This window comes from Anser anser, assembly GCF_964211835.1.
Source record: "Anser anser genome assembly, chromosome: 1".
In the NCBI taxonomy this organism is placed as follows: Eukaryota; Metazoa; Chordata; class Aves; order Anseriformes; family Anatidae; genus Anser; species Anser anser.
This window is the reverse complement of record NC_139720.1, coordinates 206556014-206700192: the sequence shown is the minus strand read 5'-3', so window position 1 is coordinate 206700192 and position 144179 is coordinate 206556014. Positions and strand designations below refer to the sequence as shown.

The 144179-nt window shown below is 43.1% G+C and overlaps 3 protein-coding genes and 1 long non-coding RNA gene across 8 annotated transcripts; 3 read left to right on the top strand and 1 right to left on the bottom strand.

Annotated features, from left to right (window-relative positions):
• The first annotated feature begins 54332 nt into the window (after positions 1–54332).
• On the top strand, positions 54333–63461 carry HIKESHI (heat shock protein nuclear import factor hikeshi). Of its 5 annotated transcripts, XM_083819513.1 has the most exons (6): positions 54333–54505; positions 55007–55115; positions 55414–55596; positions 60457–60608; positions 61414–61532; positions 63233–63461. In XM_083819513.1, the coding sequence occupies exons 1-6, from the start codon at positions 54476–54478 to the stop codon at positions 63285–63287; spliced, it is 648 nt and encodes a 215-aa protein (XP_083675639.1). In that variant the 5' UTR covers positions 54333–54475; the 3' UTR covers positions 63288–63461. The 5 variants fall into 5 exon arrangements, with proteins under 5 accessions (XP_083675639.1, XP_083675635.1, XP_083675636.1 ...); XM_083819509.1 differs by lacking the exon at positions 55007–55115 and having other exon boundaries at positions 54339–54505; positions 55359–55596; XM_083819510.1 differs by lacking the exon at positions 54333–54505 and having other exon boundaries at positions 55359–55596.
• A 134-nt stretch (positions 63462–63595) lies between these two features.
• Positions 63596–76358, top strand: LOC310892144 (uncharacterized protein). The gene is made up of 4 exons (XM_083819514.1): positions 63596–67187; positions 68183–68301; positions 68982–69084; positions 70243–76358. The coding sequence occupies exons 1-4, from the start codon at positions 67111–67113 to the stop codon at positions 70412–70414; spliced, it is 471 nt and encodes a 156-aa protein (XP_083675640.1). The 5' UTR covers positions 63596–67110; the 3' UTR covers positions 70415–76358.
• Positions 76359–76503: 145 nt separating this feature from the next.
• EED (embryonic ectoderm development) lies at positions 76504–93996 on the bottom strand. The gene is made up of 12 exons (XM_083819508.1): positions 93692–93996; positions 89498–89650; positions 84946–85038; positions 84000–84065; positions 83158–83283; positions 82958–83039; positions 81394–81485; positions 80336–80469; positions 79126–79231; positions 78168–78326; positions 77733–77806; positions 76504–76830 (listed from the first exon to the last, which is right to left on the bottom strand). The coding sequence occupies exons 1-12, from the start codon at positions 93812–93814 to the stop codon at positions 76704–76706; spliced, it is 1335 nt and encodes a 444-aa protein (XP_083675634.1). The 5' UTR covers positions 93815–93996; the 3' UTR covers positions 76504–76703.
• LOC310892145 lies at positions 89853–120141 on the top strand. The gene is made up of 4 exons (XR_014577906.1): positions 89853–90363; positions 115822–115969; positions 117258–117430; positions 118842–120141. It is a non-coding gene; the product is annotated as an uncharacterized lncRNA (long non-coding RNA).
• The last annotated feature ends 24038 nt before the right edge of the window (positions 120142–144179 follow it).

Genomic DNA, 144179 nt, shown 5'->3' with positions numbered 1-144179 from the left:
AACATAAAATGTGCTGCACTTACAAAAGGAATAAAAGACCTAGAAATTCAACAAATAAATTATTTGCTACAGAATAGTTCATTCAGCTGTACTAGAAATCATAGCTTTTAATAACAATTTCCTGAATAACATGTTGTTTTAATGGGTAAACACTTTCTTTATACAATGACACTCTGACTTACATTGCTGTCCTCAGAAGCCTAGCTGTACAAACAAAACTATTTCAAGAATACAACTATGCAAATACAGAATACTGTTCATTGGAGACTCTCAAAACACTTTTTTATTACCAATAAATAACTCTTACATGACATCTGTGACGTAAGTCAGTAGAGTGCATGCCAACATCCTGAGCATGTGCTGTCAGAAGGTCCAGGCTCTACTACTACTACTACTACTACTACTACTACTACTACTAATAATAATAATAATAATAATAATAATAATAATAACTTGACCAACACAAAGGGAAAAAAAGAATCACCATAGCTATATAGTACATAATCAAAGAGTGAGATCATTCCTGAGTGAGACCTACCTATTTGATGCACAGCAATGACTGTAATTTTCACAGAATTTGAAAAACTATGTTGTTTTCTTATTTCAAAATGTCATTGTAACACAGAGAACAGCTACTGCCCTATGTTTAAAAGAAATATAAAGAGGCTAAAGGACAAATCCACAAAGAAACTTCGACACCTGACTGACACTGAAACTATTCCCACTTCATTTGCTGCCTAACTTTGGAGAAGACCTGAAGTCTAAACCAGTAAGGCTTCTGCCAGACATAAAACTCTCCATTGAGTTTCTGCTCTAAGTGGCTCTGTCTTGGCATGACTTGGCAGCTCTATTTCTATCTTCTGTCCAAGCTTTCTCGAACGTTTAGGTACAAACCCTTACAACATCAAGTCTAACAACATCAATATGCACTTACTGTCCTGCTCTTCTCGTGTGCAAAAAGTCAAGAAGAACATTCACCCAGACACTGAATTCTGCATGCAGTTCTGCCTTCCTCCAGAGGTAATGCAAAACTGTTGATTAATCTGTTTATTCATCACCAGTGATCTAGGCTGTAGCACGTTGCTAGGACAGCCTTACTGCTTCTAGTGGACATCCCACTTCAGAGCTAACTTGGGCGTCTCTGTACTGTGCCATTCACCAGTCAACTGCACCAGACGTCTGTGACTGAGCAGGAAATTCAGGTCTCACAAGGCTTACATTAATGACCTAACCATTTTCTTTCATTCTGCTGCAGTTCTATCTGCAAAATGCCAGTGTTTCTATTTCTACGCCACTTCTTCAGAAACCTAGGGGAGATTGTTAAGTTTAAGTGAAAACAGTGCTTGAGTGGGCTTGGGTTTTTTTCTACTCCTTTATTGCTTTTTGGGGAAAGAACTATTCTCCAAAAACAAAAAAGATTTACATGGTGAGTTTCATTAACAAGCTTTATGAAGCTTATTGTTAGAAACTGAGCATTGGTGTGGTGATTTCCCTTGATTACAATTACAGGAGCTAAGTTAGTTAATGCCAAGTAGTTGTCTGTGCTTTTGCCAAATAAGAACTATTTCAGAGCTCTAATGGTTCCAGCATATTGTGTAAATGCATATTTTATTTAGATTTCTTATCCCAAGAGTTAAAAGTATGTATTCATTATAACATAATTTCTTCAGTTGATGCCATGGGCTATTAAAAAATAAGTTTTACATGATTTAATTATTCTTTCAAAGTAATAGGTGCACAGAAAGCTTTCAAGCTCTGTCAACAACTTTGCTTAAAAACCTCACTCTACATGATCAGTGTTGTGTGCATCATCACCTCCCAAAGCACAAATCTTTATCTTTTGAATGTGGAAAACACCTCTTTTGTTAGTATAGTTAATATATAATATATGGCTAACTTCCTAAAACCTATTGAGGGTCTCTCCCTCTAAAAGAAAAAAATAGATTTATTTAGTAACCTCTGATAGGACAACAAAAAATTTGCTTTGTTTCTAAGCACTGTTCATATAATGTAACCATCCAAATGTACTAGCCAAAGTCTTTCAATAAAAAAGAGAAATAATGGAACTTAATGTTCCTCTTCTTCTAACGATCCTTTAGGCCTCATCTGCACACAAAGTTAATTACTTTAAACTGGTAGAGGGAAAGCCTTGCCATCCGGCTCACAAAGCTAGGTAGCAATTTTTCATTCAAGCACATTTTTGTGGAAAACTTTACGATATTCGCTATCATCAAAATCTAAAGAAAACTATTATGCTGAGGATGTTTAACCAAAAGAGGTTATTACGTTTAATTAAACTGACCCTAGTATTGGAATGACTCTACCCTATCTGTAGTTATCTAAAAATGTAGGTTTCTACTGTAAAGTAATCAACTAAAGCTCTAATGTCAATGCAGAAAGATGAGACTCTTCAAAGGGTAATTAATCCTCTGCTAAGACAGGAAGGATGAATCACCCTCTGGAAATACCTTTTTCCATCAACATTACTTTTTCACATCATGCATAATAAAACTGTGAAACTCATTACCACAGGATGCTGTGGAGGCCCAGACAAAAGGCACTAATGCATTTAAAAGCCCTGGACTAATTCATGGGGAATGGGTGCAGTAAGCAGATGGTCTGAAAATAGTCACCAGCTCAGGAAGTCCATAAACAGTATGTCTAGAAGGTAGGAAGTATCCCTTTGTATACAGCTTGATTCCTACACTCTTCTCTAAACATCTGGTACTGGGCCCTATTGGAAACAGAATACAAGATTAGATGGTCTGTTCGTCCAGCCCTGTGGGATAGCTCTTTTCTCCTGAACGTAATTCACAGTCAACATATTTATTCCCCTTAAGAAATGAAGCCAGGTGTACACAAATACTAGATAGATTTTTTCTGTATAAAGAGGAATACTATTCTATGTATTTAATATTATGACATTTTATTTTGTTTCAAGGTACTTTTGGGGGGTTGAAAGGTGGCCATTTTGCATTAGCCAGTAGATTCTCTTTATAAGCAGTAATTTGCAGAAAATTCTTCCTATAGGTTCTAACAATTATATTTCCCTCCAGAGATTGAATAGTTTTGTTTGAATATGATGTACTGTTAGCTGCTGTCTGTATCTATGATATTGCAGGTGTCTGTAATCAGTTTTATAAAACTGAGGATCAATTTCTGTACAAGACATTCTATAACATATAGTCCTATTCATATACTCATAACATATATTCCATTCTATACTCAATGACTCAAAAACAAGTAGTGAGAACGTGAACGTGTTTTTTATCCTAAGACATGACTGCAATAAAACTGTGTCTGAGAATAATAACATATTTGAAAAGGACATTATTGGACATGTCCTGCCAGGATACATCATGATACCAGTAAGCCTTCCGTTTTTTCTGACTAACTGCTATTTTCAGTATTCATTATAATTATCGTTTCCTATGTCTCGTTAACTTTGTTAACTGTCCAGGATAGTGATTACATTACAAAATATCTGGAAATTATTTTAAAGAACTGTTGACATTTCAAGAAATTTGAATCTTCTCTAAAGACATTTTTTAGACAGTAATTACTGAATTATGGGAGTTGGGGTTTAGCAGGACTGAACTATTGGAAAAGGAACTTCAGGCCAGAAGGAAAGAGAAAGCATTTCAGTGAAAAAGCAACAATATTGATAGATGCTGTAATATAATTGAGGACCATTTGTTGAGAAATGTGTTCTAAATCCCTGAGTCTCACCCTCCATTTTATTTTACTTATTTATTTATTTTTAAGTATTTTTACTAGCAGACAAGATTCATGGCCATCCATGTAATGTGAAATTCTCATGGCTGAGCCAATACTTTAGGAGGCTTTGAAGATAAAATGCTATATACTGAGCTGAATACAGCAGTTTCCCTAGGAAAGAAAAGTGTCTCTAAAAGATACCTTCTTTGTTTAAAATATCATTGTCATTCTGTCATTTCTGTTCAATAATGAGTGGGTCGTTTTTTACGATCCAGGGGGACTTTCTTCTGAGATTCAAAACTTTTCTGCAAACATCTCTTTTCTGCGGTTCTAACATTACTTGTAACAGTTTGCTTGTAGCACTATATTTCCAGAGCCTTGCAGACACTAAAACATTCATGGGGTAGGAATCAGTCGTGAAAATACAACCAATACCTCTTTTCAACTCTGCCAGATGGATGTATTCTTTTCAATAACACTTGTCAAGGTGCTGAAGTTACTGTAGGATCCAGGAAATAAATCTGCTGCTCTTCTGTCAAACTCTGATGGTCAAATAGATCATTATTCAGTCCTAGATGAGTTTCTACAGTAAGTGAAACCAGGATACAACATTTCATTAATATGGGGCACACACAATGACAAAAGGCATCCTATTCTCTAGGTAACCGATTACTTTCCCGCAAAAAGGCACTCAGTATGACCTTGTGGCTCACAGGAAAAACTTTGTGTTCCCATAGTAAACATGCTAAATCATGTATATAAATTATTTGATATAAATCTCTTATTAATTGGGGCAGCACACTGCATTTAACATACAGTGAGACAGGATCAGTGAAGTCATGTTGAAACCTGGATATGGTTTAGGGCTCAGGTAAAATTTTTCAAATCACTTATGTTTCTTTGAAACCCAAGCCATAACTATGAAAGTGATCTAGACTTCTTGAAATGCAAAGCCACTGTGAAGTGAACCAGGGTATGAAAGTAAAGCACAACTATCCTGCAGTCAATTGCTTTTCCTGTTGGCTGGTGGGCAGCATACCTCTTGCAGGACTGAAATTAATAAATTACCCTGTGTGACTCCCCAATCCAAATGGCATTATTCCAGCCTAGGACCAAGATTCATTCTGTTTAACTGTTGGTATGCCATTTAGGAGCCCCACATTAAACATCTTCTGTAATCAGTAGATAAAAACTTCAGAGGAAGATTAGTAGCATTAGAAACTCAGGTGGACTAACTGCCTTATGCATTTAATTTTTAGGTAGTCCTGTGCGGAGCCAGGAGTTGGAGTCAACGATCTTTGCGTCCCTTCCAACTTGGAATATTCTACGATTATATATCTAGCTCTTACCATTGAGTATACAGGAAGCTCTGCCACCCAGCTTATAACTCCAGTAACTAGCTGGCCATGTGTGTGTTTTTCTTCAGCTTAGCTTAAGCCAAAACCAGACCATCCACAAGTACTAGTACAGAATAGCTATTTTGGGCTGCGTTCAAAGTTTTAATCCCTGTGTATCTCCCTGGCTCTAGTCTCCATTAAAATCCATGGAACTTCGACTTCCAAATCTTTGCTTGCAAATCCAGTGCCCGAGTCCCTGTGATGCTTTGGATGGTATTTGCAGGACTAGACAAACAGACGCCTCCCTCAGGGGCACAAACTGAGAGTATCTAGATTAGGCAGAAAGACCAATCAAGATAAACAAAACCAAGAGGCATTTTGAATCAAGTGCACCAAAACCTCCCAAATTTCATTACACAGTCCCTGTTATTTAATACTGAAATCTCTCCAAGACAAAAAAAAAAAACAAAAAAAAACAAAAAAAAACAAGCTTCTTCAGATTTTGGATCTGATGAAAAGTAAATTTCAGGTCTGCTTTTCTCAATCCAGGCATTCTTTGGAATAACTCAAATGTGAAGATTTGACATTTCCTCTTCCCAGATAATACCAGCATTTTTATTTTAATCCAATTTTTCTCAGTGTTGGTTGACAAAAGTTCATAGCAGTGCTCACAAAAGGTGAAATCAATCAAAAGTTAGCACTAAGAATGAGGCATAGAATGAAAAGAAAATTAAAAATGTAGGTAATTTGTGACTAACCCATTACTACACATTCCTCTTACATGAGAAATATCTATGTTTAAAACATCACTGTTCATATTAGAAGCTCTGAAACTAACAGCATTCAAAATTAAGATGTCCTTTCTAACCTTATATAAGTCTCTTGTGCATATGCTTAAATATGTACATACGAACATACATAATTCTGTTCCTTGGTCACATATTTCTTCAATTAAATTGCTCCAGCCAGAATCACATCTTGTGTTTCATTATTGGTTCCTTAATCCTTACAACCAAACTTTCTGAACTGGTCCTTGAATCTCCCATATTTCTTTCTACTTTCTATTTCCTCACTCCAGCCTAATTTTCCTAGGCCACTTTTCATCACATTGTAATACTTTCCTTCTGCAGCTCTCTTTCTTAACTTTCTAGGGTTGACCCCAAACCCTGAGTCTATTCCTTTCTTTCCACTACTGCTCCATTTTCACTGGGATGCCAACTCTCTAGCGAATCTGTAGTTACAGATAAAACTGAGTAGTTACCACTACCACCTCTTCCCCCAGCCCATCAATCCACTGTGGATTTGGGATTAAACTAAGAGGAAACATCCGAGGTCGGATGGGAACTATTAGCTAGTGAAGGATCACAACAACGCAGAAGGGAAGGAACAGGGTTGAGATAGGGACTAAGAAGAGTCAAAACACAACAAACTTCACTAAGCTTAAAGTGATATGTGTATAATTGGAAATGAATAGTAATTTGCAGTGTATACAAGGAGTTAAATTAAGTTAGAACACTTCATTTAAAATGTAATTACCTTCTACTGTGGATCAATTTGGATGCTGTAATTCTGAAAAGAAATGTTGATTTGCCCTCACCCTTCTTAGACTTTTTCACATTTTTTGGTTAATTTTGTTTGGCTTGTCAAACACTTGAAGGCTGAATTATTAATAATATTCTGATGTAGCAGGTGCGTATTTGTGTGTGGGAAGGTGTCGGTTTAAAGTGACAGCTGAACCTTTTGCTGAAATATAAGGTTCCCTCCCAGGAGAAAGTGATCTTATCTCTTCTTTTTCTCTGGGTATGGTATGCTATATAATAGAAGATGTTAATATTAGAAGTGGAACAGATGGCTCAGATTGAGATTGGGGGCACAGCTACAACTCAGAGATGGGGAAACAGATTCAAAGAGGAGCCGACAAGAGCAGAAAATTAAATTAAAAGGTTCATTTTGAGGAAGCAGGTGTTTGGGTTTTATTATTGAGACCGCCACATTCTCATTTAGAGTAACCCATTTATGAGGCTTGTTATGAACTTGCCTAACCCTGTTGCTGGCATTTTATTATCTATGCCTACTTGAAAGGAATTTTAAATGTCATTGGGTAGCTCTTTCTCTCTCTTCCTCTCTCTTTGGTTACATTTCTCATCTGACAGCTCTGTTTGACTGGAAGGACTGACAAGCCTGTGATTCTCATTAGGTAGAGGAGTATATAGATGCTTTGGGATCTTTCTGAATGGATAGCTCTACAATAACTCAATCTTATATTGTTGTCATGATTATTAGGCATAGAATCTACCCAGGCTGATGTTTGACAGATTTTCAGCACCACAATGTGGCATAACTAACCTATTACAAAATTAGTGTCCTCTCAGGAACAGATTTTATACAGTTCTGTATAAGATTAAACTGCTTTGTTCAGCTTTCTGAGACTCTCCTAGGCTCTATTCTTTCTAACATCTTATTCAAAGCTTTTAAGAAGGTAAGACTGAAGACTGACTGGCTTAGTGATTCCAAACTCCATATCCAAGCAACCACACAACAGGACCTTTTTTTATAAAATAGCCCAACGTTCCTCTTAAATTCAGCTAGGAGAGTTTTGCCCTAACTTAAATGTCATTTAACAGCCTCACAGCTCTTTAAGCCTTCTTATGCTTCTCAGGAAAATTTTATGCAGTTTACTAATTTCATTCTGCATTCCACTGCTTCTAGACAAGCTCCTTCTATAGGTATATATGTGTTCCCAGTTATATCTCCGGCATGCTCTCCCTAAATATGTGGAGTTTCTTGTTAATTCACATAAATCCAGTGCAGCAGCATGTAAAGTAAATTCTCTCTTCATCATCCTTTCTCTTTCTCTTCTCAAGCAGAACCTACATATAATTTTTGAAATTTTGAAATAGTGAAAGTAATCAAATGTGGCCTTTGGAGGTCTAAGGGGAGAAAAAAGTCCAAGGCTTAAAACTTCTTCCTAAGAGTTACCTGCAACCAAGACCCTAGTTTGAATTAGAAATGGACTCTGATAACAGGAGCACAAGATAAAATACCATGTACCTGATATATGTGTTTAATTTCCTGCACTGAATCAGAATTCAGATATGCACACAGGAAAATCAGGAGGGCAGTAAACTGACTGTTTTTCTATCCCCTCACATAGAAGCAGTCGTAATCTCATCCTTCAATTCTTATTCAAGCAAAGTTCGCAAATCCAGGTTCATGGTTACTGGTCCAGATTCACTGGTGTCACCTAGCTCTTTTTTGTTGCTCTTGTGACACGAAGCAGCTGGGTAGGCAGCTTTATTATACCGCTCAGCAGTGCACAGCGTGCAGGCCAATATCCAACCCATGTAATTGTGTCTGGAAGAAAACTCAATTTGACGAAAAATGTGAGGAAACACCTCATCTCATTAGACTTCTACCTGGACTGTGACTTAATGTCAAATTATGAAACACAAATGGACTTGACTCAACTTTATGCCATTAGATATTCTGTAACATGGTCAATAATTCTCTATATCCCAGACATCAACTGGCCTGGAAATGTGATCAGGCTATCCTCATAATTCTATCACTTGTGATGGAAAAGTAAACCTAAACAAATAAATAAACCAAAATTAACCAAAAGTTCTCATAAAACTGCATATTAATATTTTATAAATTGTTCAAAAACACACAAACTCTGTCCTTTCAATCAACAGTCCGTGGCCTTTAATAGCTTTTGGCAGCTTGTTAAATCAAAGGTGCAAACACGAGTACCTTGTCACCAAGTGCATTAATGTCATTTGGTAGAAATGTCACATGATGATGGTACAAGCTAATACAAAAAAGTGATTGACACATCATCTTAACTACCCTCTCAGGTACTCTTTCTGAGACAATCAATTTGGTGTTCTATCTCATTAAATTTCACTATTTTGGTACCTTATATTAGTTGAAAGAGAGTCTACAGTGTCCTTGAACTGAAGGCATTCAAAGATCATTCTCACAGACAGGAATCCTGACCAGATAAGTGTCAAACCTGCTGGAAGTTGTCAAAAGGATGGAGAAAAAAATGAAAGAAAATTATCCACCACATAACTGACTGAGGGACACCAAGATCTTCAAAAGGGTGCTGAGTCCTTTTTTGTATATTAGAATCCAGCAGCAGCCAGTAATCAGTGTAAGGAACTGACACGCACACACTATGAAAACCAAAATGTGCTGGCATACAAAGACATTACAGCAGCAAGGTGAAGTTTATTGCTCTGCTGCTCCTCTCCTTGCTAATAATAAATTATCGCATTAATAGCCCTTTATACTTATCCTATTGGAGATTATATGATTACTGATAAAACTTTTAACTACATTAGCAACACTACACTAATTGCATTAACCGGCGTAATAAAGTTAACATATAAATATGGTGTCCTTGATACACACATGGTAAGATTGCACATCTTGTTAAGATTAATATTAATGGAATAATGTCATGCTATTTTTGTCCAACCCACTTCTACCAAATAACCTCCTGACTTAAAGACTTAAAATTTAATACTAGGTAACAGGATTAGACCATTCTTTTTCAGATGCAAACATTAAGTGAAAATTAGAGATGGTCTTCTATAAATCAGAGGTTGATCAAGCAAGGCCAATTTAGGTCCTGTGAGATCATCACCCTGAATGAGATTGTACCAATGTAAATGGCCCAGAAAGCCTGAAACAGCAGATCCCAGCAACTGACAAACACCAGGTTTCCTATCTTTATTCCCAGTTCTGTGTAGCCTTTGACAAATAACACTGCCTAATTCTGTACTTACATCAATTGTGACTTGAAGGAGACCTTAATCAGAAGAAAACTGAGATAGTAGCAAATCTATTTTTTTCTATGCTGCCCTCCCAGCATACAACTAAATAATAAAAAGCATGGAGTATAGCATAAAGTCTGACCAGCAGGCCAACGCTTAACAGCATGAGCCTGGGAATGGAGTGGGAAACATCTACCAAAGCCAAGCAAGCAAAGAGCATCCAACGATTACAGCAGCAGCTTGTGAACAAGCGGCTGGGATGCAATGGTGAAGTTTGGTCAACGGAAGAGGTGACTTATGGGGTATAGCCAAAGTCTTCTCATGATTCTTTCTGGTGGTTTCCAGGTGTTCTTTCCATCTTTTCCATCCAGGTGTTCTTTATATCTGCCCACTTTCACAGCCAGAGCAGTGGCATCTCTACCCCAGGCAGTGGTTGGCTTGGGGCCAGCTCAGGTTGTCCCATCCATCTCCATGCGTGGGCCCCTCACAACTTGCCCCACATGGCTTTCCTTCTCCAAAGTCCACACCTGGAAAGTAGGAGACAAACACAGCAGCTCAGGCATCGTCCTTCTGAGCAACTGCCTGTTTCAGTCCGGTACTGCAAGCTGTTGGCTTGAACACCCGTCCTTGTGCTGTGATTCCCCCTTGGGTAAAACAAGAAATCTAGCCCCTATTTACCTTGTACCAGTGTTGTGAGCAATTGCAATATGCATTGCGGGTGCCCAGATGCAACTCATCAACAATAAATGTGCTGAATAACCAGGCAAAAGAAATACTGTTTTCTTTAAGGACAGCTATATTTTTATCTGAATGTTCCATTAAAATACGTGACCTTTTGGGCTCACCTAATAGCTGCATTAAAGCAATGAAATTTCTTTCAGTAAAGCTCTGAATGGAACAACATTAAAATCCAATATTTATTCATGTTGCAGCACAGTAATTTGATATGTAATAAGCATTAAGGTAAATATAATTCTGTAGTTGACGAATCTGAACCTTGCTGTATAGCTCAAATCTCTGGGGTAGACATGATACTTGACATTTAATTTGAAAAACAAGGTAGTCTGATGGAGAAAAAAAAAAACTTTTCCATGTTGATAGTAAAAAAGCATTGGTGCATTTTATTTGATACGGTGGATTTGCTTAGCTTTATTTTCACATTTTAATAAGCTCATCTCATAAAAGTATAATGAAAATAGAAAGATCATCTATCAAAAGAATGGATGGCTACAAGTTTTTTTCTTTGTATCCTTGTGTAGAAAAAAAAAATCTTCTCACAACACATGTAGATTAGACAGTATGAAATGGTCTACAACATCACAAGTTCCTAAAGAGACATCGTGATGCCTAAACATCAATACTAGATTAATCAAGGAAGTTGAATTTTCATGATGTATAACTCTAAGATGAAGATAACATCATTTTCAATTTGCAGTGTTAAATACTGTAATGCCAATACAATATGCAGTGCAGAAGAAAAAAAAAAAGTACAATACAATAGGCAAAGTAAATTTTGGTGTTGAGGTACAAATTCTGTCATTTTTTGGCATGGGTAGGTAGAACGATTTCCCATCTGCATGAGTAAGGGACAGGAGACAGGTGATAATAGGACACATGGAAAATGTTATTGCAGACTCTCTGGTGACACTGTGATGGCCTCAGCAGGGATCTTCTCAAAGGTAAGCTAAAGTGAAGAGAAAGCACCCAGTCTGCTCAGCTGTGCTTATCCCTCACTTTATTTGGCACTACTACTCAAGCTCCTTTCTCCCTTAGCACCGCCTATCGCCAGCAAGCAGAAAACACCTCCTCCCTCTTTTAGAGAAGGGGACATGAGGCACAGAAAGTCTGGGGCATCCATACCAACTCTTAGCTGGGGACAGGAGTGCACTTCTCAAGTGACCCTCCTGCCTGCCCCACAGACCCTTGCTTTGGTTCACAGCCTTCAAAAGCACGATCAGAATCTGTTTCTGTTGAAAGCAAAACAAAATGGAGTGCTCCAGGAACACACCTAATGTGTTCAAAGCACTAACTGGTCTTCAGCCCTTGGGACAAAGCCAGAACCAAGTCAAAAACCTCGGAGCGTGGTCATCCAGTTAAAAACCCCATCCAGTGCTCAGCCCATGTGCTCTCAACTTCCCTTCTTCCATACAGTTTTTACGAAATCACAGATGGGGCTTTGAGCAACCTGGTCTGGTGTCCCTGCCCATGGCAGGTGTCTGGAACTGGGTGGGCTTTAAGGTCCCTTCCAACTCAAACTATTCTATGCTCAGAGATCCTCTTCTAAGGAAGTACTTGTTTTTATGTTGATTTTTTTTGTTTATTATTCCATCGTATCATGTTGCAAGAATCACTTGAACTGATGAATAGAAAATCTATTTTGTCATCTGCATGAAGATCCAATAACTCGTATTTCTGTGTTTCAATGGAAAAACAAGAGTTTTCTTGGTCTGATTAGAAAATATCCTTTCTGGAGATGGGAAAAAAAAATCTGTCATCTCTTACCTGTTTGTTAGGTGTAACTCACTGTGGAAAATTAGGGGAAAATGGGACTTATCACATTCTATTTCTATGTCAGTACAATGGAATAAATATACCATGCTTGGATTTAATGTTGGTTGTACTACTCATTCACAGTAAGGACTGTTGACACATTGTCCTTCTGAGTTGTAAGATAAGATGGCCTATGATGTCCAGAGGCGTATCCTTACCATGTTAAATCAATAACTATCCACCAACACAATGTTTGCAGATGAAGATCCTTCATTCTCTCGTTTCTCTGCACAATGCCTGTACTGGAGATGGAGAGTACTGCTGGGACTGCATCTTTCTTCTGCCTGATGTGACCATCAGCTCAAAAGTGTGTGCGACAGCCTTCATGAGGTGTTTTAGTAACCGGCCCCAAGCAGCACAGAGGACAGCATTTAAAGTCAAACTTAAGAATCTTTACACCAAGGCAACATTCATGTCCTGCTAATATCTGGGTTCAGCTGCCTCCTCAGCTCTGGTCCCCATTTGGGAAGAAGAGGTTCAACTACTACCGTAACTAGAAGAGTAGCAATGCTTCAGCAGAACAAAAGTACTGGGGGTCACAGAATCACAGAATCGTCTAGGTTGGAAGAGACCTCCAAGATCACCCAGTCCAATCTCTGACCTAACACTAACAAGTCCTCCACTAAACCATATCACTAAGCTCTATATCTAAACCTCTTTTAAAGACCTCCAGGGATGGTGACTCAACCACTTCCCTGGGCAGCCCATTCCGATGCCTAACAACCCTTTCAGTAAAGAAGTTCTTCCTAATATCCAACCTAAACCTCCCCTGGCGCAACTTTAGCCCGTTCCCCCTCGTCCTGTCACCAGGTACGTGGGAGAACAGACCAACCCCTACCTCGCTACAGCCTCCTTTAAGGTACCTGTAGAGAGCAATAAGGTCGCCCCTGAGCCTCCGCTTCTCCAGGCTGAACAATCCCAGCTCCCTCAGCCGCTCCTCGTAAGACTTGTTTCAAGAGCAAGACAAGTGAATGAATCAAGGAATGCTGACAGACACAAAAAGAGACCCTATATATAAACCCTAACCTCTGATCAGAAGTGTACCTCATTTAGGTGTATATGAGCTGCAGCTCTCTTTTTCCTAGGCACTGTCCGAGTTGTCCTCATCAGCTGTTTCTTAGCAGCTCCTAATTATTCCTCACCTTCTGTGAACTTCCCCCTAATTACTCTTTCCCTCACTCTCCAGGGCTTCTATAAGAATGACAATGCCATTTGCAAATCTGAAGTGACTCTGAGCTCTAAAGTTGACCTTTTTTTGCAATTCTCTGTCCCTCCAAGGTTTTTACATTCTTATGAACTCTAAATTTGAAAATACCTCAGCAAAGTCAGCTAACTAAAGTACACTCTTCTCAAGTTGCCTTGAGGATGATGGAGAGGTAGGCTACATTAGAAGCCTTGGAGAAGCTCACATTTTTTGTTATTATTTAGACTGAAAGAGTGTTGACAGGAGTAAATGCTCATTTCTGTAAAGAGGTCACAGAAACCAAAATGCCAAGAGGTCACTCACATCCCTCTAAACAGCCTCTTTAGCCTCTTAACCTTGTAAATGGAAAAGTCTCCCAGGACTAATGACTTCCTTCTATTGCATCTGTCCATATATCTTATTCTCAGTTTGTTTTTAGACCTAAATTTCCTAATGTCACAATTATCTTCCTCCCCAGAGCAACACTATCTGACAGATACCCAGCTACATTTATCTTACTCCCCTCACCTCAGAAGAAGGAGAACTTTGGAGATCCCATTACCCTTGCTACTGCAGTAGGATATACTCCAGTCCTTCCTGCTTCACTGCTTCCACTTTAACTGGGTCAGGTCCATCGAGTCCTTTTCTTAGGACGAGACCAAAATAATTTGCTTACCCTAAATGGATCACTTTCAAACTGCGCTCCTGCATGCTATGAGCAGTGCCATCATGGTTTGGCTGGGTTTCTTCCTCGTGCTTCTCTGAACTAGAACATCACTGACAGTGATTTCAGCTACTGCCAGTCTTTCTGGAAGCTCAGGATTCTCCTCCTTAGGCACCTTTTGCACATGTGATGTACCAAGCAATTCTCCTGAGGCCTCATCTTCTGCACAGACCATGGAAAGGGATTCCACTGCCATTCTCTGTTTCTATTTCTATTCTTTCTCATTCTCTGTTTGTTCTTCATTGACTTTCATCTGCCAATATCTGAACTTAGAGGGCAGATACTGCTGAATAAGCAACAGGCAGCCAAGGAGCAAGCCTGAATACTGGATCCCATCTGTTTACTTTGAGCTACCCAATTGACTCCCTCTCCAAGCCCAAGCCCAAGGGCTGTCTGGGAGTCTTTCTCTGCAAGGACAGCTTCCAAGTGGATGAGACTAAACCCGTTTTGATTCTCTCCGTTCTAGAGTATTCCAAGAGTATTTCAGCAGGCTCCGTGCTCTCAAACTTCCCCACAGGCTCTCATGACATATCTCAGAGCATGTAGCACACAGCCTCAGTATTATCCTACGAAAACACCATTCTGACTGTAATACCCCTCTCATTTTGCTTCTGACATTTCAGTGGAAACACACAAAAATTTATTTTTGGGTCACCAGGACACCAGAGGATACCAAGGAAGCCTACCATGCTATTCACTGTGAGGTAAGAACACAACAGCTCTGTAGGAAAATGGCCCTAAGTATGTGGATGTGAAGGAGTTTGTGCTTTACAGGCATCTGGTGAGCAGTCAGAAAATGGGGATATAATGCAGAGAACAACTTGGGCTGTAGCTTCTGTCCACAGGCTGCAGATATAGGATTCTCCTTTATCTGTTTTTATTGGCTCTATCAGCTGATGCAGACGACTGCATTGATTATACTTATGGAGAGTAAGTATGGGTAATACCTAGGGTAGCAAATGACTGGAACAATCTAAGATCTGAAAAATGTCAATATATAGGCCAGGTTTGCCCCTTTAGGAAGAGGAACACATCTTTCAAACACATCTTCTAAGTACTCTGCAGTCAGCATTCAGTCAGCCCAGAAATATTCTCGTAGTCACCACATAGCTGTTTCCATGCAGTGTCTTACTGAAAGCTTGAAGGAATCACCAAAAAAGTGCCCCAAAAGCAATTTTGGAAATATCCAAATGAAGATGAATGGCTTTTTCAACAAATGATCCTATCTTTATCCTAAGCCTTTTAGCAGCAGACAGAACGAAAGACAAGAGGCAGCCCCCTCCAGTTAATACATAAGCTTTTCTATATCCAGAGAAGAAAATAGCAAATGTAGGTTAAAATGTTGGTTTGACACAGGTCATTTCTTAAACTGCTTTTGCTCCTCTCAGATTAGGTTGTCACAAGTAAAGGACATGGCTGGACAGACAGGTAGGACTGATTAAACTGTCACATGCCAATAGCACATTAAGCTACTTTGGCAAGGCGGGAGAGGCAGAGTGGCAAGGCTGCTGTGACTGGTGCTGTTTTGCTATGTGTGGCCACAAATTAAGCCCCCAAGGATGTCAGGGAATAAACACAAGGACATAAAGCAGGGGAGTATGTATTATGCATGCACAAGTAGGGGAAAACAGTCATTAGTCAAGGTCTTAGCTGTAGGGACACAAAGGTTGCTACTGTAGCCCTCTCCTCCCAGAGGATCTAGTTCTTTGCCTCCTTGTTTTTTGAACAAATCATTTGCTTTAAATCAAAATGGATACAACCCACATTCACAGAAGTCTGACAGGCGACAACCGTAGACTCCATCTTTAAAATCTCATTCATATTAATTTTCCTGACTCTTGCAGAACAGGACAAGACCGAGAACAGCCCATGTGACTTCATTTCATATTTAAGGCAAAGACGAATAGAGCACAAAATATTCAGAATTGGGGTTCAATTTGAGGTTCAACTAAAATAAGCTTCTACAAATGAGAATGCTTATTAAAAAAAAAAAATCTTCTGAAAATAAAACAACGTGCAGGACAGCTAACACTTCTCTGTTCAAAACTGCTGAAAGTTCATACACACATTACTCAGAAGATTTCCTCTTTCCATCCTGACCCTAACCAGAAACAAAATCTACACGTCTAAATAAGTATATAAGTACATGCCATGCACATCTGTTCAATCAATAATCATGGTAATAGTGCAGCATTCCTCTGTTTCTTTTATACACCAGAATCTGAGGAATAGTGATTCCAAACCTCCTTCACCTCTCCCTTAAATTATTTTTCTGCCAGCAGAAATCCCCTGAGCCTGAGGACTCACTCTTAACCATCATCACTGTACGACCTGCAAACCTTATCTGAGTTACTTCTTGCTTACAACAACCAAGGAAGCATGAAAGGAAGATCCTACCCCACTGCTTACCTCCTAAAATGTTCAGCACATTTGGGAGTAATCTTTTTAACATGGGAAAAGAGAAGTCAGCAAAGTGGAGATATGGGCACTGAGCAACAATTAAAGATGGGCAGTTTATTTCAGGGTCCAACCACAGCATTTACAGCATGCTTGTACTCATGTGTGCCACCAGTCCCACAGCTGTGCTTTCCTTGTGGTGAGCCAGCCAAACATGTATCTGTGTCAACATATTGTCCATGCAAGTATTGCTCACTTGCTATTTACTTTTCCAATTCAGAACTTATTGTCAAAAACAAGGGCTGAATCCCATTTTGGCTCCATCTACAGCTAAAGACTTCTGCCAATATCAGCACAGGCATGTGCTGAGCTATGGACATTTCCCTGGGCTTGAGCATCCAGCTACTTCTCATGGCAGATCTAACAGAAATTAAACTTTCGGTCTGACTTCACCGTGGAATTAATTCACTCTCTTTGTGTGTCTAAGCAGCCTTTACCACAGATCTGAATATCACTGTTTACATTACCCTTTCTCCAGCTCATGAGCAGTCCAAACCAAAGCCCCCTGAAGACTCTGAAAGGATTCCCACTGGCTGCAGCAAACTCCAAGAAAGCTGTCTAGTTTTCAAATGCTTACCTTCAGTTTTTTATTACTGCAAACATTACCTTCTAGTATCTGTTATTTTTAATTTGTTCTGAACCTCTGGAGAACAGCAAGTGCAATGTGCTAACCTGGCTGGCCACCAGAATTCATACCCCATCTACCAGGTCTCTGAGTCCTGTGTCTGAAAGACACTAACCTCTGTGTTTGCTGCAATTTAGAGCACACAGGTTGAACGTGCAATGGCTCTAGTTAGTTGTAGCCTGAGGTATTGTTATATACTGTTCCTTTTACCCTTAAAACAAGTTTTGTTTTAAACAAATAGCTGCTATAGGGGAAATAACTTCCCACAGCATCATAAGAAGCAAACCACTCTTATCCCATAGCAGTAGGGAAGATGAAGCATGCCTTTTCACAGCACCACAATACAGCACAATTGAATTAGGCTCGCAGTTCCAGCCCCCATCCAACGGCCACTTGATTTTTGCATTACTTGAAATAGAGAGACACAGAGCAATTTACTGCCCTCCATCCATCAGACTGCTATGATGTTAGAAGGAAGGCTGCACTTTCCTTTGAGATGGGAAATGAAGACGAGCAACAAGAAGCTATCTGCACCAAAGGATGCCTGCTTACACTAAACTACAAATGAATGCCATACTTCTGAGTTTTATTGAGTCCGAAAAATGAGGGGTTAGTAACTCGTAGGGAAGGGAAACAGCTGACTTGTTGTTTCAGGTAAGTCTTCAGCAATCAATTAATTGCCTGATCAATGCAGCATGATCTAAGCAGCTTAATTGAAGAGAATTAGTACTTAGGAAGCATATATCTCCAGAGGGGGACCACTGCCAGTAAAGTTAACAGCCTTTGGAAATACAGCTGCCTAATTTGATTTAGGAGGGAAAATGGTGTGAAACGAGATATAAGGACATCACAGGTAATTGACATCCAGAATGATACCCTTCAACAGGAAGGCTTCAGACTGAGAATTTATTGATACCCGCAGACTCTGGTGGCAAGAGTGCTAACACATACCTGTTCACATTTGGAACCCAACAGCAGGAAGCCATGAATTTTTTATCATGCCATCACAAAGTTGAAGCTGATTTTTCCTGAAAGGAACAATGCTCTTTTAAAGAAGAAGAGGACTGATGACATTTTAGTGTCACTGGGGTTACTGAAAAACTCATCTTTCCCTTGTATGTATAAGCTAATCTAAATCTACTCTCTTTTAGTTTAAAGCCATTAAAAGAAAGCTAGTAGAAAAGTATTTTGTGTGTATTTTGGGGTTCATTTAACTCACCTGCCTCACTAGGCTTTCAGAAGACTTTTTCTGGGTAATATTTAGTTCCCTATCTGGTTATTCTGGAGTTAAAGATTCATCTGCACAGGCAGAAGTGGGTCTGGCCTGAGGAAAGGGCAATATTGTCTAAAATTAATATACCTTATATTCAGATAGGGCTGTGATTAGTGAGTTAATGTACCACAGGGTACATTAGCAAGACGCTTTTATCAGAGCTTTGAAAGTGGGCTTTTTAATTCTGCATACATCCTGCTTGCAGTCCTCAGTCCTGTTTCTGAGCTAGCCTCTACTTGCTAGAGGCGAGAGCATGCTTACAAAATCCCAGGCACCCCATGTCCTAACTCTGAATCCACCCAGAAATGGCTGCACAACCTGAGCCAACAGGTTTTTCCCTTTTCATAGCCCCTTGTAGAGACTGATTAACTGATGAACACTAAGTGAAAGATCACAGAATCACAGAATTGTAGCGGTTGGAAGGGACCTCAAGAGATCATTGGGTCCAAACCCCTGCCAAAGCAGGTTCCCTAGAGAAAGATGTTGTGTGGCCCAACAGTACAAACTTCACTGCTCTTCCCCCCTTGAAGAGATCAGAGCATTTTCACATGTGAATCCAGCAGATTACAGGAAATTAAATGTATGGCCTCTCTTTGCAAAACAAAAAACACATTTTATGGAAAGACAAGCACATTAGTCAGACTTTCATAGGGCTCTAGGAGTTGTTAGTAACTGCACGAGCTTCGCAATTTGAAGGTCTGATCTTATCATTATTTTCACAGCACTGCCTGGATTTGTACCTAGACTTGAGCCAGATAAGTAGGTAAACTAGAATATAGATTGTTAGCTTTCATATAGGAATTAATTTACCACCTCATGCAGCTGCATGGCATTTCTGGTTACTTGAGTACAAGAATGTGGACACCAAAACATGAATCTCCCACTTAGCACATGAGTTGCTGCCTATCAGGTGAGCCTGGGTAGTTGTGTGCATGCCCTTAACTCCTGCCAAATGTAAAGCAGATAATTTCTCATCCCATGGTGAAAAAGCATCAGGCAAGATTGCATCATTTTGTATTAATCACAGACTAAGCAGGCCAGCAGGGAGAGGGACCACAGGTCAGCCAGCATACAGTGATGTGTTAAGGCATCACAATGTCAATCGTCTATCAGCATGGTGAGATACATGGGGACATAGGAAGTTCCACCAAAAAACAGAGAAAGAGAGAATTGCAAATAAATCATTCTTCTCCTACTTCTTTTTTTCTAGCCTGCCTTTTAACAAATCTTGTGCATCCTTTCTGTTCCAGCCACGCTTGACAATAGCCCAATTGTTTTTATCCTCCTAGTGGTCCCAAGACCTACTGAGTTTTGTGTGCTGATATCCAGAAAAAGGAAGCACACTGTATACATATAAAGCCAAGAACATATTGTTAGTGTAACTGAAATATTAACAATTTAAGCATAACTGTCCAGATTTAATTATTAAAGAAAATAATTTGTTTGCAGCATCACATCACATTCACAATACATGGTGCCTTTTGCATATGTTAGATATTTGTTCTTTGTCCCCTTTGGTACCCCTAGAACCAGTTTTGCCCAGCTTCAGGTCTTCGTTTCTTCAACTAACCATTGGTATCACTCTGTGCCTGTACTCCCTGTACACCATGTCCTGTTTCTTCTCAAGGCCTCCACTATCCCTACTGAGCTTGTATTTCTCTGCACTACAACATTGTGTTAGCACCGTAAAAACATGGGGCTACCACACAAAGCCAAACAAAAGTAAAACAAAATAGCTGTCGACGCCTGGTCAATTAGAAAAATTGCTGTTACAGCTACAGCAAGTAAAACAAAGCTCAGGCAGGTCAAGAAGAGTTCAAAGCAAGCAAGCCTGACATGCCTCAGTCCTCTGGCCTTGCAAATTCAGCACAAACCGTGGTCTGTTACTAGTAAAGGCAATGCTGTGCTGTAGGTCTACACAGTTAAGAGATTTTAAGGGAATTTTATTCTCAGTCAACAAAATGTATGTCAGAACCTCATGTGGAAAAACAGCAAGCTGTAAACCGAGCATGTCAATTTAAGGCAGTCTTCAGAAGCATTCAGCACTGGTGAGACTCGTCTAGATAAATCACTCAGAAAAATCCACTCTTCTAGTCAGTTCAGGCCCCCTTTGGGTGCTGATAGACATACCTTATTGCCTCTAGCTAGAGGTATAAATGAACAACTGTAACGTGAATCCAGTAAAATATAAATGAAAGAAAATGCCCCAGCTTGCTTTGATCACCTGGCACATTTTCACCATGCAGGATTTGTTATGGAAGGAGGAGACCTGACGTGCAAGAGTTAATGGCTCCCGTTTCCAGCCAACAGCCTCAGTTGTGCAAGCACTTACCAATGTACTTACATCTCACATTCAAGTGGTCTCAAGTGTAGTGGTGGGTTCTTCAACCAAAGTTAATTAAAAGAGTGAGATAAGGGAATTCGTTCCCAAAGGCTGGCTGATCCTCAGCTCCTAGTGCAAGATGGTGCCAGCTGGGAGTGTGATCCCTGCAGCTGTGAGCTGTGCCACTACGTCCTGCTCCAGGCTCCACGCCTGCAGAAAATCATCTTCTCCTCGGCAGGATTTGCTTCTGCAGTGGGGAAAAAAAAAAAAAAAAGGTTGAGGATCTTCATTTCTGCATTCTCACGGCCATACTAACGGGATGGGATGACAAGACAGATCTTGTCACCCTGTTACAGAAAAGGCATCTCGGCTCAAGTGATCATGTCAGGGCTGTGAGCTCTGTTGAAAAGGGACACATGCTCGGGGCTATCACAAGCCCAGGCAGACTAATGTGAACACATTTCCTCAATATTCATCTGTTAGGCTGACTCCTGTCTCAGCACATAAGACATTTCCTGTGGTAAATAAAGGGCTATTTACCCTTTACAGAGCATGAGGTACTGACTATCAGCGTAAATTAAAATTAAACGGGGCTCAATTAACACTTGTTGCTTTTGCCAGTTTCATTTCTGAACAAATGCACTAAAATTATGACAAACCTGGGATGCAGCTTAAGCAGAAATCAATAGAGAGACAGACAACTCTATTTCTGACTGAAATCACACTAATAGCTTTCTTTCAGAAAACCCTAGCAGAGGACGTGTGAAACAGGTACATAAAAACATCCCTCAAAAAAACATGCCCTTCAAACACAGCTTGCAAACTGCTTTACCCAGAGGTGTCTTTTTTTTCTAGGGACTTCTTAACCTCCTTGGTTAATGCATTAAAACATGATAGTCAGTGCCTACACAGATCATTTTCATCAAGTTGACACCAACATACCACCGTGTCATTGTGATTATTGTTCAGCTGAACCTTGTCATCTTTCCTAACCAATACCGACCTCAGCAAAGGATCCAGACGTTAAAACCAAATAAAATTACCCTAGCCTTCGTTTGCTTTTTAACCCATAACCAAGGTTACTTTAATCTTGCTGGAAGGGATGACCTCTGTTTCTCAGCTTCCCAACACTTGAATTCAGGCATGTGTTTTTGGTTTAATGTTTTCCTGCCTATATTTCTGCACAATTAAAATACTTCAGTGTGGTCAACGAAGTTAACGATATCCGTTTATCTTACATAAACTGGCAGATGTCCAGTAATCACCCACTTGTATCTACCAGCAGTCCCCGTCTCTTCTTTCCTTCTGCTTTTTTTTTTTTTTTTTGCCACCAGACAAACACACTGGTAGTTGAACCTTGATATTAGAGCATATAGTAAAATAGCAATAAATAGATTCTCAGGAAGCTGTGGCTGTAAGGACTCCATTGCCTACAATTTCTATTTTAAATTATGCATTGCTGTTTAGTATCCTTGACATTTTTAGTAAGTGCAATAAAACACCTTTATAGAGTTGGAAGGAACTGTATGTCAGCTCAAGGGGAAAAAAAAAGAACAAATGAAAGACATAATTGTTTTATCTAAAATAGATTTCTTTAGCAGATTACTACTGAAATGGACAGACTTTTTCCCTGTCTACTAGGCAGGATTAAAACCTGGAAGGTCCCATATTTCACTCAGCCAGCCATTAGATTAGAAAATAAGGTGCAGGAAGGAAAACCAAAGCAAGTTGCAACTGCAAAGTTCAGAGCTACTGCAAGGAGTTATATTTGCCACCATTTTAAAAGTAAACAGGGATGCGAGGGTGAGTGGTTATCAGTCAATAGCTCTCCAGAGGTCAGTCGGCATCACCTAAATCCCCAGAAACCTTTCTGTGCCAAAATCCAGGAGTTAAAGTAAGGCTTTGAGCAAGACAAAATATTACACAGAACCAGAAGTAAGAACCTAGCTAACAGACAGACCCCTAGATTTCTAAAACATAAGAAAGCTGTGTTCTGCCTTCCTCTGTGATCACAGTCTACAGGGACTTCCTATTCTTACAGTCCGGGCTGCAGTGAAGTCCTATAAAGCAGATATTTGTTTTTGCAGGCACGATGCGAGGTTGCATTTTCACACCTCCTGTTAAATACAGGCATCAATCTGACTGCATCATTTCCAGCTGCCTGATAACAAGAGCGAAGTCAGCAGCTCCAAAACCAGATCATTGCTTTTTCCTTTTACTTAGAGTCTTTTGGGTTTTGCTGACATTGGAGTGAAACAAATTATTAGATTATTATATGTTAAAACAGTTATTTATATCCCCCCTGAGGTAGCTGTGTGGTTAGCACAGCTTTGTAATCAGCCAGAAATTCATTCTTTTGGGCCCTAAAGTAAACTTTATTAGAAGTTCAAACTGTGAAACTGAACTTTAGCTCTACTAGTAAAAGCTGCACCATGAAGATGCTTCCATCTGTTACTGTATAAAATAATAATAATAATAAATAAATATCCTGACTTCTCATACAAAGATCCCTCCAGTAACTTCATCTCCTCCTGAGGAATACTTCTGGCCTGCACTCCTGTTCTGGTTTGGAGGACACAGCCTCTGAGACAGGAAAGCAAGAATTAAGTCACACCTCCTGGTCCTGGCGAATTTTGACTCTGCAGTTATGGAAGTTGCCACGGAAAACTGTCTTGTCAAAAAAAAAAAAAAAAGAAAAGGTTTTCTATGAAGAGTTTCCATCTACCACCACCACCCCCATTTAATTTATATTCTGCTTAGTAACAAATAAAACCTCCAGATCTGGATGACACAGTGGTGCCTTCCTGAGTCTGCAGACAAACTCAAATTAAAGACTTCTATCACTGCGGAATTCTTTATAGTACCTAAGTAACAGGAATCCTGATTCATTCAAGAACAAGAGCATCTTTATAAGATGATACCCATGAAAACTTCACCCTCCCTGATCCTCCTCAAAGGAATTTTGCTCACTGAAAGGCCAGTGCTATCTGCAGTATTATATTAAGTGGTAAGGACATTGTGAAATGTCTTGTTGATCACTTCCTCCAAGAGCACTACCAGAAAGAATTCAGACGTGACCTGCAGACCTCTGCAAACGCCTGCCACTTGCTTATATCACATTTGTGTGAGTAAGCGGTGTAGCTGTACAACAGACACAGCTATTTCGTGCTGCACCCTGTATGGTTTTTGCACAAACGTACATTCAGCCTCGGATCCGGGCCAGCAGGACCCAAGCAAGCTGCCACCAAGGTGACCCATGAAGAGGGGATGGCTGCATCCAGCTGAAGTAAACGCAGGCAGCAGTGTGAACAAAGTCTGCTCCTGGCCTGACATTAGTCTTAAAACAAGTCAGTCTGCACTGAATTGTAAAGACATTTCCCTGCTTTGCTGTTGGACTCCAAACCAGCTGGACAAGCCAGCTCTCATTCAAAAACATTACATTCATTGTAGTGCTTGTCGTATTAAGCTAATCGGCCAGCTGGTGAATACATGCTTGTTCACTTCCACCTGGCATTCAAGTCAGATGGATACCAGGAGGGAAAGACTTGGCAGGTCCAGGTGCCCCTTCCTGCACACCTCCACACCCCAGTTTCCAGATAACTATCCCAAGGGGAGGCTCACCCTAACAAAAACAGACCATAAGCCCCCTTTGCTGTAGTAATCTTAAAGGAAAATTACTCATCCATCATAGCTTTTTTTCAGAATTAAATCAATCTCAAAAGGTCCTAACAAATTGTTTGCATTAAGTAGTCAAACCTGGACCTTTTGACGTTTAGAGTCACTCACCAGTGGTTTTGTTTTGTACATCTATTTTTTCCCTTGAAAAGGTGTGTTTGATGACCTTTGGATCTCCGTTCCTTGGATAAAATTAATGCCCTTTATTTTAATTGTCATTTCCAATTGCTTTAAGTCTGTGTGTTAACCAAGCAGACAAAAACTGATTATTATTTAAATCAGTTTTTACTACAGAGAAATGTGTTTTGCCTTAAAATAAGCCATTTGGAATTACCACTGTCTGTACTGAAGTCTAAACTAATATAATTATATTCATTTAAATTAAACTAAATGTTTACCAATGAAATTTTCAAAGAAAGGCAAACTGCTGAATTGGTTGAATTTACTGACTACATACCAGACACTAGAATTTGCTCAAGTTATAAAACAATTTTGACATTTGGACTCTCTTTTCCAAGTACAAAGGGACTATTAATTTCTGTTTAATCAACTTTATCAGTTCACTAACTATTTCTTTCAAACTACAGATAGAAAATGTAGAATAGTTACTCTTCTTCCTCTGTTTTGGATAAAAGAAGCTATCAGAGCAAATGATACTCAGTAGTTTTAAAGTCTTAAAAGGCATGATGACCAGAAATAATAAAGTTTGCTGAATAATTAATGATAATACTTCATTTGTTTATTTAAAATTGTTTTACACACAAAACATCTTTCATTAATTTTTTTTCCTGATATATATACCTCACTAAAAGTATTTTTATTAAATTAACTATTCAAATGTCTCTGTGCATTTAGTTGAATTTTAATTCTATTTAAATGTAATTAATACAAATTGCACATAAAATATTAATCGTCTAGTATAAAGGAAATGTATCATTTATCGTCTTATCCAGAGAAAATGCAAGACAAAGATCAGAATACATATACATTAAGCTAAGTTACTACCTACACACATAAAAAACCTCACACATACACAGATGTATACCTCTATGCATACAAGTGGATACCTCTGTATCTACATGTATATGGCGTATGCCCATAAATATTGTGTCAGCTAGCAGAAAAATACCAAATTTACTCTAAATTCTAAATTCTATTAATTCCCCAATCAAGATGTTTTAATGGTTATTCAGCAGTAAGGGATAACCTGTCTTCGGTAAAGTAATTATAAGTATAAATTACAAACAAGATTATAATAGATTATTTACCTCAAGGCTCACCACTTAATGGTTTAAATTATTATTAGAATTGACAACTTATATCAATTTGAATCAAATTCAGTCAGACAAGGACATTTTGTGTCATGATAGTGTTCTAAACGATTTACAGAAAAATTAATTAGCATCGTATTTACTGAAAAATCAGCGTTCGATTCACAACAAAATAATGCAAGTTATGTAGAACTAAGTCTCTTTGTGTTAAAAGTGCTGTGTAAAGGAAATATATATATATACACACACGTATATATTGGTTCAAGTTAATATATTCCAAAGCCAGGAAGTGTCATGTTTCTGAAGACCCCATTTTCTAAGCCCTCCTTTGCCCTATTCATTATGCAATATTTTCTACTTGAAACATTAATACATTAATACATATTTTCTGTTAAAAGATGGATTGAAGGCCAAATAGGAGAATTTAGAAATGACTTATAACCTGATTTTTCCTAGGCTGCAGTGGAATAAAATTATTTATTCAAAATAAGACTCATCAGTTGTGCCTGTTCCCCCATCCAGATCTGGAACAAGTGTTCAGAGCTTTAACCTCACTTTCATGTCTTGTTTCTGGAACTTTTCTGCTTAAAATGAACTCCCATGACCAGCATTTGACTAGACATGATACCATCTGCAGGTCTTGGCTCACATGCAGCAGCAACTCCCTGGAAGTGCCAAGCTGATTTTTGATGTCTGCCTCCCCGCTGCCCCCGCAGGTGCCATCCCCACCACACCTGGATTTTCAGCCTCTGAATGAAGGTTCCGACTAATAACAAAAATAGGCTCACAGACAAAAAAGGAGGATGTGCCATCTTGTGCAGCAAAGGCTTGCCTTAGGTTTTGTATTAGCACTGTAAAAGACCTGTATGATGGAAGACAGAGCATATTTAATAAGCATGTGGCATTATGCTGGCATGATGAGGCCCTTCACTGGGGTAGGAATGATCAACAGTGCTCACATAAAAGGGGAGCAATGGATTACACTGCAGTTCTGTAGAATCAATCTATACACTGTAGATTGGCAGCCAAAAGGGCCAACCATACCCTGGGGTGCATCAGGCACAGCATTGCCAGACGGGCGAGGCAAGGATTGTACTGCTCTGGTGCGGCCTCACCTCGAGCACTGGGTGCCGGTTTGGGCACCACAGTATAAAAAGGACATAAAACTATTAGAGAGTGTCCAAAGGAGAACTATGAAGATGGTGAAGGGTCTAGAAGACAAGACACATGAGGAGTGGCTGAGGTCCCTTGGCTTGTTCAGCCCAGAGCAAAGCAGGCTGAGGGGAGGCCTCATGGCGGCCTGCAGCTCCCTCACCATGGTTTCGCCATGCACTTCAGGAAAGATGTGGGCCTTTGAAGAAAATGCAGAGCACAGGAAAAAAGAAAGAAAGAAAAAAAAAAAAAAAAAGAGAGCCTGAACTCAAGAAAACAAACCTCAAGAAAAGAGAAGAGACGGGGGACATTTAGGCTGAAGACAAATGAGGGTAGTAACCAGTCCACCCCAAATTTCTAATCCTCCCCCATTCTGGACTCAACTTCCTAGGAGTTGCAGATATTCCATCCCTCTCTTTCTGTAGCATTGTTAATTCAAAGCAAGCTACAGAGAAGCTAAGGTAAGATTTACCTGATCAAACACAGACATTACAGTGCAAACACATTTTAGACTCCTTTGCTAAACAAAAGAGGGAAATTCAGTTCAACCTAAGCAGAAGGTGCATATTTGTTCCTGAGACACTTGCCCTACGAATGCATTTAGAGACTATAAAAGGAACCCAGCATGATTAGCTTGGGTGTAGGTCCTCAAACAGTACATATCGTCTGAGTAGAGATGAATCACACCCTACATTATTAAGGACAACAGTACAAGAAGACAGTCTCTTTAACCTACTACAGATTTTGCAGAATTACGTCTGTAAACAGAACTATATTTTTCTGCTACAATCTGAAAAGTATATATTCAGGTATGGTAACACATGAAACACTTCCCATTTTCCGTACAGCTACTGTCAGTATCCATTAGCATGGCCAGACAATTAAAAGAGGTGATTCTCCCATTACATTTGTGTTGGTAAGGCCTCACCTTGAATATTGTGTACAGTTTGGGCTGCACAATATAAAAAGGATGTTAAGGTACCTGAAAGCCTCCAGAGGAGGGCAGCAAAGCTGTAAAGGGGCTGGAAGGCTTGTGCAGTGGGGAGAGGCTGAGGACACTGGATTTGTTAAGCTTGGAAGAAAACAGGTTGAGGGGTAACCTCATTGCTCTCTACAACTTCATGATGAGGGGAAGTGGAGAGGGAGGTGCTCATCTTTTGCCATGTCCTGCACCTTTGCTGGGCCCTGCACATTGGTCACAACAACCCCATGCAATGCCACAGGCTTGGGGCAGAGTGTCTCGAAGTTCTATTCTATTCTATTCTATTCTATTCTATTCTATTCTATTCTATTCTATTCTATTCTATTCTATTCTATTCTATTCTATTCTATTCTATTCTATTCTATTCTATTCTATTCTATTCTATTCTATTCTATCCTATCCTATCCTATCCTATCCTATCCTATCCTATCCTATCCTATCCTATCCTATCCTACTCTACTCTACTCTACTCTACTCTACTCTACTCTACTCTACTCTACTCTACTCTACTCTTTTCTATATTCCATTCCATTCCAGTTGCCGAGAGAGGCTGTGGAGTCTCCTTCACTGGAGATCATCAAAAGCCACCTGGGCATGGTCCTGATCAACCTGATGACCCTCCTTGAGCAGGGGTGGGACCAGATGGCCTTGTCCCTTCCAACGTCAACTATTTTGTGATTGTGTAATGAGAGAAATAATTCCCTAGAGGATCTCAAAGCCATACCAGTATCATCAATGTCTTTCATTTAATCAGTTGTGGCTTTAACTATACCTTTAAGCTGGGTATCTTCTTTGTATTTGTCCAGAGCCAGAGCAGTGGAAGAATCTCAGTATTTTGCTCAGAAGGGAGAGAGAATGGTTTGATTCAATCTAAAAACTTTGTTTCCTCTGCCTTGCTCATAGCAGTTATAAATATTAACTTCGCACACTATTTTTGAAAATATGATGCAAGAGTACCCATGTGCAGAACGAGTGTCTGCCTCTGGAGTCATCTTCTGAGCATTCCCATTCACTGAATACAACAAAGCTTTAGCAGATCACTTCCCAAAAGCAGCCTTTCAGCTCATACTGCTGAACAACCATCATGACAGCTCTCCTAATAGATAGCTTTGTAAGTGTACCCAGCGCTACACAATAGGTGAGCTGTGCCACACAAATTATACTGAATTATGTTCCTTCTGCAGATGACTATAAAATTATATAGGCCTCTCCCCATAAGGGACTTAACTTGCCTTCTGCAATGAACACGAATGTGTGGCATGAATCATGAGGACAATGATGAAACTGATTCTTAATAGCTAATTGCTTCACAAGGGAGAGATCACCTTTGTAGGGGGAAAAAAAAGAAGGGCCTGTAAATTTAACACAAACCATCTTAAAGGCTTTATATAGAGCTGAGGAGCGGATTACTTCTCTGATACAGTATTCTGCATCCTTTCTTCCTAATTTCTTGCAAACAAGCCAGCCAGCAGTTTTCTAAGGTCAGGATATATCCCAACAGTACCTGAGTTTCTTCCAGGACACAGTTTCATTTGTTGATGCAAGACAAAGTCAAAAAGATCCAGAATATCATATTTCTTCAGTCCCTGTTGTTTTCCTTTTGTTCTTTAGCCACTTGAGGTAAAACCCGGCCTCTGATCTCTCGAGCTTCAGTGCTAGCCATGGTTACCACTTGTGCGTCTGGCCCTGTGAGAGGAGGAACAACAGCAGAGGATGATCCCAAGGGACTGTGACCATCGTTGGGACCTCTGTTGACCCTCTCCGCTCGGCAGTGCTGTGTGTGGGTGGGCTTGGCCTCAAACTGTTATATGCCATGCCATTAGATAGCAGTACATTTACCATTATCCTTCCAGCCCTGTGTTTGCTTGAGTACAGTATGAAGATTCCCATGCCCTCACAAAAACCAGCTTCTTCCTTACAGAAATCCATTTCCTTTAAATGACCCAAACAAAGGCCTGAGCTGAATTCAATTGCTACATCTACGGGACTTCTGAGAAATAAGAATAAATAATTTTAGATGTCAAGGAGTAGAGCAACTCCAAAACTGATTACTCAGGTTTGGAATGGCATACAGTCTACTGTTGCCCAAAGATTTTTATACTTAATGTCTCTGAGTCAAGTGGACTATGAGACCAGAGGACGGAGCAACAATTAAACACTGGTGAAAGTGTTTCAGCAACAGCAACACCTTTCAATACCTTTAGGATGAGACTAGTACTGAACATGACCTTTTCTGTCACACATCCTTTTAATAATAGCAATTGCTGCATTTCCAATTTTCCAAATAGCACACAGGTAGGTATGTTGGCATGAATCTGGCTAATCTTGGAAACTTTCAGTGTATTCAAGACACATGAGGGACCTGGCACTGTTCCAGATGGAGTGCATTACCAAGATTTTTATGGGAGTCGTCTACTGGCAATTTAAGTGTATTCCTATTTTGGATGTGGAGAAACTAGAGAAGGATTTTGGCAGAATCTGCAGAATCAGGAATCAAAATTTCATGCTTCTATTACAACTACTCCTTTCACTGAGGACAGCACCTCAAACATTTTTACTACTTTTCACTGTAACCACCTCCTCGCTCATTTTCCTAGCTGATTATTTTCTTTGAAAATTCCTGATGATTTAAAGTCATGCTACTCCTTTTTACCTTCATGTGGCCATTTCAGGAAAAAGGGCATAAAAATCCCCTCACAGTACAAACCCTGCCATTTGCAAAAGCTTCTCTTTTCCATTTTAGGAGTAGACATTATTTTCTGCTCAGTTCATTTTCTTAAGATGAAGAATGGTTCTGCCTAGTCTTGGATTCAGCTGCATGAAAAATTACTCAACCTGAAACTCCATTTCCATTCAGATGTGTGAAAAGGATGCACTTGCTTTAAAATAACGGTGGTCTTTGTATATGCACCAGTTCAAGAAGCTCAGGATCAATCCATGATCTATTTAATCATATTTAAAGACTCTTTTCTCTTTGTCCTGCCATAGCTTTTTTGTGCTACTGTAATTTCTCTTTTACTGTATACTGCAGGCAAGTTCTGTCAGCGTTATTGACAACATCTAGACCTACTGCTCGAGTACATCCATTTTGGTGTGAATAAAGGATGACCAAACATGAAACAAGTGAATTGCACCATAACTGGGTAATGGTCTCAAAAATATTCCAGCAAAGCAGTAACCCTCCTTATTCTGTGCTCTGAAAGAGGAAAAAAATAATGACTTCAGTTTGTTTGTATGTGTACCAACCATTATATTTTAGCAGTATCTTTAATTAAAGGGCATTCCGTAAAAATCTGCATAATCCTTACTACATCTGGACACAGTGTCTGAGTATAAATGTGACCTCTTCCTAGAGTAATTTCTCCATTTACTGTGTACGGCGATATTGTTCATAACTTTGTTCTATTTCACTGCCCGAGACTAGCAGAGAAGACCTCAAGAAAAACAGTGAATTTGCTGGAGAATAATCAGATCTACACTGTGTAAAAGAAATGGATATTTAACCATTGCTATTTCCTCAAGAAGATAGAATTCTTTGTAGGCAGAAATTGTTCCAATACACTGCTATATAGGTTGTTACTCATGAAAGGAATTATCTTACAAAGGAAGCACTAAAGCAGCAGTCACAAAGGCAAAGCTTCATTTTTAGGAAGGTCAGTTTGCTCTGGGCAAAGTCACAAGACAATCTTTTCCAGCTTTTGTAGGATGATATATCAACACCACATCAGTCATGTGCATAGAAAATGTACACTTTGGGTTTATGTGCTGAGGGCAGGTAATTTAGCCAGATCCCCATCAGCAAAACAAAACAAAACCAGATAATATCTTCAATATCTGCACAAAGCCTACAAACCTGACGGCTTATCAGAGCTCCGTATAACAAGATCCTGTGGCTAAAGGAAGAAGAAAAACACGGTATGAATGTTTTCCTCTGACAGAGAAGATCAAGAAATGCATCTGCTGTGGCAGCACTTCTGCAGTTCTCCACAAAACTTCCAGTAGCTGTAGGATCCCTGGCTTCTTGAGGACCACGAGAACACCTTGCTCAAAATAGAAGGCTGCACACAGCATGTTGTCGGCTCAGTGTTATTGTCTATTGGACAGCAAAGTTGAAAAACATTGGTGTAAATACTCAGAAAACAAACCAACAAAAACAACAACAACAAAAAACCTTTGGCAGGCATTTAAAATTCTAGATGAAAGTCTACCTTTAATATTCTGCAAATATTAGTCCCGCGTGTTCTGACCCAGCTGCCTAATTTTGAGTGGATTCTGACACTTTTCATGACAAGCTCCGTGAAGCCTATCTGCAAGTACAGTGACTAGATCATACGTGCTTATTTTGTGACGGGCTTAATGTTTATTCTGGGTGGTTATTTTGGAGGCAGCACTCGGCCCTCAGAGCTTTCAAAGCTATCTGTGAAGATGCGGGTATTGGTGCTAACATCCTTGACAAAGCCTTGTGAACACAGCAGAGAAGAACACTATTAGTGTCTCTAGCAATAACTTAGTTTTAATATGCTTTCTAGAGACGCATATGATCACAATGTGACGTACATCCAGCACATTGTTTCTACATGCAAAAAACTCAATGAAAAGGATTTCCAGGGTTGGAAACACACAGTCAAGGCAGAAGCCCAAACCTCTCCTGAGGCTGTCACTTTTTGTGACAGCTTTTGTGGGCTGATAAAGTGATGTAAAGACAGTGTGCTGTTGTTTTTATTAAAGCACACTTGTCTTGTCAGTGCCCTTGTGTGGGCTGATAGCTTTCTAAGATGACCTTCCAAGCAGAGGCTGAGATATAAGCTCTACAAGCCAAGAATGTCAAGATCTGTGATAATGTTCAATTATAGTACCTTTATTTCCATTATGTTTAATGTCTAACGTAGATATAATTGATTTGTCGTCTGGCTATTTATGCATTCAATGGCACTGTTGTTCAATAGTTCCACTCTGCTTGGCTCAGAGAATAAGCTTCTTGCAATACATGCCTTGGACATGCCCTTTATTTGAATAAATATTTTTAAGTAGACAGACATTATTTCTACACGTGTTTTTTAGAACTAAGTACTCCTGGTGCTCTTCTAAAATCAGCTCAGAGCATGATATATATTCTGTACAGAAAATACTCCCCAAGAAATAAGACATTTATCCAGGTATTTCAGAAAAGCAGTTTAGAGCTTGTTGGAAAGGTCTCTGCAGAAAGGGAGTTTGTCAGAAAAGTCTAGAGTATCAAGATCAAAAGTTTTCACAGTTATTTACATGTTTTCATGAAACATTTGATCAAGAGAGGTTCTTCGGCTGATCAATTGATCTTTTAGATGAAGAATAGGCAAAGTGAAGGGTCTTCTGTCTGATAATATATTACAGAGTATTTATATATTATTTGTATGGTGAAGACCCAGGCTTCAGCCTCTTTCTCTACAACTTAATTCAGACTTGTAGTTTGACCTTGACTCACTTAAATGCCAAACACATTTTCCAGATATTGGAAAGTACCACCATCCACTACCACGGATCCTGAGCATCACGATCTCGTGTCACCGTAGCTCCCATGGGCTGCAGGTTAAATTAAGCACCCATGGACACAGCTTCACTTGCGATGTTTTTTCAAGCAATTCAGCAGCTATTGCTGGTAGAGAAACTCCGAAGAGCCTAGTGCCTTCAGCACTTTTGCAACACAGCGTTGGTGGTCCCAGGCCTGCTGCTGTCCCATCCACCCTTGCCAAGATAACATTAGAAAGAAAGGAATTTTCTCCTTTTAGAGATGCCAGCACCGTTCCTTGGAGAGCTTTGTGTCGCCTATTACAAGAGCAGAAAATATTGACAGCCACTCAGAAACCAAGCTGAGGCAAGCTGCCAGGACAGAAACCACTGTTGCAGCTTATAATCAGCTTAGGAGTCAGGGAGCACAGCAACTATTGCATGCAAAAAGAATAACACAATGAAAGCACAGATGCTTTATATGGCTGTGCAAAAGCCTGCAAGGAAGTCAACCAACCCAACCAATGTCTTCAGCTGTGGACTTCTCCACTAGTCTTGCTCACAGTTTGATTTTTCAAGGCTCCCTTGCACTCCGTGCCTTCCAAGTGGCTTAAACACAGTAGAGAATATTCCTGCATTGGAGAGGACGAACACAAGGACGGCACTAGAACTGCACTTTCCTGAACAGAAAAAGTTGTTTGTCTTAGGCTGGACGAAATTTTAAAATGTGGTATTCACCACTTCCTCTACATACAACTGGTGCTTCAAAAGAGGCAGGAAGAAAACGAACAGCCAGCAGATCCTTCCAACTAAACTAGCCCTGCTCTCTAAAGTGTCCTCTGCTATTAGCCATGGTCAGACTGCGGGGTAAGGACAGAATGTTCTGTACAGATAAAGTGTCAAAAATTGCTCAGAACCAATCTTCATATTCAAAGACACATTTTCCTTTAATTTAGCCGTTCTGAATGGCCTCCAGTCACTTGAAGACATTGAAAAGCACCAGAAACGTAAAGAATTACAGCATTTGCTTTAACCATGGAAGCAATTAACTCTCCAGCAGTGTGGAAAACAGCTTTTGAGCTGTATTTATTGATGCATAGATTTCACTGTAGTGTGATATTTGAAGACAAATTGCTGTGCCTATAATTAAGACCGTTGAGGAATTGGCAAGTGAAATATAATGATGAAAGACCAGCTCAAAGGGCAAGTGAGTTAGATTGGTCAGGATGATACAATCTATATGACCTCAGTGCCCTATTCCTGCTCATTGATTTCCCAATTAAATATAACTTTTTATTCAATCAGTTAGAATATACTGCAGGTTATTGATGCACTACTAGTAGGAAAAAGCAATGAAGTAAAGATAAAACAGTGGGTGAGCACTGTCTCATTTTAACATTTTATTAACCTTAATGGGGTCATGATGAAGATGATGTTATTTGCTTGGATCTTTTCATCCTTTTTTTTTTTTTCTCTCTGTTTTTCTCTTTTAGTTTAAAGTGAACTTATTCTGCCCAAACCAGGGCAGCCAAAGCCCAGTCCAGGGAGATGCAAGGCTCTTTGCTCTCCTTTATTTGAACTATGCTAAAATTTCATTGTCAGTACCTTCACCCCATCTCAGCTAGATTACAGACAATCTAGATAATGCAGAGACAATGAGAGGTGTAGAATAGTTTCTGTATAAGGAGAAATTGAATAAACTAGGACTTCACCTTGGGAAAAAGAAAAAGAAAAAAAAAAAAAGAAAAAGCCAAGAGAATTATGCTTTGATAATGGTTTACAAAATAAAATATATACATGTTTTTTACTAGCTTTCACCTAAACTATAATCAGGTTTGCATGACAAGTGCTTGCTTTATGCCATTGTTTAAACTCTGACCCTCAAGGAACTGAACCTTTTTTCTTCTTTTTTTTTTTTCCAGGACAATAGCAGACACAATAGCATAGCAGTTACTCACTTTTTGACTTCTCTCTGAACAGTGTTTCATTTGCACATCCAATGAGCTGGGAAGACACTTAATTACATACTACCATCTCGGGCTTTTTCAGATGTGCTCCAGCTTTAAGGTGAGGAAACATCTTCTTTGTATCAAAAATCAATTTCCTTCCAGAGAGCAACATTTTCAGAGATCACAAATATTGACAGAGTATGTACAAATCCCCCTGAAACACACATATGAATCACTTTGTGCAGATTGTTATGTCCTAAGGACCCAATCTGTTACGAGTTCACATTTGTGCGCCAGGAATAACAGTGTTGAGGTCAATGGGACTGCCCATGACAGATGAGATTTAGAGTGGAGACAAGCCAGGCCTCGGGGCAGTGATTTTATTGGGAGTCTAGGCAACATGTAAAACCAGCCCTTCTGTTCAGGAAATGTGGATTGTGAGATCCACTGAGTTTGTTGTTTATTGCAAATATGGACATGGACAAGGAGGAGCCCTCTTTCTCACCAGTCCCATCCCCATCCCAATACACACAGTCCATCTCTAGTATAGACATGGAAACCAAAGAACGTTCTATATGCGTTGAGGAATAGCCACACACACACAAACACACAAAGAAAGTCAACACAAAACTCTGCTTAGAAGCTTCACGTCCTTTCCAGACTCTTCCTGTGGACAATGCCTTCTACCACTGACTCACTGTCTAGCCATGTTATTTCCACACAACTCCATTATCACAATAACTGAAAAACCTACCATGCATTTATCCTCACAACTCCTCCTGAGCTACAGAAGTAGCATTATTCCCAAATTTATAGAGAGAAAAGCAGAATGGGGCTAAATAATCTAATCCAAGTCCCAAAGGAAATGAATGAGAAATGGGACTTCGACAGAACTGTTGGGGTTTTTTTTCAGTATTAGGAAGAGAGGGCAAAAGGGAGATATTACTGCAGCCCATGGCTACCTAATGGAAAAGTGTAGAGATGCTGGAGCCAGCCAGCCAGACTTTCCTTGTAGGTGCACAGTGATAAGGCGAGAGGCAATGGACCCTAGAACAAGAAAAAATCCAGTTACGTACAAGTAGACATTTCACCAGCTGGTAGTCAAGCACTGCTACAGAGGGCCAGAGAAATGGCTGAATCCCCATCCTTAGAGATATTCAAGCCTCAAAATGGATAAAGCCCAGAGTAACTTGGAAAGGCTGAGCTGAGGTTTGGACTAGGAAGCCTGTAAAGGTCCCCTCCAACCTACTAGATTTTGAGTGCTAGAGCAAGGACTTTACCTCGTATTGCTGAACCTCCACACACAGTTCTGTATTTACTTCCTTTATTTATTCTCACACTTTATATGGTTAGATTTGGACCAGCTTCTCAAGATCTTCAAGGAACTTAACATGAGCAGTAATTCTGCTATGCTCAGTAAAAAATATTGTAGTTGGCTCCTCTGTGGGATCAGACCTCCATTTAGATAGATCTGTATGTCTCTGCAGGTCTCTGAAACCTCAAATACTATAAATTTAAAATGACATTTTTCCTAGCTATTTTCATTGGAAAATAGACAATTTAAAAATCCAGAACTTTGTGGCAGTTTGCTAGTTCCCCCCAAATTTGCAATTGTTGGCCACATGTATTATCCCGGGGAGGAGGTGGAAGAGGGTGGATGGCGGGAAGGTGTTTCTAGTTTGCTTTTAGTTCTCCCTGCTCTAGTCTGCTAATGATAGGCAATAAATTATATTGGTCTCCCTATGCTGAGTCTGTTTTGCACACGACAATAATTGGCGAGTGATCTCCCTGCCCTCATCTCAACCCTTGAGCCCTGTTCCATCACATTTTCTCTCCCTCTTCCTTTGAGGAGGGGAAGTGGAAGAGGGGTTGAGGTGGAGTTTAGCCACCCAGATGGGTGAAAACAGCAGAGTGTCTCATTTCTGCATTCATAAAATGAAGGTGATAGCTCAGATATATCATAGAATCATAGAATCAGTTAGGTTGAAAAAGAAGTCTAAGATCATCAGGTCCAAACTTTAACCTTTAAGCACTGCCAAGTCCTTCATTAAACCATTCCACTAAGCTCTACATCTACACATTTGTTGAAGACCTCCAGGGATGGTGAGTCAAACAATTCCCTGGGCAGAGTCCAATGCCTCACAACCCTTTCAGTGAAGAAATTTTTTCTAATATCCAACCTAAACCTCCCCTGATGCAACTTAAGGACATTTTCTCTTGTCATATCACTTAGTGATTGGTAAAAGAGACCGATCCCCACCTCGCTATAGCCTTCTTTAAGCTATTTGTAGAGCACAATAAAGTCTCCCCTGAGCCTCCTTTTCTCCAGGCTGAACAACCTCAGCTCCCTTAGCCACTCCTCATACGACTTGTTCCCTAGACCCTTCACCAGCTTCGTTGCCCTTCTTTGGACACACTCCAGCACACTGATAACCTTCCTGTAGTGAGGGGCCCAAAACTGCATTGAATATCATTGATAATCTTATCAATGGAAACTTGTCAAAGATGATGGAGCTACAAATGCAAAAATAAAATCAGTTATAACGATATGCTTATTCATACTATTCTATAGATCCAATGAATCAAAAGCTGGGTAGAAGAGGAACAGTTTTCCCAAGTAAAAAGAAAGAAACATTTCTGCTCAGTGAACAAATCAGTAACTTTTCACACACAAAAAAAATCGTGGGACACCATTTTACCATCACGCTTATCAAAATAATGGGAAACTACTTATCCGAGTTTTCTACTGCAAAGAAAACACCCAATATATCAGATCCACAAGGACACTGAAGTGAAGGAGTGAAGTTAAAATGAATAGCTTAATTACCTGCCATAATTTATTGGACATAGACAACTGAGTCCATGGTTCTCCAAAATTAATTCATGATGACCTTGAAACAAAGAAGCTGTGAAGTAGTGAGACTTTTTTTTTTTTTTTTTTTACCCACAGGTAAGTTTTTAGAAGTTCTCAGGACTTGTTAAATATTTTCTTGTGATAGAAGAGATAATCCTTCACAGAGCCTCCAGATCTTATCATCTGAAATCCCTTTGGTTAGGAGAAAATGTGATCCACATTCATACCCTTTTATTCCCCTCAAGGATCACAATTAAAATGTATTGGTTCAGATTATAAAAGATATTAAATGACATCAGGGTTTCAGCCGAATTCACTTACCCACAGAAGTCTACTGTTTAGATGTTTTTACTGCAGCTAGTCATCCCACATCCCCTTTGTAATAGGCAGAAGGAAACAGGCACATTATTTTTGTGGTGTATAGCAAATATCTAGAATAGCTCAGATTAAAACAACTATTGTCTTCCATTTACTCTCAAGTGACTCAGTAGATGTCCACATCTGATAGTGCTGATGGATCCCACCCCATGCAGTTGCCCCAGCATTCACAGATGTCTCTCACGGACCTGGTAATGAACTCAGCCCTCCCAGGACCCACTTACGTGATGTTACTACATTACTAACTTCAGAAGAGAAAATGCTACAGGCTCTTGGACTTTCCTACTGAAGCAAAAGTCTCTTCCTATTTGAAGGAGCTGGGGAATCCAACAGGTAGAAAATTCCAAAGAAGAAACACTGTGACAGAGAGAAACCTCATTTGGGGGCACATTACAGAGATATCCATCTACAAAGTGGGTGTTAGAGGAGATCCAGTCTTTCCAAATACTTTTTTTTTCCCCTGTCTCTCTCCAGTCTGTTGTCTTAGATGGATTTCAACACTTTAGAGCTTTGCTTTATGAAAAAGTTGTCCAGGAAAGCTTCTCTGGAATACAGGACCCAGGCAGCCACATGACTAAGGAGGTGGGAAGAAGCAGTGCCACTACTGCATTTTGTTGCAGCATTTTCTGACCCTCTGTAAATACAGGCCATTCAAAATACCCAGGTGGATGATTGCTCTTCTACACTATCTTCCCTTGTAGACTTCCTATTCCAAAATAAGAGTCTCCATTCCTGAAAACAGAGTCTGTTCTGCAAGCGAACTAAGTCTCTGAACCAAAGTAATTTCACTCTGAAACAGGAGTATCCCCACACTGACCTACTCCAGGATTAATTCTTTAGGAAAATTGTTCTGCTGATGTTCCCCACTCAGTCATTTCCCATCAGATTTGTGCACTGAAAAACCTTCCCCACTTCAAATGAAAGCTGAATGGGATTTCCTGATGGCTGTATAAATCCAGCTCTTTACACAGTGATTCCACTGGTATGGGAAACAGACAAATGGTCTGTGATTACACTGGTCACATTTTTCATATTTTTGTACCTGTCCTCATTATTTGTGGAGAAAAACAGTTCATACACAGGCTTCTTGGAGACAGCATTCTTCTCATTTCTTGAAATTGTTCCCTTGATGCCAGGAGAGCTTTAACAATTTGCAGCACTTAAGAATGTGCCTGTTTGTATTTTGCATGGGTCAAAATAGTGAGAGAATAAGTGTGAAACGAGTCAGTATTTTTCCTGTGCTTAAGTGACGTATTTAGAAAACTCCCCTGGCCATAGACCAGCGAGATCTGAGCAGTTCCCCCTGCAATGGACTCTTTCAAAGGAATCACGTCTGTGAGGGGATCTTTCCTTATTTTCCATTCTTAATAGCTCATCCCCATCACAGCATTAGCACAAACCTCTGGTTTGAATGTGTCACGTCCATGCAGGGATCAGCATGATCATCCGGTCTGGGGTCCTGCATAATGATTATCTCCTGTAGAAGTTTCTCTATTAAGTCCAGTATTCATGGCTCAGCTGTAACTCTGCCTGCAGAGAGAAATAAAATCTTGCTTTAAAGACATACAAATAACCTAATACAGCCCCTAGCAAGGTATTCCAGTAGCTAAGTGTTAAAAACATGTGCCTTATTTCTCCAAAATGCTTCTTATGTAATGTTTGACCGCATTAGGTAGAGACCATGATCAAGGCACAAATGAGCTTTACACCGCTACATGGTGTTCTGACTTCCCCTACAGAAGTTTCTTCATACGAATATCAATTTTTCACTGAATCTCCTGTATCAGCATTCCTAGAATTGGCTTAGCTTTACATTTCGCTCCCAACCCCTTGCTATAAATAGCCGAGTCTCATATATCATTTAAGGAGAATAAAACATTACTCCTTGCATTCATTTATTTGATTTTACTGCCTTGCTTGTATGTTAATCAAACGCATAAAGTGCTGAGGTGCATAGGTGCCAAGTAAAAGTCAATATTTTACCGTGAACCTCATTTATCTACATTAGCCTGAAACAAGGTAGATCTGTAAATTTGGACATTATTGAATTTAATGACAAAGATCAATTACAACATCTCTGACATGACAGGGATTTGTCAGATGAGGAGGAAAATCATCACTTCTTCCTAAGGAAGCTTATAAACGCTGGCTGGTTGGGCCTGTCCATCTCTTCCAGTGGACTGATGTATGTGAATGCTTACATAACAACAGCTGTATTTGAAATACAGACCTGGAATTTAAAAGGAGTTTAAAACAGGGCTAAGCTACAGTGAGCCCTCTGAGGGATTGCTTGGCAGGACTGGCTGAGGTACAATAAATAAAAAATTAAAATTAAAATTAAAAAAAAAAAAATTGACTTCATGGGAGAGATCCACAATTTGGCTGCAAACTGAAAGCAATTCTGAACTTGGACTGTGACTTTTCTGGTACACAAATACCAACCGTAATCATTTTATGGGCACTCCAGTAGTACAGATTGTAAATTATAAAGCTCCCCAGAACCACAAGCGCTGCTTTTCTGAAGGAAACTCGGGAACGCGTGGACAATAACCTCCTCTGATGGAAACTGGTGTACTTCGCTAAAGTAAATGTCTAGAGACTTGTAACACCTCCTACCCATCCTTCAGCCTTGTGCCCTTTCTCCAGCACTGGGCAGGAAGCATTACTCTTCAGGTTGTTAATGCACCATCCCCTTGGTGAGCTGGTGTTTGCTTACAGCTTGGCCTGACTGGGTTGGAGGTCGTGTACCTCAAAGGAAGAAAGATTTCTATTTTTCAGTGTTTCTCTAGACTTCCATCCAACAGCTGATGGGCACCACCAGAGGCTTTGATCTTACCAGGAAATGAGGAAGATCAGCACATCTCAGGATTGGCCCTGTATCTCAGTGTGTTTTTCCAAATCCTGGAAGCCAAGACTGATGGCATTCTTAATGCTTAGTCCTATTTGGCAGATACGCTGTGGTGGTTTCACGCAGCTGGGCAGCTAAACTCCACCACAGTCACTCTCCCACTACCCCTCAAAGGAAGAGGGGAGAAAATACGATGGGAAGGGCTCAAGTGTTGAGATGAGGACAGGGAGATCACTCACCAATTATCGAGACTTTGCCTCGGTCTTCACTAGTGGTCAGGTTTCCCATATCTCTCGAGTCACCAAACCTCTAAGTGGGGTCTGGGGGAGCAGAGTCCCTCCCACTGTAAGTGACGAGCAAGTTTGAGACCTCCTGATGCAGCTTAACAACTACAGATCTATGGGCCCTGGTGCCATGCATCCCGGGGTCCTGAGGGAATTGACTGATGGAGTCGCCAAGCCTCTCTCCATCATATTTGAAAAGTCCTGGCAGTCAGGTGAAGTCCCTGGTGACTGGAAAAAGGGAAACATCACTCCCATTTTAAAAAGGGTACAAAGGAAGACCCGTGGAATTACAGACCAGAGAGACTCACCTCTGCGCCTGGGAAGATCATGGAAAAAATCCTCCTGAAGGCAATGTTAAGACACATGCAGGACAAGGAGGTGATCCAAGACAGCCAGCATGGCTTCGCCAAGGGCAAATCGTGCCTGACTGATCTGGTGACCTTCTGTGATGGAGTGACTGCATCAGTCAACAAGGGAAGACTTACCGATATCATCTACTTGGACTTCTGTAAGGTCTTAGACGTGGTCCCAGATGACATCCTAATCTCTAAATCGGAAAGAAATGGATTTGAAGGGTAGACGATCCGGTGGATAAGGAATTGGCTCCTTTTGGTCCTTTTACTCATTTCAGTACTTAAAGGGGGTCTTATAAAATGATGGAGAAGAACTCTTTACTCGGGTAGATGATAGGACAAGGGGGAATGGTCTTAAACAAAGAGGATAGATTTAGACTGACATTAGGAGGACATTCTTCACTGTGAGGGTGGTGAGGCACTGGCACAGGCTGCCCAGAGAAGCTGTGGATGCCCCATCCCTGGAGGTGTTCAAGGCCAGGCTGGATGGGGCCTTGGCCAACCTGATCTGGTGGAAGGTGTCCCTGCCTATGGCAGGGGGCTTGGAGTCAGATGGTTTTTATGGTCCCTTCCAACCCAAGCCATTCTATGATTCTATGATTCTATGTAGTATTTTATCTGTTTAAACTAATACATTTTATTTTGCCCAAAACAGCTCGGGGAACACTTCACAGGCAAACTGAAGAAGCAAAAAGCTTTAACAGGAGGAGTGATGAACAGCTAAGTCTGGACAGAAGACACAGACCTGTGGAGTCAGCACAACTGGACCTTGAAAAGTATGCTTGGACAATACCTTTGGTTTTTACCCATCAAATAAGTCCCAAGAATGTGACTTGCTTACACTGTAACTGAATTCAAACTTCTTCCTCAAGCAGCTGCATGCTAGTTTATTTTTATTCATATATACAGGAAGGAAACCATGCAATTTCAGATGAAATAGAATTAAACTGATGTTAATAACTTCAGTAAAGCCAGACGTAGCCACCTGAAGTGTTTAAGAAACAGCCATGCTTGGTGAGACACTCAGATAAAGGTAAAGGTCTCAGTTGGGTTGTGTAACTTAGAGGATTTTATATAAACAAATAGAGATGTCCTAAAAAAATCCTTATACAGTGATTACAGAAAAGAATATTGCTGTGAGGTTGATTTTAAATTCTAAATGCAGATGGGGAGTTAAGCACTGGGATAGCACTCCAGAAAGACGGTGGTTTGCTTGTAACCCAAACCCACGGGCAGGGGAATGACACAAATATCTCTGTGCCTGTGTGTGTGGCAAGAGGGGGGCTCAAAACTTCTTGGGATTAGTTGCAGAAAAGTGGCTGTAGCTTTGGTAACGTTCTGCAAGGGTCTAGCACTACAGTTTATCTGCTATATTACCAGTTTTGATCTGGAGAATATAGTTCACGGGTTGCCAGCTAATTACACCTCATTAATACATTTATGAACTACTTCATCCCAATTGTGGTTCAAACTGTTTAAACTGAGCAGTTTTTCCCTGAGACACAAGAAGAGCCGGTCTCAACTTTTGTCAGGAACAGCTGGTGCTCTGTAGGCCAAATCGTGGTATTTTATCACCATCTGCTGGAGACAAAATGTCATTCACTTAAAAATGGCAATTTAATCTCAGCCTTAAAACTTTTGACTTCGTGGACAAAATGTTCCATACCTGTCCATAAAGATTCAAAGGCCTTAAAGGCAGAACAGGCTAGTGTGGCCTCCACGGAACACAGGTCCCAAAAAGTCATGTAAGGAACAGCCAGAAAGTACAAGAGCTCCTATATTCTCCTGCAACGAATCCTTTCTATCATTGCTAAATCTTCCACTGATGTGTAGTCAGGTGCTGTCAGATATCACTGTCATGGCAAAGGCTTCAAGGGTGTTGACAGGTGAAATAAAATTTGCAGTACAGACACTGGTTTCCTATCACTGGAGAAAAGAAAATAAATAAAAACATCATGCAAGGGCAGGAAGCCAGGCAGTTTTTCACCACTATCAGGTAAGTGACCCTTCTCTCAGTTGCTCAGAGGATCTTAAAACCATTTCCCAAACCTGAAAAATGCAGCACCCTTTCCAACGAATGCCTAGGAAGTAAATTTTATTCTCCCTCTCCTTTCTGCCCCTTGCTGCAACCTAATGTCCTTACAGCTTCCCTCCAGCCTCATCGTAACTTCTTTCTCCTTCTTGTACCTCCTACCACACCTAAACATCACCACTGAAAGCTCAGTAAATGCCTGGACTCGTCCTGCTTAACTTTCACCATAAGCGTGGCTTCTCAATTAGAAGGCAGTACTACCAAGGTGTCTTCCGTAGTTATTGGCAGCAAAGATGCCCTTGTAGAGGACGATTTCTGTCTTAGAGGCGCCACTAGCTCCAGAAAGAAGAGAAAGAAACTGTTTTTAATTTGGATACTTCAAGTCGTTGAGTTAGGTGGGAAGGCCTCATATTCCCTTGGTTTGATGCTCAACCTAGAGGCAACCCCTAAGGAAATTCTGCAGCCCCCCGTGAGACCTGATCAGTGGGGATCGAGCCTGCAGGGAACGGAGCCAGGACGCTCTCTAAATTTCTCCAGAGTATGTACAAACTGGGATTCGTCAAACACTTCACACACAGATACGGGTGAGCTTGCTTTCACAACATCATTTCTGGCCCAAGGCTACCAAATTGCAAGTAGGGGGAATTAGGGAATTTTAAGAGTGCCACCAGTTGTGCCTCTAACTGTATTTGCTGCCTCTGGGTTTTGACTGCATTGCACTGCTATTTTAATGGGCCCCAAAGAACACAGCTAGTTTGCAGTTAAATTGGGCACTTCGGCTCTCTTTTTCCAGCCTCCAAGTAAATATCCAACCTGTGTAGATATATCTGGTAATTCTTTCCTGATCACTACTTCTGTCAAAAAAAAAATGCTCACTGGCTCCAAAAGGGCTAAGATTAATACCACTTCACCAAGAGCACCAAGAATGTAGCAACGCAACTACTGCGGGCCATTCCCCAGCAGAAAGACAATTAAAATCTCTTTCTGGAATGACCTTGGAGTCACTGACCCCAAACCACTCAACATGGTGTTTCTGTGTGCTCCATTTAGTTTTGTTCCTCCTCTATCCCATGAGGCAGCCGCTTCTTCTCCGTTACATAACCACATCCCTCTCACCACGTATTTTCATGACCCCAAATGCCCTCAGTCCTATTACCTGCTGACACCTGGGTGTCTCTGTGCAACCTCATTCAAGCTCTCGAGAAGCAGAGCTCTGAGATAGCTACATAGAAGAATCAATTCTGGAAACGTCCCAGGCCTGTCAAGTCAGGGGAAAAGGTCAAGAGCCCATTCTTCAGTATCATCTGATCACACAGGGACGACAAAAAGAGCTTAGGTGTGGTGTAGCAGAGAGGGAAAAAATATTTGTCCCTGGAAAAACAGATGCAAAGCCCCAGTGCCAAGAACAATCAAAGAACTGGAACAACTGCACAATAAATGACCTTGTAGGCTAGGACTCCTCAGGATGGCGAAGATGTTTTTACAGTCATGACTAAGTTGAACACACCGAGCCCGTGGTACACAGAAATAACTCTTTATTCTGGAAAATGTCTACTGTCCACAGCGCTTGCTCACCCAGTGTCCGCACCTCACTGCACTCCCGTTCCAAAACCTGTAGATGCTGGGGGTCTGTGTGGTCAGGGGGATGTGCTTTGACACACCAGGCACCATCATATGGGTCAGTCTGGACCCAACGTGCCCAGGGTTTCTCTGCACTGAAGTGTTGTTTATGTTGTACTGCTATCTGTTAATACCGGCTGGAAAATACTTATTGCACGTGCTCGCTCCATATGATCTTATTTTACCTCAACATCACAGGCTGAAGTGGAAATCAAATTGCTGCTCTCCTTGCACAGAAAGTGCAACAAGTTCTAGGCAAGTGCTGCAGAATTAAGTTTAAATTAAAAAAAGAAAAAAGAAAAGTAAACTCCTGCCTCAGCAAGAGCACACGAGAGCCCTGCTGAGCTCAGGCCTGCAAGATGGGGCTGCCCTGTGCCTTTTAGACATGGTGTAATCTCAGAGGTCTGCAGCAAATTGGCAATGTGAGATGAGCTCTTGCCTAATTAGCAGATTTCTTCTTGTGCCTCAGTGACTGCACACCAGAGCTTGGCCACCCTCCACTAATTTGCAGCATCTCAAGCTTTAAAACACTTTCTTACATTCCAGTTCAGCAGGGCCAGCTGGAGAAGCACCTGCCAAATGGAAGAATTCACTTGCAAAGGTTCACATCCAAAATGAGGCCTGGGACTGGGGCAGTTCTGCACCAGTGCCTCAACACCTCTCACACCTGGGCTTCTTGCTGAATCCAAGAGGTGAATCAAGCAGAAATATTTGTTCCATTTTGCCCATAAAAATAACAAGGAGCTAGCACCATGACTTTTAACAGATCTTTCTTTCATAATTCCCACGCATAAATACATCGCAAGGCACCCGTTGGTCACTCCATCTGGCAGCAGGCACCAAGGCTTTTTTACATTTCACATTTGTGGCATTTAAACGGCAACATAACCCTTTGCTAACAAACCTGCTGCTGCACAGAAGCTGGCTACCAGCGCTGAGCCTGGCTGCAGGAAGGACCCCAACATTTCCTTCAGGGATGGCTCTGATCACAGATTTCCGAGACCAGAACAGCACACTGGCACAGTAAAAAGGAGAAAATTTTGTAGATACTTGCAACGTAAATACTAAAACAGGTGTGATTAAGAATGACTTGCAACAGAAATGCTAAAACAAGTATGAGTGAGATTGACTTACAACAGAAACACCAAAGCAGGTATGATTAAGACTAAGGCATGAATGAGAATATCTTCATTAACACCAGAAGAAACCATACAACAAGATTTAAAAGAATGGCTTCTACACAAAATGCAGAACATTTTTCCCAGTCAAATTGAAGAATGATTTGTTTCCATCTAGCCGAGACAAACCTGTGCTCTGATGCCTGGGAGAGGGCAAGCAACAAAGCTTAGGAGCTTCTCTGGATGAAAAAGAACATGTTGCAGTTTAACAATTACTGCATTAATTTGGGAGAGAAGTGCCCCCATAACTGAAGTGCCCTGTGTCCTGAGGTGTCCCTTCTCACCCCTCCACAGCTCACACTCTGATCATTCAATATTTAATTTCCTGTTAAGAGAAAGTGGATATCAATACCAAAACTTGAAATGTATTTTATTTAAACACAATTATCATGATAATCCTAAAGAAAATATGCCTAGACAAAAAATTAATTGTCAGTCAACAGTGATAAATAGTAATAAGGCATATTACTGATCATATTAGTACAGCTTTACAAATTGAAAGAATGACCTAAATTCCTTGCTAGGGAAAATATGAGAGGTGTCAAGCAAGATCTAGGGGTGTATCTACTGCCTGATGACATTCTTCAGTCTTGTTCATATCGCATGTACGTAGCTTGCAATACCTATACCATCTTGCTCTTGTCCTGTAGGCAAATCTTCTCCAGAGCACTGAAGAATTAAGACTAGAATTAAGACTAAGAGTTAAGTGCTAGGTATCAGGAGAAAGGCAGAGAATTACCACATGCTAATTTCAACCCATACATTCTTGGTTCTGCCTAGGATGACGTTTCAGTGGTCTCCGTAACACAATACAGGCCCCTCGTGTCCAAGCCAATGATAAGGTAGAATTCACAGAATCACAGCATGGTTTGGGTTGGAAGGGACCTTAAAACCCACCTAGTTCAAGCCCCTGCCATGGGCAGGGACACCTCCCACCAGACCAGGTTGCTCAGAGCCCGTTCCAGCCTGGCCTTGAACACCTCCAGGGATGGAGTATTCACAGCTTCTCTGGGCAACCTGTGCCAGTACCTCACCCCCCTCGGAGTAAAAAATTTCTTCCTTATATCTAATCTAAACCTACCCTCTTTTAGCTTAAAGCCATTCCCCCTTGTCCTACCACTGCAACCCCTGACAAAGAGCCCCTCCCAGCTTTCCTGTAGCCTCCTTTAGGTCGCTGTAAGGTCTCCCTGGAGCCTTCTGTTCTCCAGGCTGAACAACCCCAGCTCCCTCAGCCTGTCTGCACAGGAGAGGTGCTCCAGCCCTTTCATCATCCTCACGGCCCTCCTCACTCTAATAGGTCCGTGACCTTCTTATATGTACAGTATCTGTATATTTGCAGCTCATCACCTTGGAGCTACAGAAGACAGGAGCTGAGACCCCTGCCCAAGTAGGTACCAAACCTACTTTCTGTGGCCTGAGGGAGGAAGAACAACTTACTGATTTGAAAACACAGAATCCCCTGTTACCACCTCCGCCTGCTACCTAGGGCTGACTCAAACATCAGCACGCCACCTTCTGAACGAATACTTATCATCGTTAACACCCTCAACGCTTATCAGAATGGAGATTCAGGTTAAGGCTGTAAACTACACAGGATAAAAGATGTGTAGGCCTTTATCAGTGAAACGCTTTAAGGTGCTTGGCTGACATCCAGCTTCCTCTGTGCGTGCCATGGGGTGACCCATCATTTATACAGCATATGTGGCAACAAAAATAAAAAAATAAAATAAAATCACTTAGTTACGTTACTCAAGGGACTTCCCCTTGTCTGACACCACCCCACGACCCCAACCACCCCGTCCAGGCCCTAGCCCCCCCGCCCCAGCCCTCCGAAGGTAAGGCGACCCCGTCCACCCGGACATGGCGGCAGCCAGACATTCGTGGGTAGCGGACTACAACTCCCAGCGTGCACCGCGCCGCGAGGGCGGTGAGGGCAACGAGGCCTGAACGGCCGCCCTGCAGCGGGCGGAGCGAGGCCTGACGGGAGATGTAGTTCGCGGAGCTCGGGCTTCCCCCAGTGTGGGCGGGGAAGGGGCAGGTCTCAGCGGCCCTTGTTCTCGTCAAGCCGCAGTAGTTGTTTCTTTGTGTCGCTCATGAAGAATTCTTAGTCATTCAATATAAAAATTAATTTTATAGAGCTTGAGTAGGCTGAGGAAAAAATGTTCAGTTTTTAATTTCCCTGACGGAACATGTCAGATGCAACCTTGAGGAAAATAGGCAATGATGATACATGAAGCACTTGTTGCCACAGCTATTCTGTTGTTGTTTTACATAAATATGCCCTTTCAGTCACTTAGATGCTCATATCCATGACCGGTTGGCTTAAACTAGCCTGTCCTATTCAATATTCAATATTCATGTAACATCACAGGCAAAAATAAGTTGCAGCACCTGCTGTCCCTGCAGCAGGCACGCATAATTTTGGGAGACACCTTCCTCCTCCTCTCCAGGGCATCATCCACATACTCGCTTGCTGAGCTTTGCTTGTAGAGATGCTCAATTACTCAATTAAAAGTGAGACTTGAGGCGAGATTAACCCCTTTCTGCTTCCAGGCACCTGATTTCAGCCGGTACATTGGCTTACAGGAGGAAGAACAGCTCTCTTGGCTTCACAACAGGGGCTTGCCTTTATTTACTGAGAGAGGTCTGAGAGGTGGGCCTGTGCAAACCTCATGAGGTTCAACAAGGCCAAGTGCAAGGTCCTGCACCTTGGGCAATCCCGAGTACAAATCCAGGGTGGGCAGAGAATGGATTGAGAGCAGCCCTGAGGAGAAGGACCTGGGGGTGCTGGTGGATGAGAAGCTCAACATGAGCCAGCAACGTGCACTTACAGCCCAGAAAGCCAGCTGTATCCTGGGCTGCACCAAAAGCAGTGGGGCGAGCAGGGTGAGGGAGGGGATTGTCCCCCTCTGCTCTGCTCTTGTGAGACCCCACCTGGAGCCCTGCAGTCATCTCTGGGTCCCCAGCACAAGGAGGACATGAAGTATTAGAGCGAGTCCAGAGAAGGGCTATGAAGATGATCAGAGGGCTGGAGCACCTCTCCTGAGAAGACAGGCTGAGGGAGTTGGGGTTGTTCAGCCTGGAGAAGAGAAGGCCCTGGGGAGACCTTACAGTGGCCTTCCAGTACCTAGAGAGGCCTACAGGAAAGTTGGGGAGGGACTCTTTGTCAGGGGGTATAGGGACAGGACAAGGGGGGATGGCTTCAAGCTAAAAGAGAGTAGGTTTAGATTAGATATGAGGAGAAAAGTCTTCACTCAGAGGGTGATTAGGCACTCGAACAAGAGAAGCTGTGGATGCCCCATTCCTGGAAATGTTCAAGGCCAGGCTGGTTGGGGCTTTGGGCAACCTGGTCTGGTGGGAGGTGTCCCTGCCCATGGCAGGGGGTTGGAATTAGATGATCTTTAAGGTCCCTTCCAACCCAAACTGTTCTGTGTTTCTGTCATCCTATGATCTTGTCCATGGTGTGGTCCATGCTCAAGTGAAGGTTCTGCTTAACAACAACTTTAATAATAATAATAATAATAATAGTAATAATAATAATTAAAAAAAAAGGGCTCCCGAATTCTGAGGAGTACCTCTCTGCTTGAGTCTCAACTGCCAAGCTGGAGTTGCCCAAGTCATCTAAATCTTTCTGGAGCAAAATGTCCAGTGGTGGTAGTGCTCATGAGTGCCCTTCTCCCAAGGCATCTAGAGAGGACAGTGCTGCAAGCCGTGGACATTTCTCAGAAGCTGAATAGCTGATGGGTTGCTTTCAGTGTTAACAAGACTCGAAACACAAAAGCAAGTAGTGGGCATCTTTTAGGTAGAGAAAAAAAATGCATTAGAGCAGTAATATTCCTTTGAAAAGCTTGTCATTAACAATTATTTGCAGTGATGCTACTAATTTGGGCTTTTAAGCTTTGATGAATGGCTTACTTAAATGAAGGAGAAGGCTGTATGGCACTTCCTTTTCGTGGAGATTAGTCTCTGTGGATAGGGCTTTTGAAGCGCCCATGCACACCTGATTAGTTTGATGATTAGTGGACAAAGTTTTAAAGAATTATACTGAATGTTATGGATCATTACTTCACATTTATTTTTTTTCTGATATTCTGGAGTGACCAAGTCATTGCCAGCCATATTCTTGTGGGAGCTCTGGGCTTCTCTGCTTCAATAAATCCTGTTCTGAAAAGAATGATATAAGTGCACAAACCAGACCTACAGGCTGTATTTTTTAGAAGTCCTCACCAGCATCTCCCTGTTATATATTGTGACCCAGCTACTGCAGGAGGGATGTCGAGAACCATACAGAATCTCTTTGTCATAGGGCCCTGTTCCTGGAGAAGGGGAGGAATAGCTTCAAACCGCCTCAGACTGAGGAGAGACAGGAAACCATATCTCCTACTTCTGCTGGACATCCTTTCTTCCCTTGCTCACTCCCTCAATAAGAACCTTCAGCCTGAGAAGTGCTCTCAGCAAGTTGGATCCCATGCAGATAAAGGAATGAGTACTATATAGGGCCAATCAGACTCATCCTTGCACACAGTGTTTTCTGTTTCTAGGGCTCAAGGCAGGGCATGAAACCCTCCTAAAAGGGCTGTGTAAATACCAGCAGAGTCATTTACCTCTCTGTGCTGCCTAAAGAGCCTGGAGATCAGCTTCAGGCTCTGAATCACCGGTGGGCCAGATGCCTCCTACCTAAGCACTGTAAAACCAGGCCAGCTACCTACAGCAGGTGACTGACTGTACCTCGCACCCAGCATTAACTTATCTCTGCTCCTTCTGTTTAGGCATTAGTATTTTTCTGCTAGGTTCCTTCTGGATTACATGAATATTTCTCATATGCTTCAACCAGGAGGAGACAATATTTTAACTTCCATTTTCTTGGAGACTTTTCCCACTGGTGTGAAAATGAAGCCAGAGGACACTACTTAGATATAATAACCACCAGTTTCACCAGTTCCAACCGATGCCCTACTTTAATGATACACTGCTTAATTTCAGTGTTTAGCCAAGGCATGTATTAATTGGAAAATGTGCCACGGATGCCTTATTGCTGTGGATTACCTGCATGTTTTCTGAAGGTAAGGATAATGAATGACTACATGACATTGAAGAAATTTCAACACCTATTCTTCCAAGTACAAAGTTTTCAAAATATTTTCCGATCAAGAAGAAATGTGTTTGCTATTTCTGAGACTTGTTCATTAACTCTAATAGTACTGCATATTCTAAAGTGTAAAATCAAACCAAACCTAATGCTTATGTGAAGACTTGCCTTCATTTTTCAGAACTGAGTGAAAGAGCTGGGATAGGGGTGGTATACTTTTACCTTTTAAATGGAAGTTCACGTAAAAGTTGAGGAAAGATTGCTTTCAGATTATTTAAAGATGCATTAGCCTCCTTCAGTTAACATGGTTAGATCTAGCTTTAAAATTTATCTGTAACTGCTCTGTTTTTAGTTGCTTATTTCTTTAAACAGACAGCAGGACTTTGGAGAAAAAAAATAATAATAATAAATTTTAAAAAAATAAAGATATATTCATATATTAGTCTGGTATTCTTTTACAGGTAGTTGTTTGTGGTGTGTCATTTAAAAAATAAAATTAAATTAAATTAAATTAAATTAAATTAAAATAAAATAAAATAAAATAAAATAAAATAAAATTGGGGGCGGGGCTGGGGGAATAAAGATTCGTATTTGGGATTTAGGGAATTCTGAGAGAAATACTGCCATGAAAAGATACAGGTAGCAGAAGTCATTGGAAAAAATGGGATTCCCAGGACAGAGACTGAGATGGATGCCAGGAAGACAGGCAAGAGACTGAAAGGGATATAGAAAGGGATAGCCATGAATAACCGAGAAAGATGAGGAGCCCAGGAAGGGTCGTGGAAGCATGCTCTGGGTGGACAAAGAAACTGGAAATGGTTGTGGACAAACCGTAAGTGGTCTGAGACTTCTCAGGACTGGGGGCAGTTCTGAAAAGGGAACTTGTGACAGAGACAGAGGAGGGGACAGAGCCCAGTGGGAGTAAGCAGATGCTCCCACTCACTGGGAGGTTCTTCCTTTTATTCTGGCACAGAGCTCAAGCTCTGTTGTTATCCTGGACGTATAAATGTCTGTGAAATGCAAACATAGCTTCCCTGTCCCTTGCTGCTGACACATGGCATTGAAGTTTATCCTGTTGCTGTCACAACCTTTCCCTTTTGTTTGCAAACAGTTGGCAGACATTGAGAGACATCGGCAAGAAGAAGGGGATGATGGAATAGGAAAGACTGTCTTTGAGTTTGCCCAGGGAGAACTAGAATTATTCCTAACCATTCCACGGAGCTGATGTGTGGTGTTAAACTGTTTTTTAAACTCTCTTGCAGATGTCTGTGGAAGGTTTCATGCAGGCTTGGAAATTGCACTGATGGAAGCTAATACTGATGTCAAGGAGGACTGTGCTCTGACTGAGCGCAGAATAATGTCAGGTGCTCTGAAATGGCAGCAAAGATCAGTTTATACAGTAAATATACAAAGTGTGCACACTTCTTCAGTGTAAACTTCCAGCATCTGAACTGTATCTGTGAGGAAAAATTCAGTTTCTTGGCACTGCAGCACCATATGCTGCTCTGTGAGTAGTCTTGTGGTGCTTCTTGGCGTATGTTGGCATGTTTAATCAGATTTTTGTTTGTTTGTTTGTTTTTTCTGAATAACTTTTCATATTTTTTTTCTCCTTATTTTTTTAACACTTTTTATTTGCTCCTGATTACTTTGGCCAGTTTTATCCAGATTAAACACTTTGGATATTGCCTTTTACTTCCATAGCAGTATTGACTTCAATGTCTAGCTACAGAAACAAGCTGCAAAATTCCCTCGGCTCTTCATGTTTTCACCCAGAAGCAGAAATAGGGTTTTGCACAGACGCAAGCCCCTCATTGCTGGCCCGCAGAAGTTATGTGAAGGAGCAGAGGCACAGGGAGAGCGCTGCGTGATTTGGGGTTGCACCCTCAGAAGCTTCAGAGAACCTGGTAGCATTTGTGGGCCAGTGATAGTGATTTTGGGTGTCTTAAGGATGCATTTTTCTTTAAATTTGTGTGACTTTTTTGAGCATAGGTAATCGTGTAACTGTTTTTTGAGCGTAGGTAATCGTGTAACTGTTTTTTGAGCATTGGGGCAGGTAACATCAGGGTGATGTGTAAAAATAATCTCCTTTTCCAACCCCAAAAATTCCCTTGGTGCAGCGGGGCGAACTACACCTCCCATCATGCCCCGCGCCTCCCCGCCCCGCGCCTTAGCGCCCTGCGCGCGCGATGCACCTTGGGACTTGTAGTCCTCGCTCCGCCCCTCACACACCACCTCCGCCACCACCGCGCTCCGGAAGCGATCGGGGGCTGCCGGGGGGCGCGGAGATTTCCGGGGGCCGCCGCCGATGGAGGCTCGGGAGCCGCCGAGAGCCTGAGGGGGGCCGGGGGCCGCCGCCATGTTCGGCTGCCTGGTGGCGGGCAGGCTGGTGAGGAGCTGCCGCCGGGCCCCGGGCTCCTCAGAGCCGAGTTGGGGCGTGAACGAAGTGTTTTAAGGCCAGGGGGAGCACTGGTCCCAAATCTTGGGGCTCCTGGGGGTGGAGTGAGGAGGGTGGGTTTTGTGCTGTGGCATTGAGCCAGCAGGGTACTGAAGGGTTATTGTATCTGAAAGGAAGCTGGGGGGAGTTGGGGGGGGCTCTTCTCGCGGGTAACTAGGGATAGGACCAGAGGGAATGGCCTCAAGTTGTGCCAGGGGAGGTTCAGGTTGGAAATGAGGAGACATTTCTTCTCAGCAAGAGCGGTCAGGCGTTGGGACGGGTTGCACAGGGAGGTGGTGGAGTCCCCGTCCCTGGGGGTGTTCAAGGCAAGGTTGGACGTGGTGCTTAGGGACACGGTTTGGTGGGTGACATTGGTGGTAGGGGGATGGTTGGACCAGGTGATCTTGGAGGGCTTTTCCAACCTTAATGATTCTGTGATTCCTGTGTGAACAGGTTTCCGTGCTGCTGGGGTTGTGCCAGCCTGGTGCTCAGCAGCCACTGCTCATAGCCTTGGCAGCCTCTCCTGCACCCTATTTTCCGCCTACGCGCATGGGGAGCGAAGGTATTCGGATCCTGTAGGCCTGGGTAGGATTGTGTTCAGTGTAGGTGGAACAAGACTTGTCCCTTTTTAGTATTTTTTTTTCAGTTCTCCTGATGTGTTTGACTTTTATCTGGCTATTTAGGTTAGTATGTTCCTCATTTTTTGTTGTATTCCACCCTAGGCATATTTCTGTAAAGGGAGATTCATAGTTATACTCAAAGATGGAAAACACAGCAATACTAACAACAGTTTTGTTCCTCATAGGTGCAAGCAGCTCCTCAACAAGTGGCCGAAGACAAATTTGTATTTGATTTACCAGACTATGAAAACATCAACCATGTAGTAGTGTTCATGCTGGGAACTATACCTTTTCCGGAAGGAATGGGAGGATCTGTCTATTTTTGTTACCCGGACCAGAGTGGGATGGCAGTGTGGCAACTGCTGGGCTTTGTCACTAATGAGAAACCAAGTGCAATCTTCAAAATTTCTGGTCTGAAGTCTGGTAAGCAGAGAAAAACAGCGGTCAGTGAAATGGGAGTGTTACTCCGTGCGTGAGGGGGTAAACGTTAGTAGGTGGCTTTTATCCAAAAGTTGCTTGAGAAAGTGGATCTGTTTCCAGGTAGTGTCTAGCGGATGTGGTACTAGAAGCATTTGATGAGTTTTGTGGAATTCTGGCTGTTTGTTTATGTTCCTAGTGAGATTTCTCACTTGTTTTATCTTGGATGCAATTGCCATGTCTTCCACTGCTTCTGCACAACCTGAATAAGAACGAGCCCAGACTTTTCTTAGCATGGTGTTTAGGCATTGGGCTAGATATTATTGGGATATTTTCTTTTCACTGCTGCTGTTTAACAGTGGTGTTCTTTGTAGCACAGGGAAAGGAGTTGTAAAGAGCCAGGTGTGAGACGGTGACTTCAGAAGGCTGGCTGCTTCAGGTGCTGTGCACTACATAATTGCCCAACAGAGGGTTTTCGGCAGGGGCCATCAGCCTCCCAAATGTTTTGGTGGTTCTGAAGTGTAGCTGAGACAGAGAAGTCTGACTCCTGAGGGTCGGAGAAGGCTGCTGCTACTTGAATTGTGTTTGTAATTTCTTTTTTCTAAATAAGCGTGTTTTTTTTCATGAATATCGTAGAAGTAATGAACCACCCCCATGGCACGGCTCTCTCTCTCTAAAGGAAGGGTGGATGTCAGTGATGCAGCTTAAAAGTATTTCGGTGGTAAAGGCCTACGCAATCTTTTGTTAGTTCCAATGTAGTTTACAGCCTTAACTTGAATCTCCATTTCAATTAAGCGTTGAGTGTGTTACAATAAGTGTTTGCTCAGAAGGTGTCATGCTGTTGTTTGCATCAGCCCTGGAGTAGCAGGGGGAGGTGGTGACAGGGGATGTGGGCTTTGGAGGGACAGGGCAAAATGCTTTTTGGTAATGGGGTCACTTAGAAGCGGGGAAGTTCTGAACAGGTGACAGGAGCCACAGGAACGTTCGGGGTGGTCTGTGTCTGCATGTTCTGAAGTTGTGCAGCAAGTGGAAGAGTGATATGTCCCCTGTTTTTTTTTTTTTACTGTTATTTTTTTTAACATCTTTTGTGGTATGCTTGTCCTGCCCAGAAGAGTTTCTCAGCTTTGTAGGTGAAGATGTTTCCAGATGCTCTTGCAGACCAGTGCCGTTTGCCATAATTTCCAAGAAAGAAGTATCTTGCTTTCTTTTGGGTGGTGGTAGGAATGGAAGACGCATCTCCTGGTGACCTTACTTGTTTTCTGATCTGTTTTTTCTCTGTCCCAGCATCTCGGTTGCATCAGTCAGCACAGGACCAGGCGTGAGGACGATCTCCGTGGCATGGGGCGCTGGTGGCTGTGCCAAGCGGCAGGGCTGTGCTTGCTGTGCCCACCTGTTCTGGTGTTGCCTGCGGCTCATCTCGGACCCCAGAGCCAGCCTGAGCTGCACAGCCATAATTTCCTTGATAACGAAGGGTTGTGCAGTGAGACTGAGACTGGAAAGGGGAAACCAGAGCGAGTGACTAGAGAGAGAGGAATCAGAGAGGCTTTGCTGTCCGCTGAAATCTGCGTTTGGCTGTCTCAGGCTGACTTTCCGAGCCCGCTGGTGAGAGCCAGCGTGCATCTGTGAAACGGGTGAGGAGGCCAAATGTCAACGGCACGCCCTTCAGCACACGGGCAGGGGTGCCCGCAGGTCTCCTGATTCAGAGTGCCTTTTCTACTGGTAGGTAGCGGTGCTGTTCCAGGAGGGGGCTGGATAACGAAGGTGAACTGGGGAGTTTCATCCTCTGCATAAGGCTTGTCAAGGGATTAGGTCTGTAGCTTGCTTATTCGGGCTCCAACTTAATCCATTGTAGGGTGTGGGTGGAACAAATTTGTGTCCCTGATTGTGTCCCAAAAGGGCCAGTGCTGGGTCCAGTGTTGTTTGATCACCGGTATTGTTTCCTCACCAGGCACGTGGGTCTGTTCAGCCTGGAGAACTTCAGTTCGAGCTGCAGTAGTAGGGCTTTTCCATTCACTAGTGTCTCTGCCATTCCTAGTGAAGCTGCTGCGAGCTTTATCACTTGCCACAAGGAATTGTGCTCAGTTCTCAAGCTGTGACTAGAGAGAGCGAGGTTTTTTTTTCCTTGGGAGCCTGCTGCCCTTGCACAGCGTACCTTCAGAGCCATCGTAGCTTTTGCTGGGTTTTGCATCAAAAATTGTGTTCCGGTTGCTTTGGAAACCCGTTTGGGGATGCCACTGCTGGTCGCTGGCTCTTTGCCATCCTGAACTTCTGGAGGTGTTGGGGTATAAAGAGCAGGAGGGTGTGCAGCCTCTGCTGTGGATAAAATGCTTTGCTAGCCTTCCCTTTCAAAGCAGGAGGTTGTACGCTAGGGGAGCAGCTGGGGCCTGGAGCATCAAGTTTTAGTGGAATGCTGCTGCTGGCGATTGCCGCTGTTGCTGGCTTGCTTGTTCTTTTGGGTCTGGAGAGTAATGCCTGGTAATTCTTTAGTGTCTACAATTATATGTTGATCTGACGGCTGTGTGCTGTTTTGCTGATTGAGAGTAGGTGAATTTCATGTGATTGTGCATAAAGAAGGGGAAACATTCCTAGAAACATTTCTTAGAAACATCCCCTGCCTTAGATTTATACGTTTTTTTCATTATTTTTCAGTTTTACCTGAAAGCGTGGCACAAATGCAAAAACAACTTTCAGCCGGGATTTTGCCCTTAGACAGGAATTACATTGACAAGGGGGATAAAAGTTCCAGGAAACCCTTTTCTGTTACAGACCTCATGTACTGTGCCTCGTGCAGTGATATATGTGGTTCTGTTTCTGCTCGCAAACGTGACATCTCACACAGGGTCTACATCCGAGGCGTGCAGATGGGTGATGTTTTTGACATGCTTGTGCTGAAAGGTGACAGGGGCTCAGCATCTTGACTCAAGCTCAGATAAAGGGGAAATAAAGGATTGAAAGATTATTTAACAGGCTGCTATGACATAGTTTGTTGGGGAGTAGAGAATCTGAACGCAAAAACTGGGTTTGTATTTCAGTTCCCAGTCTCCCATTCCCAGTTTGTATTTCAGCTCAGTGTTCTCTGCATCTGGAAGCTTCGGAAGGCTAACTGCAAGGGCCAAGCATTTGAAATGTGGACTGAAAGGATGGCAGAGGATGCTTTTCTCTCCAAAATGGACAAAATGTATGGATATATTGTATTTAGATTGCAGGTGTCTTTCTAAAGAAGTGATATGTTCTGAGCAAGCTGCTTGTTACTTGAGGGTTTTATCTTTTTACTGTAAGCTTCTCAGTTGAAGAAGTTACAAGGTGTTAAACTTCTACCAGCTGTACTGATGGGGAGATCGTTTAGTAAAGAACTTGAGCGTGATATTTGTTTATTTGATAGCTTTTCTATTATATTCTTGAAACTTTTATACATTTTACAAGCAAGCAGCTGCCCGCAGCAGAGGTTGCATTCATCCAGCAGTGGCATTTCCCAGAGGAGCTCCTTAATAGCACTTCAGAAGGCAAACTCTGTCCTTACCGGCCTTGTGTTGAAGTAGCATTTGAAGAGAAGAGGGAGTGCTTTGCTTGTGAGCATCGCGCTGGGTCCCAGTCCTGGGGTCAGGGTGAGGAGGGTCACACACCCGGCCTCAGCTGAAAGAGGTGCTGAGCTCTGGCTGTGCTTTCTGCACAGGTTGGGCTCCGGCTTCTTCCTGGCAGTGCCTTGTGCCTCCGCAGAGGAACGGGCAAGTTTGAGATCTGTGGTCTTCAAACTTATGCTGGTTTTGCTGGCTGAATATTTAAATGCGGGACTGAGTCGCTGCTTTTGATTTCAGTTGGTGTTTTTGGCAGCTCAAGGTAGTGTTGACAGGTGTGCAGGACAGCTCTTGGTTAGCTTTGCTTCCTGCTGCTGGTAGGAGAGCAGAGAGGGCTACTGAAACATCACTTAGGTGTTAAAAGGATACTCTTCCCACTGGGGTTACTCAAACTGAGTAAAAAATAAAATAAATTAAATTAAAAAATCAATACTCCACCTAATAGCATTGTGAGCCCCCAGACCTTCTCCCTGTATTTTCATTTACAGATACTGCCAAAGAGGGATGGGTGATCAGAGTCCCTTGTCTCTAGATGCCTGTCGTCGTTTGCAGAGACGCTAGCTGGAGCTGAAAGTGCCGGTTAACACCGAGGGGAGAAGGGTCAGGAGTGATGGCAGGGGCTTGGATGGCGCTTGTGTGAGCGGCGTGCAATTTGGGGCTGTTCTTCTACCTGGTTCATGGTTTTTTTTGTGTATCTTTTGCGAAGTCAGAGGTGTTCCATGGTTATTTCTTTGACCTTTGCTGCCGTGGGTGGTCTGATGAGGCATGGGGCTGCCCAGCTCCCCACAGGGATAGCTTCAGGGCAGTGATGCTGAAGGAACATTGTCTGTTTTTTCAGTGCACGGGCAGGTTCACAAGCACCTGGTTTTGAGTGAGTGGATCAAAAAACTCTTCAGCAGTGCTGCATGTTTCCTATTTTTCTGTAATCATTACAATGTGAATTAAAGGACTGGTTCCTATAAAGAAAGGTGCTGCTGTCTTTTACTCACAGTTCATAATTTCTGTTTAAGCGATTTCCTTCCCAAGTAGCTTTAAAAATATTTCTTTTTTTTTTTTAAGGCTTCCTTAAGATCTGCTGTGTTTTTTCAAATGTACCTGTCACACCTTTTCATCTGTCATGCATATACGAGCTTGTGTCAGAGTTTGGGCTGTGCTTTCTGTATCCCTGTGACAGGGAGACGTATTCCACACCCCCCACCAGAGACCTCCTACAGAAGAAACGTGGTGATTTAAGTAACGCTGTCTTCAAACGCGTGTCAAGTGTAACCTGTGCTGTTTGTGGCCCTTTCAGGGAAGGGAAGCCAACACCCCTTTGGTGCCATGAACCTCCCGCAGACGCCAACCGTGGCCCAGATTGGAATCTCGGTGGAACTGCTGGAGAACCTGGCGCAGCAGACTCCTGTTGCAAGCGCTGCTGTGTCATCAGTAGACTCCTTCACAGAGGTATGGCGGACGTCCTGCTTTCAGAAATCCTCTGTGGCAGCAAAGTCTCAAGAACTGAGCTTCCGAATAATTGATTATTTAAAAATATAAACTTGCTGTGGGTGGTTATAGGACTGCAACCAACCTAATCGTTGTCAGATCATCTGGAATTTTGAGGTGATTTTTTTCTCGTGCTAGAAGACATCTTCTGGTAGTCCTCTGCTGCAGAGGATCAGGTTTGGTATGCTCACTAGAACTGGGCCAATAGGCTGTAGTACTCGTGTCACTCTATTGTAAAAAATATCATAGAAGCCTTCCTGGTGGAAGCTGAAGGAAGTTTCCCTGTTGCTGAGTCTGGCAATGAGTTGTAACGTAACGAGGCTGATAGTTAAGCCAACTGAAAAGCCTGCAGCAACCGGCGGTTTGCCACAAGCTGGACTTCCCAGCTTTAATGTGGTCTGCAGTTCCGGTGGTTTAATTTGAAGGGAGGGGCCAGCACTTGTCACTGCATCACTTCGTTGTCACAGGAAGAAAATGTTCTTCCTGCAGCGCCTTATCCAGCTGAATGAAACTGGCCAAGGAGGGCTCAAGTGAAGATTCTGAAAAGGATTTCTGAACACCGGGTGGATCTGAGGGCAAAACTGAGTTAGGATGTTGTGATCTTTTTAAAACTGACTTCCCTGGCCTTGATGTATGGACCTTCCCGCTGCATTTTAGATGACAATGCTAGTTTTACTTCATGGAGGAGCTGCATATCTGCTAAAATTTTGCACAAGAATTCAAACCGAACAAAAAACTTATTTAGGGTGTCTCTCTTCTATTTCAGTTCACTCAGAAGATGTTGGATAACTTCTATAATTTTGCTTCCTCTTTTGCCGTTACTCAGGCACAGATGACGCCAAATCCTTCTGAAGCTTTCATTCCTGCAAACGTAGTCCTGAAATGGTAATGGAAACGATCTGTAGTGTCCAGTGTTTTTTTTTCCTAGGCATCAAAACAGCTGATTTCTAGGTATTACTGCCATGTCTTCCAGGGAAATGATGCAGAGAAGTCTGTTACTGATTCACTGTTGTTTGCCTGAAGTATACAGGCATTCTGTCCCCTGTTTTTATGTTTATTTGTCAGTGTCTTCATATATTTTTTTCATTTTTTTCACCTGCGAGTTCTGTTGCTTCTAGAAATGTCACCCTTGACGTATGTGGGGTTACAGCGTGTTGGTGATTCTGCAAGTGCTTCTTGAGTCATGGGGAGACAGAACGCTGATGCCTGTCAATTTGTTCTCTAGGGCTTTTTTTATGCTTGTTATCTTAGACATAGCTCCAGCATAGTTACATTGCTTAAGAATATGGAAGGTATGGAGAAATCGTATTCCTAGTTGACGTGCTTCTGCCACCAGAATGAAAAAGTCTCCGAGTTGTTTCCCAGGGACTGGTTTAAGAGAAGATTTTTAGCGGGGATAGCCCGCGTAGTCTGGAGGTAAACTGTGAACTGCAGGCAGCCCTGTAGGATGTTTGAAAAATTCTTTCTAATATTTTATCAGTTAGCCCTCTTTAGCCTCAACAGTATTAACCCAAGCCCTTTTTCTAAACGGCATTTTGGGCTTTCTGGGTAGTTTGATCAGGTCAGCACGAGTCTGTGAGCAGTTACCGTAAGCATTACGTTTCCTTTGGGAGTGTAATTTGATGCAGATCTCTCCTTTAGGATACCTTTATAGAAGGTAACGTGGCACTCCGTGAACATACGTGGGTGTAAGATGGGAGAAACCACGGGGAAGAGAGGCTAAAGAAGGAGGGTTATGGCTGGTCGTGCCCTGGGTAACGCTGAATTTGGTTTAGTTTGTTCCAAACAGTGAAGTGAAGTGAGGCATAACCCTGATAAAGCAAACACATTTGTCTGCTAACTTGATTACAGTCACAGGGGGTGGGGAATTGGTTCTGTTCATATGTTTGTCATCATAACGCATTTAATTATAGCTTGTAAAATGGAGAGTATCTTAGGTCTGCGCTGGACTGGCTGCATTGGAAATCCATTCATTTGGCTTAGAAATCCACTGATAAGCCTTTTTCGTCTTTTGTTTTTAATTTGAGTGGGTTTAAAGCACTACAAGGTTTCTTCTCTCATTTGAATTGGGTTAAGAATTTTCAGATGTAGAAGTTTTTGTTGTCTTTGTTTCATTGGCAGTAGCTTGGGATATCTTGCAGCTTGCATTTGTGAAGATTGAAAGGGGTTTCTAGGTTTTTGCAGCTCAAAGGCTGCAGGTTGCTGCTTTGTGGCTTTTTTTTTTTTGAGGAAGTCACAAAAATTGTGTGTTTCCCATGTTTTTACTGCTCTAAGTCAATTGCGGATTCGAACATTGGTTGTCATTTGCATGTTTTTCCTGGTAAGGAAAGTGAAATTAGGAAAGGATATGTGCATGCTTGATTCTACCATGTGTTAGTTATTTCTCCTCATTAGATTTTGCTATACAGTTACTGTGTATAATAAATGTGGAAGTTGGAATTATTTGGGAAGACAAAAAATAATGGGGACTACTTTCTCTTAAGATTTCTGTTAGAATTATAAGGCAAATCAGTTACATTATGTGTGTCATTTTCGAAGCCATTTTAATTGCAACACCTTTTGATTTTTTAATTTGATTTTCCTAGGTATGAGAACTTCCAGAGACGCCTGACACAGAACCCTCTCTTCTGGAAAACATAAGCTTATAAATCATGTCATTTGAAGTGCTCTCTAACCAGTGCTATCGGAAATACACAGCAGTTAACTTCACTGAAGAATTTTGAGGGGGGGAAAAAACGATTAGTCTGAATAGACAAACTTGTAACTTTTATATTACTCTTGAAAATTATTTAAAATTAAAATCTGTGAAAACTACTTGCCTGTGCGTTTTTGAATGGAAGCACTGAGAGGAAAAAGTAGAACGTATTTCTTCCTCCACACAACTGCCAAGGTGTGAGAGAGGGGACACTGGTGTTTACTACAAAAGAAGACAGGGCTTTTGAAATGACCAAGTACAATCGATGGGTGACTGGAGATGGTCATAATTCCTTACAGTGGGTTCTGGATACTGCCTTTGTATGCATCATCCCCTTCTCTGCTGCTGGCTTGTCCTACTTCCTCGAGGAGAAGCCACCATAGAGCTCTCTGAGGGGGAACATCCATACTGCTGGGCTGGAGCTCACAGTCTCGTTCCGGGCTTGCAGCTGAGTCTCGCATCCTACCCAACTTCCACAAATGGTTTATTGTGTGGAAATATCATAGTGCAGAGGTGTGGAATTTAATTTTCCGATACGCTGTTTTAGGTTTCTACCTTACTATGAGACTCTCTGGTGGTGGGTGTTCATGATGGATTCTCGTACTGGTCCTTGGAGATACCAGTGGTGAATGAAGTAAATGTGACTGTGGGTGGGAGGAAACCTCTGCTCATTGAGCAGTCTGTGCTCTTTCTCCAGGCTCTGAGGAAGGGAATTACAGATCCACAGAATGGTTTAGGTTGGAAGGGATTTTTAAAGCCCATCTAATTCAACCAATCTGCCATGGGCAGGGACACCTCCCACCAGCCCAGGTTGCCCAAAGCCCCATCCAGCCTGGCCTTGGGCACCTCCAGGGATGGGGCATCCACAGCTTCTCTGGGCAACCTGTGCCAGTGCTTTACCAAATACCAAATAACACTCTACTCCTTTCTTGACACTGTAGAACCAACCTTCTTGTTTTATTCAATCAGGGGAAAGGTAAAAACATGTTCCTTCCCTACCAGATGCTGCAGCCCTTGGCATGGTCCCAGAGCCAGCACGGGGGCCTCACTCAGCCTGGGGTCAGTTGGTTGCAGTTCCCCGTGGCCCACAGTGCTCCTTGGAGGGGGCTTTGGGGATGGGGCAGCTCCCAAAAATGGCCAGTTCAAGTCATAGCCAGCCAGGGCCCCTGGCAGGGGAGGTGGCAGCCCTCTTATGACAGGTGACAGCGGGGTCGGTTGTGACCTCGGGGCTTGTGCTGCCCAACCCCACTGCTCTTGTGGTGCTTTTCTCTCAGTCCACTTTGTGGCCTGAAGGAGGGGGGAAACGGTGGGGTTGCATTGGATGGCTGCTCTCTCAAGGGTGTAACAGCACAAGAGAAATATCTTTTGAGTTTTCAGGGCTGGGTGTTAACCTGGAGTGAGGGTATGACAGCCATGGCTTCCTTTTCCTGGCCCCGGAAAGGGGGGAAGAAGGCATCTGACTGGAAAGCGTCTGAAAGGGCCTTGTTTCCAACACTTGCATCTCTCACAACCAAAGGTAGGAGCGTCCAGAGCTGTTTCATACGAGTTTTTATAACAGGGTTCAACTACAACAACTGTGGTCAGCCTCGGGGCCCGAGTGGTGTGCAGGCCTGGTGGCAGATCTCGTCCCCAGGTGGGCGCTAGGGCAGCCCTGGTGTCTGCCTTCTGCTCCAAGCTCTGGGCCTGGCTTCTAGCGGGCTTCAAAGATGCTGGGCACAGGTTCTGGCCTACCTGGGCTCCTGTCCGATTAAAGGAATCGGAGCTGTGTGGGTGGAAGCCTAGGGGCTGTCTGCCCAGGGATCAATCGTGGCCATAGCACACGAGAAACCTGGGGATCCCCAAGTCTCCACAGCTCCCGCGGAGCCCAGCCCTGACCTCTTGCCACGATGGAAATCTCTTGCCACGTTTCCCTGGTTGTTCAGCTACAGCTCAGAGGGCAGGACGTGTGTGTGTGTGTGTGTCCCCGTGTGCCAAGCACTTGCTCTTTTGTTTTAACACCAGGCCTGCCCTGGGTTCCCCAGGAGGTTTCTGGGCTTAAATCGTGGCTTTCATTTCCTCTGCAGAGATCCTGCAAGTTTGGGATCAGGCATCTCTTGATATTCAGCGGCAGCTGGCAGCAAGCAAGGTGATCTTTATGCCTGCTCTCTCCCCTCATACTCTGATGAGTTTGCTGGCCTGATCCCCCCTCCCCTGCCAAAATCATTGAATGCAATTAATGTATCTAATTGCACTCCCTTTAACTTCTTTGATGTTGTTTTTCTGCTTTAAAACGAGCTCACAAGTGTGCCCCCAAATCAGTTTTTTTCTGTATATTTACAGAAAAATATTTTCTGTGTATTTACAACTGATCAATACTGTCGGAGTCCCTGTTCCACACTGCTGGAGTGGAAAGACCACCCCAATCACCTGATCCATTCAGGACTTAACGGAAACATCAGAAACCCTTGCTTGAATGTTGGAAACCCTCTAACTGAACGGTGTTTACACTACTTTTGCTTCAAATCCTTATCTGTCTTTTTTTTTTCTTCTGCTTTTTGGTGTGTCAGGATAGTTGGACTGGGGACATTTGCTGTTCTTACGCAGGAGCTGCGTGTGGGAAGGAATGGCTGTTTGCTCGTTCGCAGACCTGTATTTCGACTGTCCAACACTGTCAGAAAGATTCTTAACCTGACCTATGCCAAAAGAATTATTCCTGGTAAGAAGATCAGGTAAAACCTTCTTTCCCCCTGAAATAGATGTGGGGTGTCCTCCAAGGCAATGGCTGCTGGCCCCAAAAGCTGCCACACTCGCTCATTAATCTATGCTATTTTAGGGTGGTCTGAATAATTTTCAGAACATCTGAGCAGCTTTTCTGTTTTCCTTCTTCACTGGAAGCATTTGATGGGCATGCCACATCTCTCAGACCTCAGTGCCTGCTCACTGAGGGTGGGCAATGCCGGTGGCCTTAGCGTGGCACCTGGCCTGAGGGCCTGAGAGCTGCTGGGAGCTGATTGCAATTAGCATCCTAGCTCTACATCATCGTGTTCCTCTTGTGTTGCGCAGCAGATTCCGCACCAGTTGTCCCACTGGACTACACCACGATAGCCCTGGAGACATCAAAACCCCCGGACGCTGTGAGGAGCTGTCTAAATGAGACCGTGATGTATCTCTCTCGCTGCATCGCGAGTGAACTGAATATTGATTTTGTTTTCCGGGACGTGGGTATCCTTTCTGTCAAGCACAAGGAAGTCCAAATGAGGTTTTATGAAAAATTTCTTCTCGGCCTGGATGCAACGGGAAACATTAAGGAAGTTCTTGGCAGCGTTAAGTCTTACTGTTCTGGCAGTGCTACGTGTGGGATTTCAGGCTGAGTCTCAAGGGCCTGACAGGCTGATGTCCCCTGGTGTGCCATGAGCCGTCTGGCCACTTGGCTTAGACATTGTGTACAGCAGAGGAGGTGCTCTTTAGATTTCTTCTTATATAATCAGTTGTCTTGATGAAATATAAGTCACAAAAGATGGCTGTGTTGGGTCACACCGAGGATCACAGAGTCATTGAGGTTGGAAGGGACCTCTGGAGGTCGTCTGGTCCGAGCTCCCTGCTCAAGCAGGAGAACCTAGAGCAGGTTGCCCAGAACCATGTCCAAGTGGCCCCGTGTCCTGTCCTGAAGGCTTAGGGGAAAGGATACGAGAACCAGACAAGTTAATGGTGGTAGCAGTGGTTAGCAACGTGGTCATTGCCTTGGAATCATCTCACCTCTCTCTGTTCCTGTCGTAGAGGAAGAAAGGGATGACGAGTTGGGTCATTTCCCAGGGAGAACCTGGAGTTCCTGACATCCTCACTAAACCCGACATCCTGTTTCCCAGGTGAGGATTTTCTGTCGCCTTTAACCAATGATGTGAGCAGCCTCTCGACTTGTGATAGGTAGATCTCCATTACTAGGATTTTTTTGCTGCTCATGAGGTTGTTGAGAAAGGTTCACTCCCAGTACGCACTTGAAGTAACGTAGAGAAGTGACTGCTTTTTACGTTGCCATCAGTCATGCAAAATAATCATTTGTTAGACAGAATTTGTAGAGCATAGAGAAGAACATAGGCAACATTAAGTTTCACCTCCTTTTACTTCTTTCCTTTTCGCATGACTGCAAAGGGAAAGGAAAATGACAGGAAAACTTTAAAATGTTTCTGTGTAGGATTTCATGCACAATTCTACATTCTATAGAATTCTACATGATGGAAGTCAGCAGTCATACATGTCACGTGTTTGCAAAATTCACATGCCTTTTGTGAGAATTAAGCAAGCAAAGCGTACCCTAGGTGCCTTTTGCAGGTGTATAGAAGTTATTTCTTGGCAAACAGGAAGCCAGCGGGATGTGTCCGGAGTCTAATGCTGCACAGTAGCTCCATTCATGACCCAAGTGCTGGAGTCCTCTTTCCAGGTGCTATGATGTTAGACAGGAAGGGTACCCAAATGAATGGGAGGGTAAAATTAAAACTCAAAATGCTCTGAGTAGGCTAGAGAGCAAGAGACCTGCATGTCCTCCAAGCCCACTTGGGGTAAGAGATGAGATGGTCTCCCCTTGCAGCAAGGAGGGTTTCTAGTAATCCTCACTATTAGCAAGTTGAATCAATCAAGATCCTAGAAGACATGGACAGGGTCCTCCTTCCTCTCCAGGCACTGTAGTCCCTTCCCGTGTAGCTTGGTTTCCCACTGAAGCCTTTGAGGGTGTTTCATTTTAAAAGTGATGGTCTGCAGGTGGGCTACTTGTAAGATATCTCTGTGGCAGGATGGGATCATCCATGAAAGCTGCAGAGGAAAGTGGTGCCCTTCATGCATTGCATACACGTGCTCTTGTTTGCAGCCTGCAGGGTAAGACCGAATATGGAGAATTCTTTCTTAAATCCCTCTGTGAAAGACCCGCTAAACCCCTACAGGAGAAGAAGATGAAAGACTTTTTTAAGAAAAAGACCAACAAAAAAGGTAATGTCAGAGCAGACTCCTGATAGCACTCCGTCTGTTCTTCTGTCCTGCTTTTCAGGTGCTTAATGTAAATGTTGAAAGGCTGGTGTGGCTCTACTCTGCCTTTCTGGTGAATGCCAGGTGCAAAACGTCCTGTCCTTTCCTAAATTGGTTTGTGCACTAAGGAGTAAACATTTAGGGAGGCCCCCCAGGTTTCTGAATGCCAAGTTCTGTCTCAAACTGGCCGTACTCACGGTGTTTCTCGTGGAGCTTGTTATCTTCTGAGGAGAAACATCTGGAGATGATTATAGGAGGTTCCTTACCTGTGCCAAAACAGATCTTCACCTTTCTTAATCACAGGCTTCCCCAGAAGAATGTTGGATGTGCACACAGGGCCAATACAAAGCCCCTAAACTCTATAAAACGAAGTGGCTCCAAAAGAGACTGTTAGGTCTCTGGCATCTCCCAGCCAACCTTTCACAACAGAGGAAAGATAAAGAAGTGGGAAAAATATTATCCAGGAGTAATACTGATCTGCAGGAAGTGTTGGACAAGTTCCAGCGTTCGAAAGAGCCTAGGACTAGAGGAATGAGGAATGAGGTCCCAGTGGTGTTTATGGCCTGGCTGAGCGTGTCTGGGTGACGTTCCTGTGTGACTCCTCACCAAGGTGCTGTTTTACGAGTGGTGTTTCGTGCCCGCAGGGGTTCTGTCAGCTCTTCCTCACAATCGCCCTGTGAAAGTGAAGACAGTCGGCCTGGAGGAAGGACCGGGGGAGAAGATGAAGAGAAGAGAGTCCTCGGTGAGGTGAGCCTCTAGAGGAAATGGTGGAAGAGGAGTTTCCTTTGGCCATAACGTGTGTGTGAGCTCTGAGGTGTTATGCCTGTCTCACATGAAGCGACCAGAGGATGTGTGTGTAGCAGACCTCCTTTAAGACCTCGAGGTGCAGTTCTGGGCACCACAATACAAAAAGGACATTAAACTGTTGGAGAGTGTCCAGAGGAGGGCGACGAAGATGGGGAAGGGCCTAAAGGGGAAGACATGTGAGGAGCGACTGGGCCTGTTCAGCCTGGAGAAGAGGAGGCTGAGGGGGGCCCTCATCGCAGTCTACAACTTCCTCGCGAGGGGGAGTGGAGAGGCAGGTGACCTGTTCTCCGTTATCACCACTGACAGGACCTGCAGGAACAGTGTAAAGCTGAGGCAGGGGAGGTTTAGGCTGGACATCAGGAAGTGGTTCTTCACCGAGAGGGTGGTCGCACACTGGAACAGGCTCCCCAGGGAAGTAGTCACTGCACCAAGCCTGTCTGAATTTAAGAAGAGATTGGACTGTGCACTTAGTCACATGGTCTAAACTTTTGGGTAGACCTGTGCGGTGCCAGGAGTTGGACTTGATGATCCTTATGGGTCCCTTCCAACTCGGGATATTCTATGATTCTATGATCCCATGATTTGAATGAACTTGCTCTTTTTGTCCTGTGAGAGCAATGTTCAGGGTCTAGCGATGTTCTGTGAGCGGGAGAAGAGGTCCAAATGCCCTCCGAACCACTTCTTGATGGTCTCTGTGTGTCTCAGCTCCATTCAACACTCAGACTGTGCCCAGAGGCCAGCAAAACTCAGCAGTGACTAACCATGAAGGAGTTCTTGCTTCAGTTGAAAGGGCGTTGCTTGACAAATATAATCCCACTCGGCCCATGCTTCCTAGAACCACAGCTGGCCTCATTTTCCTGGGTCACTTTGGTACTGAAGGGACTTAGGTCTGGGCCTCCTGACCTTGACTTGGAGTCTGGAACCAGAGCTGCCTTGTACAGCTCCGGCTTTCTGCCCTCTCTCTGTTGGAGAGAAGTAAGAGAGAACACGTAGGGCTGGAAATCTTCCACGTGTGGCAGAAGTGGGTCCTCTGCCACGAACACCAGCTGTAGGACTAACTAGGCCTCGCTCAGGCTCCTCCTGCCATGCATTTTTTAGGAGGCTGTCTGAAGTTCGGAGAAGTTCCTGGGAGGAAGCGGAAAGCAAAGAAGCGCTCGAAGCCAAAGCCCAAACTGCCCCCCCTGTTCCTGAGCGTTACATCGAAGCACTAGAGGTACGCTGTACGGATCTTTGTGCTTATAGTGTCACCTTTAATTGTGGAAACGTTTAGTAAGGTGGATGGTGGTCCTTTACAAATGCTTTATAGGTGTGTTCACTCGTGCATTTAATTGCTTCTTGTGGACCCATACCCAACAGCTACAAGTCACTGTTTTTACACTGTGCTTGTGTCTGTGCGCTTATGAAATACACAAGACCACTGTACCCAGATTACTGTTGAGCTGTTACGGGAGAGAAATGCAGGTTTTTTTAGATCAGTTGTACCACAGGAGGGCTTTTCCTTTCTGCCGGTTGAGCTAAACAGCGCTGACAGAAAGGACAAAGGTGAGGGAGGTGAGGGGAGGTGAAATGCTTCCCCCACCTCCCCAAAGAGGAGGGCAATCCTGTGCGCTGCTGCCTTTCCGTGCTCCCCCAGGAGATGGAGAAGCTCGCTGTGGAGCGGCATTCACAAAGAGTCCTGACGGCTGCTGCCCCGGGGAAGGAGAAGAAAGCGGAGGCAGATTGGGCAGAGGGTGAGGCTCAGAGAGCAGAGAATAATACACGCAGGACCCAGGTACAGCAGGCATTTCAAAAGATCCTGGAAAGTAGCCTGCCTTTGCAGGGAAGCTGAATTTTGATGCTATCAGTTACCAGCGGTGCCCAGGAGGTGACTGTTGTCTCTCAGCTTGGCAACTCCCGACCAGGAGAGAAGCTCTCAACCCAAACCAGGGGTGGGAAGAGCAGCTCGCTGTGCTGAGGACACACGCTGATCATCCCGGCCTCGAGCCTCCTTGGCCCAAAGGGATGGCTCTTAGCTAGGAACACAAATTCTGCCCTAGAGATGGCTTCAGCCAGTTGTGCCCAGCCATCCTGTACGGGGAGAGCTCCAGGTCACGGTCACTAGATCTAGAATAGCTTGATGAGAAATACTGCTATGAAGACTGCCATGTTTTTGTAAATTCATTTACATAATTAAGAATCAGGACTTGATCCCCAAGCCCCTGACATGAAAATAAAAGTTTCTTTTGGCTTCAGTGGCTGAGGAACAAAGCCTTTAAGGATTTCTTTAAGGTTGACTTCACTTGATAGGCATGACTGTTCTGAGAAACACACTGGTGATGCGAACAAGCATGCTCAATGATATTTCCTGCGTTCATCTCACATAAAGTGGGCTCTTTCTCTCTTTCCATAATAGCTGAAAACCCCACCAGAGACTCACAAGAAGGGGCATGAGCTGAATCTGGGGGCCACAAGAGGAGGAAGACAGAAGACAGACGAGTCCCAGGAAGGCTGTGGAAGAGCTGCTTTTGAGAAGTAAAATCAATTCCATCCCAGGTAACCTAGCTGGCAAAGCTCGGAGCTGTTTCCCTAAAGCCTTGTGAGAGACGCAAACCCTCAGATACGTGGACTCCGCTCAACCAGAGACGTAGCTTGAAGACTCATTTCTAGGCTGCCCATTTGTGAAGCAGCAATGAGGGCAGTTAACGAGGCCCATGCTGAGCTGTCTGTCGGAGTGGGTCATCTGGGTGACCCACCAAATCCTGCTGTAGGATTTGGCAGGCTTTGTTGTGCAGGTGGCAGATGCCACACATAGCTGACAATGTCACAGAGGGTTTGGGAAGAAGACGGAGGGTCCAAATGGGAACTGAAGTGTCATTGTGACAGCACTGAAAGCTGCATGGTGGCGGCTTCTCAGGTTCTCACCTTACAGGGGAAGTGTCTGCCTGGTGTGGAAGTAAAATAATTAACACCTCACAGGCTTCTGCAGGCCTCTCTAGCTAAGAAATGCATGCCAGCGTGACCTAATGGCTCTCTAGGCCAGGACAATTTAATTAACAAAAGTGTGGGAGAATTTGTGTGGAGGATTTTTGTGTTTGTTTTTGTTTGTTTTTATTTTTCTAAAAAAAGGATACTGTCTACAACTTCCTCCAGCTGATTGTCCAGAGCCTTCCTATATGTTGTACTCTGTGTTACTGCTCTTTCATGTCATTTTCTACAGTCTTGCTCACGTGGTTTGGTGAAGAATGATTGTTGAACCTAAAGGAACACCAACTGGAACAGCCTCATTTTGGCAGTTTGTAGCAGCAGAGATCACGGTGGTGTTCTGTCTTCTCCTGCAGCTGGAGTAACAAGCTGCTTCTGTTCTGACCAGGTCAGCGCTGCCTTTGGTCTTTCCATGACACTGGGGGACTTTTTATCGTTTGGGCTTTGGGAAGCCAGGCTAGACCTTGTGGGCAGGATGGCCAAATCCATCCCTCATGAGCTTTGTGACTGCTGTGGTTTCAGAGTATACTTTCTGTTGCGCTGGCTCCAGTCTTCAAGGCTACAAATGAATCTATGTAATAATGTGTGTTTTGGATAATGCAGTAGTGTGTATTAAAGCACTCTAGCCCTTGTAGATTCAGCCAGATATCATCTCTGAGCTTAGAAAATGCAGTACACGCTTGAGACCACCACTGTAAATTACTTTTCTTTCCAAACTGTTGAAGAAGAACAGAAACTTGCAGAAGAAAGACTCTACCCCCTTTCAAACTGTATCACAGAGGTGTCCTTCACAACACCTGTGAAAGTAAGAGTTCATTTGTGGCTAGGGTTTGCTTATTTGGACTGCCAAGCTGCTGGAGCATAAGTGCGTTTTCTTGCTTACCTGTGATCAGTATGACTACAGAGGGGTACTCCCGCATTTCGCTGGCTGTGCAAGATCTGAAACTATGACCAGTTTAGGATGCCTGGGGAATCTTTATCGTTCCTGCTGAAAGCCTGTGTATGCATCCGAAGTTTGGCACGAACTCTGCAGGTGAGTAAAAAAAGGACTGTTGTCCTCCTTTGAAGTTTGATGTGGGTGAGGGTCACTCACAGCCCCCTGTCCACTTCGGTGGGGGCTCTCTGTTCTTTGAAGTGCAGCGTCAGAAACTATCCTGACAGATTTACCTTTTGTTTTCGAGAGATAATAAGGTGGGGTTAAGCTGCTTGCTACAACAGAGATGTGTTTCCTTATCCTAAATGAAGGATAGAATAAACCTCTTACTGAATTTTCCTGTTTGGGGCTGAAGTGTGTTGTAGTGTCTTCTCTGTGCCTTTCAAAGGGAAGGAAGATCCCATAGATGGGATATGACTGGTTATCATGAAGACAGTATGAAGTCTAATGCTTGTTCAAACTATCTATATTGTATGCATTTATAGATTAGATGCTTATCTCCCAACAATACTTTTTTTTTTAAACCTCAACACCGTGTTTTTACATGAGAGAACAGAGTATATAGTATATAGAAGTAGTTCAGCCTGAGGAGAAACAGATACAATACACATGTGAATCTATTTTGCCAGTGGGAGTTCAGGCCCACTAAATGGAAAACCTTTTAAAACAAAGTCCGCTATCATTAGACATTGAGGCTGAACATGTCCCTTTCATCCCTCCATAAAAGAAAAGAAAAAAATCTCTTTGGATATGCTCAGCGTGCAACAGTTGAAGGAAACAGCCGCTCCCAAGCTTCATTGTACTTTTTAGGAAGAACAGACATCTCTGACCCTTGCAGCCTCCTGAAACAGGTTCCTAACTGCACAGAACCTGCCGCAGAGGCAGGCAGCCCAGGCAGAGTCTGACCTAACAAAATGCAGACGAAAGAGGTGAAGATAGGAAAGAGAAGGAGCTGATGACAGAATTTGACAAAGAACAGACCAGAAGTTTATATTAAGAGATTAAAGGCTTTAGAGCTTAAACTCTTCTTTAATTCTTAAAACTCCAACTCTTCTGTAACTTCTTTTTCAATTACTATCATTCTACTAGCTCTGTACCTGCCAGAAGAGGTATTTCGTTGTCAAAAATAATAATTTCCACATTTTGACTCTAGAAATAGAAAACTCCAGAAAGAAAGAACAAATCAAACATCACTTCTCTGCATTCAGATGCATAAAGCCCAAGTGAACATAAAAGGAAAGAGTTTGTTCCCCTATGGTGCATATTCAAGTTGTTATTTTGATTTATATCCTAAAAGCGGCTGGGGCTGACTACGTAAAGCAGAATTTCTTCTTCTCCAGGGCTTGTTCCAGATCTACATTTGTCAGTTTTCCAGTTCCTCCCCACATTAACAGCATCCACACCTTGAATGTGATTTCAGCTCCATCCACGTTCTCAGGGCAAACCAGTTGGCACATTTCTCTGCAGTTTAACAGAACAATGGTCACAGTATTCACAATAACACAGAAATTAAAGCTGACCCTAATTGTGTTAGGTTCTAGGCAAGGACCACCCTTCCTTCCTCGCAGAAGCAGAGCAGCTCAGTTGTAAGAACGTAGCACTTACAACCTACAAAACAAGGTTGGCTGAAAATCCTTATTGTTTGTGTGTCCCATTTCACTCTCAGCCCTGAACATGTAAAAACAAAGCCACCCTAGTCTAGTGGTATACTGCGGTAAAGGATTCCCAAAGGGGAAGTAGTATCAGTCTCCAATCCGTGTGTTCTAGACATAGTTTAACTCATCCAAACAAAGCCTGAGCACTCCCAATGCCCTTCTGGAGTGCTCTCCCAATCACTTCTCCACCCCAACAACTTTTCAGACTCCGCCAGCTCCACATCCATGAGATAACACAGGCCTGTTGCAGTTGCATAAGTGCTAGTTCGTACTGTGCTAGCAATTCAAAGCAGAGGCTAAAAACTCCAGCCTCAACCACCTTCCTCTCCCTCTTCAGCTAACTTGTGTTCAACCCTGCAGGTATTTCAGCCTCTTCCCTCCAGTACTCAGGCCCCCGGCTGTTTTTGTGCTCTTACACTTGCATTCCAGATCACACCCCCAGAGCCAGTCAGACAAGGGCACCCCTCAGAGAACAAGCATGCCGGAGGCTTTGCTTGTGCGAGAAAGAGAGGGGCCAGAATCCAGCTCAATTCAAGACTAGTTTTGGACAGATTTGTGCTACAAAGGTTCCGTTGCAGCTCCCTAGTAGTAAGCACAAGAATTAAAAAACAAAACAACAAAAACAAATAAAAAATAAAAAAATTTAAAAACAGGGAAAAAAGGGGGATGAGATCACGTGTTATATACTAACACTTGTAAACTACTTGCCAGCTCTAGATCTGATTTTTTGCAGACTCTCAAGTACAAAATATCAGAACTAGCTCAGTCAGACTAAACTGAAGAGGCAGGCTACCTGAAGAGAGCATTTACGAGCTTCCCGAAGTGTAATAAAGATGCAAATGCAATACCCTGAAAGATAAAAGTCAGATATGTATGTGAAAAGTCAGTAGAAGACTGGACTTAACTACTATTTCTTAACGCAATCTACTGATCAAAAAAGCACTAACACGTTGCCAAAGACAGTGTGTTTGTATGTAAGTAATACCCTAATACATTATTTTCACTTAACATGTGTTCTGGTGAAGGATAAGAAGGCAGTAGGAAAAAAAAATACCTAAAAGGTTCATCTTCAGTGAACGTTCCTCTTCTTCACGCGGTTACACAGAGTTACTGTGCAGCATCTAGGACCACTTACACAGAACACAAACACCAACACTTCCACTACACCTGCACAAGTGTTTCAGCTACAGATTTTAACTGTTAATGCCGTCTGCTGTCATATTCACTTTTCCGCTTTCATTTTTATTAGCTGTACATATTTTAAACCCATATGAAATAATATATTCATTTTAGAATGAGTTATTCCTCGAGCAAGTAGAGCATTGATGACACTATTTGGAAATTCTGACAACATTAATATTTTTAATTGCCTAACCTTGATATAAAATAATCCCAGTAACCAAACAGACAAAATCCAGAGTACAGCAATGTGAACCACAAAAAAGAGCCAGAGTTTTTCCCCAAATCAACAACAGAAACAGTGAGAAGTTCGTCCCAGTTTGAGATTATTAAAACTTAAAGTGTAACAAGTTTAAAGAGAGGAATGAGTTCAAAATATTTCTAGTAGTGATTTAACATTTATTTATGCTATATTCCTAAGTGTAGTACTTACTTTTTCAGGTCCCTGGATAATATTCAATAGCTTCATTAAGTCAGCATAAAAAGAGACAAGTACAGCTACAAGCAGACACGTACCAAATTTCCAGCAAGTTACTATATACTTGTGTACTAGCTGTACACAAAGCTATTTCATAAGACAAAACCGAAAATTCTTTGCGGGAAATAATTAAAATGGACAATTCAGAAAACTTTACAAAAATACTTCTTTTTATTAAAAGCAGCAAAGTTCAAGCAGAACAATACACAGAATGTAAACATCACTAAGTTCAGCTCCAGCCTGCTGAACCTTCGAGGAAGTCTACACTAAATGCGTCTACCACACTAGCGAGTTAACAGACTATATTATAATTTGAAAATATATTTTCTACTTTGAATTAAGAAAAAGTAACTTATCGTAGTCTGTCCCAGCGCCAGATACTGGCATCATCACACACAGCTATAAGGATACTACTATCCCTGCTAAAACTGGTTTGTCGAATGGCAGCAACACATTTAGGATGAGTAAGAGTCGTACACCTATAAATAAAAGAAAATTATTCAGCTGCAATGTTAAATCTGCACTTGCTACTACAAGTGCTGTTTCACCACCGTCTTACTTATGTGACCTAGGAAGAATTTGAAGGGCAACAGGATTGCACCCTCTGTGATGTATTTCGTATTCCAAACCTGGAGTTGGGAAAGCAGCAATTTACCCTCTTTACCCATTGCCATTTCTCAACAATTTTCATGGAAGCATGGACTGAAACCTTACTAAATCACATTATTTACAACTTGGTAATCAATGTTCTTTTTCAATTGTTAGGAATAAAATATGGTAATTGGGTGATTCAAGACTGCAGCATTTTTGAGAAATGTGTATAGGCATTCATATACATATATATTTACATATATATGCACGCAAACGTGCAGTTATGTGTGTATAAATTTCATGTTTGTGTGCATACACACACACAAACATGCAATAAAATCACCTGGCCACACAGGCAGGGAACTGAAAAGCCATCCTGTTTTCTTCACATCACACTCAAGCTAACCTTTATATTCTCACTACTCTTGTCTTTTCATTTCTGTCTCATTTGTCATGAGCTACGCCCTCCTACCATCTCCTAATTGCTTTGTAAATTTTCCACCTAATTAGTGTGTAAGCTCTTTGAGGAAAACACAGTCTTTCACTGTATCTTCACACAGTGCCCCACACCATTTGATTGGGACCTCTTGGCACTGCTATAATGTAACAAAATAGTTTAAATAAATAAAGATTCCAAGTCCCTGAAGGTTAATGTTATTCATTTACCTAGTAGTTAGAATGGAAAGTGGTTACCACTGTTCAAGAATTCCTGTAGTTATTAGTATAGGAAAAAGGAAAGTGGCCCAACTCCCTTTCTCAACAAAACTATAATTAAACGTGAAGTACTCACTTGGCTTTATGAGGATCCTCTATTTCTAAATCCCAAACGTAAAGTTTGCCAACCTGATTGCCCAGAGCAAGCATCTTTAAAAGAAAGCAGAGAACATACAAGTTTTGCAATATTATCCCAAGGAACTGGAAGTCGGAATTTTATGAAGACTTCAAGTTGTAAGCGAGTATTTGGACATGAATGGCTTAACAAGTTTGTTGAAGGGGTTAGAACTGCTACATAATTTGCCTCCTTTTTCCCACTTTATTACCCTTCTCTGCAGGGGTAGACGATATCAGTAAATCTATCAGCTTCATATAAAGCCACCTGCAGCAGACAAACTCTCCTCAAACAGCACATTACATGAGCCAGGACTTGTGCCAAACACATAAATATGGAATCAAGTGAAAAGCTACACACCTTCAGATGCAGCGAGGTCAAAGCTCCCACACATACCTTTTGCCAGAAATCCATCGAAAACCTCATGTACCATATATCGCACTGGCTGTAATCAAATCTCCCAAGTATGGTCACGTTTGACTCACTTGGCTTGATTTTATCTATATCATCTTCCATTTTGCCAGGTTTCCAGCACACAATGGCATTTTCACAAGACTAGGGAGAAACAGTGAACACACAAAAAAGTCACCTATATTTACAATTTATATAGTAAAACATTCAGTCTAGTTATAATTAAACCTAACATTTCCTGTCATAGCTTCCCCAACAACACTAAAAAAAAAGTAAAACTGAAAAAAAAATCTCACCTTTGTCCTTAGATCACAGCCAAATCACCAACAATATATCATTGCCCTTTGCTGGGAGCCCACTGCCCTCACAGCTCTGCCAGAAAACCAGACTGCAGGAGCCCTCCCTCACCCACTTCAGAAGAAATCAACCACAAGTACTCAAAGACACTTTCACGAGCAGTTTAAATTAACCTAGATTTGAGGACTGTTCACCCAAATCCCTTCAACCAGCAGGACTTTGCATGCCCCAATTTCTGGCAAAGAGGCAGCGACACCGCCAAGTTTAATGCCTGCAAGCAAACGTTACTAGTGCTATCACGCAGATCAAAGGAACTCCATTACGTGAACCCTCGTTTCTCCCTTTAGCTGCAGGACCTCTCACGTAAGTAGCTGCAGAGCCTCTCTCTGGACATTTCATGCAGATCCTGGTTAGTTGGCACCCCTGTACTTTTAGCAGATCCATGACTGTAGCAATAATTCTACTTTTTGGGTAAAAGTTGCTTATCCGCACTTCCCAACAGTAGACAAAATTCACGATATACTCCATAAAATCATTTAACGCAGCACAGTTAACCTACAGCCCGAATTCCAGTAAAACTTCTACTGTTTAAGAACCTCAGAATAAGCAAATAAGAATATGATAGCTGAAAAAGCTGCTACTTTACCTTGGAAAGGATTAGATCTCCCAACCATCGTACACAGTCAACATAGTTCCTATGTATGTCTCTCGTAGAAAAGTCAGGAAAGTGAATTTTCTGAGAAATAAAAGGCCTATGGAGAAAATGGCCAAGTGAGGTTCAGGGAAATACAAGTCCAATTTTCAACGGCCAGTTTTAACATATCTCAATGTTAAAATGACAGGTCTGTCTTTTTTGTTGTTTTAACAGTTTTCTAACAAAGTAGATTTTGTATGCTTTTTTTTTTTAAAAATAAAAATCGGAACATTTTCATCCTCATTCCTAATGAATGAAATTGTTTTCTAACACGTTTAACTGTAAAAGACTGTACAGAGACAGTGCTAAGCAAAACCTTCAGATGCTGCACGCAGCTCCCATTGCTAAATACCTCAAGAACTGGTTAAAGCTCAGCTTTCCTGATGCTTCTTCTGCAACATCTAAATTGTCAAATAGAAAAGCACACTAAAACAGCATTTTTTTAAAGCATCATTTAATATTTGGTAACATTACCAAAAAAAGCGAGAGCATTTTCACAGCTAGTCTCACTGCTGAACATGTTCAGTGTGTTTTAGACTCTTCAATTCTCTCAATGGTTTAACTGGAAGTTAAGATTAAAAAATTGATGAACTTCATAAAGGAGGCTTTATCTATCATGTATCTAGTAGTTATGTTTACTTGACAATTTGCTCATATTTGAGGTCAGATAAGAAAAAGTGATGAAAATTAAAGGTATTACTACATAAATGGTTTTGTCCCAGCCCCAAAGTCAGATAACAGATACAATAATTAGTGATAAATACACAATGTAAAACTAAATTATTTACTATGCTTAATTACACAGATTTGATTCCCTCCTAGAAATTTCGAGGCAAGAGGAAGAAAAGCCACTGGCATATCTTAACACAAAATGAAATACAAGCTTTGATTAAGTATGATGATAATCCCACACATTTCCTAGTCAAGCAGATATTTTTAAATATCTTAGTTATTTTGTAAATAAGTGCCAGAACTTTGAATTCAATGACATTCTACTGAAGCTGACACCAGAAAGACATCTTCCACAGAGATTCAGTATCCCCCAACAATCCCCAGGTCACTCACTATCTCCAAGAACTCCCAATTTCTACAGGAATTAATCTGGGCTGTTGATGAGCATATTTATTTTGCAAAGACAGCCAAGAAGATGAAAACTACGTACCTGTTAGTTTTATTTGGATTGTACTCATAAGACTCTTTGATGGCATTTATCATTCTCTTGGAATTGATTCTCCAGAGTTTTAGAGAGTGATCCATCCCACAGGACATGATTTTTTCACCCAGAAGATCATAATCCTATGTATATGAAATAATTTTGAGCACCCCCAGCCTAAGCTGCATTACATCAACTCAGATTTTATTCCATCATTTCCATCAAAACAGCATCTTCTGCGTAGAGAATGCAATAAAACTGCATATTTCAAATAGAAAAAAAATACTAACAACTTAATCCTGCTCACTGCAAAGAAGCATAGTAGCTTAATAACTATAGTTATTCTCCCTCAAGGAAAAAGATGCATATTCGACAGCACTGACAGACAATGAATGAACCTACTGCTCGTGCTCTCCCTCGGTAAGTTCCCTAGGTTTCATTTTATGGAGCAACCTTGGCAGAACTCCAGGGCTACTACTTGGGTGATGAGTATTTACAACTCCCAAAGAACACAGAGTCAGGTTTCATGTAGGTACACACCTCAGCTTTCGGGTCACACGACAGCAAAGGAAACAGTTGTTAATAAGAGTATTAAAAGTTTCTATTCGGTATTTGCTGGCCTCTTTGCAGCCGCTGGAAAGCAGCATAGCTCACCTGAAATAACTTCTTTCCTTCACTACCACGTCTCAAAAAGGTTTATTTGCTCTTGCTGCTTTGGCTTGATAAGACCTCCAGAACTTTAAAAGTGGGACCATAATGAAAATTTATTACTCCTCCTAGCCCCACTGAGCTCTACTTTGTTGACGTCTAGGCTGCACTGAGAGAATTGGCTAGTGAAACAGATACAGCAAGTGAACACCTGTCCTGTTTATCGAGAGGTGGCCAGATCAAACCTCTAGATTTAAACTTATCTACCCCTTAAACAGCATTGATGCACTTCAGGGTTTCTGTTTTTGTTTTTCAGTAGGTATAGTATGAAAACAGTGCACAGGAGGACAAAAAGTTGCATATTACAGGCTTACTACCCTTTGTAAATCTAAATCACTGCCCCACAGTCTTCCACTTACTGCACTTAACACCTCATCCCTGTGCCCTTCTACTCCTCCAAATATTGCAACCAGCGTGTCTGTCTGGATGTTCCACAGCCTCAATGCATGATCTATAAAGAACAAATAAAATTACATGCTGCTTTTTACACGTACATATGAATAATATATTTCAGCTTCACCACTTTCAATAAAAGGTGTTCAAGTAAACATTTAAAAGGCACTTAATTCTTCTTCAGTTGTTAGAAACAATGGAACTGCATTAACTAAATTGACATTACAACTAAGCTACTGTTAGAGTAATTCTGTAATTGAGAAAGCGTGCCCGTCCCCCTCCCCTAGGGATAGCTTCTACAGAAATATACTTAGGTCTTTAGGTCTTCTGAAAAAGAAAGAGTCTGATCTTGGACAAGTATGCCTTTATTTAGTCTCATCTCAAAAGCAATTTTGTATTTCAGAAAAGAAAATGTTAATTTTAAGTCATTCTTACATCAGCATTTATAAAGCTTTTATTTTCCCTTTTTTTTTTTTATTCTTTAAACAATTATTCTTTATGAATCACAGACTGTAGGGATGGGAGTTACTGTTTCCATAAACGATACACATTTCAAAGTCAGTCGGACTAATCCACTTGTTTAAAGGAAGTTTAAACAATTTCTAATGAAGAACCTCTACCGTATTTCCCATTGGGTTCCACAAATACACTGCACTGAATTACAACAATGCCAACTCGAAGGCCACACAGGCCCAAACATTGTCCTCTTTTTCTATTCGTCTCTCAGCCAAGCAGTTCTGAGACCCCAGGACTCTCCCACCTCATGCCCAATTGTAGGTAGCACCCGGCCCAAGACTACAGCTGATGTCAAAAAAGTATTAAAAAGACAATACACAGAACTTTAGAAATTCAAAAGCACGAACTTGAGGTTCCCAACCCTAATTCTCATGTCGTGTCCTCAGTAACACTGAAGTCAAAAGCCCCCTTATGTTGCCAGCCCTAGTGTTCCTGAAGGCTTAACTCTTGAGGCAGATCAAGTATCCCCTCCTTTAACAGAACAGCCAAGATTAGGAAGTTGTGACTGTTTAGACTGGCCAAGCCCATGAGACACCATACCAAAAAAACGCTTCTCCCTTCCCTAATATCCTTTTTACGCAAAGTCCAATTAAAGTCAGAGCTGCTCTTGAGAGAGGGAATCAAAGTTTTGCCCATGACGAAGGTGGTGAATGTCACCTGCAACTTTATGACATTCCCACTAGATGGCAAGATGCTTCAACAATTGAAAACTAATAACTAAGAAAGGAAAGAGCAACTCCAATTCTCACATTTCTTTCTCTGAAAAAGCAGCACTATTCACAATCCCGTTGCACCACAGGTGGAGTTATTTTTAGTGTAGGCCATGGATTTAAATACGTGCATGATGTACAGCCATAAAGAGCAAGATTTGCTCTAGACTTTAAAGGTAAACTTGTTCAGTGCCATTAACAAAATTCTCAAAGACTTGAGAGATTTTGGCCATTTTCAAGACCAAAAATCCAATCCAAAGTATCCTGATTTATACAAAAACAAAAGAGTTTTGTTTTTCCTCACCTTTGCTTACAGATAAAAGGAGATTTGGATCTCTTGGATGGAATTTCAGTTCATTGATTGCATTTCCATGGCCCACGTAGTGCTGGGATAGAATTCAGAGACCAAGTTATCATTTCCCTTCATGTTTACATGTATTTAGAAGACATATGTTTCATGCCTTACTGAAACACAAGCTATATCCCAAAGTTCTGAGCACTCACCTTTATGCACTGCATTGTAATGGGGTTAATTATCCTGATAATACCCCTGGACCCTGCCACAGCAAGAAGAGGATGGCTTGTATTGCTATCGTACGTCCACGCACAGGTATAGAAATTTTCATCTGCCTACAACATCTCGTGTTAAGGAACATAGACTTTTGGTCTGGTTTTGAGTAAAATAAACTTTTTTTTAAAAAATAAAAAAAAATGGACTTTTTAAAACAAACTTGTTGCTATTTTATTAAAGTGCCAAGGAGTCTGTGCTGGTCCAATAACAAAAAGATAAATATTTGATTATACATCTGCAAATATCAGCAACATTGACTTTTCTCCAGATGTTTCCTCACTTCTGTTCCATAACACACAAGGAACACCTCTCTCTTGGCATCACTTTTCAACCTCTTTCTCCAAACCACTGAAAGACTGGGAATAAAGATGAGGATGAATCAAGAGCAAACTGACCAACAAACATTATTACTCAGAGCATGAAATATCATTCTTAGGCTTTAAATCCAGGTCCAGTCCAGAGAGAAGCGAAGACCACTGTAAAACAGCGGATGTGAAACACCGCACAAATTAGCGTTAGGAAGATTAAACCAACAGAGAATTGGTTTTCAAATATTTTAATACAGCTCATTCCATGAGCCTGTGTTTCTAATATTCTTTCAATAGGAGGGACTCTAGGATGTGGAAAAGAAAAAGACTTGGACCTAACATGAGCAATGTGCCACATGAGCAAAGTATGAAATCACAGACAAAACCTGTGTGTTATTTTTCCTACGAAGCCTCTTCATCTGATAAAGAGGAACCAAACAAGTGCCTTTTTGAACTTAAAAGGATACGTCAGCATCCACGTAGGACTGCAACAGACGGATTTCTCCTTGGGAATGACATTCATATAAGGTAACCTGTTAAAAAAAAAAAGAGAGCAATTGTGATATTTCAGGAGGAAATCATATGCACCTGTATACTGACTTCCTTATGCAGAGGGGCAGAGTGCTTTTATGCCTTAGCTCTCATCCATTACCCATTTGTTCCTCACAGGTGGGAATGGTTTGATAAAAGATGCTCATAGCAGTTTCAGTTTAACACCACTCCAGGAGTTGGCAGTCCTTCCCAGATACTGCTTGACTTGTCTCAGTAAGGTTAAGCCCTGTTTGTAACCAGTTACAGGGCAGCCGCCTCCAACTAGAGGCAGTCTTTTACAGCAGTAATTGATACACAGTTTACTCTTAGTTTAGCACTTTTGCTAACTGTCAGGTGGAAGAAGCCAGGAAATGAAAGGCTTCTTGTTTATTCACAACACTTCCACAGAACGCGCTTCAGAGTTATTTTCAAGGCTGAAATGACATTGATCCTTCTCCATAAAAAGCCCATAAAGACACTCCCACAGGCCATTAATTTAGCTACTGAGCTACCTGGCTTCCTTGCAGACACTTCTCATCCCATTTTAGAGCATACAACCGTTTGGAAACAGTAACACGTACAAAGGGTAATTTTAGTGACAAGATACATTTATGCACCTGTCTTCCTTCCTCTCTGTTTACCTTACCGGAGGAATTTCCATCACCATACAGAGGCTAACTCCCAAATAGCTAAAGCATGCCATCACACAACAATTCAGAGGCTGCACCTCTCCCAGATAACAGACGCTACGTACCTCAGCAGTAAAGCTTGCTATACGAAGGATCTTGTGTCAGTGCTAAACACAGGTAAAGGGTTTGGTTGAAACCAGGAACGCAAACAAAAGCACACGGAAGGGCTTACGGTTAAAAACAGATTACTCACTCTGTTGCTGCCCACAGTGGCAAAAACGAGAGGATCACCTTCTTTACTGTGCCAGTTAAACTGGACTCCAAACAAAGGCTGACCATGGTCCTCCTGGAGATGCAAAGTACGATTAGAGACAAAATAAATAAAACCCACAGACACATTATTTTTGTGAAACTCAGCTGTGGTGGTAAACAGTTTAATTGCTACGTTCTCCTCCAACTACCAGGTTCCCATCCAGGATAATTTCAGGTAGCGAACAGTTAAAAAGAACAGTTTTGTTGCGTCACATTTTCACTGGGCTCTCTTATGGGAGGCTAAAGAAATACTTCTCCCCCTCTGCCTCCCCCCCAAAAAAAGGTTTTAAATAGTGAAGGGGAAGAACTGTTGTCTCACAGTTACGGCCAGAAGTTTGGCAGAACTCCTGAGTTATATTTGCAGCTCTACTATTTACTTTGTTTTGCCACTACCAACAAGGAAAGCTTTTAAGGCCAAGTCTATATGCATTTTATATTACTTTCACACACGGATTCACAACTTCACAGAGGAGACCTACAAGGACTAAGAAGAATTATGCTGGTGTAACAGTGGAGAAGGGTTACATTTAGCTATTACAGCACAGTTAGGTCTTGCAGCTCTCTCACAGATTCGATGAACTAACTCCAGCACGTCACAAAGCTGCTGCAAAGTTCATATCTACAAAGTGTTTTCAGATCTCCTTCAAGAACAGTCACCAGAAGAATGTCAAGAATTATTTTTAAAGAGCTTACATCAGTTTAAGAGAAGAAAAGCAGATATGTTTATAAATTGTGATGAATATGGTGGTGCTTGTTATTAATTGATAACAGTATTTTGGCCTGTCCTGACAGGATGTTTTCAGTAAGAATAATGTTCATTAGAGTGCCTCCCCACAGGGGACTGTCTGGGACAGTACAGGCAGGAAGGAAGTGTCTCATGATGGCTGTTAAGCAGCCTTCAAATGGTAGGGCTTCAGAGACAAGACGAGAAATATTAGCCCTGGCAGCTCTGACCTGTGCAAGCACCAAAGAATGAATTTGAGGAGGGGGCGGGGAGTTCAACACTTCTCAGAACGAGCTTACTAAGAAGTAAGGAGGGCCGGAAGAATTTAAAGTAGGCAGTATTTACTGAGAAAGGCGGTACCTGTTATTACCTCGGCAGGCAGAGCTGGAAAGAGACTGAAGAAAATCTCTGAGTGAAGGCCCTCCCGCATTTCTTAGAGAAAGGCTGTAATTTTCAAAGCTGAATACACATTAAGAAGAATTGTTCACAGTTCAACTCAAAGTATTACCCATCATAACATGAAAGGACAAAGTAGTGGGTTTGTGGGATGGGGGAACAGGGGAAAAGCAGCAAGGTCATTAGTGACCCCAGGACAGAGAAAAAAGCAGGTATTTGGCACCAGCAAAGAGCACTGCAGCTTAATTAGAGATGCAGAATGAGGAAAACACTTGGGTATCTATCTGAAGAAGTTATGCTTTCCTCATCTAACCTACCATCATCCTCACTGGCCAGAGAGAGCACATACTGTTTTGATAATACTTATCTGCTCTAATCTTTGTTCCAGCTACTAACGATGAACCAGGTTTTTAAAAATTTACACTGTTAGGTGCTGCACATTCTGGTTATCATGAGATGCCCGATCTGGTTTGTGCAGACAGCCAAGTTTGACCTACATGCTGGTTCAAGAGAGGAACTGAGAAATGCCATCTTGACCCCGATATAAATAAAGGGCACAAAACCCAAAATACTCAGGTTCCTCGTGCACCACACAGAAGGCGCAGAAACCAACAGACCTCCAGCTGCTACAAAAGCAGATAATCAGTGGTTAGTTCTGCCCTTACTCACCCAACGCCAACGCAGGTTCAGGCAGGCAAAGTGAGACTAGAACTGCCTTTAGACAGAAGGCAGGGAAATAACCACCAGGCCAACGCAGCCGAAAATAACCACCTGCAACTACACGAGCACACTGTACAGTGCTAGTGAGGCACCAACGGACCACACGCGCACTCCCAGTTCCCCCAAGTGGAAGCAAACCTTCCTGGCGGTGGTTTTAGTCAGCCTTCCCTTTCAGGGTAACAAACCAGGATCCTGCGCGTGGCTGGTTCCTGATTCCCAGCTCAGGGGACAGTGAGTAGAGGGTGAGAGACATCGACCTGCTAACAGCTACTGAGGCACACTCTAAACAAGAGCAAAGGGTCGGGCAGATGATGGCGTTGTTCTGAAGGGAGCACATCAAAGGAGAATTCTGTGCTGGAAGATCTATAAAAAAAATTATACATAGATGTATGTGAGGATGTACTTCTCCTCACTGTATATGCTCAGTTATAAACTACGTTTCCACTCAGAGAGCAACGATTTTTTCAGGACGTGCCACAGTAACTCAGTACCGTAAAAAAGCAATAAAAATAAAACACTTTCTGATTTCCTGTCATTTTCCAAGTTATATATTTGTTTTCCTGATGCCTAAATTTCAGCCCAAATAACTTCCACACTAGTGTTTAAAAAGCATATTTAGCAAGCAGTGTGTTTTTCAGGCTGAATCATAACCGTTTAACGTTCAAAGCAGTGGGCAATGGGCATGTTTTCCTAAGGGGGGAAAAAAAAGGAAAAAATAAGAGTAGGAAATTGAAAGAAGCAAACAAACCATAATTTATACACCTCTAAAGAACATTAAAATAAATTTCCATGTCTTTAAATCACGTTGACTTCTCATTAATTTCAGCACATACGTCTTACAGCATAGTTCAAAGGCAGAATGGGATATACATGACATGATATCCAAAGAGTCGTGTCTTTCTGAACCTATATACAACATTCAATCGCTACACTTTATCTTCACGGTATTTCCAAGATTAGTACGGAGGAACAGGAAAAAGAAAAGAAGAGAAGCTTCCCCAAAAACAAAGTAAAAAAGGCTGACCAAATTTGGCTGCTACCTGGTCTTTAAACCAGTTCAAAGAGAAATGGGAAGACACAAAAAATATCCTGCTTAGAGTGAATGTAGCTTTTCAGCTGCGTTTGATTCCCCTTGCACAGGAAACTGGGGATTGCTTAACCACGCAGGGTGGTCCTTTGGGTCACCCCAGAGCAGGGATGAGGGGATGCTCTGTTTTACCAAAAGAACTCGGTAAATACTAACCACTTTGGGATATCTGGTCCGTGGAAAGAAAACAAATACGCTCAGCAAAACTCAGGACTTGCTAAATGTTTGGGTGCTGGAAGGCCCACGCCAGTGGCTGAAGCAAGACTTTAAGCCACAGAAAGCACCGTCTGCGGGGGCGATGCCTGTGAATCACAGGAGCAGCTGCCTACCTAGGTCAAAGCGAAAGAACTACTCTTCCTCCGCCGCCCTGAAAGAGATAACGTGGTTTTTGAAGCATAAAAGTTAAGATCGACTTGCTTCCCAGACACTTTTGTCAGCTTAACTTCATATCGCAACTTCTCCAGTGGCAAAGCTCATTTAGGAGGTTTCCAGGCTCCAAACGTCTCAGCCCCTCCTGCTCAGCTACCCAGTTATTTCCGTGAGACGATCTGAAGCCTTAGTTCAGGAACAGTGTCACCAGCAAAGCTTAACAGTTGTTGAGAGTGTGGGAGAATGACAAACCCACTACAGGAATTCTGCAGCAAATGCAGATGCATTTATGTCGACTTCTTGTTAGCCAAATATAAAGTTTAAGAGAACTCCCATCTTCTTCCAGGTCCAACTTTCCTTTATTCAGAAATCTTAGAAAAATTGTATCGCACAGTGTGTTTACAGCTTTTGACACGCAGATATCCCCCCCAAGGCTGGGGAAGGAAAGAACACCCTGACAGGGCGCAAGAATCCAAATGTAAATAATTGATTCGGTTCACCATAGTCTGCAACTATGCAGAAGAAAACGATACCCTAAAACACAAGAACGGGGAGTAAAGATCACGAATCCCCGTCCCTTAATGCCTCCAGATGCTCTGTGGGAATATAAATGTGACCTACATCAGGTGTGACCACACAGTCACAACACTCCTGATAAATTAACCGCAGCACACAGCACACCTTTTACGTCAATTGCCTGAAGACAGAAAAAGTGATATTAAAAATGTGAGAAGAATGCTGTAATTTAAGAAGAACGTTGTAATTTATTTTTTTAAGAAGAATGTTTTAATTTCTTTTTAAAATACATTTCATCAGGCAGAAAAGTCCGTATGAATTCTGTGCTCTGCATCACGTTGTCACGTTTTGTTTGGTATCAATCTGTTTATCAGCATCTTATCTCAATAACTACAGCTCTGGTGAAATAATTATAAAATACCATACATAAAACTTTGCAAAAACATAAAAAATAGGACTAATTGCAGCATTACCTACTGATTCCTGTTTCCCAGTATTCTTTTTCTTCAGAACTTTGGGTATTCCAAATAAGAAAGGTACTTTCATCAAATAAGCACAGAACATGGATATTTTGAAATATTCTCTGCTCTGTGTGTAATTATTTTGACGCTGTCACATAGTTTATATCACCGCCAGCAAACGGTACCCACCATCCCCACGCCGAAGCTTCCATACACCCACCTTTAGGCTATTTACACATTTGAAGGAGTATTTGCACTTCTTTGACTTCCATTTGCCTTTCCCCCAGCTTTTTCTTCCCGGTGCGTTAGGAGTGTTCGTTGGGGTGTCCGGGCGCTCCGTGTTAGTACCACTTTCAATGCTAACAGCATCATCCTAAAAACAGGTTGTACAGAATACAGTAAGTGTAAAATATAAATAAAATAAATATTAAAAAGTTATACAGAATATAACGAAGGTATCATTAAATGGTATATGAATTCAGCTAATTCCAGAGCTCGGCCTTTTCATTTTCCCTCCTCCATAAGGACAGCAGATCTCCCAGGACTTTTTATTTCTTTATTTAGATTCACGTACTTAAATCCATTGCTAACGTAATCGCATTTCTCTCCAGAAGCAGAACGTGAGTCACACGAGGGCTGATCCAAAGGGGCCATACGTGCGCCGTGATCTAGCGAAGTTTCCTTGGAATACAGGAAGCTGCCCTTAGGAAACGTCTCAAGATAAAGTGGTTGCTTTCCCTGGAAAGCATCTCTGACGCAGATGGAACGAGTGCTTCTGAAGTAAGGAATGAAGAGGGTGTTTGTGGAAAAACATTAGGTTATGCCACGTCAGGCATCTAGCCCTGCTGGGAGATTTCTGGACACCCTCAGCAGCTACAGGCAAAGCGCAGCCCTGCAGTAACGCGCTTCTGCAATAAGTCAGCACCGCCACTAGAAGAGGAAGTCCCACCCCTCCCTCTGCTCTTTTCTACAGATTCCTGCTTCGACTTAAAGCTGCATTAAAAAAAAAAAAAACACACCACAACATAAAGAATAGTTTCCTGTCTGATCCAACCGGGCCTCCAACCAACAGCAGCCAGAGCCAAGGTAAGAAGGGGGAAAGCTGAAATAAGGGGTGGGCAAAACCACCCTTAACATAACTTGGTAGTTTTAGGTCAATTTGCAACAATTAACAGAAAATACTGTTTGCTCTGGCAGGCAAAAAAGCCTATCGTATCCCGGGGCACATCAGGCACGGCATTGCTAGTGGCTGAGCGAAGGGATTGTCCTGCTCTGCGCTGGTGCGGCCTCACCTCGAGCACAGGCTGCAGGTTTGGGCGCTACAGTATAAAAGGGACATAAAACTATCAGAGAGTGCCCGAAGGAGGGCTACAAAGATTGGGAAGGGTCTAGACGGGAAGACATATGAGGATCGGCTGAGGTCCCTTGGGTTGTTCAGCCCAGAGCAGAGCAGGCTGAGGGGAGGCCTCATGGCGGCCTGCAGCTCCCTCACGAGGGGAGCGGAGGGGCAGGCGCTGAGCTCTGCTCTCTGGGGACAGCGACAGGACCCGAGGGCACGGCATGGAGCTGGGACAGGGGAGGGTCAGGCTGGGTGTTAGGGAAAGGTTCTGCACCCAGAGGGTGGTCGGGCACTGGGACAGGCTGCCCAGGGCAGTGGTCGCAGCACCGAGCTGCTGGAGTTCAAGAGGTGTTTGGACAACGCTCTCAGCCACAGGGCCTGATTTTGGGGTGGTGCTGTGTGGAGCCAGGAGTTGGACTTGATCATCTTTGTGGGTCCCTTCCGACTCGGGCTATCGTGTCATTTTACGGTTCCACATGCAGCCCACCTGCAGTACACCACCCACAAGCACATCCATCCCCATTCCCTGCATCCCCCATCACTGCACGCTCCACCTGCACCACAACAAGCAGCGCCTGCAGTTCCACACGAGAAACTTCAGCTTGTTAAATCAACATACCTTTTTTTCCCCTGGCAAGTTAGTCTGGTCATCTTCCACCAGAAAGCTGGGAGAAAACATCTCAAATGAGGCCACGTAATGACTACAGCTGAGCTTGGGGAGACAGAGGCAGCCTTTCACTGGAAGATGTTCGATGTAACACAAAGCTGCAGCAAGAGCTCCGCTAGGAGCATGGAGTAAGGGCAGCTGTAAACATTAGCGCATCGATTCCCACCAAACATTTATGCTCTGTCCCAGTTATCACATTTGTACCATCAGCCAGAAGAGGGACAGACGTACGGGTCTTGGGGTGCCCAACAACTTTGAAAACCAGGACATCAATGAGGAGAAAAAGGAGGGAAGACAACACACCATGGAGGCTGCAAGGGAACTGCCCAAGCCTGGAATCACTCCCAAAAGAGCCAATCCTCTCCCAACAGGCATAGCTGGCTCTTCCAATTTCTTCTCTTGTACCCTAAGAAACTTCTGAGCTGTCCAAACTCTGGTCTCCCAAGAGTACTCGCTATCAAGAGCCACACCACTTCACAGAACCTGTAACTACGTCACCAACAAGCTTGCCTTTGGGATGCCTGTGGACCAAAAAGACAGACTTCCCCCGAATCAGTTGTTATGCCAAACGTAAGCAGAATCCAGACCTTTCTGGACTAGCGGGGTTCAGTAACAAACCCTCGGGAACAGACTGCTTTCCCTTTTGAGACTGGTCTCATCTTCAGTAATCACACAGCCCACGTGCTAACCTACAACGAACACTAACGCAAGCCCCAAATCTGACACCATATCTCACTCAGATTCACAAACGCACGTATCTGTAGGGCAAACATATGTTTGTTGGTCTGCACGAACAGCTGCCAGACGATGATGAGCAGCTAAAAAGGTTCAGCAGCAGCAGGACACAGCACCTTGGGGCTGTTCCCCCATGAACAGCACTTCCAGGGGGTACTGGGGACGTGGCGCAGATCCCTCACTTTCTGGATAAGTGCTCTAACCAAGGAAAGTGTTGTTCAGGGATAGCACCCAAGTAACTTCCCCACTGCAGCAGCTGCATGAGTTAGATACCTGTGACTGCCTTTTGGGTACGGAGCTGTTCTGTACCAACCATGCTACCCCAAGCCCTGAGCACCGGACTCAGAATCCTAGAATCGTTACGGTTAAAAGAGCCCTCCAAGATCACCTGGTCCAACCACCCCCCTACCACCAATGTCACCCACTAAACTCTCCCTGTCACCAATGTCACCCACTAAACTTCCCCCTGTACTCGGCTCTGGTGAGGCCGCACCTCGAGTACTGTGTTCAGTTTTGGGCCCCTCGCTACAGGAAGGACATGGAGGTGCTCAAGAGAGTCCAGAGAAGGGCAACGAAGCTGGTGAGGGGTCTGGAGAACAAGTCTTACGAGGAGCGGCTGAGGGAGCTGGGCTTGTTCAGCCTGGAGAAGAGGAGGCTCAGGGGCGACCTCATCGCTCTCTATAGGTACCTTAAAGGAGGCTGTAGCGAGGTGGGGGTTGGTCTATTCTCCCATGTGCCTGGTGACAGGACGAGGGGGAATGGGCTAAAGTTGCGCCAGGGGAGGTTTAGGTTGGCTATTAGGAAGAATTTATTTACTGAAAGGGTTGTTAGGCATTGGAATGGGCTGCCCAGGGAAGTGGTTGAGTCACCATCCCTGGAGGTCTTTAAAAGACATTTAGATGTAGAGCTTAGTGATATGGTTTAGTGGAGGACTTGTTAGTGTTAGGTCAGAGGTTGGACTCAGTGATCTTGGAGGTCTCTTCCAACCTAGACGATTCTGTGATTCTGTGAACCATGTCCCTAAGCACCACATCCAACCTTTCCTTAAACACCCCCAGGGACGGTGACCCCACCACCTCCCAGGGCAACCCGTCCCAATGCCTGACCGCTCTTTCTGAGAAGAAATGTCTTGAAGAAATGCTTGGAGCTCACATCCTCACCCCTCACAGCTGCCTTCTGCTGCCAGCGCCTGAGCGTTATCCCCTACTCCTCCTCCACCGCGGGGCCACACGTGCACACTTACACCAAGTTTTACTCTACAACGCGGCCGTGAAGCCAAATGACACGAGGAGAAAGACCGCTGGCTCTTTTCGCTGTTTCACGGGGAAAAAGACAAATTAAAAGTGCCATTTTAACGCCTCCCCTGAGCACCACCTGGGGCCTGAGCCCACTTTGGTCGGGGCCAAAGCCCACCGTGGGCCCCCAATTCCCCCTCACCCACGTGGAGGCGATGCGGGGGCGCTCCCTCAGCCCCGCAGGGCTCCCCACAGCCGGAGGTCTCCCCTCGACAGCCCCCACAGGGGATCCCCGACCCCCTGAGGGCCCGGCCGGGGGGTCCGAGGCCGGGGCCCAGCCTCAGGAACGATCGCGGCGTTGCCCCCTCAGAGCGGGGCCGGGCCTGGCCGCGGCCCCTTCGCCTCAAACCCAGCGTTTGGTCCCAGCTCGGGCCTCACGTTCTCGTCTCCGGACAGGTCCCCGGGGTTGCTGTTCTCGTCGCTGCTCAGCTTCTGCTTCTTGGCCGGCATCTCGGGCCCGACTCCCGCCGCCGCCGCCGGGGCTTCTCCCCGCTCAGACATCTTCCCCGCCCCCGCCGCGCTGCCGTAAAGCGCGCCCGGGGAAGGTCGGCAGGACGCTGCCGGAAAGCAGCGCCGCGCCCCGCTCCGTAGGGAAAGCCGGGGCAGGTGCCACACTGCCGTAAAAGGGCCTTTCCCGCGCGGCGCCGCTGCGCTGAGGGGCTGGGGGGTGCTGATGGAGCTCGGGGTTAAATAAAGGCGGGTTTAACTGCGCGGAGGCGTGCTGGTGTTTTATGTCGTTGTTTGGCAGGCGGTGTAAGTGTGCTGTTAGTCACCGTGGCAAGCTTGGCCGGCTGAGTGGGTGTGTGTGAGTGTGTGTGAGGTGTTCTTGTCCCACAGTCGCTCTGTCATACAATCCTATAATCATTAAGGTTGGAAAAGCCCTCCAAGATCATCTGGTCCAACCATCCCCCTACCACCAATGTCACCACTAAACCGTGTCCCTAAGCACCATGTCCAACCTTCCCTTGAACACCCCCAGGGACGGTGACCCCACCACCTCCGTGGGCAACCTATCCCAATGCCTGACCGCTCTTTCTGAGAAGAAATGTCTCCTCATTTCCAACCTGAACCTCCCCTGGCACAACTTGAGGCCATTCCCTCTAGTCCTGTCACTGGTTACCTGTGAGAAGAGGCCGACCCCCAGCTCCCCACAGCTTCCTTTCAGGCAGTTGTAGAGAGCAATAAGGTCTGCCCTGAGCCTCCTCCAGACCAAACCCCCCCAGTTCCCTCAGCTGCTCCTCATCGGACTTGTGTTCCAGGCCAGCAGTCCCTCTGTCCATTTCATGCTGCTCTCAAGTGCCTTTTAATGTGCACGAAGTGCGGGTTTTTTTGGTTCTTTTGCTCTCCAAAGAGCCCCACAAAGTGAGCATACGAGGCAGCTGGCGAGCCTTGGCACCTGCCTTGTCACCTCAGGCACAGATGAAATACAGCAATAAAATCCTGTCCAAAACCCACCCGGCCCTCTGCTCCCCAGCAAACTTCTACCACGGCTGTAGATAAAATGCTGCTGTTGCCAGATTTTAATTTATTCATCTCTAAAACCGCAGGTCCCAGAGTCATAATAATTATGAACAGTAAAAAAAAAAATAAAAAATAAAAAAATCGCTACCAAAGGGGGAAAGTAATCTGCCCACAGGCACAATGTCTTATCTGCTTTTCTTGTAGGGGCAGAAACAAGTCTTTCCTCCCTGGGGGAGACATTCCGGTCTTGCAAAGTGGTTTCTTGGAGGGCAGTGACAGAGGTGAGCCTGCCTTATCTAAACTTTAATCTGGCATAAACTTCAGAGATAAGGAGGAAGAGAGGAAGCTTAAACTGGTGTGTGCTGTTTTTAGCAATAGTCTCTTTTCTGCTGCAGATCTGTAGGCTCCACTGAAGCACTGCATAATATATAGCAAAAGGTTGTAGATCACAACTAATAAAAGCTCTGGGAGCTCACAACTGCTCAGATTTGTGCTCTAAGATCAAGGTTGTGATAAGAGTGGTTTATACCTTTGTGGGAACGTATACAAAGAATGAGCAGACTTGAGATGCCAATCTAAAAATATCCTGTCATAATTTAAAAAAAAATACGACAGGATATTTTTAGAGTGGCATCTTAATTAAGACTAAATCACGACTGTGCTGCAGACCTGTGAAAAGAAGGCACGAAGTTTTCAGCAGTGGAAGGATTTAACTTCTCACCATGGGTGCCCTTGAGCTAATGGAGAGAAGACAACTCCTCTGCATTTCGCAGCTGTCAACTGACATCCTCCAGATGGCCACACACCCAGCTCCGCCACCTTTCAGTGGCTCATCCAAAACATAAGGGGAGTGAAAGCCTCAGCCAACCTATGATTCTTGGTCTGCACACAGGAAACTTCTCCGCCCACACCCACAATCAGCCAGTAAAACCATTCCGTCTCCATCGCCAACTCGCTGGGCCCAAACTGGTCTCTGCCTTCTCCCATCTGGATGCTAGAGGACTTCTTTCACTAGTTACAGTCCTGCTGGCCTCTCTGCCTGGTTTTTAGCCTAAACCACTTGCCTTTTTTTTCTGTTTTTTGCTATTTCAGAAGGCATGAAGAGCCAGTACACCAGGGGAGATGAGTTTCCAAAAGTCATAGTACACTTCATCAGGCATCTATTTAAAGAATTAGCTTGTGGTTAAACACTGGCTTGAAAGCTCACAGAATGTACTTCACTTTGTGCTCTGATAGGATTCTTTTTGGAAAGCCTCTGAGCTTTTCTGTACCTCAGTTTCTCAGCGGTGTGATGGACATAGACTTCCTCATATCATGGCACGGGATGGGGGGGTTGGATTATGAAAATATATGCATTATGGTTCTTGATTTGTTTAATTGCTATGGTACTATGATACTTTTATATAATATACGTAGATTAACTAAGAAGTAATAAGGCCCTTGAAATAGTGTATAGAGGAAAATGGGAGAACAATTATATTAAAAAGAAATCTGCAGTCAGTTTCAGTTAATGATGATTTAGTGGTATTTTGTGAGCACACAGTGTGTGCTTGGGAGGACTAGATTTGATATATATAAGAGGATTTTGCCAAATGTGAGTTCTAAAAGGACTGCAATAGTAAATGCTAAAAAAAAAAAAAAAAAAAAAAAAAAAAACAGTCATGGGGTGTTCAACAGATTGGAAGGTGTTTTTTTTTTTTTTTTTTTTCAACATACCAGAATATTTCTGGATCATACAGGGACACTGAAACACTTTCTATATGTGTGGGAGAAAGTAAATCAGACTCACTCCTTTCATTCATGCTCTTCAAGCCATATTTCTTCACAGAATCACAGGACCATGTGGATCAGCAGGGACCTCCAAAGATCATCTAGTCCAACCCCTGGTCAGAGTGGGTCCACTTAAGCAGGTTGCTGAAGGCCTCGGCAAGTCCATTTTCAAATAGCTTCAAGAGCAGATTTTCAAGACAAGTCCTTATTCTCTGTGTTTGCCTACCCTCACGGTAAATATTATTCTCCTTGTACCAGGTCAGAAGTTCCCATATCCCGGTCTGTGCCCCTTGCCTCTCATCCTTATCCTATGCATCTCTGTTTTCTCTGTGCCATCACATTAGCTGTAGGAAGCAATAAGCTTCCTCCTTACCTTTGTCTTAAGGCTGAACAGATGCAGTTCTTTCAGTTTCTTTACATACATCAGATCTCCAGTCCCCTAACCAGCTTGGTGGATCTTCACAGGGCTCAATCCAGTATATCAATATCTTTCTTGTAGTCAAGTTCTTGTTGGGGAGCTCAACACTGGACGCTTCTGGGATGTGCTCTCCAAATACCAAACACAGAAGAAGAACCACTTCCTTCAACTTGCTGGCTACATTTTTGCTAATAACAGGTTTTGGTTAACCTTCTCTGCTGCAAGGGCACGCTACTGACTCACATTCCACTTGCTGTCCACCAGGACCTCCAAGTCTTTCTCTGATGAGCTCCTTTGATGGCCCTTAAACTTTACTCTTGCATAAGGCTGTTCCTCTCCTGGTGCAGAATATTACTGGGGTGCCTTTGATGAACTTCATTAGATTCCTGTGAATCCATTTCTCCAACCTTTCTAGTTCTACCTTCTCTTCAGAGAAGCCCTGACCTCAAGCCTATCAGTCATTCATCCCCAGTTTAGTACTGTCCACAAATTTGCTGTTGTTCTCCCCCATCCCATGGGGTGTTCAAGGAAAGGTTGGACCAGGTGCTTATGGCATGATTTAGTGGGTGACATTGGTAGTAGGGTGATAGTTGGACCAGATGATCTTGAAGGTCTTTTCCAACCTTAATGATTCTAGGATTGTATGATCCCATCATCCAGGCCATCAATAAAAGACATTAAATGGTCTTTTATTTATCATCTCATCCTAGAAAGCAATCAATTTGCCTTGGTAAATCCACACTGGCTGCTCACAATCTCCTTCTTGTCCTTCCTGGGCTTGGGCATGACTTCGAGGAGGATTTGCTCCACCACCTTCCCAGGGACTAAAGTTAAGCAGACTGGCCTGTTGTTCCATGGATCTTTTTTCTTGCCCTCCTTAAAGATAGGAGTGATCTTTAACCATCTTCACCCATCAGCAGCCTCCCCAGATCACTCTAACCTTTCAGAGATGATCAGGATTGGCCATGCAATGACGCTGGCCAGCTCTTCCAGTAGCTTTGTTGCACCCCGTCTGATCTCGTGGGTTTGTGTACATCCAGTTCATGTTAGTGCTTCCTGTGCTGGGTACAGCTTCGCTTCCACAGACTCTGCAACTAGGGTTGGGGAACCGGGAAGCCTAAGGGCAGAACATATCACTGAAAACCGTGGTAGAAAAGCTTGGAGTACTTCAGCCTTTTCCATGTCCTTTATCACTGCCTCCATTGAGCAGTTGGCCCCATATTTTCCTTTGGTGCCAGTGCACCTACAGAAGCCTTTCTTGTTAACCTTCACCTCCCTGTCTGATTCTAACTCCAGTCTGAGCCTGAGATTTTCCTAAGCCTGCTTTCCTGATGTCCAGGGCTGTGTTTCTACTAATTTTCTTGCTCGTGCCTCTTGCAGAGGTATTTTCCCCAGGCTGTACCTGGCCTCCAAACCTCTCCCATCGCTCAGTGGAGCAGCTGTGGGCCTGGCTTTTTGGAGCTCTGGCATTTACAGCGGGCCCTGGCCCTTGTGCTGCCACTAATATTGTGCTGCCCTCGGTCACAGTTACTTTACCTATGTGCAGAGATAACCCTGCTTCTGAATTGCCCATCTGCTGTGCAAAAGTGTTCCTTCTTTTTGATATTGACAGGTTTTCATGGGCGTATTGGTAAGAATGGCTGAATTAACTGGCAAAAGTAAATTTTTAATTTTGTTAGCTCGACGGGAAAACATAGCCATGGCAACTGAGGTGGATTCTGTTCTGCCTCACGTATTGTCAAGAGCCCTGTCACTTAAGCTCCAATTACAGAGGTCGTTTTACTGCTATTTTTTTGTTAAGAATCTGAAAACACAGCTGGATTTTCAAACACCAGTAGAGTTCGTACGTCTGACAGCTAAAGTCATATTTCATGACTTATGAAAACAGCATATTTCGAGACCAATGAAAACACATTCACACAGAAACCCAACGCGTCCCCTTTGCATAATGGAAATGCAACAGCCAGCAAAGGCTGCGGTGTTTTTCCCCTCTCACTTTTGAAAGATTAATGGGTCAAGCCTTCAGCTGACTCATGCTCTGAAAGCAGGGAACAGCTCACACGCTTAAATCTTGCGGCAGAAGTTTAGGATGGTATGGATAGAAGCCATGTATTTTAGTCTTCTGCTCGAGCTAACGACCTGCATGAAAGTGGAAGGTGGATCTGAATCAGACGATGAGACAGCCGACTTGATCTCACAGCTCAGCGCCGCTAAAAGAAGGCTGTCTCACCCACCCCCATTTCTAAACCTTCTCTGTGCTCCTAGTTCTGGTTTTCCACCATTTTTCTTCCCCGGTATTTGCTTTTCAAAAGGCGTTCAATGAGGCAGTTCAGCTTGCTAACCCAGGAGAAAACTGCCCAAGCACAAAGTAACTCGATCTTTCTGCTTAGCTAATGAAGATCAGACTTGTGCAAACCTTCTGCTGACCGCCTGAAGTGGTGCAAGGGAAGGCTGGAAGCTGCAGGCAGGGATGAAAGACAGCTGAGAAAGAAGATCCCCTCCTGATGGTGGTGGGGAGCTACAGCTCAGCCGTCTCCCAAAACCTCCCTGTGTGCTCATGGTTTGACCAAGGCTGAAAGGTTTGACCCGAGACTATCTGTGCTACTTTAACAGCTCTGCTGCCGTGCTGGCGGTAAATCCAGCAAGCAGTAAGCAACAGTAAATCCTAAACAATCTGTGGTTTCACCGTCGGCACCAGTGCTGCTCAGGCACTGAGCACCTCGGAGCCCTGAGCATCCCATCTCTGCCCACCCAGCTAATTTCTTCTGCTTCCCCCTGCCCTCCTCGTCTGTGCCGCTGAGCGATTTGTGTAGTTGTGCAATGAATCACACAGGCCGAACAGTCTGGCTCAAGAAAACAAAGAGGATTTCTCCATTTTGTCTGGTTGTATTGGATCAGTCCCCTTGTTTTTTCGCCGTGTAGCTACACAAACAGTTCTGCTGGCACAGCGTGGGGAGTGGCACAAGGATGACTGGTGGGAAGAGGGGGAAATGGGAGGAAAAAAGCCAGGGTTACTTAAGCCAGTATCATCACCAAATCCTCGTGGACCCACAGCTCATGTGACCAGAGCCTTTAGTCTAGTTGAAAATAACCTTTCTTCCAGAAGAACTTGTTCTGTGTGTGAAGGAGCTCTCACCGAGACAGCAAGGCACTTTTGAACTTTATAAAGAGTATTTATGAAGGGATTTGAGACCCCAGTTTGTGGAAGGAATGGGGGGGATCTGCAGCCCACGCTGGCCCTGTGTCAAGGTCCAGTAGCAATACCACCTCCAGCAACAGGAATTCAGCTGCTGGTTTGACACGGTACTTTTGTATCAGAATTAAAAGTGTCCTAAATGCCAAGAGCTACTGTCCATCCCGTTGGCCATCGAAGAACTTGTTCCTATCACCGTGAATGGTAAGGTACTGAATCTAACACCAAAGCACCAAAAAAGTCTGAAAGGCCAGCATAGGAAACAGTTCAGATAAACTGCATTTCACTTTCCCTGTCTACGTAGTGAACATACGTGGAGCTACCTACCTAAAATTTTCTCCACATCTTCCCAAAAATAACACTACAAGGATGCTCCCCACCAAGATTTGCATTCAACTTGGGAAAGATGCAACAGGTCACAACCATCCAGGGAAGCCCCATGTCTCCGTTACCTCCTGGTGCCTTTTGGGTTGAGTATTCATGGCCTGGCTCTGTCTGCAACACCAGGGGGTTGTCCTAAAAAAGCACCCCCGTTACACAGCCAGTCCATGGCAAAGGCAGTACAGACCAGGCTTTGTGCTGCACTATCTGTTCTGTGTAAGCCACGCTCGGCAAAGGAGCAGCTGATGTGAAAAATATAAGGATAATTGAAGAGAATTTTGCAAAATGTGACTTTTGCCTTTTCCCATTAATAAGTAACTTTTGCTTTTTTTTTTTTCCCATGCCCCACCCTGTTTGTTAGTGCAGTTTACCATGACAATACACTTTCCCTTAAATATTTTTCTATTGAGATAGCCACGCCCAAAACTTAACCCGAAGTATTTTCCACTGAAACACACGCAGTCATGATGACTGTGTTGGCATCATCCTCAGGAGCTACTTGCAGTACTAAAATATCCGCGCAATGCTCAGCTGCAACAAAATCAGGCGATTTAGAAATGCCTCAGAGGCACATTTATTATTCTTTCTACATCAGGCTTTCTTTAGCCGCATGGGGCAAGAATTGTTTGCTTGGAAAAAGTGGCCTGACACCTAAGGTTAATCTGTATTTAAAGGAATGAGTTATTCTCTCAGCTCGTATTTCAATTTAATTTTTCAGTAGTTGCACTGGAAAAACTCCAAAGTAACCATGAAGCCTTGTAACAGGTCGCAGGCACAGATTTACCAGCAGTGTTAAGGAAATGCAGGCCATAGCAGCAGCTGCTGGAGCAGCACCTGTACCCTATCACCTCGTGGCTTTGCTCTTGCTTGTTCTTCTCCCAAAAATCCCATCCCACCAGCCAGGGATCTACTTGGCAGCTTTCTGTTCCTGAACCGTTCCTCTGGTCACACCAGTAAGAACTGGAACAAAAGTAATCTGGTCACACCAGTTTGTGTAAGCTGTTAACTCTTTACAAAGTCTTGGGTATTAGTGGCTTTTCTTCCCACTTAGAGTGTCCCTATTCCAACCCAATGCAGCTGCAGACTGCCACCAGAAAGCACGTTCCCATTCCACTGTCACTCCCCATCCTGATTCCGCAACCCCAATTTTTATTAGTTTTAACTGCCTGCACCTGTAGGATGCACAAAGCCAGTCTAAGACGCTGTTGCTGCTAAAGCAAGAGGCTCTTGGGGGATTCCTGCCCTCTCTGCCATTCCCCTGTTGCACATAGGATGTGGATGCACAAAGATTTAGTAGCAGTGCTCGTGGCTGAGGGCATATATTGAATCTAACAGTGCAAATAAACTGGAGAAAGAGAAAAAGAGAAGGGAAAGGGAGAGCTCTTCCAAGTGGGCAGCTGGGAAAAAAAAAGGTGGGGAGGGTCCTCAGATCAATATCCTCTCCTGGACTCCTTTCTACACTGACCCCTGATCAGCATCATGCTTTTCCCGTATTAACTGTGTTGTTTTAATCGGGACCCACTCAAACACTACTGCTTGTAGCTGCTCATATCGCAGGAGATGCATTCTGGTGGGTTGTGAAGCTTTGTGCCCCCTGTAATGTAAACTAAAAACTACAACCAAAGGCTGGGAAAGGGGTGGAAAGGGAGGAAAAGGGAGGAAAAGGGGTAATTCTCACGCTGGTGGCAATTACTTCTCATGAGAACCTGCAAAGAAAACTATCGAGGTTTGCAGGTGCAAGGTCATGAGAATAAGAGCACGAGAACAACGGCACGAGAAAAACAAGGAAAACATATTGCCCCAGAGGCCCTGGGAAACATTGCCAAGGTATCTCGGGGGAGCAGATAGAGAGCTGGGGGTGGAAAGCAGAGCTGCAGGTGGAAGGCCCTCAGCGATACAGCCGGCTAAGGAAGGCGAGGCACTGGTACAACACCCCCGTACACGCTCCTGGTGTGTCTTTTTTATCGGTCACACAGCAGCACAGCGAGGTGATGGAAGGCGTGGTAAAGGAGACACTTTTCTGGGCCAAAACATCGTTCTAGGGAGACAAAAACCAATCTTGAAACTACTTTTTAGGACCCCTCTTATATGTCCAATACTGGTCTTGAGCCAACATCGGTGACCATTTAGATGTGTGATCAGCCAGATCCGATCAGGTCGAGAACTAACCAAGCCAAAAAGAAGAAAGCAGTGTTAAGTACTACCCCCAGCATCAGAGAGAAGACTGGAGCAGAAATGTGCATGGGGCCGTTCCTCTGAGCAGCAGCAAGGGCTTAATTTTGCTTAAACACTCCCAGCCATACGTTCCTGTCCTCTTCCTCGTGTTGGCACAAGCTCACGCCGTGAACCAGCACAGAGCATGAACCTAGCCTTGGACTGTACTTCTCCCTGTGCCCTTTAGTTTTCCCCGAGCCTGGTTTACCGCTTCACTACACAAATAGTTGTGTTGGGCTGACAAAAGAGGCTGTGCAGGATATGGGCAGGTGTCAAATGGAAAAAAACACGTTAACTAATGATTCTTTCAAAAACAGTGGGTTAAACCATGGCCCAACATTGCTTCATGCCATTTTTCTATGTGAAGACCTTAAAAAGTACGGAGATGACAAATTCAGTGCATCTCTGTGCTGAGTACTATCAGACTAGTGCTGTCACAATTGCTTTGTACCATTCCTTGCTAGTTGGACTCTCCATGCTTAAAGTCCTTTATAATCAATTTGTTAATAATTTAGCTGCTAGAATGGAAGGTGGGCACATTCCACATGGAAACGACAGAGGTGGGAGGGGACCGAAAATACTCTAGGGCCTAGGATTAGAATTCCAAAAGCTTTTCACGTATTTCTAAAAGGGTCTGAAAATAGATTTTCATTGGACATAAATTTCAGATAATACACTTAAGCAGAAATGTTCAACTGTGCAAGCACGGGACAGAGAATACGCAAATAAAGACCAGGTTTCAGGAAGGAGATCGAAGGCATTAAAACAGATTAAAAGTTGCATCATGTCGTCTGCAGCAGCTAAGGTCTCATCTATGTATCCAGTTTCAGGCAATACAGCTCAAGAACAATATGAGTCAATCGGAGAGCTCCCAGAGAAGAAGCAGCAGAAATGATGAGAAGGTTGAAACCATGACCTGCAACGGAAAAATGGAACAAACTGGAACTTCTTAGCCTAAACAACAGGAAACTGAGAAGAATGTGATAAGAGACATGAAAGAAATGAAAGACCATTGAAAAGAACATTTTTTTTTTTTGTATGGGACAAGAAGCAATGGGCTTTAATTACAGTAAAGAAGATTCAGGGTACATATAGGAAAACTATAGAAATAGATAATGAATAGGAAAAGATTGCTGTGAAGGATGGTGTATGGAGACCTTTAAGGTTAGAGAAATGTCAGTCAGGAACATTTGAGGCAGAACCGATCCTATATAGGACCAATGAGGCCGATGGCATCTTGAATTCCCTTCTACACAAGTGTGTTACAGGTGCAGGGCAGACAACATGAAGGAAGCACATAATTAACCGGAACTAGCTAAGAGTAAAATACGGTAATCTAGTAAATTACATAGCATCATAATTAAGGAAAAGTCTCACTGGCCTGTTTCCTTTACCTTCACAGCCAAGCTAAGATTTGGGCTCTGGGTAGTGACATATTTCTGATAATCTTTGAGAAACTTAAGAGTTACTGTGAGCACGCAGGCTTGCTGCTGGGAAGTGGTTTACAGAGTTGACTGGTAGAAAAAAAATATATATATTGAAAACTGTGGAGCCTTCAGATCCAGTCTGTGAACCGTGGGTTATGCTTGGCTGTTTGCTGTGGCTCTTTCTTGAATGAAAATAGTGTTGTAATATTGCAAAGTAATGATAGGAATAGACTTTTTTTTTTTTTTTTTTTTAATTCAGCCTCAAAATGAAGGCCTTCTTTTAAGTTGGGTAGCTGAGTGCACAAACAGTCTGAATTCACACATGCTAACTCTTCCAAATGATGGTCTCATGCAAATACTCAGGTTGCGCACAGGTATCGGGCTCTGTGCATGCATCTTAGAGACTCGGAAAGCTTTTGACATGACGTGCTGAGCAAATTGCAGATTGAAGACTGCATGAAAAGCTCGTTACTCAGCCTTCATTCACACATAACATCTGTCGCATCTGAATAAATATACTTCCTTCTACTTTCCTTCCACTCGGTACTAAAGTATGCTCCTTTTTCCCTTAATTTGTAGTTCTGCTTTTACATAGCACAGTCAGAATTAGACACAGATTTTTGAGCTGGAGGTAGCTATAGCTAAGGGGCTTCAGACAGACAGGCTGACCCCAAAGGAGGGTTCAGCAGGAGCAGGATGATGGCCTGGACATCGGGTCATCTGCAGCTGCGGTATTCCAAAACACTGCCACAAGACACCAACAAGGAAAGAGTACGAATGTATTCCCTAAACATTTCCATAGTGGAGCTCAATAGCTGTTTCATCTACTTCAGGGATTTTTAAGATGAGGCGGGGTTTTATGTCATCTAGCTTGACCTCCCGTTTAACAAGCACGACGGCATTTTACTGAGCTAGTTAGTGCTGTGCCCAAAATCTCATGTTTATTGGAAGGATTTTCCACAAGGGTGTCCAGTCCTGAGCTGAAGACTTGAAGGAATGGAAAATCTACTGCTTCCCGTGCTCGCCTGTTCCACTGGTTAATCACTGTCACAGCTCAACAATTGTGCCTTATTTCTCGTGTGAGTTTTGCCTGGCTCCAGCTCTCAGCCATCTCTTCTGGTTATGTCTCTCCACTAAACTTAAGAGACTTGCTATTTCTTCCCTGTAACAATAATGTTTATCAAGCGACCTAGCAGTCTGTCTCTTTATTTATTTATTTATTTATTTAAATGTTAAAATATGCACCTTCTTTAGGGGTACAAAGTAGTGTGCATACTGTAAGCGGCTGTGACCGAGGAGTTCTTGCTGTGTGTACCCTGTGCACCCAGCCCACCAGACCTCTTGCCCTGTCCTTCCTCAGGAGTTTACTGTCCTGTCTGCTGGTAGAGCTGTCTCCCAGCCCACTTCAGACCCAAATAGCTTGGTTAGCTTAATCTTTTTAACAGTAACTTGGCTTACGGCCACTGAATGGGGCAGCTCTGCTGGCAGATCTGGGGCAACATTACCCAATTTAACCACTCTGTAATTCTGTGAACATCACCATTAGGTGGGAAGAGGAGGTTGGAAGAACCAGCTAGCAGAGCTGAGCATAGGATGTCCACCCACAACCCACGTCGCTCCGACTCACAGTGGCAGTCCAACTCCCTGCTCCCTGTTCTGTGACAATTGAAGCCAGTCGGATTGTTACAGCCCTGATCAGTCCCCGGCTCCATGAAGCCGCCCTGTTCCTGGTGCCAGCTCTCATGCTCATATGACCCTCAATCACCCAGTCCTTGTCACTAAATCAGCAAAAACCTTTCACTTCATTTATTTTATTTTATTTTATTTTATTTTATTTTATTTTATTTTATTTTATTTTATTTTATTTTATTTTATTTTATTTTATTTTATTTTATTTTAATTTATTTTATTTTATTTTAATTTATTTTACTTTATTTTATTTTATTTTATTTTATTTTATTTTATTTTATTTTATTTTATTTTATTTTATTTTATTTTGTTTTGTTTTGTTTTGTTTTGTTTTGTTTTATTTTATTTTATTTTATTTTATTTTATTTTTTCCTGAAGTTGTTTCCTGCCACTTTGGTGTCCTGAACCAACTCATCAAGGGACTGGACAAGTTCCGGTGTCAGCACAAAGGACAACGAAATCTGTGTCCATATTGTGGGTGTCAGCCCCTACAGCCATTCCTAATCTGCCTGTGACCTTGAGTCACAACCCTAAATTTCTCTGAGCTCACAGCAAAATGCCACAATTCAACCCTACTCTCACCACTCATCCCTAGAGCTAGAACCACCTCTAAAGTGACCTTTTTATTTATAAAGTCAAGTTTCAGGACAATACACACACGGAAGAGGTAATATTAGGACTGTATTTTCGCATCTTTCTCGGAGGAGTGCTGCCTACATCTTGGATTGCAAACTAGAAAGGAAAACTGGAGATCAGCATATTCCAGAGATCCCTGAAGAAACCTACTGGAATGCAGCCGTTTTGTTAAAGAAGTGGAGGCCAGAGTTTTTGGGAGAAGGTCCGAGTTAGCAACCTTGACTTCAGCTGCTGCGTATCAGGACAATGTACAAGCTTCAGCCTTCTTTTACTCTTTTTTTTTTTTTTTTTTCACCCTTCTTTTACTCTTGGCTCAACAATGAGATGTCTAAGTACTGGAAAAGCACAGAGAGACTGCTTTGGCTTAAGATTTGAAACAATGGTGATCGCCTGATCTAGCTTTTGTTTTGTTTTATCCAGGGAATGGCACTTCACAGTAAAAGAAGATATAATTTCTTAATGATGCTCACGCTCACGAACAGATTCCCGCAGCAGCTAAACAGGCACTGGCTGTCAGGCTGCTGGGCACGACCGTCTTTCTTCCCCTTTCGCATGTTCATTTCACATGCACCATGGCACTGATTCATAGCAATTTTTAAAGTAATAAATTCCTTACCGAAAGCTTGTGACACATCCTGCTGAAGTCTTAAAAGCTTTTGAGTAAAGAAGATAATTCGCATATCTCTGCCTTTGATACAATCCCAGGAATTACCATGCCTCATGTTGGCCTGGCTTTATCCTTTATGTTGGAACAGAGCCAGCTGCCACCAACAATCAAACCAGTTATCTACCTTTCTCAGCCTAGACTGAGAAATAAGAGAAGGGTGGGCAGTACTGAAACCATCCAGCACATTCTGCCTTAAGCGCGAGCCTTTTTCTTTTTGATTGAGCGTGTACAATTTCAGAGACATCTGAGGACAAAACTTTTACTACAACATCTTCCCATGTAATACCCACTCACTAGCACGAGACGCTTCGAGTGTCCCTGTAGCGAGAGGGAGTATCTGAAGGAGTTCTTTTACAAAGGATTTGCAGACATCGTGTCACGATTAAGCAGCTCTTGCTACCTCATGCTGTTGGCACTCAAAGCCAAACAAGGTGATTCAACATAGATGTCTAAATTTTTCTGGCAGTGATGCACCGCCTTTAATCAGGATGCCCACCAAAGTGTTGGTGCTTGCATAGGAATGATCTTACTGGATCTGAATTGTAATCTGTTAAGTTAAATATCCTGTCCTTAGTAATGACTAGATCCTATAATCTAGTTGCATTAATACTTGTGGTAAGTGTTTTCTCCCCAACAATATCATTATAGTTAGGCTACATTAATGCCACAGAATTTTAAGGTTTATCTCTCTCCCATACATGTTTGATCTCAGTTCACATTTTTCATGAAAATACTCGTTCCGTTCTTCAGCCCAGCTAATCTCTTACCCAGCACCCCATAAGTCAGTGGAGGTTGTATAGGGTTTGAAATATTTCTCTCCGTCCCTTTCATGCTGACCGCTATTCTATTTCAGTGAATATTTTCTTGTGAAAAGCACATGCATGGAAGATTCCCAAGGTGCCTCTTTTGAGCATTTATTTTATGCACTTCATCATAGTCTCCCTTCCTTGTTCTGTTTCTAAAATTAATGATTTCAGCGTTTTTCCTCTAATACTCACAGTTTTCCATTCTTACACGATTTTTACTAGCCATCTTTCAAACTTTTTCTTTCAGCTATATTCTTTTTTAGACACAGTAGCCAAGCTGAGCACATTATTCCAGCATAAAACCTTCAGAAAATCTTTGCAGTCTCTCCAGGACTCTCCTTCCTTAAATAATACTGACTAGTCTGCAGGTTTTGCCTCCCAACTTCTCACCTCTTTCCCAGTTTATGAATGTTCATAAATGAATCCATGGACACCACTCCAAAGAAGGAATATAATTTGAGAAGCCCCCAGGTGGCACTTGTAGGGATAATAATAGAAGTTGGTTTTCTTATTATGCAAGCAAGAGTTTAGTTTGGGTATAAAATGCTTTATTGATGTCTGTTTTATGATGCTTTTCCTTTAGAGCAGTCATGACAAGTAGAAAAAGTATCTGTTCTCTCATTTAGTCCCTCTCACCAGAATAGGCCTTGGGACTGCTTCTGGCATTTGTGACAGAGGAGGTGACAGTCTGTGCGCCTTCTGTCACCACCGTCATTCCCAGACCTGTGCAACGTATACATTAGTACAGCAAAAGCTGCACCAAGACACCACGCTGGGAGGCCCAGGACATTTCGTGCCGTTTGGCAGAGTGGCAAGGCCTTGCTGAGTCCTGCGGCCTATGTGGCCGTGATGGATGTGGGTGGAGGAGCTACTGATTTCTCCACACTCTGGCCTGTGGTGGCATCTTGTGTCTCTCGGACAGCTTAGTTCCCTTGTGGTTCCTTGTGACGAACTTATTCAGAGGCTCCTTCAAGCCCAAGTCACCGGGCACAGGTTGCCCAGAGAAGCTGTGGATGCTCCATCCCTGGAGGTGTTCAAGGCCAGGCTGGATGGGGCTTTGGGCAACCTGGTCTGGTGGGAGGTGCCCCTGCCCATGGCAGGGGCTGGAACTGGGTGGGCTTTAAGGTCCCTTCCAACCCAAACCGTCCTGTGACTATTCTATGATTCTTCTCTTCCTATTTTATTGATGGATTCAGAGTGCTATAATGTAAAGGTGAGACGTAAGTTTCCTTTTTAGAAGATGTGTGAGGATCTGTCCTATTTTTATCATCTTTTTAGTTGATCTTTCTGTTTTTAATTGCAGCCCAGTCAGTACCCTGGGCAAAAAAGCATGGCTTTGCTACTATCTATGTACATCAGCTGCCCACATCCTTCCTGAGCAGTAGGCACTTTCAGTCTGCGACCTGCTATCTCCCTCTGCGTTCAGCTGTGACACTGGAAGGAGTTATCGCTCCCAAATGTTCCTCACTGCCACTCTTCCACAGATGCCTGACCTCTCGTATCTGTCAGCTGAGTTGTTCATGTAAACACTTCTAAACCCGTCCCAGGCAAAGTGACCTAGATTGCGAAAATGAATTATTTTAACTCTCTAAGCTAAGTTGTCTGTTTGTCACTCAAATTGTTTAGGAAGCATTCCCATTGTTTCACAAGAAGTAACCTATGAAATTGGCATTTGAAAAGGGTGGAAAGAGTAGTACCTTACGGGGTAGGGGGGTCAGGTAGAAGCGGTCACATCTTCCGCCAACAACTGGCTCTGGAATAGAACATCTGTTTACAGCCTGCCTGGTGGTTGGCTGGAGTTAAATGCAGGTTTACAGGACCCAAGGTCAGTGGCCCTTGGGTCATTATCAGCAGCAATTCAGCTAGAGGTTTTTTTTTGGGGGGGGCGGTGAAAATCTTCAGAAATTTCAGAGAAACGGTTCAGGGGCTTTGAGCCCTTTGACAAGCTGCTCCTTTTGTTCTTAACAGGAATGATCTAGGGGAGACGCTGTCTTTGTATTGCCTTACTGGTCAGGCACAGGGACAGTTCGCAGCTGGGAGGATGTAGCCTGGCAGAACATCCACAACTGGGCAAAAGAAATGCTTTCTAATTTTGCACATTACTGGGTAGAACACTTACAGCCACAACAAATCACTTTGGCTAGCACTTAAAGATGCTTTCATGAAAAACTTGACTTGCACATGCATTCCAAGGTTATCTGTACTTACCATTGGCAAGGCCAAAATAGGCCAAAATAGGTTTGGGGAAAGAACATCACACTTCAAATTTAAACTTTGTAACGGGTCTACCAATATGACTTTCATATCAGGTGCATTTCCCTACGCTCGCTTTCTGCAAGGAATCCTCTCCTGAATCACCTGCAAAAAGCAATTCTCATAAACATAACAGTGGATAAGATCAGGAACATCTCTACTATATGTATTTGCAAGTATGGACCAGCACTTACTGGGGGATGCTCTGCACTGTGCTTGGCTCTGCACAATACAGACAAACATTCAGGAGGAGGCTGTTATTGACCCAAGTCCATCCAGGAGGCCTGGAGCAACCATGGGGCTGGCAGTGCTTCTGGTCTACACCTAAGAATGCAGTGGAAGGTCAGATGAAACACATAGTGAAGATGTTACTTTCTAGGGACCAGTATCAGAGTTCCCAGAGAGAAAATTAGCATGAGTTCCCCTGTCTCAGCACTAAATCACTGAATGATCTTTTACAAGCTTGCTCTATAGTTTTATTGGCATTTCATCGAATCTTAAGCTCTTTCAAAGCTCTGCATTGAGTATCTCCAATTTTTGAGTCATGTTACAATTTATGTTACACTTCCATTACTTTCTTCCTCAATCTTTGCTAATAACCTCATTTCTTTCTCCCATTCTCGGCACTTTCCTAGTATCATTTGTGATGCTAAGAAATAACCTCATTTCTCTGCACTGTCTTCTCCTTTATTGTTCCCCTTAAACCCTGACTACACTATGAACAGCATTCACAGGCAGCTCTCCATTACATTTTCTGTATAACCTATGCAAAACATCATGTATATAGGTTGGAAGGCTAAGCAGATGCCAGATGGAAAGTTGTCCTAAATCTCTCCTCCTGTGAAATCATTCTGTGCCCTGTTCCTGTGGGACAAAACAGCATGTGGCTGTGTAGATAAGGGTGGAATCCTAACATAGATACTCTATGGGAACAGTTAATACTATTTTTCCTTAGTTGTTGGGGACTGAAGAAAGAAACAAATATTGCAGATGTAGAACCATGAATGTTGATCCGTGGACTTGATTGCTCAGGCTACTTGATACAGTTATATTATATATAAATATAATATACTTATATTGCTTTGTATAGTACAAAACAATACAAAGAGGTAAGTGTCCCGTAGCAATGACCAGCATACGTAATCTGTGCTGGAACACAGAGTTGCACTCACATATAAAAAAAAAAAAAGTTATGCTTTTAACAACTCAGGATTTTCAGGCAATTTAGGTGGGATTCATTTCTCCCATCGTCCAGTGTCTATAGCAGAGGTGACTCTGCCTCAGCTGAGCACCTTGGTGCCTAAGTGCAGTCAGTGGAGGGGGCAGCACCATTCATCTACTCTATTCTAGGCATTTACTTTAGGATGGGGTTATTCTGTCCTGTGTGTCTCTCTAAGAGTGTAGTAAAGGGATGTAATGCAATGCAAGACTGAATTGTTATTAATCTTACAGATTGTAAAAAAGGGTAGGTTAACTCAGGGATTAGTATTACAGTCTTTATTTCCGCTTAGACCACATTCAGATCTGAAGTGAATAGGCTCTTGTTGAGTGGCTCCTACTGAGTAAGGTCTGACATTTTCAAGCATAAATTCAAAAAGATTTGTTTTTGGGACCAGTGCTGTGTTACATAAAGGTGACCAGTTTCAAAATGCTGCTCGGACACTGCATCATCATACCAAAACATTGGCAAAGAGATGGAAAGCGACAGTGCCTGGAACAGTAATAAAGGAAGTCTTATGCAGATGTTACCAGAACATCAGGATCAAGAGATCTAAAGCAGGAGCAATGGCTGCAATGAAAAGACTACTGTCAGAAAAAAGTTGCTGGTGTGGATGGTAAACCACCAAGCTGAAGATGAGGTCTTCCTCTACAGAAAAAAATATTGGGTACAGCACAAGTTGCTGCTGCATTACAACAGAAAGAATTAGAAAAACTGTCACCCACATCCTCTGTCCTCGAGAAAAGGATGGCTATTTCCATTCCAAAACGTATTCCCCTCCCTTTTTCTTTTAGGGCTGAGAACTGACATTCTTACATCTGGAGTCCTTTCTTTATCAGAATAAAACATTCCCGACCATCTGCAAAAGCTTTCGGGCATCGTGCCAGACCAACGGCATTCCCCAGCGGAGAGCAGAGAGCAGTTATCCAGAGGAACCGGGCACGCAAGAGCTGTTGAGGCAGCGCTGTTGGGGTGGCCTCCAAAAGGCTAGGCAGAGGCCAGCAGGAATGCTGACTGATTTCACTTCACTGGAGGTGCAGCTTGTAAGGATTTCTGTTCCTGATGAACATTTGGGGAAAAACAAGCTCTTAGTTCTTGCCTCTCAAACAAAGCTATTTCACAGAGTCACAGAATCACAGAATTGAAGGGGTTGGAAGGGACCTCAAAAGATCTTCAGGTCCAACCCCCCTGCCAAAGCAGGTTCCTTAGAGCAGGCTGCCCAGGTAGGTGTCCAGACGGGCGTTGAATATCTCCAGAGAAGGACACTCCACAACCTCCCTGGGCAGCCTGTTTCAGTGCTCTGTCACCCTCACCGTGAAGAAGTCCTTTTGCATGTTGGTGCGGAACTTCCTGGGCTCCATCTTGTGGCCATTACCCCTTGTCCTGTCCCCACAAACCACTGAAAAGAGGTTGGCCAAAGCCCTCTGTCTCCCACACCTCAGGTATTTATACACATTGATGAGATCCCCTCTCAGTCTTCTCTTCTCCAGGCTGAACAGACCCAGGTCTCTCAGCCTTTCCTCATAGGGAAGATGCTCCAGGCCCCATATCACCTTTGTGGCCCTAAAATTTGCATTATTATTAATTACTGCCTTGCAGAGATTTGAGTCTTCCACCTATGATCTCCTCACCTAGATTTCACCGGAGATAAAAAAAGAAATAAGACACCAGACAAAACAGAAGACCTGAAGAAACTGTGTCTCTGTAGATGACACCTTAATTTCAAATGAAGAGAAATGGAGGCTTGTTTGGGGTAGGATAAGAGGTCTGGAAGGATTTCTTCAAGCTAGAATATTTATTTAGGCTGTAATCATAGCTGTAACTGCTCTGCATGGCTTCCAGGCTAGGGTGGTGTTTTCTCACTAATCCATAATCAGAGGAGGTTTTCTTTCTGATCTGAAGCATTTCCTTAGGAGAAGTTTAAATACCTATTTCAATGACTTTATCTACTTTAGTAGAAGAGCATCTTTTGGTAAAAATAATCCTTAGATTATTGATGTAGTACTTACTGTGTTCTTTCTAGACCAAATGTATCTCAGGTTTTGGCTGTATACTTCCTCTTTTTTGGTGTATTTTATCTGTTGGATTTTTTTTTTTTTTGGCTTATTAATGCAGCATAAGCTATATTAGACTATGCATTTTATATACATTCTATTTTGGACATATTCGGGACATCAGAAGGGCTTATATTTTGGAAAGCTGCCTAATTTTTCAAGCTATACCAGCAGATCTAATAAAAGACCTTACCAGTAAACCCCATCTCACCAATACCTGCTTGCAGTGTAACCCATTCTGTCGGAGCAACAGATGGTAGAAACCTGTTACAGCCTGGAAGTTTTCTGCCTCCCTTGAGCACCCTTAAAAAAGGTGGTGACCTTTTTTTTTCCTAAAACGTGGCCATTTACTGACACAAAGAAAATGAAAGAATTTTAAAAAGAAAAGCACATGCTTGCGACCGTATGTTGGCTTCAGAACCTAGCTGAAGTTTTTCAACTTGAAGCATGAAGGAATCAAAACCAGAAGAACGAGGAATGTGTAACAAAAGGAGCACGGTGTTAGTGAAAAAGGACGGGGGAACTCTCCACCGGAAAGATTTTTGTGAAAAGCTACTTACCCCTGAGTTTTCAAAATTTGTTTATTTAATTGTTGTTTTTTACTCATTGTACTATGGTGGCTCAGGAGCAATTGAGCTCAGTGCTATATATGCATGGATAAATAGTTTTCCAACCTAAATCCAAGGCAGAAGACAACAGACCTATATGAAGAGAGAGGAAACAATGCAACTGCATTAGTCAGCAAGCCAGCGTGTATTGCCAAGTATTTCTAGGCATCAGGGCCAAGGCGAGCTTAGAGGAGGAATCTGAAGAACAATGAACTTGGCTGATAGATATTTAATGGGAAGAGTTTTTCAGAAAATGTGGCAAAAGGGGTGAGAGACAGAAGCAAGAACTGCTCTCTAAATGCGGATGATAGGAAGAGATGGGAAAGAAAAGCTGTGGACATCAGTGAAGGTGAGATTTGAGGAACGCAGAAGGGGAAGACATAAAATAGTGTGGCCATACATATATGGATTGTACATATCAACCGTGTAATTATGTTACCCATATTCTGGTTAAAGTCATCAATGAGTTTTCTATTCGTAAGTAGTTTGATTGGAGACAATTTCTACAGCTTGCTCACGGAGAAGACCTAAGGCTTGCAAAAAAATTTTTGTCCATGGAGATGCATAGGAAAAGCTTTATCCTAGAGGAACCTAAACAGTTGTGACAGTCTGTATTTAAAGGAATTCAGAAGAGGTCAGAGAGGTCAAAACTGGTACCTAGCGTATGGGTCTGACTGACAGGCGTGATCTTGGTGCAGGACACGGTGACTGAGAAAGGGATAAGCAGGTTTGAGCGAGGTTTGAGTGAGGTTTGAGCTGACATGTCTCCCTTAGTCTGATGGAGTATAAACCCACTGCACAACCAGAGAGGATGTCAAACCAGGCTGAGATTTTACTTCGGAAAGAAGGGATAGGATTCGGACATCCCTACAGCATCTATGTCTATCTGAGTCAATGACCCAAGCTCCTTTGTAGACAATGGAGAGCTATTAAGTGGATTTTAGGGTGCAATCCATTTAATCCAAGTTAAATATCTAACAGAGGCCAGTTCTGAAGAAAAAGGCCCCTAACTTTGGTCCCTAAAAACGCCGGTGTCTCCCCGCTGACTACAAACAGTACACCAGGTGTCTAGCTTAGCTGCAGACACCTATGCTATGCATGCCTAGCATGAGGTGGGATTATTCCCAGCCCTTGAGGCAGATCTGGAGGAGAACTGGAAGACCCCAGCATAGAACTGGCAAATTAATATCCAAGTGAGTGTGAGACTTCCCAGAGATAAAGTGCGAAGAGAGCAAAGCCCTGCGTGTTTGTGTGTGTGTGTGCTGCTCACTGATCCACCAGGAATGAAATTGTTGCTTCCAGAAAGAATGGAGAAGTTCCTACGCTGGATGGAAGCTCGCACTGCTTTTCACATTGGATATGCTAGCATAAGGAAAGCAACAAAGCGAGTTCCCTGATGATTACAGTTTAACCCAGTTCCAAGAATGCTGCCTGCACATCCAGCAAGCTCTCTTGGACATGGACATTTCCTTTGGCTCTAAAGTACCAAGTCCACAAAATACCATATAAGTGCATGAAATGTCCAGTGCCTTTTTTTTTTTTTCTTCTTCAAAAAGAAAACTTTTTGAAATCGTTGCAAAGCTCAGTGCAGACATTAATATATATTTCCTTTATGGCTAGTAAGGACAGGTGGCCATTCTGTGCACATTGCACATCTGCAAATAAAGCAGGTCTGGCATGCAATTTTAAGTTGTCTCTCATTTCCCACCCAGATATCTCGCAGCTGTGGATGATGGCTAGTTGAAGATAAGCATGTTTTTAAAGCGGTAACTTTGATAAAGAAAGCCAAAGCTCAACATTTGTGTTAGAACCTCACCAGCGCAATAAACTGAATTGTACCGGGATTAATCCTCTGAACGAGTAAGTAAGAATTGTGTGAATAAATGAAACAATAAATAGTGTGAAGTAGTAAACCTAAAGTTTTCGGTTGTGTGGCAAATCACCGAACTGTGCCTATTTGCAGGGAAAGGATGAAAGCAGTTTGTGACTTTTGGCCCCTACAAATAAACAGCAATTCGTTATTTGCTGGGGAAGGGGAGAAATACAAAAAAGAGAGAGAGAAAGAGAGAGTTTGTAGCTGTGCTAATTCCTGTGGTTAGAAAGTATTTGGATAATGATGGGATATCATTAATAACAACCAGGAAGCAGAACAACAAACAACAACAACAAAAAAATAGCAACCTCAAAGGCAGCCAGCCCAGAGTTTTCCATCAAAATCAGCTCAGAAAAAAAAAAAAAAAGTCAAATTTAAAATATCTATTGTGGATGAACTCACCACTGTGCTTCTGCAGGGCGGTGACATTGTGACTGCTCTGATTTCAGCGTGATGGAAACCCAGACCAGCACGCTGTTGACATAGACCCATTGTTTCATACCAGCGGAAACGCTGCTGAATTAATGGGACAGGTCCTGACTGATTCAGACCAGAATCTGAGGTTGGAGTAAGCCAACTGAAGCAGATTATTCGGTCCTAGTGGAGACCCTTTAGTCCTCACTTCCCCAGGCCCTAGATAAATCAGGTGTCGGGGAGGTGATTCAGGGAAGAACAGGAGCAATGAGGGCCGGGACTCAGAGCATGAAGCTGTTGTGAAATTCCTGAAGTCCAGAACATTTCTCCTTATGCAAAGACAATACAGGGCTAATACATACAAGTCCTTTGAAGTCTCTCTGGGGTGTCTTAAGTCTAAATTTGCAGATAGCACAAGGCCAGAGTGAATGAACATCCTAATAACCAAACGAGCAGGTGACATAGCTGCACGAGGAACAGCCACATACGAAAATGCAGGAGAAAAGGGGTGGCAGCTGGACGAGAGATCCTCCGTGCCAAGGCTCCTGCCAATGATCTCACACCCTTGGCAAAGCTCTGTAAGTGCTCTCAGATGGCTGTTTAGAGATGTAGACCACAGCTTTGGCCTGAGCTGTCTTCTGTTCCCCCAGGGATAAAAAAAAAAAAGGCCTTCCTATGGCCAAAGGTGTCCCCTGCTAAAATCTCTTCTTGCTGGTTGCCCATCTTCACCCAGCAGGGGACCCTGCCTAGGTCACATCTTCTCAGGAGCTTCTTGAAATAGAACCCCACGTACTTAGAAGTGATTTTATTTATTCTGTTAGAACAGCAGATTCCGTTATTGCTTGTGTTACCCTCCTACAGATGTGGAAAAGTCATAGGAATTTGCCCATACATCTAAAACTGCTGAGCAGAGTTTTCTTTCCACGTTCTCACCCGTCACCTCTGCCCTAGTCTGAAGCTTGAAGACATCGGGTTCAACGCAACTTTATTATTTGATGATGTGTTGTCCTCCGTGGAGGTCATTAGCAGGCTATGTAAGTACCCAAATGAAGCTCATGAACACTTTTAAGATATTTAACACTATTAAGAACACTATTAAGATATTAAGATATTACTGAATTAACATTCAGGTCAAAATGCATGATAAGTTGTGTTAAAGTGCAGAGCCCCAGCATCAGAAACAGGAACCCCTGATTCCCTCTGAGCGTACTAGGAAAGCACTAGGTCCCTTTCAGAAAGGAAATCTAAATTCATCCTGAGCGTCATTTGGACGTCTGACTCAAAGTTTTAGTAACATGTCTAGCCAAGCCACAGAACGTTTTCACATCTGGATGTGTCCCATTTGCTAAACAGCTTCAGTCTGCGAACAATTCCAAAATACACTGTGCTTTATTATTATAAAAGAATGTAATGTTATATAACCAAACGTGAAAGCACATATTGTGGAATATTTCAGAAAGAACAACATGTTAAAACTGCACTTTTAAAACAAGGTTTGAATTTAACGGAGAAAATGGCCTCAACTGGTCTGCATATGTCAATAGTTTACTTTGCGTAATCGGCCGAGGGTAGAGCAGCCTGCCAGGAGAACTGCTTTTAAAATTAAAATTACACCGGTGGAAGGGGAATGGCTTTCTGGCCTTTGGAGCAGGGATGGACCTGAGCCACAAATGTCAGATCTGGGTTGTTCAAAAGTCTGGAGCCTTTGGACCCAGGGGTATTGCCTTGGTACCTTTTTGGAGCATATTTAGAAGTTATCCTTAAGGAGTGAGGGCAGTGTCTCTCTTTATAGTACACAGAGAAATCCTTACAGGTTATAAAACTCGAGTGAAGAAATAAGATCTTGGGATGAGGTGGATTTCCTATGAAATATTAGCAATATCAAGCCTGACTTTGCCCTGGTTTTACCGAAAGGCTTCCTAGGCTCTGAAAAGTACCTTGAGTGGTTCTTCATCCTTCCCCTCCAAGCTGAGAGAGGCTGAAATATCAGGTAAACTCATTCCAGGCTGAGATACGTACCTGTGTTAGGAGGTAGCTGGTGGTCCGGTGGAAGATTGCTAGCCCAGAACTTTCAGAGACCTTTGGAGAAGCCTTTAATTTGCCCATGTCTCAGATTTCTGCCTAGAGAAAAGAGAAGTAGCCTTCCATCTTAGTATAGTGCTGGGAGAATATATGAGAAATAAGTCTTTACCTGAGAAAGGCACCACTTAATGGCATGACATCGTGGTAGAGGAAGGTTTTAAAGATTTTTATACTCAAGCAGAAGTTTTAAGTAAAAGAGAGAAGCAGAGCAGACTGCTTTTTAGTGCTTTGAGCCTCCTTTCATGTGTCATATAGACTGACCACCTACAGGTCAAATTGCTTGTTTTGCAGTTTTCTTTCTTTTTTTTTTTTTTTTTTTTTTTAACTTGGAATTTCATAGCTAATCATGGTCTGACTTTCTAGGCATGAAGCAAAGAACCCTTGTTTTCCAGAAGAGGAATGGACAACTCACAGTCTTTAGGATAACAATGCTCCCCATTTCTGCGATACTATTAACGAGAACACCAGCATGCTTAACACCATGGGCAAAGTCTGCCTCGGCGATATGCAGGTTCTCTTGAATGCATTAAAGAGTACGGATGTGGTTCTTTTTGCACAGCCAGCCCCCTCTACTTGCATTTCAGCAGCAGGCAATATCTGTGGTGGGAAACCCAGCAGCCTTTCCCATTCTGTGCCACCAGGATTACACAAAGGAAGGGAAGTGAGGAATACGTCATCCCACTGAAACTACAGAGAAAATGCAGGAAGAAAGAAAAACATCTGAGCTGGAACGGAGCCACGTCTCAGAGGTTAACACCCTACTTTGGCGAAAAGTGCTGTGATCACAGTGATTAACAAAAATGGTCAAGGCCTCGTGTTTCATTCAAAGGAAGGTATTCAGAGCAACCCAGTTCTTTCCAGGCACACTAAAGTTCTGGGTAAAAACGTGCCACAAATAGGATACCTTTTTTGGTTAGAAAGTCTTGTCAAAAACGTGGCGTGTGTCAGAATCCAGTGAGGAAATCGATGAATAATTCTCAGCCTATGGCTTATTTGTGAATCATTTGTTTACAACTTTACTATGCATTACTCATGTCGTGCGGTTGATTGCTTGGGGCTTTGTTTTCACTGCAGAAGGGGTCTGTTCTCCACTTGGAGGTACCTGGATCAGCTTTCCTCCTCCAGCTTCATTTAACCTTGAGTTTCGAGTTAGAAACTGCCGTGCCTTGCCTCCATTAGGATTTATACTGGGATAGCCAGCTGGAGAAAGATAGCTATTTTAATGGAAAAAACCACTGGGCTTGTGTTTGTTTTTTGTTTGTTTTGCAGCGAACATGTCATTTTTGTCCAAGACATTGTTTCAGCTCCCTAATTGAATGACGGAAATTTTTAAAGCAGAACAATGAAATGCCATTCTTCTGAAAAAAATCTGGTTGTCATCCAAATATTTGCAAAAAATTCTGATTGCAGAAGCCAGAGTAAGACAAACTCATTAAAGTATTTGTGAGTACATTCGACGTTTTGTATTTTTTAACAGATTCTGCCTACTACCACACTTGGGCATTGCTCTGTGCAGAGAAGGGAAGCCACTTCCCAGACAGCATCACCAGTTTCTCACCTATTTCATCCTACTCAGTAAATAAAGCCATGTGCTGTAGCAGTTCAGCTTTCCTCTATCTTATGCTACATGAAGCTTTAACTCATTCTGATAAGAAACAAGATATCTAGGGGTTAGCAGGAGGCCCAGCTAAAAATATATGTGAATTAAAAGCTCACTTTCAAAATGTTTTTCTAGTTATTTAAGGTCTGCTTGTCAAGTGAGGTAGCATTCAGCAGTGAGCTGGCTCTCAGAATCTCAGCCTTAGTCATTTCTGCTTAATGCAATAACCACTTGAATGAAATAGTTTATTTCCTGGCAAAGGGCTTAACAGAGAAATTAGGCTGTGCTCTGGCATGGCACTTAAATTGGCTTCCAGAAAGCTCATGATTATCTTCTGAAGCCAGCTGAGCCAAGAGTCTGTTCTTTATCAGCGCTTCTTGGTCTGTTCTCTCCTTTTCATACCAGTTCTGCAGAGCATTTCAAGCTGATGATTGGGTCTGCTTGGGAAACTGCCCTAATTTGGTTCAGGACATCACTTCTGTTCTTTTTGTAGCTTCATTTCATTGCCGCAAACGTCTTGTGCAGACGTAAGAACCTCGATCATCACCTTCTGAGAAAAAGGACCCAAGCTCTTAACGGACTTCTAATAATCACAGTTATTATCGAGTGTCTTTCCCATTCTACTGGTCCACTTGGTTACTCTTCCAAAAGAACCAAACTTCATCATTTTCTTCTAGTATAACTCACGCTGAACTCCATGGGAAGATTCATATTGACTTCAGTGTCTCTGGGTTATGGTCCACGTCTAGGAAGGTATTTTCATGTTATGATACTCCTCGTAGCTTAAGAAATAAGTGCTTAGCTCGGGGAATGTAATTCACAGTGCTGAGTTTGGTACTTGCATTCCCTCTACAGTAGATAGCAGAAGTTTAAAGTAGGCACGCACTTAAAAAAATTTAATTAACATTTTCAGCTTTTACAAAGGGAATCATGTCTCACTGCTAGCAGTTAGGTAACATTATCATTATTCCAGGACACATTAGCAGCTTAGCAGAGAAGCCAATATTCAGCCAGTGTATTAAGGAAATTACCTTCTTTCCCTGAGAGCTTGTCCCTCCAGATAAAGACTGGCACATGTGGGATGGAGGAGATGCTAAAATTTGCATTGTTGCTGCCTGTGCAGTTCTTGTTTTTAATCACACCCAGAAAAACACATTATTCAGTAAACATGAGTTTATGGGAAGCGCAATCTGACTATGTAAAAAAGAAAACAACTTTCATTATCAACGCAATAGACTGAGCACAGAGGACTGCAGGGTGAGTTTCTCCTGTCCTTGAGACATATCCTCTAAAGGTAAAGAGGTAGGTCAACTCCCTACCCTTTAGTTTTCAGTCAATTGGCTTGGAAATGCCTGTGAGTGCCCCAAAATGCTAGGCAGTGTGAGGTTTGTGACATGTTCCCAGCTAGGGAGATGGGGCTGCAAGTGTGAAACATTTCTTTAGCATGCTTCTGGCCAGCCATGAACTCATTACAACTTGCAGTCTTGAAGTGAGTCACCGGGAGGTGAAAAACTTCAAATCACATTTACTAATCCCTTGGGCTGATCGGGCCCTTTCCTCTCTTGGGCACGAGTGAAATAAATTAGATTTTCCAGAATGCTTAAAACAACATCTCCATCTAAGTGTTTCTGCATGTACAGGCCAAATATGCGAAACCCTTAGAGCACTGACAGAGAAGTCCGGAGGAATGTGAGCTATTTAAAAGGGACAGAGTGTTACAGAGATTCTTTCTTGAAATGGATGAAGTCTACTCGAGAAAAAGACCCTTTCCATGGTTTGTGCCGTCATTCTGGAGAACACCATGATGGGAATACAAATATGGTTAGAGAGCGATCAAAAGCAGTCGAACAAAAGTGATCAGAAGTTCATGAAATGACTTTTTCTCTATTGCCTAACAAGAGGACAGTGAGTTGAAGGAAGCAAATAGCAGCAGCAGCAGCATGGTGCCATAAGAAAGGTGCTTCAGCCCCGATCGGAGCTGCTGACAGCTCCCAAGAAGTTTTTGTGCCGTTGGTCAGCACCGACTTCCAAAACCGGAGTCTCCGGAGGAGTTACTGGCACCGTGCAGGGAACTTGCTCTCCTCTCCCTTGCTTTCCAGCCACTAAATTGCTTTAAATGAGGACCTAAAAATACACCAAATGCTTCCTGATAAATATTTTTCCACGCACGCCATTTCTGTACTTGTCACAGGGGTGCTGTGAGAGTGAAATGTTCTACCAGCCACTCTCTCTGTCAAGATGCCCAGCACATAATGACTGTGTTGGAGAGCCCGGGGCTTGAATGTCAGTAGATGCAAAGCAGAGAAAACCCAGAGAACTTCACAGCTCCAACAGGGATGTGGAAAAGCTTCCTGGTTTAAAAAAAAGTAGCAATAATAAAACTTGTGAAAACTGGGAACTCCACATTTACGGCTGGCGCTATGTGATCCTTCCTCCCCTTTGAGGTACAGTGGATACCTTGTTCCACCTTCAGAAAACATCCGGCTCGGTGCAAGGAGGATGTTTGCTCTGTTCTTCTGAAGGAGTCTGAAGCAGAGCCCAGGCTGGGGCCCCCTGATGAAAGGCTCCGTGATGCCACACTCCCTTGAGGAGATTTTGAAGGAATCCAGTTTGCTGCGAGGTACAAATGAAACCGTTTAGTTGAACAGGCTTTTCCCTTTGTGTGTAATGCAATCTTCCTCCCAAGTTAGCGGATTCCTGACGTCCAGTTTTGCTAAGGCACACACTGACTTGTTGTGCATATCCAGTTATAAAGTTTAAAAAAATAATAATATCAAGTGCTCTGCCTACTGGCGTTGCTGGGTTATTTGCAATTACAAATGGTCAAGTTTGCTGGCAAAAGTTTTGGTCCTTAAGCATTGTGTTTCTCAGCCGACAATCTAGGTCACCTGGATACTGTTGAGGCTTATGTCACTCTTTGTTTCCTTGTGATGAACACAGAAGACATAAAAGGAGGGTTGTTTGTCTCTTCGTCTGTTTTACATTTATCCTGGGAAAGAGATTGGAGAACTTGCAAAATCCTTATATAAGTAACCAAAATAAAAAATAAAAAAAAAAGAGAGACTTAACAAGACAAAGTGTTTTGACCACTCTTTAAAGCACAGAATTTTCATTTTTTTCTGTTGTTGCTATCCATTAACTCCAGCTTCAGACATGCGCTCTGAAGAAAAGCATTCAAGATGCCATGCCTTGTACTCACTTAGCTGAAACTGCGGCACAATTCTCTGCTGAAACGAAGAAAGGAAAAAGCTGATTTCCAGATTTTTAAAAGATAGCATCAAACAAATTCCCAAGTAAATGGGTTGCGATGCCTCTAAAAATACACAAGTGAAACCATGTCTAACTCAGATCCCTGGTTCTTACATTGCTAAAACCAAGGCCATTTGCCTTTCTACATTTCTCTGCTGTGAGAAGATCAGGGATGCTGTTTGGGGCAAATTCCCCTGAAACTGCAGTCTTGTCTTCTTAGCTAATAACTGGCAAATACTGACCATACTTTGCTGCTGTTGGTATCAATGGGTTTATTGAAGGGACTAAACAAACGGGTAAATGCCTAAAAGTTCTCATCCATGGAAAAGCATCCCTACAGTCAGAATTACTTTAGCATTACAGTAGCAGAAGCGAGGTCCAAGACTTGCCCCATATCTTTCTCATCCGTGCTAATGACAAGCCCAGTGACAATGGCAGCTTCTTCTAAGTGCAGGACAGAAAGAAAACTGAAATCCAGCCTCACAAAGTTTTTTTCGGACTGTGTGTTTGGCTTGTAGTGCTGGTCCCATTCCTCGTGTCTGCACACTCTGATCTGTTCAGCAGATGCCAAACCCACTGCTTAGAATAAGTCAAATGGTCTCCATGCTCCGCCAGTAAAGCCTGCTCCTGCAAAGCTACTTCAGAGCAATCTTGCAACTACCACAGGGCTAGAAAGGCTCGAGAGCATTTTTATCAATCAAGCTTCTTGTTTGTTAAGTAGCAAATGAAGTGGATCAGATTGTTTCAGTTCCAGCTCCAACGGGTACAGCTGCTATTTGATCTTGGCATGCTCCTCTCCAGCCACGCTGTGTGAAAGTGGTGACATTTTTATTTGTTTATTTGCAAAAGTCCTTGCGAACATATCCACCGCTCCATTTGGGGGTAATTTCATGGCGTTCAAATAACTCAGGTTTCAATCCTTCTCTCGCTGCAGTCTGTGAAGCTGCAGAAAGCTGTTTTCACTTGTGGCGTCTCAAGCAGGAGCAGCCCGCATCTGGGTTTGGGTTCTTTTGATGAAATTCGAGGAATTCCACTGCTCGTGGAGTTCTGCAAAGAAATGCATGGAGACAAAATCCCCATTACATAGTGCATCGATCTGGATGTCTCGAATGGGGGAAGCTAGGCAGAAATACTGTATTTTCTATGTGTCTCCTGCTACTGTGACTGCTGTGTGCTTGCTATACATGCCAGATTCATACCCCTTGAGCTCCACTGATTTTTGAACCAACAGGGGTGACACAAAACTCTCAGTCCTAAAAACAAGTTGAGCCAATCTGGCCTCTAGCAGAAAATGAAGCAACCACAGGGAGACATAAACTCTACTGATCTACTCCAGCAATAGACCCTTAAAAGAAAATCTCAAAGATGCATTTAAAAGACTATTTATAAAGAGCATAATCTTTTCCAAATTGTGTAAGAACATCTCAAAAACGTTCTATGCATTAAATAGGATTAAAACAACTGATGGGCTACCCTACACAAACATGCTCTTGGATTTGTGGTTCATCCATTAAAACACCAAAAAAAAATTGTATGTGAAAATTCATTTTAAACATTTCATTAACCTTCCTAACTCTGACCCAGCATGATGAAACATGCTGAGAAACTAACAATATACTTTACATAGCAAATGTATGTATCTGTCCCAGTCGTTTCTGAGCACAGAATAAATATACATGGATTTTCCAGCTGTACCAGCTGAGGAAATTAAAGACCCTCCTCAGTAAAGCACTTATCATCTTGTTAATTTGAATAACTCCTAGGGAAAGCTTTAAGCAAAATAAATGACCCCTTCCCGTAACAAGAAGTTAGGGGCAGCAAATAAGCAAATTTGCATATGGGCAATACTATGCACCAGCACTAAATGCTTCCTGTTCGAACAGGCAACAGAGAATCTAATTCTCTAATGTTTTATTGAGGAGCTGGGAAGTTAATGGGAGAGGGAAGATTCTGCTCATGTCTACCCCAGGAAAGAGGCTAAAGCCATCACTGATAATTCTCCTGAAGTACTCCCATGTCTTATATTAAAGTGGGGACTGGAACATCTGTTATACGAGGAGAGGCTGAGAGAGCTGGGCCTGTTTGGCTTGGAGAAGGGAAGAATGAGAGGGGATCTTATTGGTGTGTATGAATATCTGAAGGGATGGCGCCAAGAGGATGGGGCCAGGCTCTTTTCAGTGGTGCCCAGCGACAGGACAAGAGGTGACGTGCACAAAAAGAAAGACAGAAAGCTCCAGATGAATATGAGGAAACACTTCTTTATGGTTTAACGCTTCTTTAGGGCTTCTTTAGCACTGGCATAGGCTGCCCAGAGAGGCTGTGGAGTCTCCTTCTCTGGAGATCTTCAAAACCCACGTGGACGTCATCCCATGCAACCTGCTCTAGGTTCTGTGAAATGGGATCTTATACGCCTTTTAAAATCCACCTCTAAATAAGACAGATCTGAGGAGGGTAACTACAAAGGCAAATATTAACGTTGTCAAGATTTTCAAAAGTGTCTACGATTTTGGTACCACCAATTTACTTTGTGACAACTGAGAAGGGCTCATTTTCCTGGTGGAGGAGCACAGCTTTTCCAAGACCAGGCTTTCTGAGGTATTTCGAGGAGGTCACTCGGATTTTAAAGATGTTAGCACATTCAAATCATCAATACCTTTGGAAAATCTTAGTCACAAGGGAACCGGCTTCTAATAATGTTCCAAGCTGTGTGAGATAACCAGATTGGCTTTACTTTTCTGGCTAGCTGATCATACAGCCTCTTCTGAGAAAAGCAGTGAAAACACAGTTTGCTTCAACTGTTGCAAGAGTGGCTGAAGAGGGAAGCAGAAAAATCTTATATTCTTCTCACTGTGCAACAAAATCCAACCAATAATGCTCAGATCTCCTCTTTGAGTGACCTAAGAAAAACTACCTCACCCTTTTGGCAGCCGTCCACATTGAGCATTTTCTGTCCAAAGTTGGGGAAAGAAAAGGCCATAGAGGCAAATGATTTTGCAGTAGGATTGACACAAAAAGCAGTTTGGAGTATTTTTAACAGAAGCAAATATTTCACATAGTTTAACTTTCAAAGGCCTGGCTGTGGCTTTTGTTTAGTTTCTTTTGTTCTTGGCGAGATCCCAGTGTACGACTTGCAGAACACGAGCTGCCTTTCCTGTACCTATGGGGTTTTTGGTAGCTCAGGATTAACATCAGTCAAAAGCTGCATCTCGGGGGCCTCGGGACAGCGCATGCGAGTGCATTTGCCAACTTGGTACATTAACAAGATCAGTATCAGTGTGCTGGTTATAGGACTCTGGGAACAGCTCATCCTGGGCACCTCATTAGTCATTAGCATTAGTCAGTAGATAGGTTTCCAACAGTGACTGAAGGTGGATATCAGATGTAAGCAGCCAAAATTAAGTGATGTTAGGCTGGGGGCTTTTGTCTGAAGAGCTGTTTAAATGGCATAAGATTGGCCCGTTACATATATGTAGCTATTTCATATGGAGCACTGCACATATAAATAATACCCTAAGTAAATCTGTAACAGTAAGTTCTCTTTCTCTCAGCTACATGGGCGCAGCAGTTCATGTTGGCTGCCCTAGTCCCTAGTGGAGAGAGCTGGAGAAGGGAAGGACAAAGCTGAGAAAGGAGAGCAGAGGTGATGAAAATGTCTTCATGTCACCTCTGGCTTTTATTTGAGCGTTGCCTTTACCTCCCGTCCTTCATCCCACAAAAACTTCACATCATTGTGCCCTCAGGAAGAGCTGCACTGAACATCCAGCCTAAATCACATCAGGGCTGAGAGCTCCCCAAAGTCTTCCTACAGTTCCTACCAGGCACAGAACACCAGACTAGCTCTTTAGGCCACTCTTCACTGCCTGTTCCAGTGCAAGAGCATGGGGGCATAAGATGAAGCTAGGAGAGGCCATGTGAGGTACAAGAGGACATGGTTCATGCACCTTTTGTCTGTTTTAGTGGCAGGGATTAGCCCATTTCTGAAACAACTTGAAAGCCCTCCCTAAGAAACGGAGGAGGGAAAAGGCAAGAGAGGGGGAGAAAAGGAGAAACCCCAGGGGACAGTGAATGAACAAAAGGCAAACAGAAGGCAACAAAAGCTTAAAAATGTGAAAGTAAGGACTTGGAGGGGAGGAAAAAGCAAAAGACAGCACCCATAACTCTCCTAAGCTGCTGAAGCAGGCCTGATATTCTGCCCAGAAGGAAAATGGCAGAAGGAAGAACAGAAACAAGCCCCATGGCCTTGGGGTTCTGTGTTTACTCCTCCTGTTAACCCAGCCAAGGCCAGAAGGAGGCAGATGAGGGGGTCCCACAATGTGGTAGGGTGTAGTTGGGATGAGTGAAAATAAAAAGGTGAGGGGAAAAGTGCAGCCTTAGGAAGAGATCCAGGGGGAGCTGAAAGAGGGAATGCAGCCCGGAAACTTAACATACATGCGTGCCAGGCCTCGTCTTGCAAAAAAAAGGCGTACGTCTAGAAACAGCTAAAACTCCCCTTTGAACATAGCTGTGTCCACTGCTTGTGGGTGAATTTTCCAGTTTATGTCCACAGTGGTGAGGGGAATTAGATCAGAATGTATGATCACGAGAAGAAGAAATCTTAGTTTCAGGACGTAACGTCTTGGCTGATGATTCCCCTGGATACAGGAATCGAAGGCCCCGAGACACAAGAATGGCGACTGGATGCTCCGTGTTTGCCTTTTCAACAGACCTTAGCACTGTTATCGTTACAGTTTTGGTAGCGTGAGCAGCCAGAGATCCTGACCACAGGACTGTCAGCGCTGCATAGACCAGCAGGCCTTAGCCCTTGCATTCACAATGAACACAGGAAAGAAAAAGAGACAATAAAAAAGACGGGGAGACTGAAAGAAAATGATAGGTTAAGGAGGGAACACCTATCTGTCTTATCGGTGACATTTAGAAGGCATCAATCACCTTGTTTTCTAAACTCTAAAGCAAATTACAGAATGTCCTCGAGTTCAGAAGAACCACATATTTCTCTCTGCTCCTCTGGAATGACAGTGGTGGGTGAACTGAGTCTTAACCAGATGATGGATAGAGGCATCTTCTTCCTTTTCCGGAAACTGGAGTCATTACCGAGACAAAGCTGGATGGAGAAAGGCTGGTTTGTGGCATAAATTTAAGTACAAGAACACAGATTTTTTTTACTAGGTACCAGCTGTTTCAGAGACTCGGCCAGATGATTTTAAGTATAGGAGCTGTTTATCTAGCATAGAATTCATAATTCTCTAGGGGAAGCCTATTCAGCTCCCCCGAGGAATGCCACGTCCTAGGGGTAAGAGGCAGATAGCTATCTATCATTGTGACATTCGCCTGCTAGGGTATATTCTTTCTATTAAGTTAGGGGCCCTGTTTTGGCCTCCTGTACTTAGATTACACATCTTGTTCACCGGGAGTCCGTCTTCACAAATGCATTCCAAATTCTGCTTGATTTAATCAGCATCATTTTCTCTTTCTTAATGGATTGGCCTTTCCCTCTGGGAGCCAGGAACACTCCAGCTGCAGCGAAGAGCTGGGAGGGCTCACTGGTGTCACAGCAAAGCTTCCCCAGCCCTGCTTTTCAAGGTGTTTGCTCCCCAGTCCTGCTCTCCAAGCTGTTTGCTCCCCGCTCCTTGGCTGGGGCTCCTCATCTCAAGGTCCACTTCAACTCACTGAAGCTTGCAAGAGGCCCCGTCACTTCTTACGGCCACTTCACTGCTTCTGTAAATAGAGAATATTCTGCCTTATAAACCCTGTGTCATTTACTGCCTGCTTCCCGTCTCCGCAGTGACCAGCTGCAACCTTCTTGTAGCAATGTTATTCTCTCAGAGTGATGGAAAATTCATACCGTCACGAATCTCTCTTGCCTCTTTTCATCCTCCCCAGGACCTCACAGAGGCCTGACCTGCAAAGGCCGTAGCAGAGCTGTTTTCAACACTTTACAGCAATGGTAGAGTTTATCCCAGACCTGCCCCCACATGCTGATGTTCCTTCCTCAATTTAATAAATCTGGCTCCTTTCCAGGAATGGAAACAAAGGGGAGAATATCACCTTCAGCCTCCATGTCTTGGGTCCCCCACCAATAAAGGAGGGATGATAACACACGTTTGCGCACCTCCGAGGGGTGCTGTGAGGGATTAATTAGTTAACAAAGCATTTTGTAATGGCTCTGAGTGTTACAACGAAAAGTGTGAGCAGCACAGGGACAAGGGATCACACTCAGGGGCAAAGTGATGCTTAAGATAAGAGCCATTTTAAGTCAAGCAGCGCTGTGTTTGGAGCTCGCTCTTATCACTGATAGAAATGTTATGTTGAGGAAAGCAGGGGAAAGCCACCAGCTGTGGGAAGTGCCATGCAAGCTGGCCTAAAGCTCTTTCTTTGCTCAGAAGGGGAATAGCTGGCTGCGGAGATGCAAGCAGAGCCCAGCTGACACGACTTCTGAGATGCAGGCAGGTAGCAGGAAACCTGCTGTGCTGCTATTACACAGCACAAACGCTGTGCCTGGTCTGCGACCGGCTGTGCATGAGTCTGTGGGACTATGCAAAGGACATTAAAAAAGGCACTATCAGCAGCCCAGATCTTAAAACATCATGACTCAGGTTTCATTACCATGAAATTTGCTTAAAAGTCTCTACGTTTCCTACAGGTAGCAATTGCGGCGAGGGGTTCCCCCTGCCTTCTGACTTCCGAGCCCTGGCTTTGTAAGTCCTTTCTTTGCAAACCTGAATGCCTTCCAAAGAAATAAACAAAAGCGGAATTTCTCCCATAACCACCCAACGCCAGAAGCTTTAATGTAAAGTGCAGAGAATTATAAATGCCAACAGTAGAGCTAACAGCTCGGTGAGGTATCTTCTGCTCCTGGCAAAGGTTTCCTCCAGGTGACAAGTCTGGGCTCGGATCTGTCCCCTTCTGATCGAGGGAAGGACACCTGCCACAGCACGACCCCTCACACACAAAATCACCCCCATGCAGCGAGGACTCCTGCTAAGGTCTAAAGCCAGCAGAGACCTGTATCGATTTGCTGAGCTGGTGACTTCAGAAATAGGTATGGCTTCTATCTGTCCGCACATTTTTGAGTCAACGCTGTGGCGCGGTTGCTGTCCTGCTAGCTGAACAGCAATATTTAGAGTGCCCAGAAATAGACTGAGGAGGAGAGGCACCCAATCAGCCTGAGAGCCAAAGAGCTTAGTCTGTTCCATAATTATGTTTTAAAACACTTGCAGTCACATCTGGGCAGCAAGGCAGGGTGTGTGTTTTCCTCTCCCCTCCTCCTCCTTCCCTTGTGAAAGGTATGGCTCTGCGATGTGCCGGCTGAGGGCTAAGGTCATGTTTGCTTCAATCTGATAACAAACTGTATAATGAGAGCTGCTTGGCATTCAAGAGAAAAGTTGCTTGTTTTAACTTGCGGTTCATCATCGGAGGTGGAAACAAGGATTGCTTCTGTTCAGGGACATAGCAAGTGAAGGACAATGTGAAGGAGCCAAATTCCAGAGAACTGGTCCACTCTGCAGCAACAACAAACAAACCCCAGCTTTTAACGTAGCTTCTTCTTGTACAGGAGATTTTGAAGGTTGTGAGATGGTGCGGGCCTGAAACCCAGCAAGTCCAGGATCTGTTCTTACTCCTGCTACAGGCTTGCTTTGCAACTCTTCATTAGTTTCTCAAGAGGAACTGAAGAGTTCAATTTTACTTAAAACAAGTTCCATGGCACATCGCCTTAGGTGAGCTTCTGTACAGAGATAATAGTGTTTACTCCTTAACTTGACAAGGGTATTGGGGATGTTATTACAGCTGCAGCACTTTGACCATGTAAATGCTACGTTGTCATCATTTTCTCTCCTTCGCTCCGCTATGCCCAACACAGGACTTTGAGATTTACATTTCTCACAGCCATCCTTCTTTCCTAGGTGCCAAGACGTCAGGAAATCATGTTTGCCTGTTCCAAAAGCTTGCGGGTCAATATTAAATGCAGCTGAGGCTTTGACTCCCCTTTGGAGCATGTTATTACGACAGTAGAAGAAAAGGTAGTGTGGTGAGGAGCCGTAGCTCAAGGATGGATTGTCTGCTGCCTGCTCTGTGGGTACCAAAGGTGCTCAAAGAACCGTCTTGTTGGAAAAGCTGGCCCTCTGACATCACAGCTTCTTTATTTCAGGATCAATATTATCAGCAAACCATTATTCCCTCCTTCAGGGACAGATTTCTACTGCAAATAAATATGCTTCAAGTTCTGTCGTCTCCAGAACTGTAACTCTCATTTTATTGTTTGTCATAAAAATGCTGTTTTCAACTCTAATATCTTAACTATGTTTACCCTGTGACTACAAACTCTCTGCTGCAAGTTCAGGACTCCTATGCAGCAGAAACTCTGATATATAAAACATTCCCTCCGTTAAAAGGTTGCTGAAGAATTCTGTGCTTTGTATTTTTTCATAATGTTCCAAATTTTTCTTGCAATTTGAAACCCTCAAGAGCTTCAAAAGAAAATTTCTGTCTTTCGTCCTCAGCAGAGGTCCCGTTGCCTTGCTTTGTCCCTTTGAAGGGTTGAATTGTCACAATTTTTTTTTAAGACAAGGGAGAAAAGCAGTGGGGCACTCTGTTTCCCATTTGTTAAATACATAAATGAGACGATCGGCCACGAGGGACTGGGAAGGGAGGAGGGCTGGAAGATAAATCACAGTGGAAATTCAGTAATAGCATTTCTCTTTTAAAATAGCCTCGCAGTAGTTTCAAAAGGCATTATTTATAGAGCACCACATGTAATAGGAGTTTAACAAGCAAGGCAGACAGAAGGCTTCGGTCCCAAAGCATGGTTCGATATTCAGTGAGCGGACAGCTGAAGCCCTCTTGCATGGTTTTCGCATCCCTGAGCTCCCGCTCCTGCCTGCACATTCCCACCCTCATCACCTTGCTCCGTGCCAGCATGCTTTGGAGCCACACGGCAAATTGGGTTAGAGAACTCTGATCCCACTGAAAAATGAACACCGGGGGTATTTTTCGGCTAGATGGGTTCCCAGGTCTGATTCAGAGGCACAAGATTTGTGCGCACAAGGGCCGTGGCGGGAGGAAGGGGTGGCCGTGGTGGAAGCGAGGAAGGTCACGGCGTCTGCTTAACCCACCAGCAGCGCTGACAGGCTGATTATTCAGCTAGTCCTCTGATGTCCTCATCCCGGTGATGCGAGGGCAAGCTCCCCTTTGGACACGGTGCGTCATTCCCTTCGCTAAATGGAATTATTCACGGCGCAGAAAGCCTAAGGTTGTCCCCCGTCCTTGTGATGCTTGTGGGAATCATGTTACCCATGTGAGAACCTCAGCATCCGCTTGGAAAGGTCAATTTAGCTTGAAACCCGCCTGGTTGTGGAGGGAAGCATGAAAGTCAGAGACCAACAGCTCGAAAAGCTGAAAGCAAAGGGAGTCTCACGCCCCTAGCAGCAAAAATGCAGTGACTCCTTAGCCTCTTTGCTGATTTTTTTCCCAGATCTGGTTTCTCACTGGAGGTTTGGGATGCACGGCGTGCTGTCACATACGTGACTAAGGACCCAGCCTCCTGGCTCTGATCAAAACGCAAAGAGCACAGCACGAGCAGATTTCTGAGCACGGGTATCACACCGTGGCTCTGACAGGGCTGCACGGGATGGAGCCAGAAGGATGGATAGGATTTGACAACTAGGTGACAGAAAAGGGCTGTTCCACCCTTGCTATGCCAAATATGTTGCTTTAATTTATTCTTTTATTATTATTATTAACTATAGTTGTTTGCTGTTTATTAAGGGAAAAGCAGCTTTCAGTGGAAATCACTTTAAGAAACGTCTCAAGAGGACAGCAGCAGAGTGGAGATCAGGATTAGGAGCACAGGAAGACCAAGGGGCAAGCAATTTTGGTAGGAGGGTGAGCAGGGGAGAGGGGAGGAAGAGGAGTGCACAGGGAGTGAGGATGAAGTAGAAGAAATGTCCGGACGGAGACAGACAAGACCTAAGGGTGCATTTACGCCATACAGTTGCTGTAAACACCTCGAGTGCTCCAGCTCAGCAATCCTTCTCACTACTCCACCTACCTGCTTAGCAGGCTGCTATAGTGTGCTCCCTAGGTGTAACCCAAATGGCATTGGCCTCGCAAAGAAAAACAAAGACCTACAGGAAGGTGCAGGAGGAGAGGGGAGAGCAAAGGAAGCTGTTTAAAGCTGGCGAGAAGAAAATAGCTGGGTGAGCAGATAAGAGAGAGGGATTTTATGGCTGGTTTACCTAGACTGTGGGGAAGAGGAGAGAGTTCGGGTGGCTCAGGAGAATTTGTTTTTACTGAATTTCTTATGCATCGGCCACCCAGGGATTACAGCAAGAAACTCACATGTTCCACCCAATGGGACTTTTTAATTAAACAGAGGCTTGCTTCGGCATGATGCTGGGCAAGCTTCGGTTGCAGTCATCAAAGCTTCTTCTGTTCCTGTGCTACAGCAAATGCAGCTTCTTGGGGCCGGGAGAAGTGGCAGCGCAGTTCCAAGGCACAGCATGTGACTCCTGAGACTTGTGTCCTGCGTGAGATCAAAGTTGTGTCGAAAGCCCTGTGCTCATGGGAAATCCTTTTCATAATTAACATTTATATAACGACTCGTTTACTGGCCAAACACATGTTTACATTCCTCCACTGTGTTTTTTTTAAGAGACGGGGCTGGCCAGAGGTTTTTGCGGAGCGCTGGAAATAGGTCTGTGTTTTCAGCTCTGCTCCTTATACCCATGAGATGTTTTGTAAGCCTCTAAGGGGACAAATGCTCCCACACATCCCTTTGCCTACCGAAGAACCTGGATGCATTTTGTTGAGCATATGCATCAGGGAGGAGTGATCACCCTTGGGGTGATGAGCCATCCTACCACCTCTCACCGATGGGATATGGGATTGGGGTAGAAAAGAGGTCTGAGGACCTTCAGGGAAGGGTACCTCACAAGTGTCTGTCACCTAAGCAGCTCTGTAGACTGGGTTGCAAACTGAATCAATGGATCTGTCTTGAGGAAAGGTAGGATTGCTGCCTCACCCTCAGGTCTTCGGGGCCTCTCTTGTCTTTGTGCCTCCCATCTTGGTGTTCCTTGCCTGTAAAATGGGCTATCTTCACCCACTGAGACTATCAGATACAACTTCTAGTCTGTGTGATGTGTATAACCACCAAAGTCTTCAAAGGTAGAAGCTAATACATGAATTTGATGTGGTCCAGTTGGCATCTGATTGCAGGTTCTCTCCAGTCTGGCGCACCGCCCCAGAACTGCCTACATGAATTAATTTCAGCCGCTATCACAACCTCACTCAGGACTGCTACAGCCTCGTGGAGGACCAGAAAACTGAATTTGGGAACCGTTGCCTAAGAGCGCTCATGTTCTACTGCGGTTTCTGAAGGCTAATTTTTAAGAAGCAAACCATCTGTGCAGGGGAAAGTCAGTCCCGTGAAATGATGAGCTGTCCTTTCTAGGAAAAGAAATACTGTGGATTAGAGAAGCATGGAAAAATACGTCTCTGTGATGCAATCTGTAAAAGTTCTTCAGGTAACTGTTTCTTCTAAAACTGTGAAATGTCACATCTGGGAATGAGGCAGTCTTCACCATTACGTTCCTGAAAAGAATAGTAAGCATTTCTAAAGGCAGAAAAGGCCAGTAAATAGTACATTTCTTAGCTGGCTGGCTGCACATTGCCTTCTAGTATAGGGGCCAGAGTTGCTTCCAAATTGAGTTGGGCTCTCTATGGAGAAGTGAATGATGAGAGTAGCTGCCACACGCACTAATTTATTGCGTATCCTTCGTAACCTTCCTGGCAGGAATTCAAATTAAAAGTTTTAAAACAGTAAACCTTCAAAGAGAGGATAACAATGCCCTTTCTAAAGGTTAATTTCTCTGGATTCAGTCCTTACAGCTTCATGAAGAATCAGTTTTACCTTTCTGTAACAGGGCTTGTTTGAAGCCCACACCCGATTTCATCAAGGGTTTTCTTACTGAACTTTCATCATAAGAGCCCTTCATAGTTTTTCATGACTCTTAAGAGTATCTCCATTTAAGGACGTGGCTTTGAGAATGACAAAGTTGCAAAGGCTTTGCATCCCTTAGAAATCTGCACTTAAATTTACACAAGTAGCTGCTTAGTTAGACGCTGCAGTTCCACCATGCAAAGGCAGGGACTACATCTTAGGCTAGACATTGTGAATACTAATAAGTGTTTACTCCATTGATATTTGTTCCTGTTTAATAAACAATTTATCCCATGTTAATATTATACATCTAACCTCATGGAAACCTATCTGAAGCAACTGGGTACACACAAATTAAAAACTGTGGCTTTTAACATCCAAACATTTGAAATCGTTCATTCAAGTTGAAGCACTTTGTGGTTCGCAGACTTTCAGTCTACCATAAAAGACCCGATTCCCAAATCAACAGAACTGCTCCCAGCGGATGATGTTCCTCTGTGTCGGTAAGAATGCCAGGGTTTGGCAAAAGTTGCTAACTGATTTCAGTACGTAAGTAGTTTTCCTCAAGTTTTTCATATCACTGCTAATCACTTTCTCTAGATTTTCTTTCTTTCCGTAGCCCACAGCTTTGAAACTGTGCTCTTCTGTTCCGTTAAAATATGTGGCCTAATCTTTGGTAAACCAACATATTTGATTTAGTTGAATATGTTTTAAAAACATTTTGGGTTAGTGTAGTTAGTTCATCTGCCAAGTATTACATTTTTTTGTTCCCCACAAAATCAGGACAAACTGTATGTCTCTTGCTGTGTCCGAAGCCGATTTGGCCAACTTTCAGCTATGCTAATTAAAGAATACAGCTGTCCTATTTTTAACTAATTTTACAATACTACAGCTATACTGCTGGCAACTTCACTTGTTTTGATGCAAAATTAGTTAATTGTGCAAAAAGTTCAGCAGTTTGTTTTCTGTCACTCAGTTTTGCATCCCTGCACAGACCCACACTCAGATACGTACCATAATGCTAGGAGATGCCAAACAAGTACAAAGATCTATCAAATCCAGTTTCAGGATAAGACTTAAGAATATAGGTTTGTATAAATTTCAGTAACAAGAATGTGATGGAACAGAGGAGAGGGTAAAATAAGTAAGTAAATGAATAAAAACAACACCAAGGTTTAAAAACCTTTTCTGGGCAAAACTTGCCATGGTACCCAAAAGTTCTGTTTTGAAAAGAATGTTTCTGATGTTTACACTTTGTTTAACCATTTTTTAAATTACTCACTAAATAAAGTTTATTAGCATTAAGCACTCCAGTCGTCAGACTTTGAAATATTCCAGACCTTAAAATACGAGTGATATAATGTCCGGAGCGTGAAATGGTTTTCTTAATTTGAAAATAAAAGCATTAAGGTCAGGCAGGCACTAAATTTGCAGTACCCACTCCCTACTTCTCACCTACACAGTTTATTTTTACACCACATTGGTATTGCTGACCATACTCTTAGCTTACAGGAACAAAACCTATTCTGTTTGAAGTCAGTGGGCATTTTGCCATAGATTCAATAGGAACAGAATCTGGCATCTGAAAGCATAACTGCATGTGATGAAATATGGACCTGCAAAGTATTTGATTTGTGGTTTTACCTGCCCACACTACTCTGCTTTCCTTACAGCTGTTCTTAGTTAAATGTTCTTTTATGCATCTGATCTTTCAGATCAACAAAATGTTGCACAAAACAACTTATCTTCTCCCATTTCCTCCAAATGGGTTACACAACCTGAATCAGTTCGATGCATCTGATATTCATTTTTGCCCTTTATCTTTCGCTATTTTTTGGGTTGTGAGGGCTGAAAAACACAGGTACACAGAATGTTCAGCAGCATTGCTTCTGTAGTTCTTCCTAAATCTCAGTTGCTGCTGCAATGCATGAAATCTTTAGCAATGACCAGGCTCCTGGAGAATGTTAAAAGTGAACACTGACGCATGCAGGGCTACTCTTGAACTTGAGAGTATCCCAGGGCACTTTGAGAGACTATAATCCTTTCTTTTGGATCATTATTCCTTCTTTATTCCTACAGTAGCAAGCACTGCCAACATGTCTGGCTTCCCAAAGAAAAGGGACACTGTATAAAAAGACGAGGGAGGGCTTAATTGATTACCAAAAGCACAAAGAAAAAGTGGTCCAAGGAGAGGAGCTGGGTAGGTGGATGTGCTAATAATGGGATACAGACCCTCCTTGCTCTTGCATTCAGATAAAAATGACCAGTAAAGATTCCTATTATTTTGTGATCCATGGGAACTGAATTTTCTGGCCTGCCACCAGCAGCCAGCCAGAGGTTGACATCACACAGCTTCCAACACAGTAGGCATCTTCTGATCTGAACTCACAGAAGGCTGCTGCCAGATTCACTCATGGCCTCAAGCTGACATGGATTTACTAGCTGATTACCCAGGGAATTTTAGTTTTGCTGCTGCCCCTGTCCCACTTCCCTGCCGCAGTGTTGGCAACTCGCTTGTTCCCAGCATAAAACCTCATCTTCTCTCTGGTACCTCAACCCCATCTGCAAGCTGTGGGGAGCCAAAGAGAAGGCACAACCTGAGGCAGAACCAGGAGTATGCATTCTTTTGAGTTTCTCCCTCCACTGTATCATCCTCCTGAGGCCCACAGGCTGGCAGAAATATGGCCGCCTGTCGCAGGTTTGTGAAGGAATTGTGGGGTTCCTGCCACTGGCCAAAGGCCAAGAAGGTCAGTGCCATCCTGGCCTACATCAGAAGTGGTGTGGCCAGCAGCACTAGAAAAGTGATTGTCCCTTTGTATGCGGCACTGGTGGGACCGCACCTTGAGTGCTGCGTTTGGTTTTGGGCCCCTCACCGCAAGAAGGACGTGGAGTTGATCAAGCGTGTGCAGGGAAGTTCAATGAAGCTGGTGAAGGGCCTGGAAAACAAGAGTTATGAGGAGCTGCTGAAGGAACTGGGGCTGTTTATTCTAGAGAAAAGGATGCTGAGGGGAGACCTCACTGCTCCCTACAGCTACCTGAGAGGAGGCTGCAGTGAGGAGTCTGCCGGTCTCTTTCCTCAGGTGCCAAGGGATAGGATGCAATGAAACAGCCTCAAGTTGTGCCAGGGGAGTTTTAGATTGGATATTAGGAAGAATTTCTTCAAGGAGAGCATAGTCAAGCAGTGGAACAGGCTGCCCAGGGAAGTGGTGGAGTCCCCGTCCCTGGATGTTTTATAAGAGACGTGTGGATGTGGCACTAGGAACATGGTTTAGTGATGGGACGCAATAAGCCAGGTTGATGGCTGATCTTGAAGGTCTTTTCCAACCGAAATGACATGATGGTTCTGTGTTTCTGTGATTCATGCACATCTGGCCTGCATCTGTCCCTGGCCTCAGTGGAGGAAACAAGCAGAACATATAATCCGATTACTTCTAGACAGGGGTCATGGCTGAAGCACATTATCAAGACAAGCTAGCACTGCTGCTGCTCAGGAAGTATTGCTTTTTGGGCTTTGAGAAATAAAACTAGGAAACACAGGATGACAGAGGAGGCAAGAACAGTCACCCGTGTATTAACTTGTAATTCCTTGCTTCTCAGATCATAAAAAAGCAAGCAACTTAAACATCCAGTTCATTTCTTCTTTTATGCATTTCCTTCATTCCACTGAGTGGAAAGCACTTTCATTTATGTACTTGTGTGTACTGGAATGAATCAGGGCAAACCCTCTATCGATTTTACGATTCTGAATAGCTTATACCCCATCAGGATGTCGGGAGGCATTTAGTTCATGTCCTTTTCAGTACAGCAGTTTGATTTAATCAGCGTGAAGCCTGCCCACGTGGAAATGCAGCCACTGACCCCAGAAGCACAGAGCCAAACACTGATAGCCTGCCTCACCCCAGTGGGCAAGATGCAGATCTCACACAAAGACCGGGCGCTGGAACCTACCTAGACAAGGCTCGAAACCGACTCGTTGGCATAAACGGGTTTATTCATTTGAGGAACACAACCAGGATTTACTTTTGCTGTGCAGGCCTGGACCTGAGAATACTTTTGCACATAGGTTTTCTTCTGGGTGAGAAGCCCCATTCAAGGCAGCGTTGGCAGGACTGGACCCAGCTATTTACTCTGCAGCGTTGGCATTGCCAGCATCAACATTTTTGTTTCAGCTCCACATCAAAATTCATGTGGGTGTAAAGCTTTCCCAGACATAGAGCATGAGCACATGAGCCTCAACGTTAATGAGGGAATCTATTAAGCGCTGCTGCACGTATGTGTGTGCAAGAGTGTGACCATAAGTACTAATTATAGCTTGGCAGCAGGTTGAAGTGGCTGTTCCATTCATACCCTGCATTTTCGTTTGTTTATAACTTTCCTTAAAAATATTCCTTTGGGGCTGAAGTGCCTTATGCTTGCTTTTGGCTCAGAGGTGACTGAAGAAAATGATAGGAGCTGCTTCCGAGTTACATGAGCCTGAAAGGAATGCGGTTCCTCCTGCACTCGCCCTGCTGGCTTGGGGCTTGTGAACTGGCAGGGGAGTGAAACGAATGACAGTGCCCTCTCAGAAGTGCCCAGAGAAGGATTCTTATCAAATGCTATCTCCTGCCAAGTCTCATGAACACTGCCAGCCTGGAATGATGATGAGAAGAGTATTTGGCAGCACGGCCTCAGCTTTTCAACACAAAATTACAGGGAAGGGATGGAGACAATGTCACTAGCTGGGACCAGGCCACTTGTTTTTCCTGTATGAAAGAAGTCCCCATAAATTCAGGGAAGTTTATCGGTGCACTTATCACTGGTAAGGCTGTGTTGCAAGGCTTGTTTTCCCCTTGGAGCATCAAAGTGAGTTACTGTGAGATGCCCACTGCCGAGAAGGGATGTGTGAAAGAAAAAAAGACTTCAGGAAAGAGCAGCAGGAGTGCATTAGGAATGCTTGGTGCTGGGCAGTGCATTGCAGACACAGAGGACAGCATACCTTTCGCTATTCGGAGGTGTCAGTGTTTGACACTTCCACTGGAGAGTGCGAACAAAATGTAGGGCAGCTTGTTTCCTCTCTACCTCACACTCTAAAAGGCGGTTGTTACATGCATTTGTCTTGCAGGTAGCAATCCTGGTCTTGAAGGCATTTGCTTACAGCATTAATGACACGATTGGTTTTGCAATGTGTTAAGGCTGATGCCATGGCAAGGAGAGAAGGGTGTTGTAACACACAATAGGATTCAGAAGCATCGGATTTGTTTTTCGGCTCTAGATTTGCTCATGACATGGGAGCTCCTACTCAGATATCCTGCTCCTAAGTGAACACAGTAAAATTAATTCTGATCACTTCTCTCCTGTGATCCAATACTGACTTGCTTTTCTCCCTTTCTATCTGCTTTTCCCATGTCAAAGTTATGTTAGCTCTCGGGCTGCTGCTTTCTTCCTTGACAAAGTCAGCTTCCTTTTGGGGAAGAGAATAGCAAGGGACATTGAAGACTCGTTAGCTGGAGCTGCATGAGGAGGTGGCACTAGCTCCAGAGCTCCAAACAGCATGCATGGGGAAGGATGTTGGCTCTTGGTCTTACACGGAGAGGCACAAAAGAGGAAATGTGAGAGCAATGAAAGAAATATCAAAGCTGGCACCATTTCCAGAAGGACGGAAGAGAAGTAAAAAAGAGTTGTCAGATTCAACACGGTCTTGATGAAGTTGGCTTTGTCTGCAAGGACGAGAGGTTTGAACTAGATGTGAGGTGCTGTGAGAGGAATGCAGAGTAATGGGTAATTTCAGCAGGAACATTTTGGATAGGCTCAAGGGTGGTATTTAGATAGCAGAGAATGATGTATTTGAATCAGGAATGAACGGAGCGTGGAATAACGATCATTAGGACTGAAAGGAAGGAGCTGAGCACTTAAAATCCAAGGGATCAGAAACACAATTTCATATGAATTGGATATAAGAGAAATACAAATAAAAGCTGGTGGGCCGTCACGTTACATGTGGACAAGAGAAATGTTGTGGGTGTAAACCGGCACATTTGGAGCAGTGGAAAGGGTATAAATTTCGCACTATTTGAGCAGTCCTCAATGGCCATGCCTCCTCCTCCCCGCAAATGTAATCTGGCCACTTTGCATACCTCTGCTGGCTGCCTGATCATGTTGGCAGCACAAACGAGTAACGAGAACCACATGCCTGGGCTACTCCATTTCATTTTGCCATTAACAAGTGTCACTTTGACCATAACCTTTCTACATCACCGTTTCTCAGAAATATGTTTATCTTCCTCTGAGAGGTGTTACAAATGCAAGTTAATTATTGTCCATAAAATTCTTCGATGAAGTTGCTATGGTGACACAAATTATATTGAATTTTTATTATAGTCAAGACGGAGTGTTACTCTAGATGTCTTTCACAGAAAAGCAACATTGGGTAAATCTTTGCCAAACTCTTTGAAAATGGTTTCAAGATTGTTATGCTGCAGTTAAATGAGCAGCGCTCTGCTAGGTCAGGCAAAATCAGGCTGTTTAAAAGTGCATCAATAAGCTCAGGCTGTATTAATAAACCACCTCCATTAGGGAAGGCTGTGTAAAATCACTGAGTTGTCTGGTTCTAGATAATCAGCTGCTCCGGAATTTCCCAGAGGCGCACCAGAAATGAACCATGGCAGGCATATGTCACACCTAGCTACATTTGGGAAGCCAAAGAGCTGGTGTTTTCCATTTCCTACGGTCTATTCTTCCGTATATCTTCTACCTCTAACTCAAACAGATGCTAAATTACTGGGCTGGCATCTCCCTTTTCTTAAAAGTTGGGGAAAATACTGCAGTCCTTAACAGCAGATGAATCTATGGTGACCCTTGAAATGGGTCATAGGAAATGTTTCGATTGTAGCATGTTTCCAAATCATTTATAAAACACTGAAACAGCATTTTCTGATCATATTCAGGTGGCTTCACTGCCTCTGGTTTTCCTCCCCATTGCCTCCTCGCCCCATCACTGTCACTCTTAACCTTCCCCCTCAGCTGTTCCATCCCCACTCCATTGAACCAGCCCCATTTCAAATTTTTTGCCTCTGCAAGTTTTATTCATCAGCCCCTTTCACTTCCCAGATTATGGTTGCTGATTTTTGTTGTTGTTGCTGATGATGATATGCCCTCGAAGTCTTAGCATGAACCTGCTACAGTTTATAAGCATGTGCACAGCTCTTTGCCTTACAAGTTTTGTGCCCAAGAAGGGCTGATTTCTAAGAGATTTGAAATTCAGCCAAAACACCTCTTTTAAATCTGAAGCTACACCCAATTAATAACGCCCCTCGAACCACAGCTTTCCTAATAGCTTGCCGAGCATTTGCAAGAGTATGAAGTGTGGAGGAAAGCGCGGATGCCAGCAGCTCTGTGAGCATTAAAGCACACAGTTGGACTGCAGACATTACAGCGTGGCAGGCACCACACAGAGCAGAAACGACACTGTTGCAAGAAAGTGATATACATAATAAATTACAGAGGTCACGCTGAGGCAAGAGTTTCAGCGCTGCGCAGCACACACTGGGAGAAACAGCTCTGTCAGCTTGCCCGTCCTTTCAGGATAGCTGGATGCCAGTGAATCACTGACACTTTCGGGAGCTTGTGAATGCAAGATGCAGCATTTTCGCAGGAGCTGGATGCAGACTCTGGAAGACCTCTTCACAAGAGAAAGGAATGTTGTTTAGGTTTGCCACTTCACTAAATATAGGACTCGTATCTTTGGATTAGTTTCTCTTCAACTGTGTACTCCTTTCTTCTTTCATTCTCAAGCACACCCAGACACACAAACAAAAACAAATGAGTTATAAACTAATCAAACTTGTTTTCTTCAGGTTGGAAAGGAAAAGAGATTAGTATTTTGATTTCAATTTCCAAATCTTTGGGAGGTGCTCAGATATTATCTGACACAGTGCTTCAAGCTCCTCGCTGTAATGGTATCAAGTGCCTCCCAAGCAATTAAAAAGCAACAAACAAATAATAATAAAAAAAAATGTCCTCCCAACACTTCTCTCTCTTGTTTCTACTTAAGAAAGAAAAAAAATAATGAGTAGAATTTTTAACTGAGTGGGGTTAAACTGTGAGATTTCAGTGCAAATGAAGAGCTATCGCAAGTTAGGCTAAATTTATTTTTGGTTTTGGACCTTTAAGACCGAGGTCACTTTTTGTCCCCTTAGGAATGAGATATTTTGTCCAAATCTGGTCTCAGTAACTCCCACAGTCACAAGCATCCTCTGTTTGGATAGTTTCACTGTTCCTGGAGAAAGCAAAAGGCATAATCAGAGAAGAACTGATGGAGCCCAAATTTCTTAGGCCAGTTCCATGGAACTCTCCCAAGTAGCAAGCAGAGTTCTTGAAGTGGGGTGTTGAAATCCTGGTCCTAGCTGAAGTTAGCATGAAAAATATAAACAGTGTCAACATTATTGTAATCTCTGATTTACAATATAATCTGAAAACAATACAAAAAGATGGTGGATTCACAGCGATATGTGCTGCTGTATCAATAGCCCCTAGCAGTCTTAGTATTTTCATTGTGCAAAGCTTTATGCTAGAGCAGTCTTATCTCAGAGTCTGCTGTCATACATACATCAGTGAATTTTTTTTTCCCCAGCATGGGTATTTGGGACTCCAGAAACAGTTCAGAAGGAGCCAAAAAGTGCAGATATGACAGTATCTTCAAATGCAAACATGACAGTATCTTCAAAGAGCCTGACATTACGAAGGAAGAAAGTCCTATGCGTCCAAGCACTCTTTCCACATACACAGCAATGGCATTACTTGGGTCCAGCTTTCACCAGATGTCCTTCATCTGACACTGATTTTCATTACGCATTATAAAGAGATAATCCTACTTATACGCCCTGTCAGGCAGACGGAGCTGAGCATCGTTTGTATACTGCTTCTGTTTAAGTTGCCTAAT

What these genes read in the sequence shown, in the direction of transcription:
- HIKESHI (XM_083819513.1), top strand. Translation starts at nt 54,476, where the DNA reads ATGTTCGGCTGCCTGGTGGCGGGCAGGCTG. An exon ending in GCCTGGTGGCGGGCAGGCTG is followed by an intron (nt 54,506 to 55,006) that starts GTGAGGAGCTGC and finishes CTGTGTGAACAG; the next exon opens with GTTTCCGTGCTGCTGGGGTT. An exon ending in CAGTAGACTCCTTCACAGAG is followed by an intron (nt 60,609 to 61,413) that starts GTATGGCGGACG and finishes CTTCTATTTCAG; the next exon opens with TTCACTCAGAAGATGTTGGA.
- LOC310892144 (XM_083819514.1), top strand. Translation starts at nt 67,111, where the DNA reads ATGACGAGTTGGGTCATTTCCCAGGGAGAACCTGGAGTTCCTGACATC. An exon ending in CCCGACATCCTGTTTCCCAG is followed by an intron (nt 67,188 to 68,182) that starts GTGAGGATTTTC and finishes TCTTGTTTGCAG; the next exon opens with CCTGCAGGGTAAGACCGAAT. An exon ending in AGAAGAGAGTCCTCGGTGAG is followed by an intron (nt 69,085 to 70,242) that starts GTGAGCCTCTAG and finishes TGCATTTTTTAG; the next exon opens with GAGGCTGTCTGAAGTTCGGA.
- EED (XM_083819508.1), bottom strand. Translation starts at nt 93,814, where the DNA reads ATGTCTGAGCGGGGAGAAGCCCCGGCGGCGGCGGCGGGAGTCGGGCCC. An exon ending in ACCTGTCCGGAGACGAGAAC is followed by an intron (nt 89,651 to 93,691) that starts GTGAGGCCCGAG and finishes ACCTGTTTTTAG; the next exon opens with GATGATGCTGTTAGCATTGA. An exon ending in CCACTGTGGGCAGCAACAGA is followed by an intron (nt 84,066 to 84,945) that starts GTGAGTAATCTG and finishes TTTTTTTAACAG; the next exon opens with GTTACCTTATATGAATGTCA.